Source organism: Vidua macroura, chromosome 3, assembly GCF_024509145.1.
Source record: "Vidua macroura isolate BioBank_ID:100142 chromosome 3, ASM2450914v1, whole genome shotgun sequence".
In the NCBI taxonomy this organism is placed as follows: Eukaryota; Metazoa; Chordata; class Aves; order Passeriformes; family Viduidae; genus Vidua; species Vidua macroura.
This window is the reverse complement of record NC_071573.1, coordinates 30972769-31116947: the sequence shown is the minus strand read 5'-3', so window position 1 is coordinate 31116947 and position 144179 is coordinate 30972769. Positions and strand designations below refer to the sequence as shown.

Genomic DNA, 144179 nt, shown 5'->3' with positions numbered 1-144179 from the left:
GAAAAACTGATCTTCACGTTTCACAGAAACAGAAATCGTGAAAGCAGAATCGTGGCTAGAAAGCCTTTCCTTACTGCTCCCAAAATTCTTAGGAAACACACAGAATTTTCACATCGGAGCAGCTGTTTGTTCACCCAGAAGGCTCCGTATTCCACTGAGCTCAAGGAAGTATTTTGAGCAGAATAAAGATGTTTCTAGTGTGTCTCAATATATAAAACAGGTTTCAAAATGGATTTTGTATCAGACACATTAAGTAAGTCGCTGTTACATGGACTTCATACACAGATAATCTGTCTCCCCATATAACAAGTAAGCTCTCAAAAGAAGTGGCATCTGGAAAATACAAAAAATTTCATTTGACTTGAAATGGTAAAAATTATTTTTAAATGGTTGCCACTTATTTTTCTTGCTTTGTTACCCTTATATCCCATAGGAAATGCTTCACCTCTTAGGCATTCTACTGGTGGCTGTTTCAGTTATAATTTTATGGTTATGCATAACTTATGTATGCTGAACTGCATATTTTTTCCTCTTTCCTTATAGCATCATCATGCCTGTCACCCTAAATCTGCTGCTTACTTCTTCCCTGTTCTCATGGTGCTGCTGCTTCTTTTAATTTCTTCTTTATTGTAGCAGTTTTCATCCACTTTTCCTGTTCCTACGCACACTTCCACTACACATGCCAGCACCTGCGATTTAGCTCATTTCATCGCCCAGGAAAGTGAATTAACAAAGGAAGAGTAACAAGCTGGTTTCCTGTCCTGAAAGGAATCCTTAATAATGTCTGTAGGACCTGACTGTCCTTAATAATGTCTGTGGGTCTGCTTCAGCTGCCATCAGTCTGCATGGATAATTAACAGGGTTCCCTAAAAAAAAAAAAAAAAAAAAAAAATTAAAAATAGTTCTTTATTGAGGGAAGATAATCAACCTTATTCACCCACAAAGGTGACATCCCTTAGAGTCAGGAAGTAGGACAAGAGACAATTCCACAAAGGCCACTGGCTCAGTGAAGCAGGCTCTAATTGTAAGACAGAAAGTCGCTTTGAATCATGCCAGAGACCATACCGGATCCTTTCTGCCCCAGATCTGAAGAAAATAGGAAGGCCTTTGCCTAACCCAGGTCCTATCCCTGCTGTGTATTGTGGAATCTAAATTTAGACTTTAATGGATGGATGTTTTGCAAATAGTCATCTCAAAGCTCAGTCTGAATGGTTGGACAATGTTTAGTGTTTGGGAAAGAATTATAAAACTGTTACAGTTTATCAATACTTTAGGGTATACTAACAATGCACTCCAGGAAGACTTGCTTGGAGAGATTAAATTGGTTAGTTTCTGGTTTTCTGCAGAGGCAATCATATCACATGTTCTAACTTTTATTTCCAAACACTTGACATTTTTCTCTGAGTTGCCAAGATGCTTACAGAAATCTGTTGGTTTAAGGCTGGCCACTCAAGTTTTCACCCTGCAGAGAGAAAGGAAGTATTCTCCATGCATCTCACCATACAAGAAATTAATCTAATAGCTAAGGTGTTTGATAACAGGTAGGTGTTTGCCCAGAGACAGCTTTGGCTTTCTGTTGTAGCAAAATGTTTAAGCTTTTGTCAGTGTTCTTTATTGTGTCCTCGGAATTTTCTGATCTTGAAAATAGCTAAGAATTCATGCTACTGCTTGCTGCTTGGTTCAAGATGCCTATCCTTTATTCCACCACAAATTGTTTCAGCTGTAATTTAGAAGTCATAGGACTGGTATCTCTTTATAATTGTAGATAATAGTGTGGTTATTGTGTACACTGAGAAGCACATGCAGGTATGCAGCTTTCCATGGGACAGCTCTGATCATAGCTTCTGTGTAAAAACACAATTTTTTTCAGTGACATTATAAAACAAATCCTCCTCAGTTGAATTATTTCATGAGAAGTCTGTATGACAATAGATTCATAAAGGGACTAAGATGGAGATAAGACTGCAGGCCATAGCTAAAACTGGCAGTATATATCTTCACTCTTTAACTAAAGGTAAAATTTCTCACTGCCCTCCATGGTCCTGTAGATCAGCTAGAGTTATTTCTTACACCTGTTAAGAAGTTCTTCAGGATTTCAGATCCTGAAGGACCTAGATCTTCAACACAATCAGTAATCTTCTTTAGGGCTTTATATTGAAATTGAGGTTATTCTCTCAATAAAGTAAATACTTTGTTTGGGCTTGATTTTATTTCTTTTTCAAAAGACAATGTGTATGTGGAAATCAGAGTCTGTCCAGAAAACCATGCCTAGTATACCCTTTTCTTCTAGGTTTCTAAGAGAGCTGTAGATTATGAAATATTTATCTTTATCCTCAGGAGAGGGGTTTTTGTAAACAGTGAACAGTTAGATAGAACAGAAATTCATGGAGGTGTTAGAGAAAAAGATTGTAGAGATCTTGTAAGCCACAAAGACTCCCACAAGGGGAGCGAGAGAGATGATTTATGGTGAAAGGGGGTGATACTATTGAACAGTGGGTGTCTAAGTGTCCCCTTGCAATAGAAAATTAGTGGACTGAAACTGCAGTATGGCAGTAACTTTCTTCTGTTAAAGTGAAAAATGCCAACCTAGCTGCAAAGCAACAGCATTGAGTCAGTAATGCAGATGTAAAATCTGTTTCTTCTGCATCAAACTCTAAATCAAACAAAACATTCCTAATTCATATTCCAGTGGCTGTAAAAGTTCTTCCTCTTTATTAGTACGTGTGTTTGTCAGCTGATAACCCAGACTTGCATGGGTGATAAAGTTTAATGAAAAACAACTAGTCAAGAACATTTGCAGGATTTATGGCTAGTTCTATTTACCAAATTGACTTTAGAAGTGGGGAATGAGGTTTTGATATATGTTTCTTCTTTTTGCTTGTTCATTTTGAGGCAAAGACTAAGCTTGCATAATCTAAATAGTTTATAGTCATGCCAAGCTGAGGCTCATAGAGCACTTTTAAAAAGGAGCACTATGATTTATGACTAGAGAGAGACATGAATATTCTCTTTCTAAATGGTTTCTAGGCACACAGTAGGGATTTTGTCTAATTCAGGCTGAATTACAAAGATGGGACTAGAAGTGACTTCCTCAGTTTTGTTCTCAGATATTGTATGCAGCCATGCCTTGTAATCTCTTATATACCCTTCAGCTGGCTCTAATCAGTATAAAAATAATGGAGAGTTTCTCTCCATTATTCACTGTCAGAGAGTGAACTGGTTCAACTCTCTGAATAACCATGCCATGCTCTGGTGATCCCAGCAGTATGTTAAAGCTTTACCTGAGAACTTTAGTCTTCCTTTAAATCTTTCCTAGTATTTTCTTCCCAAATCTATTCTTTGCTCCCCTAATCTTTCATTAATTTTCCCCCCTTGCTTAGCAGTCTGACAGAAATCTGTTTAATGTAACTGATATAACTGGTCAGTGTTGCTTCAAGGGTGCACAACACAAGATCATGCCATTACTTTTGAAAAGTAAGGGTTCCCTTTTTCCTTGGTGGTGGCTTCCTTTAAGAGTAATAGCTGGAAAAGAAAACATGGAATTATGGAGAGACAAATGCACCATGTCAGATGCTCCTGGCGGTAGCTCTTATATTCTAGAATAACCTCATGGTAAAGTTGGATCGCTCTTGCTTGGGGTATTTAAAATGGTACTGCACATAGCATCAGAGAAGATAGTTTGTTAGCTCCCAAGAAGCTGAAAAAATGCTGTGATAGATATTCACTTCATCCATTCTTATACCATACTCAGTTAGTTAATTATTTTGGTTTGTTTGGTAAAAAACCAGTTTATTATCAGTGAAATATTTTACAGGGCTTATAGGCCATCTGAAGGATGGAATGAGTTCTTCAGAAATGAAATACCAAAAAAAACACAGATACAGCTCATAACATATGGCTAATCCTTCTTGTAAGTTTTCATTCATCCTTACATCTGAACAGCATGGATTGCAATCAGAAATTCTGGTGAAGGATGATATTGAAGAGGAAGATCTAATAGCAAGTAAATAATTCCAGATATGTTTAAATTATGTATAACAGAGTCAATGCAATAACAAACAGCTGATGCTTCTTAATGAAAAAGAACAGCAGCTCATTTTCTGTGGCTAAGGAGCATGATGATGAAGCAGTGCAAATAACAAAGCACTCTGCTTTTGGGACACATAAATGTCCTGTGGTGTTTCAATCGGCTGCAAGGCAAAAAGAGCAAAAATAGATGATACATGTGGGAGGATTTAATCGGGGGGGGGAAAACTGGTGCCTTCTTTCTGCATTCCTCAGCACTGCTCATACAGTGGTGGACAGTTGACCTCCCATCTGAGTGACATTCAGCCAAGGGCAAGTGCTTGTCAGTGACACTTGTCTTGATCCACTGAAAACCATTTGAACTGCATGGGAGAATGTCAATGAATTGCAGACTAATGACATTACATAGGGAAACCATTCAGCTGGTGTTTGTTGATGAATATTAAATGTCTCTGAATATTCTGCCACTGAACTCTGCCTTTCTTGTGCATGAAGTTCTTCTCCAGTACCAGAGGCAGAAACAGCAATATTCTGTATATTTTTATATCAGCTGCAGATTTTTCTTTAAATCCCAGAGGATGACTTAAATAATAGAATCGTAGGATCACAGAATCATTTAGGTTGGAAAAGATCTCTAAGATTATTGAGTCCAACCATTAACCCAGCACTGCCAAGTTCACCACTAAACCATGTCCCCAAGTGTCTCATCTACATATCTTTTAAACACCTTTGGTGATGGGGACTCAACCACTTCTCTGGGCAGCCTGTTCAAATCCTTGACAACCCTTTTGCTGAAGAATCTTTTCCTAATATCCAATCTAAACCTCCCCTGGCACATCTCAAAGCCATTTTCTCTTGTCCTGTTGTTTGTTACTCAGGAGACTGACCCCCCACCTCACTACAACCTCCTTTCAGGCAATTGTAGAGTTTACACAGTTTCTAGGAACTTGTATGCAAAGTCATTTGAAATCATTGCTACTTCTCATTTTTCACTCCTTTGGAGACTGGCATTTGGTTCCATAGTCCATCTCCCCAGAAGAGATTTCTGGGACATACATTCAGCACACTGTTCTAAAACTGAAACACTTCCCCATTTAACTCTTGTTGCTGTAAGAAAAGCACCATGCTGTATATTGGGTAGCTGGTAGCTGCTAAATTCAAGCATGAAAGTTAGTAATTTGATAGCACTGGTGTTTCTGAAGAATTATTCTGATTCACATGAGAATTGACCTAGACTAATGTTAAGTTTTTGCCTTTGTGGCTTTTATCACTGGCAGACTACAAGCATTCACAGATGTCACAGAAATTTCATACTACTATTTTTTTCAAACTATTTATGGATTCATTTTCCTGTTTTCACACTGAGTCATCCATGCAGGTATCGCATGATTTCAAAAGATTTCCTGGAACTGATGTCAACTGGATAATCCAGTACCAAGTAAAGTTATTAGCTGTTGATTTATTTACAGTGTAAGTTATATTTCTACTTTCTAAAGTATCTCTAAATCTGTGTCATAGAAAGAAAGAGAGGCTGTGGACATCCTTAAATGGCTCTTCATCAGACGTGCCATAGCAGATTTCTTACTATCACCTGCTCCACTTTGCTTTCAATTGGGTAATTGTTAACAAACTGCCACTTGCTTGACACAAGCAGAGCTTGTTTTGCAGTTAGAGGCTTGGGTCTGCAGTCAGCAGTCTGAATAACTGAAGACTCATTTCAGAGCTAGCTGAGTTTCCCCACAGCTGTACTGCCATCTGGCCTGTTTCTGTTACATCATGCTCCATGTCTCATTATTCTTTTCCTATGAGCTGTCCTTGTGTCTATTAACCATCACAACTGCTTGTTTTCCCTTGCCTGGGATTTGGTCCTCTAATCTCCTCTTCAGTTCCTTCAGAATTTATTCAGTCACAGAGTATTTTTTGAGCTGATTGAATGAGTATTCTCTTGCCTCAGAAAAAAAAGTGACCTCTGTAATGTAGGTTCCAACCTCTGTCATGCCTTGCTTATATACCCCTCTAACCAAAGAGATTTGGGGCTATACACTCCATGCAGGCAGTTACAGCAAGGAATTCTGGAAAGATAAGTGGCTGTATGAAATTGCTCCAGAGAGAGTATAGGAGAGAATGGGCTGTGGGCCTCTCCTCCTTGCAGAAGGTGTAACAGTATATTCAAGGTACCACACATCAAGGTGGCAGAAAAGGGAATTACAGAAGAAACTGCCTGTTGGAGGACACTGATGAGACAGCAGGCATCTGTGAAGAGTGACAGTTTGGGGCAAGGAAGGGAAAAATGGACTTGCTTCCTTTAGTGAGATCTCAGAGCTGAAGATAGCGGTGATTTTCAGGAAACTTCCTCCAGTTCTGCTGGGCTAGAGGAAAAAGGGAGTCTCTTTCCCCTCAGCATGGCTCCCTCCTGACAAGCAGAGACTGAAGAGCCAGATCTCTGACATCAGAATGAAAAAAGGCAGAGGGGACTCAGTAAAGGAAACTGAGAATAAGATAGAAATTTTTTACTTTTTTTTATATTTTAGCATCTCTAAAGCTTGTCAATGTTAACTAGTTTATTGACTGTCAATTTCACAAACTTACTTATCAATTTAAAAGGCTCGTGTCCCTTCCCTTGCTTGAAATGTCTCCCCCTGTCATCTGTGCCAAATGCCAGACCAGCTACGTGGGACTGAGCTCTAAGCGATGGTACAAACATCTGTCAGGATGACTGTGGCATGCTTACCTTTTTTTTCTCAAAGCAAAGGTCACTTTTACTTACAAGCAGGGAAAAAAAAAAAAAAAAAGCTAAAGAAAACTAGACTGTTTACTGTCTCACCTCATTTTTTGAAGCTTACCTCACTTCTGAGTCCTGTTATATCACATGGATTCTTTTGCTTTGCATCCCCTTCTGTCTTCTGGGTTCTGTATCATTATGACTAAACCTTTAAAGTCTTTCTTGCTGTTTTCAGGACTGGAGGTTTCTAGTTAGAGCTGCATATAAAGTTTTAAGGAAAGGACTTTAGGGTACTGTCATCATCACATGTAAGCTTGCATAATTCTGTGCCCTTTCAAAATGATATCAATTGAAGTAAGCTGGTAGATGTTGTCTGAAGATCGCTTTATTTAGCAGGTGCAGGAAACCTGGACAAAAACTTTCATAAGAAAAGATCAAACAGAAGAGATAAACTCTTCCTGTTACAGGTGTTAAATTCTGCTGCAGTTCAAAATCTACATAAAAAAGAGTGAGTAAACATGAAACTAGACAGTATTTCTATTACCTTTGAGCAGTTAGATACAAAATGAGAGAAACTAATGCTGGGTTCACATATGACCACCTCAGTCTCTCAAGCCTCTCATTCTCCCTGCAGAGGACCCTGCGAAGCCAGTCTGAGGTCAGCTCAGCGTGTCCAAGCTCAGTGCCTGGTGCATGGGACGGCTGTGCTGACCTCACTGGCCGTTGTGCTGCCCTCGCTGCCCACCCACTGCACCAGGATTGTCCCTGTGGGGTTGCAGAGCCCTTTGTCTCTCTGGCTTGGAAAACTGGATGGTATTGAGTTTCCTCATATATATGCAGCTTGGAATAGAGCCAGGTTAGTATGCAGTTTACCTGAGACCTGATTTAAAGCTGTCATTTCTAACTCACCTTTCCTATTTTCTCTCCTGCCCATCTCCTGCTTTCTGTTTTCTCTGGTGGGAGATGCAGTTTTATCTGTGTGATTCTGCATGCTATAGAATGGTCTTAGTTCACCCTCAAAAATATTTATGATTAACTGAAAGACTTGGAGAAGAAAAGATTTAAGAAGAAAATTGAAGAATGTGCTGGTGAAGCTTTCCTGGGTTCTGAAAGGGATTTTCATATTATGTCACATAACAATCATGACAGATCAGGAAAGTTATTTACAGACGTGTTTGTCAGAAAAATAATATGGATTAGCATTGTAATTTTTGTATCAAAGGAGATCTATGATTTTACCTTGTAGCAGTCTTTAAAGCCTTAAGAAACCTTATGTTTAAAGTAATAAGATGTCAAAAAAAAAAAAAAAAGCAAGTTGGAGCTGGTTACAAAGGCGAAAGGCAAAGTAAAAAGTAGTAAAAACATCTGGCATAGATCAAGTGGCTAAAAGACTGGAGGCAACAGAGCTGGAAAAGTGGAGGTGACCATAGTCAAGCAATATGGTTATAGGCCCATGAACAAACACTTTGGCAGTCTCTCAGGCAAAACATGGTGGTCTTTGCAAAGCTGTGGAGAAAGGACTAGTAAGATTTAAAGAGAGCCAAGATATAGGGAAATATGGGAGAAGGGATGAAGAAGGATGGTGCCTTGCTTATGCTTAGTGAGTAGGAAGATGATGCTGTCATCCCTGATGAGAGGAGAACGAGATGGAAAAATGAGAAGAAGCTTGAATCTTAGTCAGACCTATAATAACAGGCCTGCAACAAACCCTGAAGTGTTGTCACCATTAGATAAATATTCATCTATCTATGTTTTAAAGCGAGTTTCACAATGTGTTTCTAAGGTATTGATTTCTTCATGCCATTTCTCCCCTCCCTATGAACTGAACAGCTAAGCACAAATGTAGTTTTGAAATATCTGGTTATTCTGCCCCATCCTAGATTCTCCATTTCTTATGAACAATTTTAATGAAGACGACTAAGAACATCAAAAGAAGAAAAGATGATCTGTGCTTCTTTTGTAGAATATGAACTGAAACAGACTTTAAGAACTGAACAAAAAGGAATAATTATAAGAACTATCCTTCAAAGGAAGTGAGACAGGAAAATATCTGACAGGCAAACAATTTTCTTTTGTAATAGACATTGGGCAGAAAGAAATCCTGGAAGAACATGGGTCTACACTGCTAAGTACACAGATGTGAAAGAAAAAACAGATGAGGGTGCTCAAACTACTAAAAGCCTGCTGTTTTCCACAGGGAAAACTATAAAAGCTTGGGCTTTGAAAGATGTACTCATTGTTGGATAACTTCATGTATCTCCAAAAGAAATTAAACATCAAAAAGAAGAACAAAATTAATGTCAAAGCTATTTCAAAGAGCAGATGAAAGTACTCATGTAGCACCATCACAATGTGCATAGAATAGAAATGTGAATATAACCAGCAATCAGACTCACCATGAAGAAACATAGGAACTATAGCATTCAACCGTAGCTCAATGGAAATCAAAAGTTACTGATCAGTATCCTGACCTTCAAGATAACCATCTGAAAATGCTAAGTGGAGGAATAGACTTTTTCTTTGTTTCTTCATAGACAGATTTTCACTCTCCTCATAGGATTCACGTTTGCTGGAAGTGTGAGTTTCAAGCTGTGACATTCTTTGAAAAACTGAAATGTAGAATTTGGATTTATTTGAATCCTTCATCTGGCTTGGAGTGGAGATATGAATTTAGATGTCCACATCACTCCAAGTGAGCAGTCTAATCACTGTGTTTGTAGATGTTAGGATTGTCAAAATGGAAAACAGCTTTTATGGTCCTATTTTGTGCAAAGTAGACAAAACACATAATAGGCCCATGTCCACAGGAATTAGAGTTTTGATGCCCTGTGAAGCAAGGGGGGATGAGGACCTGAGGATGTCATGGCATAAGGCCCTGAACAATTCATGTCAGGTGGTCACTTTGATGGGATAACTTTCCTTAGGAGATAGATAAAAAACTGAAGTAATCCATCAAGTGAATTATTCTCAGCAGTCTGAATATATTTTTCTATTTTAATCTTTTTTTTTCTTCTGAACTTTTCACCTTCATTCTTCAGAGCAGAACTCATCATACTTTCATCATACTTTAATAATTTACCTCATCTACTCGAGCTTTCCAAGGAGTGTTTTGGCTTTGTCTGTGAATATGTTTGCACGATTGGCATATTTCCTGATCTAATTTAAAATAGGCAAAGAGGATTCTGAAGAGTAATTTCTGAAGGAAGGAGATGTTAGCAAAATGCAGAAGCATTTTACAACTGAGCTGGAGATGATACTTCCTTCTGTGTCCTGCCCAGCCTTCCTTTTCCCATTCTCGCTTACAGATCTGTGGGCTGACTATCAACATGTCTTCTCCATTTCCTCCTCAAATACCTTTTATGTTTTGGGGTTTTGGGTTTTTTGTTTCTGAATCCCACCACATCCTCCATAATATTCTGTAAACTTCATGCTTCAAAGATGTTCTAAGTCTTTCAGATTGTTTGGCAGAAAAAGCTCTTTAATCACCTTTGACAAATGTTCATTTAGACATATTTTTCCATATATTATCCTAATGGGATATATACGGGTCAATCCAGTGACCTATTCACACTGCTTTTCCCATTTTTGGAAAATATCAGACCATAGTGATAATGACTGAAAGGCTCAGACACTGTTCATAACAATGAGTTTGTTTGAGCTAATAGTGAATCCATCATCCATTCTTAAGATCTGGCACAGGTTCCTTTCTCTTTTATAGATATTTTCTTTTGAGCATCATTTCTTTTCTTTTTCATCTTCCTTCAGATATTGATTGTCAAACAGCCATAACTCTGCTTCAAAATCTCTTCCTTCTGTTTTCTTTTTTTGTTTCCTCTTACCACTGCTAGCAGAGAACCTGATGGTCATAAAGCATAGCTATTATATATCATTGTGCTGGTATGTATTGACTTGAAACCTTTAACCTTGTTTCTGCTTTCTGAAAGCTCAAGCATAATACTAACACATCATATGTCTATGATCTAAACAGGCATTTATCACCAAAATGGTGCTAAAATCAAGAGTTCTTATGAGTGCAAAAGATTTATTCTCATTCCCATTTGGTTGATTTCTGGAGAATGCTGTGGTTTACACAAAAGAAAGCATGTATTGTTGACGGCCACAATACTATTGAAAAAAAAATGATAATATTTTCAAAATAGTCTTTAGGTTTTCTGATTTTCACAATAACATAAATGTACTTTATTCTTCCTCTTTCTCCATGGCAGGTGATTGAAAAAAATAGTGAGATTTTAAAATCTGACTCATGAAACACTGAGTTTCTGGGTATGTTTTTCCCCTTCCATGAGAGAAAAGGCATATCCACAGAAAAAGAAAACCCTCTTTTGTAACTTACTGTATTCTTCACTCCTATAAACTGTCTTCTCAGTGCAATATGTGAACTTGCACCACCAAATCAGACATTAGGCTGAACAAACACAGATCTCTAATTTATGTATTGCAGTTCTCAAGTGATCTTAGGATACCTCCACTGGACCTCCTTCAGTTTCACAGTGTCTTTTTGTGCCCTGGGGAGCTCACACTGAGTACAGATGACTCTGAATGTCATCTCAAAAATCCTGAACAGAGAGAATAGGCACTTCCCTTGACCTGCTGTCTACACTTTCTCTGGTGCAGCCTAGTACACCACTGCTTTTCCTCCCCTGTTGAGGCATATTGCTGACTCCTGTTCAGTTTCTCTGTAAACACAAGTAGCAACAAGAGTTTGTGGCCATGCAGTGCAGGGCTGCAGCAGGTATTCTCTGCTCTCTCACCACAACTGCTTATTTCTTGGTTTCCTTTTCATGATCTAGATAAGATACTGCTCCTTTAGCTTCTCCACTGGTGGTGGGGCAAGGAGGGATAAATCGTGTCCAAGAGTAAGTTAGTGATGCTGTTGCTTGTTTCTGGATACTGAAAATATGTTATGTGGCCATTTAGTCAATGAACCAGAACTTTTTGATGTACAGTGCTTTTGCAGCAAGCTCAGTAATGGAGGAAAGCCTCCTATAGGCTGTTACTGTCCAGTTACATATCTGTATCTACTCCAAAGCTGCCTAGTTGCTATTTAACTGGAGACACATATGATAGTATTCAACGTGTATGCTCCATCTCCCAACACAGCTACTATTTATAACTGTATCGGTGATGGACACTTCCCTGAAGTTTGTTATGCCTTTGTCCATACAGCGTAGTCACTTCATGCTGCTACATCTGGCTGTGCAAACCCATTTGTCATTCCTGGACTCACTCCAGAATGGTTTGCCAAGCCTTACAGATTGATGCATTTTCTTTGCTGTTATTATGTTGCCACAGGAGTTTATCTGGCAGCAGGAATGACAACTGCAGTAGGTCACTTTAGGGTCATACAGCACTCCTCTTCTTCATTATATAAGGCTGTCATTGCTTATAAATATTGTCTTTTAAGCTGGGTGTAGAGGAGGCTTGACTGTGTTGGATTGCCAGCACCATTCCTTGATTTATGCTGTGTAGGTTATGTTACAACCTTTTCCTCTGCACTATTCCACAATTGCCATTTAAAGGGATGGCTGCTTGGGACAGCAGTAGAGAAGCTGAGGAATGGGGCCATGTGCTTACCAGGTAGAGATGTCCCAGTTAACATTAAAATAACATCTGTTAGTTGCCTCAGAGAAGTATTGAAGGGCAAACTGTGATCTGCTTCTTGAAAAAAGGGAAATACTTAGGAAGTTTCTCTAGAGATTTTAGCTGATAGAAAATATGTAAGGAAACAGGAGGTTGATAGCCTCAATGACAAGGATGAGTTGTGCTGGTAGTAATTATACTCAGGACTAAGAAGGAAGATCTAGAGCCATCTGGAAATGCTGGGTGGATAATCTTGTGTTGCTTATTAAATTTTTCAGTAAATGAAAATCCCCAAAAGGCAGATGCTCTCTAGGACTTGTCTAACTTGCTGGGAGAACGTAAAGGGAACTGCAAGACATGATGTTAGCAGGGTTACAGCCTGCCAAGGGGATGCGTGCCCTGTGCTGGCTTCCTCTCTGTGCAATACGCACAAATGCAGACTGAAGACAGAGACTGTCTTTCACATCAAGAGTGTCTATGTTCAGTTAATATTTCATTGCTCTTTTGCTCCTCTCTGAGTCATCCATTGTTCTTTGTTTCTGGGGCTTCTCCATGAGGGAGTTGAGTCTTGGTGATATTAATTTGCTTTGTTTTTTGGGAGCGAGTGCCATTTAACGCTATTTGTTAGCTTGCTTTCTTTATTCAGTCCAAGTATTGGATTTGTTTCGTTTGTATCTTTGTCCTGCATGGATTTTCATGCCTTCTTTTTTTTTTTGCCTTGCTTCTCTAAAATGCCAAGCATCATCTCCAAAATTGCCATTTATATGTGTGTCCTGAATTATCAATTTCTACCCAGTGGACTGAGAAGTACTTTGTGCTTCCATTGCTCTTATTGGAATTCTGCTTTGTTTAAAAAAAAAAAAAAAATCAGCCAGATAAATAAGTAATGTGCTCCGTTTACAGAAGCAGAGCTGTGCCAGGAACAATCTGGCTTTTAACTGAATCATCTGACCTTGGTTTATATGGTAATGTTCTAGGAGAAGGGACATATGTGTTTCAAGACAGATATATTAGTGTTCAGTAAAGTTAGTCATAAAGAGGAAAGCACCACCCCAAAAGCTTATAGAAATGTCAGATGTGTATATAAATATATATTAGAAAAAAAAAAAAAAGAAGAAATGGAGAATGTTCACAGTATTTCATATCCAAATATAAAGGGATGTTGGAGTTTTGAAAACTTGAGAAGTGATTTTTTTTCTCTTTAAAGTAACAACTCTTTTTTTGGAGAAAGATTGCTGATAACTGAGAAACACATCTCAAATGTTAATGTCATTCTGAGACAGTTCTGACCACGTAGTATGAGCTGGAGCAGGCTGAGTAACTAGGCTGACATTTAATGTGAGTAGTATTAGTGTGGGGGTTCTTCTAAGTACAGCTGTCATCGTGAGCCAGTTCCCAGAGTAGGAGGATAATAAGAGCAGGTATTCAAATAAATCCTGGTGTCAGCTCTGTGGTGGTATCTCAGGCTTGAGCAAGTGTCCAATTGCTAACAGCATGTGTGGCACCGCTCTGTTCTCAGAACGCAGGAGATGGCTTCTCAAGTAGATACCTTGTAGATGCTAAGTTTTTCTAAAAACTCTAATTTTAGTGAATTGTTTCATCTGAACACACATGTCCTGAATATTGAAAAAATTGAGATTTGCCAGCTTCTATGCCTATAACAAATGCAGTAAGATTTGGATCTAGAGAGAAAAGTAGAAAGCACCTCAAACGTGAAACACCCAACCAACATTTAGAGAGGAAGAAATGACATTTTGTCAGTTGCCAGTCTCCGAAGGGATCCTATATTCCAACAGAGCTGCAGACAGTTCTGAAACTCATGTAGGTGTAAGCAAGGGGAGAAATAATTTCTATAGTGTTGGCCCACAGCCAACAGAAGAAAGGACGTATTCATCTTTCAGGATTGGCCTTTTCTTGGCTCAGACTCTATCAATGATCTAGAACCTGAACAAAATTTGGGGCTTAGAACATGGCACAATACACTTGGAAGGAAAATTTCATTAATGCTTCAGTGATTGATACATTGCAATGAAACATGCAGCAAATGTAGCTCAGGTTTTGCAAATAATTTTTTTTTTGTTTTTTTCAGAGGTAATTTCTAATATTACCTGGGATAACTGCAAAAGTTAGTATAAAATTTTAGGAAAAACAAACTGGTGAGGCTTTCGAGCTGGCTGTTGACACATGTTGGCTTTCTTTGCTTACTCAGAGGAGTCAGACACAAAGTGCACAGCCTTCTACTCTCATCTTTCAAGTCTCTTTCAAGCTTAGATAGCTTGAGAGCATTGTTTCAATACCTGTCGTGGGAGAAGCCATGCTGCATCTTTTCACCAAAGTGAGTAGGGTTGGTCCCAGGCTTCAAGAAATTAGCTTTTCTGAAGTGTAGTGTAGAATTTTAATGAGTACAGAGTAAAGTGTGAAATTAAGGAAGTTCCAAAATATAGGTGTAATGAAACAATTCTGTCATTCCATAAACAACTGATATAAGAAGTTAGTTGGATTTGGGTATATCATTATTCTTTGGTTAAAAGAACACTGCTTTACCTATAGTGCCTCAGAATTTTTGTGAAACATTCTAGGTAAAATTCTAGGATGATGAAAAACAGCAGAATGTCACGGAAGAAAATGAGGTTTGCTAAACTTGTCTAGATGTTAATCTGATCCTTGGAGGGTTTTAATATCTTCACAAATTACTAAAACACCAATATCATTCAACCAAACCATCACTCAGAAAATTAATGTGCCGTAATGGGTCACAGGACTATATGTATTTCCTGTTCTCTCCTTCATGACATACAAACATCTTAAAATAGTCATATGTATAGATATGTAAGTAGGTTTGTATGTGGTAATAAGATTTTGCAGGTAAATAGTTTTTCACTATTTGTACAAAATTGAAGAGCTCTTTTCTTGGTGCACAAAGAAAAGAAACTGTAATAAATCAGCTCATGAAAGTGAAGTATCCCAGTGCTGGCAAAGGAACAGATCCTGAGCTCATTAGATAATCTGTTGAAAAAACAAAAGAATGTGTTTCATGGTAAAATTAGATTACTTTCTCTCAGTACACTTTAAGTAGTATTGTCTTTGTTATCTAGCATGTACAGCCAGGGTGTATATACATACATTTGTGCTTATCTTCAGGAAATTCAAATGTATATTCTGAGTGGTCATCAAAATTCACTAAAAGCAACAATGAAGCACAGTTGGCTAGAATAATTTTTAAAAGTTCGTGGGGATTGATCAAAAACTAAATAGAGAAGGCACCTTAGCCTTTGTCTGCTTTTAAAAAAATAATGCACATATGAGAATTTTGATACTTGTTTCCTTTCTAAGTGGAATTTCATTTTACCTACTGCTGCAGTTGGAAGGAGAAAATATGAGCAAAGAAGGATGGTTGCAAATGTAGGGTGTAAGACTAAAGATTAGGCTTGGATATGTCATAGCCAATGGCTCAATTACCCATATGTGAAGAGGAGATAACTCCTCTTACCGTACCATTAATTAATGTTATTTATTAAATTTTTAACCACAAATTAGCCCAACTGTATAAAAATCTATAGCAATAGTGTGTGCCCTGCAGAGCAGCTGAGGTTTTATTTCGTAAGAGGTGTCTAAGGAAGACAACCTGGCTACTTTAACAGCCTAAAAGCTGCAATATAAGGAAATATTTTGCCAGCCCTATCCCATTTTTCCAGATAACAGCACTTTGATCCAGTGTATTGGAAGGTTGTCTAACCTGGGCGGTCTGAAACAGCTGGTGTCTACATACAACACCATTTGCTGATTTGCAGCTTCTGGAATTCCTTTGGAATTCTTTGTACCTACTCACAATCCCTTATTATTGACATCCTATTCTAAATTTGGCCTTCAGCATAGATGCTGATATGAGATGCATGGGGCTTTACAGAGAAATTATCTTCAGATATTGAAATACATAGTGAAGAGACAATTGCTACTCAGGCCCGAACATCTCTAACTCTCTGAACATATGCAGTTGTTCCAGCTGTTATGTACCCTACTGTGCCCTTGCAACTATGGAAAATTTATATAAAAAAGGAAATGAAAGTAAAAATTGGCAATAACTGCAGCACAAGTGATAGCAACAATATACTTTCCTGCTATGTGTTAGCTTCAGCTCTGCTGGCAAAGCGATAGCAAGTTTGGAGAGAGAAAAGGAAAGCGAAACAGAGCAAAAGAGACCATAATTTGTTTAAGTGGTAGTAGCAGCCTCCTCCTTGAGTGAAAGAAGAAATTACATTAGCTTCTTCTCTGGTTTGAACATGAAGACATATTTTAAAACAGTAAATCAAGGACAAGAGCATGTTTAAAATTGAAAGGTCTTGGGTACATGGAGAATGAGTGATCTAGTAAGTACCTATTTACCGTAGGAGGTTTACTGTAATGTCTGCCAAACAGTATCCTATGCCTCCCATTTGCCAATTAACTCATTCAGCAAAACCAAATTGATTACCTGACTGCACTGCAAGGTTTGATCCCTGGACAGAGATGAAAATCCTTTTTGCAGTTCTTGAAGATTTATGAGGAAAGAAATTCATGAGGATGTCTTGAGACTTGCTGAACAAATACATAATTAGAAAGCATTTAAGGCATTACGATATCTGCATTCTCCATAAGGAATTCAGGGAAGCTAGCTAATTAAAGCAAAGAGACTGCCATAGCTCCATTTCAGTGTCTTCTTAGAAAATACACATATGGAAAGCATAAGGTAAATATGCAAATACACATGTACCCTCTATCCCTCTTGCTCTTTTACTGATTATTCAGTAGCTAGAATAATAGTTCAACTAGGTAATTGGATCACTGGCACCAAAAACAATTAAAAACTAATATATTAAGCTAGAACTAATGGTGGAATTCTGGAGAACTGTGTATCATTCTGTCTTCAGTGTGCTTTGGGATTTGAAAAATCTGTAAACTGACAGAACACTTGATAAATGATTCAACAGGAAGTGGTCTCAGTAACTCCATAAGTCTTTCTTATCTTCATTGTATCTGTCATCCGGCTCTCCACACATCACCTACTGAGCAAATATATTTGCTTTGCACTAGTGTATATGATAGATGGAACAGGGCAAAAAGCAACTGAGGTGCTGTGTTTATTTATATGTTATAAACTGTAATTGATAGATCCTTTTCTGAAAGGTTATATAGACTAATAACAGTAGAACTTTGTCTCCCTATACCAGAATAACAAAGTCTTTTGTAAGATTGTTAAAGGCCTCACGTTACCTTACTACAGACATCTTTACTGTATAACAAAGTCACTGTGACCAGTTCCCACAAGGAATTTCAGTTTACAGCTGGGAAACAGAAATGTTGGCGTATCTACACTAGGGAATAGAGAACAGTGCAGAGATTCCTGGGCTAATTAGATCTATGAGATTCAGTACAACGCCTTGACAAGAAACTATTCAGGAACACTGAAATGGGATAGCCATTTTCGTGTTGCTTTATCTGATCCAATAAACCTGCCTCCAGAAAAAAAAGCTCATTTGCTTGTGCACAAGGACATTCTGGGAGCCCACAAATTCTAGCAGAAAGCTTCACTGTAACATACAGATATAATTATGAGGGAGAAAACAGTGACTGAGTAGGATGGTGTGTGATGGAGGTGGTAAGCTCTGTCCCACTCAAGGAGCCTGGATCCTGTCCCAGGGGTCAAAATAGAAATGTGACAGAACGTGACCTTGCCAACAATAAGCATCAGTTTGTTGTGGCAACACACCAGTCATGAAATCAGCCAAGGGCAGAATCTCTGTGGTGGTTGTGTCCTGGCCCTTGAACTGGGTCAACTGTTTTCATATTTTCTGTATGAAAAACCTGTGAAGAAGTGTTTGTTGCCTGCTGCTTACCCTGTCCTTGGACATTAGTTAGCCACCATAATAACTGGCTTTATTTTCTTCCTCTTCTGCTCCTCTTCCTCAAAGTCTATAACAAATAATTTGATTGACTTATTATAAACTCAAATATTTTCTAAGATATGAAATCTATGTCTTATGAGTCTTATACCCACTTCTATAAATTGCAGCAAGTGCTATAAACCTGGAAACAAGAGGTTTGACTTTAAGTTCACATGCTGAAATGCCAGCCTAGTTCTAGTCAGTTAAAAGGATGAGATTGGCTTCTAGCTAATGACTAGACAATACCCTAAAAGTTGTGCTCTGACTGTACTGGACACAGTAAGAACCACACACCCCAACCACCCCTGCCCCAAGGTAAATTTCCATGAAAAAAAATTTCCATGAAAACTTTCCTTGTCTGAGCTACAAAATGATATTGGTTATGTTACATTTTAAAGAAGTGTGATACACTGTTCTTACTTCCTGGTGGCCCCTAGCCAACTCCACAGGGAGTACTGTACAAGGGATTGCTGACAAATTCTCCCTTCAAAAGCCTTCAGGTGAGGTTTTTGGAAGATTTACCTACAGGCCCATATTCAGTATCAGTTTATATCTAGGCAAGGAACATGATAATCATAAATGAGAGTTAAGCTCCGAGCTACTTTCCTATGGGTTCCAGTATGCCTTATATGTGCCTACATTATCCTCAGTCACTCCTTTCCTTAACCTACATCTTTGTCAGCACATAGATATCCCCATTCTGTTCCAGAACATCCTTGAAGATGCTTTAGCATTATTACAAAAAATAAGAAAAAATGTTCTTTAAAAATGCAGCTTATTATAATCTCTTTGCCCTTCTTTTTCTGCTTTTTAATTATTTTTTCCTCACTACACCAAACATACATAGAGGATTTCAGCTATTACACACACAGTAGCCCAATTATGGAAAATGAACTGATTTCCTCAAGAAAACTGTGTCTGAGTGACATCATATCACCAACATATTTGGCATCATGCAAGGGCATTCACCTATCCAAATAAAGTTATGCCCAATAAGAAATCATTTTGCAATGTGTTCTATTTTATCTCCTTAGATTAACACAGTGACTGGGGCTCACCTTTTAAAAAAATTATCGCAGAGAAATTTCAGAGCTGAGTTTATTAGCCTGAAAAGAGGTGCTCAGGAGAATTTAATTTTCTGCTATGTGTTCACTCCCTTGCTGGGCAGGCACCTTGCATTGCCTCAGGGCTGTCTGTGCCCCTGGGACAGAAGCATTGTCCTCTGTGCTGTGCCACCCTCTGCAGTTACAGGCGATACCTGTCATCAATAGAACAGCAAGTACTGGGGACCGTATACACTCTTTGTAGCTGAAGTATTGTGACTTCTGAAGTTTCCATACTGATAAGGAAAGATATGAAATACAGCCCAAATAAAAGGTATTTTGTCTAGTGAGCATATGACTGGACTCTTTTCATACAACTTTAGTCATTCCTTAGAGGATATTTCCAGCTGAGGAAAGGTAAAGAGCCATCTACCATATGGTATGTCAGGTTAAAGTAAATGCAGTCTTATCAACCTTTCAGTGTTGTTAGGCTCAGAGCATAACTCATCCATATATCCTCATGTACATCCCTTACTGTCTTTTATTTAAATAAGCATTGTCTCAGTCTGCATTTTCTTTGCATTGTGTTTTAAACAGGAAAATAACTTTAAGCCCCCTCACTGCTTTAATATTTCTGTAGGAGACAGTGATTTGACTTTATTTTTTAAAATTACTTAAGGGTAAGATCTGTAAATAAGCTGCTTTCAAATCTGTGTTCTTCTCTCATTGAAATCATAAGAATGTCACCCAGACAACTGGGTGGCAAAGCTTTTGTTTTCTGCTGAATCTGACAACATTTCCTGTACACAACCTGTATAGAAATATGATTTATAATACCATGAACAACTTTGAATACTTATTTTCATTGTTGGTAACCCCTGGGCTTTCATCAGCAGCAGAGATGGTATCCATTTGTATCTAATATTAATTCAAATTCACAGTCACAGATGTAAGACCATTGAAAATTTCAAAATAGAGAGTTTGCACAAAAACATGATTTTCACTGTCATTCAATGCTAACTTTTGGGGAGGGGAAGAACAAACCTCTTGTATTTTAGTTACTGCACACAGGAGATAACACTAAATAGTCTTAAATATATCTCAAAATAATAAAATCAAGGAGCAAAATAGGTTAGCCTTTCCCTGATAGGTTCTTTCTGAGCCATTGTCAGTACCCATGCTATACTTCCAAAGTTATTCCCATAATGATGAAAGCAAGATTTGGGTTTTTTTAAGTGGCAATTTCTGTGTAGGTGCCTAGCTTCTGGGACCTGCAGCTCAAAAAGTTGAAAATAATGGTTGATAAAGTCACGAGAAGTAGCAATACAGCAAAGGACAGAAAAATCCAAGATCCTCCCTATCTGCTCCAGGCCCTTCTGGGCTGTGATCAGTTCTTGCCCTTCTCTGGGCTGACAAACGCCCCTCTTCAGCTGCCTGGCCATGCCCTCTGCCCTTATTTTACAACAGTAGGCACACTCATCACCAAGTGCACAGTTTCATGTGCAACCACAGGAAATGGTAATTTCAGCTATTTTAAGCCTAAAAGTGGGCAGTATTTTATAGCTGGCTTGATTTCAAGAGACCATAGCAGGTAAAAAAAGCTTTTTAACTTTCAGGGCTGTACCATAAGCTAAAATATCATAAGCCACATGAAGAGCCCCAGATTCATGATTGACAATAATAATAATTCCCATATTTTTGGCAGCTAATTTATGATTTATTAGTACCCAAATTGGGAATTACTGACCTTGGCAAAACAAGAAGTTTGTTAATTCAGTCAAGGCTACATTTCACATATTTTATTTGGCATTCTCCCATAAGGTGCAGCAAATCAAAGGGCAAATCTGGAAGCAAAAGGAAGGCACTGACTCAGTAGTTAACTGAAACTTTTTTCGAAATTTCTCTAAACCCAAAGCGGGAGGGGGCTTTAGAAGGCTGTAGGGTTTGTTGCCAAAAGTTTGCACAGACGACTCTCAGTGAATTGGTGACTTCAGAGCTCGGATGGAGGTTTGGAGCCCAAGGTGAGCTCCTACCTCTACACAGGCTTAACAAACTTGATCAAAACCTTCCTGATTTTTTCTTTACTTCTGTAGCGCAAGGCTAAGGAAATGGGACGAGGACAAGGGCAGTGCGGCAGAAAGGAAGATGGTTCCAGGAGATCGCCCACGGTGTTTTGTCCCAGCGCGGCAGCGCTCGGCCGGCCGATGCTCCAGCCGGAGCTTTGGCTCCCGCCGTGCCCGCAAAACGCAGCCACAGGCAGCCGGCGCCTGCCGGCGTTCCGGGAAGGCGGGACAGCACAGTACAGCCCTCCAGCCGAACCGGCAGCTCCCGAGCTTTGCCAGCGAGCCCCGGGTGCTCCGGGACTGCCCCAGGACGGGCGCGGCGGGAGCCCCGCCCCGCCCCGGCAGAGCGGAGCAGGGCAGGGCCGGGCAGGCTGTGCCTCCCAGGGGCGGGCTGAGACATCGCGGGTGACCGTCGGGGGGAAAGCGCCGGCTGGCCCTGGGAGCCAGGCACAAGGAAACTTTGGAGACCTTCAGTGCCATGCAAGGGTGAGTGATTTCAACTCTTCTGTAACAGGAAGGAGGATGCTGTGGGTGCGTTTTCATATTCTGAAGAGTGTAATGTTAATTTTGCTTATTTTCACCAATGCAATCCCAGAAGTGTTGCTCAGATAGAAAACCTGTACCAATTTGCTAAGAATGATTTTCAGTTTGCCATTATGAGGGATCAGGTGAGATAGGAAAAGAAGAAATTGTTTCTGCCAAGCTGCAGCACTGTCCCAGGTGCTCAGGTGTGCTCCTTGTCACCTTGAGTGTGGTAGGAACAGGTGAGGAAAGAGGGTGTCAGTAAAGGCAGGTGGTAGGACTCCTGCCCCACTGGTTTTATGGAGCAATTTGTCTGTGGCAGAGTTTGGTGCAGTTCTGCTAGTTGAATATAGAGTTCCTGTTGGTCTCAGTTGGATGTTTTTGCTCCAAGTCCATTTGGGACCGGCTTAAAGGCCAGTACAACACTTGTTAGCAGTCATGAGTAGCCAGCTTCTAGGTGTAATGTATGTACTCTAGGTTTGGGGGGAGTGGGGAGAAGAGGCTTTCAGGTCTTCTGAGACCACCTTTTAGATTAACATAGGCTGCTGCCTTCAGCTTTATAAGCTTCTTTGTAGGTCTTACAGAATGAGGTAGGTTCCCACTTGTATTACAGTTCTGAGGATGACTCTCCAAAGTACAATACTAAGGTGTAAAAAGTGTGGGTTTGTGTATGCAAGTTGCTTCCTCTCAGTGGTGGGAACTGAGGCCTGACTGGGTAAGTGTTTGAACCTGGGATGCCACTGATCATAGCCAGGTTTGGACTCAGGCTCCTCCAAGAAGCCTCACACCTTAAATCCTAGTGCTCTCTGTCATCTTCCATTTTTTTTTTTGCCAAGATCCATTGAACCTAAATTACAATAAGGTTTTTGAATTATCCTTTTGTCTGTGCTTGGTTGTATAAGGGCTGGCTTTGACAGGTATTGCATGTTTAAAAGCAAGATACTACCTTTCTACAAAAATGCACCTGTCTGCATAAACACCTGTTTTCTTGGCTTTTCTCTTAAAAATAAGGTGCCTGTAGTGCTGTGGTTGGGGTAATTAACTGCACTTCTGGGATTCCCTACTTGTTTGAACTCAAATTGCTTAGCACTTCATGGACTCAAATCCTTTCAACTGACTTGAAATACCAAACTTTGGATGTGTGGTTTTCAAATGGGGATTTGACTTCTTAAAAGCCATGATATCCTGAGATATGTTGTTACTTTATTACTGCACAGAGAATTTAAAAATCCTCCCTTGATGCTTTTATCCAATTACCTTACCATGTAGCACTGAGGCTAACTTTCTCTGAAACCAATGAAAATCATTCTGTTAACCTCAGTGGTAGCTAGCTTAGCTCTTCTGGCTTGTAAAAGCTCTCAAGAGGATTATCACTGTAGAGACCAATGGCATATTTGGCTGCAAAAGTCTAATTTCAGACACAAAACCTTTTGGGTCTGCACACTGGGCACCACCCTAGATAAAAGTTGTTTGGGGTTTCCCATGGTGGTGTTCTCTTGCAGCAAAGGTGGAGTTTGTTGCAGCAAAGGAGTATTTGTTTGTTTGGAGGATTTTTAGTTTCTCAGTGAAGGAAGCAAGAAAATAGGTCCTTGTTTGTTTTCTTATGCAACCTTGAAATCACACTAAAGAAGTTCAATTTGCATTAAGATATCTCCCCCCTGCATTCATTTTTTTTGCCTTCTGGCCCTGAAAGTTTCACTGCTGTCTGAAAATCCTGATAGCCACATGGGTCAACCTCACTGGAGAAAAAACATGGGGATGTGACTTTTTTCACCATCTTAGTGAAATTAATTAAATTGAACTTCATTGAGATTGGTCACCAACATGAACAAAGGTGTGAGTGCTTTAGGGAGAGAGGTATAGAAAAAGTATGAGGCGCATCTCTGAGATGATGAGGGTGATTCTGGCTGAAGGAGCAAAATTCACTAGACTCCAGTTTCTCTGACTGGTGAACCTGTCTGTGGGCTTTGCCACCTGCAGGGCAGGAGCAGATGAATCTCACAGGTGTTATGTGATGGTGTGCAGCCAGACTAAGGGTCTTAGCAGGAGGTTCGTGGACATGAATCAGGGTCTTGTTACTCAAATAATTTGAAGTAGTGCCATGCTCACAGCTGTTCCTCCATCCCTAGTTTGGTAAGCACTTCTCCAGTGCCTGTCCCCAGTGCACTGCTGCTTTGCATGGCTCCAGCACAAGCACCACTGCCTCTGGTGCCCAGAGCTCCGGGTGCTGCTTCCTGCATGTCAGCAGCTGGCTCTGCCTTCAACGTTGCTATGAATAGAGGTAAATGACTTATGCAACTTGGGTTATTTTCAGCTAGGAAATAATACTTTTGTCTTCTGAGTGTAATCACCCAACATGTGGTGTCTCCACAGGGCCTGGAGACCACCATCAGGCAGTTGGTGCTTTGACTGAAGTATCAGTATTAAAAGGATGGGTCTAATGCTTTGGAGGTATGTGAAGTGGTGGGAATTAGTGGAAAGGTTTGCATCTTTCTAGAAGCCAGTCTGTTCACTGACAAGAAAGAAGATACTGGACTGTATTGGGGGCTGGCACCGTGGCTTTGATGAAAAGTAGAAAAGGCTCTGATCTGGTGTAGTTTTCTCTCCCCAGTTGTTTAGGTAGACAAGCCTCTGCTCGGAAGGAAAAATGGACAGGGCTGGCATAGCCTAGCTAGCTCCTAGTGACTTAAAACCAACTAAACAAAAAAGCCTTGGAGAACCTTTGTCTTTGAGGAGATATGTTACATGAATTGCAAATTTTAAAATAATCATTTTTGCTATGCTGGTATTTGATATTGCAGAATCTGTGTGATTGTATCTCATTATGACCTTGCTGTTGGTGACCTTGGAAGCTAAGTGAGCTGGCTTCTATAAAACTGATGGTGTGTGTAAAGATGAGCAGTATTTATGAGTCATATTTGTTGGACTAAATCCATGTGTGGAGCACTGTTTCTTCCTTTGAAACTTGCAGCAGGCCAGCTTGTAAGTTGCAAGACTTTTACCCAAGATTTTTTGATGGATGGTGGTATTTAAACATCAAGCCTCTTAGATACGTACAGTAAAATGTGGCAGAAAACAGGTGTAACTGTAGTGCTTTCTGTGAATCATCCCTAGTCTGAGACTGCCCTCTCTTGGAGGCCCTCAGTTGCTTTTTTTTTTTTTTCCTTCCTTCCCCGAAGTGGGGGCTTGGTTTTCCTTCTGAAGAAATCAGTAGAAAGTTTCAAAATAATTCAAAATACTTGCTGCTATATTCACCCCGGGGTAGACAACTGTCTTCTAGGTGTTGGGGTTTTTGCTTTAATTTTTTCTCTTCCTTTAGAAACAAGGGAAATTGATGGAAGATTAGAAATAAATCAACCTTTCAAAGCATTTGTTTTGAATCTAGCAAGGGTAGAGTTCCAAGGAGCCAGAGGGATGTAGATGACCAAACCTTGCTGAACTTTGGGAGGGGTTTCAATGTCATAGGAAGTCAATGCCATAGGAAATCTTGCTCTGTGTTAGAATGCAGTGTCCTAAATCTTCCAGCTGATCATGTATGATGATTTTGAATTGCATTCTGCTTAAATGTTGCAAGTAACCTCTTTTTAATAATATGACCAGGGCAACAAGATGGTATAAGGACTAAAAATTTTCTTTAGCTAAAGTAATGCTGAAATATTTGTTTAAATTTAGATAGGTTGACAGATTGGTCCAGACCTGTTTATCCAGCCTCATTCTGGTGTCTAAACCAAAACATATGTATTTTATTCACCTGTCAAGGTTTAAAAAAAAATAATTTTCCCAGGTGATTTAACATGACACAAACTTGGTGTGCCTGTGAACACTCTGCTATCCTGCTGTTAAAGCCTGACTTGACAAATTTTGGTGAGTAGCTTATTATTTGTTTTAGGGAGAAGAAAACTTTGAATGTTTCTGCTGGCCTAGGAGCAAATCTATTTTACTTTACTATAATACTCTCTTGAAGCCTGATTTTTACCTAATTTCATGGGATATCCTGAGTGATTCTTGATGTTCTGATCCATGTTCCTGACCAAAGCAACATGTCTTTGACATTGAGAGTAAACCAACAGGCAGAAGATAGACTTGTAGGAGGGATGCAATCTGGACAGGGCTGAAGGCAGCTCAAAGAGGCCACAACAGCTCCAATTGTTTTTACTTTGCTTGTTTTCAGGGCTGTCTTCTCAGAGTGAGCTTACCTGCTTTGAGGTTGAAGACTTCAAGGGGCCAAATTAGTTTTTTTGGTTTGTCTGTGATCACATTATTGGCCACTTCATAATAAAATCCTGGAAACTTGGGATTACCCCAGATCTTGTGTCTTTGCTGGACAAAGGTTCACTCAAGCCTTTAGCTGTCACATATTCCCAACAGTGTTCTTCCGCTCACTGGATTGGTGTGTGTTGTTAGTTTTGCTGCAGCAATTCCAATGCAGAAAACACTTTATCTTTTCCCAGGAGAAAAAGGAAATTAATTGATTGACATTTGTTGACTCACCAAGATCACAGCAGCCTTCAAAGCTATTCAGCTTTAAAAAGAGTATTCTGAATGTCTGTCTCTGTGAAGATTAACTTTTCAAGGGTAAAATAAGTTATCTTCTGTCTTCTTCCTGTGCAATTAATAATTCCTCTGTCTATTAAGACAAGAAAATGCCTGATTTTTTCCTTTATTTTTTTCCTTTCTTTTCTTTTCTTTTTTCTTTTTTTTTTTTTTTTTTTCCTTTTACTTTTTCTTTTCTTTTAACATTCTCCTATGCTGGCGGGAGCATGTTCCTTCCAGAGCCTGTATGGGGTGGAAAATTATTTTGGTCTCAAATCTTAATTCAGAGGTGCTGAATAAGTAGCCACTCTAATAACAGGAGTTTTAAGAGCATACTTCCCTAAGATGCTTTAAACTTTCCGCTACGGTGGAACAAATCCTTTAAGTTCAGTTGTCCTCCTGAATCCTGGCTAACACCAAAATTGGAACAAGTGCTGTTCTGATTGGATACAATCTAGAATAGCTGCTGGAAAAATTGGTTTAGGCTTCAAATTTATGTGGGCTCCAGTTGCTTGTAGCCACCATGGTATTCCAGCATAGGAAATGGAAATAAGTAGTCAGCCAGTTTTTGGTAGCATTTAGCACATCTCACTGCATTTTGAAGACTAGGGCAGCTTGTAGTGGTTTGTATAGAGATATCCTGTGTTCTTCTGATGCTTCCAGATCTGAGGCTTGTGGCTTCTAGCCAGTGAGCTCTCAGCAGGTTTCATATGAAACAAGTATTTAAACTTTTTCTCTTGTCTCCCCTTTCTTGCTGGAGAAGAAAATCAGGAAGACCAGGGTGTCTTTTAGCTCCCACTCCACAGATATGCTGGGGCTCGTACAGTTGCATCAAAGTTCCTTTTCCTCTAATGCCCTCTTCAGCTTGGAGACAAGGAGCAGAATGGAGAGGACAAGAAGGTAGCAGCTTAGCGGGGACAGCAACTAGGAAAGGTTGCTCTGGGAGATACAGAAGATGACAATATTGTGCCTAATTCCCTTTGGTAGTACAAAGACAATACAGAGGTACTTTTGACCTTCTGAAAGGCAATGCCCTTTCATTCTCCTGAATGGAGAATGGTGATAGAAGACAGTGTTTTAGAGGGTTGGAAGGTAATTTAGATGGAGGGTAGACTCCTGTGAAATCACTGTACAGAATCACCCCCCCAGGGCTGTACAGAAGATTTCTGCTGTGATTTGAGACTGCAGGGGTTCCCTGTTCAAGCAAGTGAGGGAGAGGCAGTGTCAGTGCAAAGACTGTTTTTTTATAAAACCAGAAAAAGGCAGGTCAGGAGAGGGATTTGAGTGGGGCACAGGTACAGATTGTGCTGTGAGATAAAATGTAACATGTTGTTTCCTGCACAGCCCCTGGTTTCTAATGGTGTGGCTTAGCTCTGGCTGCAGTCTGTCCCTCTATGAGGTATTCAGGCTCTGTCCTTTCCATACATATTGTCAGGACTCTTACAAGAGCCTAATATCCCTGAGGTCTCTGTCAAATTGGGATTGGAACTGGGCAGATATTTATTTTAAAAGGGAGAATAAAACCCAAAGCCTCTCTGTCAAGTGAGGCAAGAAGGGCAGCAGAAATTACTGAATAATCTGCTTCTACTTCAAAGATGTAGTAAGATTATTTGTCTTAAAAAAAGATTTTTAATTTTTTTTTTTTAACCCAGTGACCTATTTTGATGTCAGACTGCAGATAAAACATATCCAAAAATCCTAAGGCAGTGTCTTTAACAATAATGTTTCACACATGCTCCAAAAACACCCATAAAACACATGTGAAGACTGGAAAGTATTTCGTTTTCTCCGTGTGGGCTCTGTCCCTGTGCATGAACAAGTCAATCACCAAAAGAGTAGCAGAGTCAATGACATTTTAATCCAATAGATCTGTGATCTAATTTGCTTCTTGCTTACCTACCGTAATGACCCCAGTGTTTGTGTGTCTGGGGTCAGCGCTGGGGTAAGAGAGTATTTGCAGTGGCTGTTGGAGAGCCACATCCAGGCTGACTGGCTGCTTCCAGCCAAAAAGAGTCCTACCTAAGTTCTTCCTTTGCTCTCCCCAAATGAAGCATGAATCTGAATGTACCTCATTTTGTCAACTGCTAATTCACAGGAAGTGAGTTGGGATTTTGAGATCCGAGGTATTTCCCCTTCTGTGAAATTTGATTGAGTTCTGCTAGCTCAAATGGTATGAATCATTAGTAATTTTGAGATTTGAAAATACTAGCAGCAGAGATGGACAGACTGAATGAAATATACCATGCTTTTTTAGAAACAAAGGAAAAAACTAGCAGAGCTCAGACATCCTCTTGTAAATGTTCTTTTTTTAGTTTTACTGGAAGTTGAGAAATTAAAGCTGTTTGACTCTGACATACATGCAAATGCAGAACCAAGCTTGGAAATGTATGGGAAAGATGAAGCATCCTCTTTGCTTGGCCTCTGAAGCTGTTCCCCAAAAGGTGGCAGTCTCTGCTAGCAGGAGTGTGTCTCTTGCTGGCAGATGGATGTTTTTCCTTAAGGTTCATTCAGTTCAGTGTTCTGCATTGGTTGGGTTTTTTCCTTTCCCCTCCTCCCTCCATAACATTTATCTTTCAAACGAGGCCAGCAGCCTGTATATTTGACAAATATTTGTCTAGCACTGTAAATGTACACAGACTTAAAAATGACCTTTGAGTTAAACCAGAGCAGATTCCCACACGAAAAGGGATTAGTTATAGTTAAGTTTTTTTTCCTAAGCTGTGTAAACAAAAATTATTAGAATGCATGCTATGAATGCTTCATCTCTGCATCTATGGCTGGGCTTCCACAGCTTTTTAAAATGTCATCACAGCTACAACCATTCCCTAAAAACCATGCCAAAGGCCTGGACCTGTACTCTTCAGTTATAAGGAGAGCTTCCTGGTTTATGCAGTGTTTGCTTAGCGTGGGGTGAGACCTGAAGGACTTGAAGCTGTCCCTGTATTGTCATTCAGACCCTCTGGAGCTGGGACTCTTTGCTTGCTGATGTTTTTCTAGTGGAGTTGTATTTACTTGCCAGCCTGGACTCTACTCCACAAGCACAAGTGTTGTTCCTGAAGTTGCTGAACCACTGCTGGGTCTGACAGCAGCAACAAGCCTGTGGATCTTCCTGCAAGATCCAGCCAGTGGTCATCATGGGACATGGGGGAATGCATTTCATACTCTGATGTTTCCACTTCCTTACACACGTGACTGAAGAGCTCAGTGAACCTAGGGAATGGAATGGAAAATGTCTGCAGAAGCAGATAATTCTGTCCTTCCATCTGGGGACAGAAGTCCAAGTTTACCTCTTGGGACACTCAAAGGCATGTGCTGGTTATTCCTTAAAAACATATGGAAAAACAGACTTTCCAGAATGGATCTTTTGCACCTAGAAGCCTGACATTATATTTTAGGCCCTTTGTAATGTAGGGTTAAACTAACAAGTGTATTCTAGAGACAATTTCACTGGGACTGAGCTTTCTACTGTGCAGGCACTCTAAAGTAGCTTTGTCTTTACAGCATGAAAATTTTTTTACCACTTTGATTGCACTAAAAGGATCTTCATAATAATAGTAATAATAGTAATTTGAACTAGCATGGTACCATTAGAAATTAGATTTAACTAATCTGTTTATATCATTGGGCCTGCTCTCAAATTGTCTTCTCTTCTATAAAAAAAAAATTGCTTGGTTAAAAAATCTGACTCAGCTTCACTAAAAAATTATATGACTTGGAATGAAAACCTGGAATTACTGGAATTTTTTTGGTGCAGAGAGAACTTCGGAGTGTGGTACTAGTTTGTTTTTAAAAATGCATTTATTTGTTTGCCAGACCCTGTGGAAGTGATGAGTGTAAAACCCAGCTTGCCTCACTACTGATCTTCAGAAGGGCTTTTGGTTTCACTGTTGCCTGCGTTAAGGCTTCACAAAATGGGATAAGTAGTCAAAAGCCATCAGCACAGAAAATGTCTAAGGGCATCTAATCCACGTCAGGGAAGGTAGGTCAGAGCTAGAGAAGATTCAGATCACAGAAACAGTAATTGTCAAAGGCACCTAACAACTTCTGTACAGCAAATAGGCTTGGAACGTCCTTTCTTGGGAAAGAAGCTACTGAGAAAGGATGGACAAGAGTATTTTGATGTCACAAGGAAAGAGAAGATGGAAAGGGATTTTCTTGCTGCTGCTTATAATCAGAGATCCAGGGAATGTGAAAAATTTTAGTGGGTTTGGGATTTAAAGCAAGGGGACGTGGTTTGTAATGTCATCTAAGCAGTTGTGCAGAGGCTAGAGGTATGAGAACTTCACATGGGTTGAGGAGTGTGGGATTAAGGAGTCTCACAGGAGACCTGTGAATTGTGCTGATCCTGGCAGAGTGAGGAGTGGCCACATGCTTGCATTAGTCTTGCTTTTTTCCCCCCATTATCTGGTATTTGCCAGTGTCAGAAACAGATTACCCAGGCTATAGAGACTGATGTGGCCAAAAGATGGGCCCATCTACTGTGTGTGTCAGTGATTTTTAAACACTTCAATAACTAAATTTCATGTGGATAAGAGTCAGTTTGAAAGTCAACTCTTTTTGTATTTAGGCAATCATGACTTCTAAGTAACTTTTCTCCTTTCAAAGAAATATTTCACAGATGTAAAAGGAAATTGGATGGTCTGGATTATTTCACAATCGATGTAGAATTTCCTTCCATATTTTTTACTCTTTACACTCTTGGCTTGGCACACTGCAGTTTCTCACTAGGGGCCAGATTCTGGGAGATGAATATTCTAACTTCTACAGAAAGTTTCCTGGAGGCATTTGTCAGGGAAAAAAAACAAAACCCTCCGGTTTTTCTGTTAGAGGTGTTTTTTTTGTTTTTTTTTTTACTTTTCCATTTGTTTGCTTTTTTTTTTATTTATTTTTTTTTATTTTTTTTTTTCCTCCCTCTTTTTTTTTTTTTTTTAAACTGATCACATTCTGAAGCATTTAATTTGTTCATATCTGGATTACACCAAAAACAAAGAAAAAAAGAAACCTACGTAGAAAACCTCCAAACCAGTAGCTTGTTCCTCCCCTGTGCACAGAAGTACCTTGATCACATTGGCCCTGCACATGTTGCATAGATGCTTAAATGCAGACAAACTGCCACTGTCATTAAAATAATTCATAAAAGTGTTTCAATTAAAGGTTTTCAAAACTCTCATTGTCCTTCTTTCCTCAGTTAAATTTCTGGGGGTTTCTGTCAGCTGCCATTGGGAGACCCATTGAAACACTGGAAACCTACTTGGTTAGATGCTATCTAAAACTTGTTGGGGGATGGAATAGTCAATAATATTTGTTGTGAAGAGTTTTTGTATAAGTGGGGTGAAAATGACCCTTCTTAAAACAATAAATAGTCCAACAGCAAACTAGCCCAGGCAAAGTTATAATACATTAATAAACTTATGTAAGTATAACCTTTTGTTGTTTTTGTTATATTTTTATAATCTACTAAGGAATAAATTTTCTAATCAGATAAGGAAAGGAATGAATGTTAAATGCACATTGCTTTAAAATAGACCTGGAGTCTTAGTTTCTTTGGATCTGTGTTGCAAAGATGTTTGGATCAAAGCTTATTTCTTTAATGACAAATAAATTGCATTAAACACAATTATATGCCTTTCATGAAGATTCAAAGAGAGAGCTTGTCAGCCATGCAAATATTTTGGCATATGCATTACAGGTTTCTTCTGGGCTGGGCAACCTCTAATTTAATTTAAGAAATGAGTGGGGGAGAATCATATTTATAATAATAAAATCTGTTTCAGAAGAAAAGGATAGGGGCCTGTTTACTGCCTTCAGTGGGCTTTAGATCAGAAGCAAAATTATCACAGTTATCTCTAATGCCCTTAAAATTATTGTCATAAACTTCCTTTTCTTCTCTTCAGTATCCACATGGAAGATCTTGTAATCTCTGCTAATTTTGAGGCAACAGTTTCCCTGACTTTATTAGAGGCTTTCCAGAACTGTGTTAATGAAACAATGATACATGACAGGTTGGGTGTTATGGTCTAATAATGATCTGCCTCGGAGGTTAATGGCATTTGGCTCGCAGCCTCCGAGTAATAGGCCGCGTGTGCACTCAGTGCCCAGGTGTAGCGTTATTAATTCACTTTGGTTTACTCCAGGCCCTACATGCATCATCAAAACATTTGGCCCTTCCTTCTTCAGCCCCAGAGGAGCCTGGTGTTCAAGAAGAATAGCAAGATTTTGCCAAATGAGAGTAACGCATCTCAAAACAGAAATGGGATGAGAGGAGCCTTTCCCCTGCACCTCCCCAGGCTGCAGCCTGCCCAGCATGCCTGGTGCCCTTCTCCCTTGCCTGGTTCCTTCTCTCTTGCCCAGTGCAGGGCTGGAGCTGGGCACAGAGCTATGCTTTGCTGTCCTCTCCCCCTGCCCCACTCTGATGAGGAGGTGGTAGCCTAGGCTGTGCCACTTCTGCTACATGCCCAGGAGAGCTCAGCTTTGACAATTAAACCTCGAGGACAAAGGAGCTGAAAGACCATGGAAAGCAGGTGACAGCAGCCTGTTCCTAGGGCTTGGAGGCTTTACAAGCAAATTAGCTTCAGCCATAGGGTGGGAATGTACAGGGTGGAGGCAGAAGTAGAATAGCACGAGATGGCATGAGGCAGGACATGTTCCCAGTAACACTGGTGTGGTTGTGGTGGTGCATGGCTGCATGTACCGAGGCAGGATGCATTCACAAATGTTACATTTTTTGGTTCTTACATGACTGTTGTTACTGCAAAGAGAGGTAGCAGCCTGTGAATACTGAGTAATATGGATGTGTAATTAGCTCAAACCTGGAAGAGAGGGAGGAGGCATTTTGTTTAGCTAAGGTATGCTCCCTCTGGAAGAGAAAGCAGCCCAGAGGCTCAAGAAAAAATTTTATATACAATTTCCCTAGGTTAAAATTCAAACCCTCCCCCAAATCCTGCTATAGCAGTAACAAGGAAACTGAAACACCTACTTATTGCATTAACACAGCCAGACAGTCCTGGGGGTATGAAATAGAGCACCGAGTGCATATGCTGCTGGGTGGGAATGACGCAGATGCTGCTCTTGAATGAGACACCACTGCCTGCACTCTTGATTTTCTGAGCTGCTTAAGGAACCCAAGCACTGCTCTGCTGGTAGAAAAGGGCCAAGAAGAATGAATACCCATCTCATTCTCATCTGATGAATTTTGCTTGTGGGTTAACAGGCCCCAAGCACTCTTTTCAGATAATGCAGTTGTTATCACATGGAGTATGAGGAGAATGAGTATTTCTGTACTTCAGTTGCTTTAACTAAGAATGACTTCCAGGGTGACATGTCTCCACTGTTCACAGGGAAGGGCAAACAATAATGCTGTGTATTGTGTTTGATGTTTGTCTAGCAGAGTGATTTCTTCTTGTGCTATGATTTTTGGTTTATTAGTGCTTAAAATGGGAGCTTTTTTTTTTAGCAGTCGTATAACTAGACTTTGTGATGATGTTGTCCATCGACTTTGTGTTGATGATTAAAAATAGCCTCGTACGTGGGAGGAGAAACTATGAGTTTACAGTGAAGAACAAATCCTTTAAATGCTATCCAGGAAAGGAAAGACAACTGATTTGGGGTGAAGAATATTAAAATATCACCACTGTTGTATAATATGTCCTGTCCCAATACTTTCTCCTAAAACTTCAGTTCCTGAAAAGAGTAAAGATGCTGCTCCTGTGAGGCTGCTGCTGCTCTGTTTTCCAGATGCACTGATGTCTGAAAGGGTGTCTCTAGCCGAGACTGATGTCTGCAGGCTAACTGCGTGGGAGACCAGGTGTGCCGTGGGATGGAGGGGGCTCAGGAAGCCAGAGTGCTATTTCTGGCTCTCTCAAGGTTCTGGCGCATGACCTGGGGAAAGGCACTCAGCCTCTCCCTGCCTGTGTTTCCTTTCCTGTTTATATAGCCTGCACACCCTTCAGGCAGAGCCTTCTCCAACTGCTTTCAGTATTGAAAGTCTACTTTTCCTCATCTCTGAAGGAGGGCTATGGCTATGTCTGTTAAGGGCTATGGCCCTTAATATATGGTAATGGATAAATTAAGAGATATGGAGGTCCTTCATGATCCTAGTCAGGGATTTGCCAGTGAACAACGAACACATTTACTCTTTCCTGTGAATAATAGATGGTTCACTCTCTCATGACTCTTCTTTTCCCCAGTTGAATTGCCTCAATCTAAGTTTCAGAGGATTATTAATATAGTAGCCATTGCGTTTCTTTTTTATAAGTCAGAGTGAACTTGAGAAGGCAAGATGCTGAAACAATCATTTGTTGCATATAGGTCCCTCTTGATTATTAGAGTACTTTATGAAACATACCTGTGGTATGGAGTAGTGACAACAATTTATGTGCAAGTCGTAATAATCCAGAAAAGAGTGCTATGTTAGGGGAAGATAGATCACCAGCAGCTCGAGATAGGTGAGGCAGCTGCACTTCCAGGCCCAACCTGCAGCGAGGCTAACAATGTATTCCCAGGCAATGCATTCCTTAGTAAAGGCTGCATGCTGCTCCCTTTTCCTGCTGAGTAGGGTAGAGGTCCTCTACTGCAGGGTGGGGGAAAAGGTATATGTATTTTTGGCCCTGGTCTCCAGTAGCTGACTCCCTTGTGTTCTTGCCCATAGAGATATCCCTGGCTCCTAGGCTGGTTCATCTCCTCACTAGCTAGTTCAGCTCAGGCCTTTCTTGCACTCACGTGCTCTCCTGCACACCTGTGCTCACTCCATGGATACATGACACTCAACCCAGGCTCTGAGTCCAGCAGATGCACTCAGATCCCTGTACACATGCATTTACATAATGAATAGAATCCCTCACCCAGCATAAAAGTTAGAAATTAATTTGATAAGAAGTCAGGGTCGGTGCAGCCAGACAAGTATACCAAAGAGCAAACTGGTTACATGTGACCAATCTTTTATATTCCTTTGTATCCTTCTTTTCCCCATAGCTGTTCATTCGAAATCACCTAAATCCATTCATTTCTTCACCTCTGGTGCCTTTCCTAACACCCTGTAGAAAGTCTTCTGCAATCCCAAATTGCTCTGCCCCTGTATTCTACAATATGTCCAATACCCCTGGGCAGCAACTTCCCTCCATCCAAAAGGCATTCTAGTGTTGATCCATCTTGATGAGTTTCATGCCTGGGCACTGGGTCTGAAGCCCTGCTGGGACAGTCCCAGGAGGGGTCTAGGTAGAGTCTCTTTTTCTTCATTTGGGTTCCAGCCCTAGTGCCTCCATATTCCTGTGAGATTGTGGAGATCAGGCTGTGGTGAGCTCATGGCTCCTGTGACTAGCCAGGGCAGGGTATTATTTGGGCTTCCCCTCCTGCCACCATGTCTCTATGCTCATTTGGGTGTGTGCAAAGGAATTTTTATCACATGACCTAACACTCCTGAGGTTTTCTTTCAACTTCTTAAACAGCTACAGGAAAAAAAAAAGTGAGTAAGCAGGAAAACCCAAATCTGTGTCTGTTTAATTCATGGCTACCCAATGTGCCTAGTGCCTGAGAAACACATGTATCACCCTTGTCAAAACTGTATAGCGAAACCCATGGCAAAGCAGCATAACTACTTTTCTGTAGTAGCAATTCTGCTCTTGCTCGCTATTTCTTTTTAACATCATTCTTCAAACCATAAGTACAAAACCATAATTAGTACTCAGAGCAGATACAGCAACTTCAAAAACAGAAATCAAGCAATAAACCCTGGGGCAACATAGTATGTCACTAGTATGTTATAGAAACAATAATGATATACGGAAGTGTATGGCTTCATGTGGAGATGAGATAGGAGGCATTTATGACGGTTAACACAATTTATTCACAAAAATTGAAGGGCTTTATCTGAGGATGATGGCAAGAAACTCCCAGGTTTGTCCTTGTGGTGAGTTAGGTTGCATATCCTGTCAGGCTGTTTTCTGTAGCAAGGTGAAAGCTGTAGATTCCCTCTTTCATTTCTGTATCACCTAGTTACCAAATTCTTCAACAAGCTATCAACCTGCTTGTTGGGCAAAAGTCAGACCTAATAACAAGTTTTCTTCTTCACCCTCAGCTTTTGCAGAGATGGTTTCTTTTTCAAATAAAAAACTGAGCTGGAGGAAAGACTCACAATTTGTTTCTTTCTCTTCATGTGATGCTGGGCAGTGGTTGCGTGTTTAGTACAGAGCAGCCTTTTATGAAGACGTGCTTGCTTCAATTTGAGCAGCCTGAGCTGAGGGCTGTGCCTGGGCAGAGCTCATGCAAAAGCCCAACTGATCCATACAAAAGGATCAGCTGACTGCAAGCCAGAATCTTATAATGACAGTTAGTATCTTGGGTCTTGTCCATGCAAAAAAAAAAAAAAAAAAAAAAAAAAAAGAAACCAAACAAAAAAAACAACCCACACGGCCTTAACTGTTCCAAAGGATTGTATTTTACGCAGCCCACAAATACAGTTGAACAGTTAGTGCCAGTGTTTTGGTATTAGGGTATCTTTCCATTCATTCCTATATATGAAACCATGAACGAATACTAGTGGAAGATGAAGCTTGGTGCATGTCCTTGTAGCAATGGTCTCAAACAAATGCAGTCACGCAGTCATAGTGACTGCCTGGTAACCAGGGAAGACCCTGTGTGGTGACACTAGGTACAAGGTACCTACAAAGCCTTTGAGTGAAACCCCCCCAGACAGAATCATTCCCTTACCCCTTTGGTGGGAAAGGAGCTGGGTGTGCTTGGGCAGGGAGTGGAAATCCAGCTCTGCCCCATCAAGGAGGTCTGAGAAAGGAATGAGTGGAGATGAGGATGAGATCAAAATGTGTTACTTGGGGTGTAATGTAAACTACGATCACAAAATTTGATCCTGAAACATAACCTGGAAGACAAAACCTATTTTAATAACAATGCTTTGAGGCACAAGGGAAAGCAGGAATAGGGTAAATGACTCCGTTGTTTCATAAAAAAACCCAACAAACCCAAACCCCCCAACTTTGTATTTTTTGGGTGATGTTATTTTCCAAGTGCAAACATGTAAGAGAGTTGTTAAAGCAACTCTGTGAGGTGCTCTGTGCCAGAAGCCTTCTGTTCTCTTCCTGAATGGGAATTAGTTATATTGTTCTGAGTGTTTTTAGAGGAATACTACAATGTTTGCCCTTAGAGAACTTGTTATCTATGATAATCAGGGTAAAGCAACAGCACTTCAAAGTGAAGATAAAGATACAGATAAAGATATTTTTCCACCTGTGACCCTATTATCCCACTCTATATTTCTTATTCTCTATTTTGACCAGGTTGCTTCTAATTGCTTTTCCATTCTTCTGATAAAATAATTGGCGGGTTTAGTTGAGGTTTTCTGAGCTCAAAACTGATGTCTAGCACTTTTTTCTTTTCTTTTTTTTTTCCCACGAGAATGTCTTGCTTTGTGGTTGCTTGAGGAAGTTGACTTCAGCAATTTAAAATGTAGTCATGGCTTATTTAGAAAGAGACACTGACTGTTAACTCAAAAATATATGCCTAAATATGCCAACAGGTGCAAGAGCTGCTAATCACATGATGGCTACAGGAAACCTATTAACCATAGTGTTTGGGTTAAAGACGGGTCATGCTGATAATTAAATACAGAAGGTAATTTTTTTTGCCATATTTTTTCTTCCTTCCCTCTCTGTTCTATGTTTCTGTGTTCTAGAGCTAATATGAAAGGTTGTGATACTGATTAAAATCAGTCAGTCATAGCTGTAGTAGGAACAGAAATAGAGATGTGAGGTTAAGCAGATATCAGCGTCACAATGAACTTCTGTGCTCTTTCAGGTCACAGCTTTTCAAGTACTTTCTCTGTATTGCAAAAATAAAGCTCTTGAAAGAAATATTTTCACAATATTTTCACAAATATTTACTTTCTATGTATTGCAAAAATAAAGCTCTTGACAGAAATATTTTCACAATATTTTCATATTGTGAAAAATATGAAGCTAGAGGTCTTATGTAAAGCACCATTTGGGTTTGGTTTCTAGGGCTAGGACTTTTCTTTCTCATTGTAAGGAGAGAGCACGCACACAAAAAAATCTTTGGGGTAGATTCCAGTAATTAATACGGAGAGGCCCTCTTCTATACAACCCAGTCTATCAGGTCTGCAGTCTGGACTTGTAAGTACATATAGCCCATTTCAAAGCTCTGTATCAACTGAGTAAAATTTGTTAGCTTTCTGCATCACAGATTTCTGCAGGCAGGGGAAACCTGGAGATTCATCCTTAGCTGTGTTCCAAAGCATTTCACACGTTTGATGTTGTGCTTGCTGCTTGAACATTCAAAGTGCAGGTTATCAGTTTACTCTTACTTTTCCTCCCCTAGTCATTACTTTATGATATAAATTGCCCCAAAGTTGGTTGGTGCCATCCTGCCACTCTACCTAATTTGGAATCATTAAAATACGTTTGTGCAGCATGTAGCTACATCTGGTACTTAGACTTGTAGCATTTCTGTTTGAAGTCTACTTCCTAAGGATGTTTAGGGAAAAATCCCAGCAGCATTCTCCAGTACCTATTCTTTCCAGGACAGGAAGAACATCTGCCTGCCTATAGCAAAGGCAGTGCTCTCAGAGGATAGGTCAACCAAGCCTGTGTAGCAGGGATAGTCTTCCAGCAACAAACAAGGTGATATAGGGGATTCTGTCCTACAAAAGGAAAAAAATAAGCAAATCGTCTTGTTAGAAGGCTTCTTAGCATGCTCTTCTTCCCTCATCCCCAGCAGAGAAAGATAATGTGAAGAGTAAGATTTTTATTTTCCAAGATGCCTTCTGACATGGTGAGGTGAATTCTTCCCTGTCTGGCCTTTGCCAGTGTATCCTTGATCTTGGGACTGAAATCTGCAGTTGCAGTCCAATGCCTTGCTTCATTAGTCAGCTTGTGCTGCTGTCCACACTTTGAAGCTGTACAGGAGATAGAAGTTGCTAGGAGTTTCCCTTAAGATCGTAACTGTCCCATTTCTTTCAGTATTATGGTCGAAAATTGATCATGAGGTGAAATTAGTAAGAAAATATGTAATCTAGACTTAAGTGACAAATGTGTAGATTTTCATGTTTCTGCTTGAGGCTTCTTACTTGCAAGGTGGGAGTATGTGAACCTCACTTCTCTAATGCAACAAAAATCTTGAGTCCTTTCATTATAGACCATTTCTCTTGGTATAAAATCCCATGCAAATAATGCTGCAGTATGCAACTAACCTCTGTTCATCCACTAGCTGGTCTTCCTCTTTAAACTGCCACATAAAGATCTTTATATTGTAGGTGTTGGTAAGCAGTGATGACCCAATGGTTAGGGGATTGAGTTCAGCTTGTTCTGCTACAAATTTCTTCTCAAGCTTCTATACATTAGACTGTTTGGCTTTAGAGCACGTCCTCCTTGACTAGCAAGAGATCTTATCAGATAAGGATGATATAAGAAACTCCTGCCTTGTAGTCAAGTAGTCTCTGGTTCTTCCTACCTGATTTGTCACCCACTGACATCTCAGGAACTCATTTGTGTCTTGGATAACCCAACCCTTTCTTATACAACTGCTTCCACAAGATTAAAATTTTTATTATTGTTTTAGTAAGAAATCACTCTTATTCTCTTAATTATTCCTTCCTTATGTTGCCTAAATGTTCACATTTGCATGAGCTTGATTTGCTTGCTTGATTATTTTTGAGATTTCAGTGTATTTAACCATTTTTCCAATGTGATATTTGTGGTTTTTACCTAAGGTGAAAACCATGTCTAAGGTAGACTATCACAGGATATTCTGAGTTGGAAGGGATTCACAAGGATCATCGAGTCCAAGTCTTAAGTGAATGGCCTGTAAGGGGATCAAACACACAACCTGGTGTTATTAGCACCATGCTCTAACCATGTGTGTCTTCTGAATGTTCCTTGGAGATTAGAGCAACATGTTTGCTTCTCTGGATTCTCCATACTTTGTGTGTCTGCTTGAAGCTGCAAAGCACCACCCACTCCTGGTTACATATATTCTAATTGTGTAGCTTTAGAAGAAACTGTAGAGAGAAGTGGGCAGAAGGGTGGCTTAATGCTATTGCAGCTTATTCAGCTGTGGTCTCATTTCCATTACCATACATGACTGGAGAAAGTGTTCTGAAAGGCTCTGCATTTTAGAAAAGGCTAAAATAAACAGCATTTTGTGCTAAATATTGCATCAGTGATAGTGGTTTTTTTTTGTTTTGTTTTGGGTTTTGTTTGTTTGGATTTTTGTTTGTTTCGGTATTTGTTTGTTTTCGGGTTTTTTTTTTTTTTGTTAGTGGAAAGCAAGGGTGGAAGCAGAGTTACTGGAATATTATATCATGAGCTTGAAATGGGGCTGATCCAGGAAACTGAAAGGTGAAGAAAATTATTTGTATTGCAAAAGGTGCACAGTTCTGTCCTCCTCAGCACAGTGTTGAATAAAACCACAACAGATGCAGCAACATCAAATCTGTTCCCCTGAAAGTAGGAAGCCACCTTTTTTTAGTGACAAGTCTTGAAGGGAGCAAAAAGACTTAATTTTGTTTGTATTTCAACATTGCTTTTTGCTCCTATATCAGCTTTAAAATAGCCTGCTGTTGCTCATCTTGTATAGCCTCATCTATTCTGTGCCTGAGTGAGGAAACCTTACATCCCAGAGATACAAAGTTCTTGTTGATAGCTTGAAGGGAGGCTTTGAGGCTGACTATACCAAAACCCACTAATCTGTGGCAATTACACTGCGCCTTTCAAGACAGCTTTACCAAAAGACCTGTTGATATAAGATATGGAAATTACAGAGCATGTATATATCACTTGCAGTGGGCTGAACTAGAGCCTTTCGTTTCTAAATACTTGTCCATGTGTGAGGATTCACAGGAAGCCTGTGCAGAGCTATTATTGTTGAGTCAAAGTCTGTGCTGTGTTTTCCTGGAAGCGCTTGAATAGCCTGTTGATGTCTTTGAGTGTCTATTCCCGTCACTTCAGTATAGACCTCCATCAAGTGCAGTACTTGGTATGAATTTCTGGAATTTGCATGCAGCTATGCGGGTTGCCTATTAGAAATCCAGGATTCAATTTAGATGAAAAATAGATTGAATTTTCCATGTGGGATTGGAGCTAATCACACCCCAGTGATTTAGCAGATCCCAGCTCTCCTTTTCACCTGCTGTGCTCTCTTTATCACTCTCTCCTCCCCTGTCTCAGTTTGTTGTTCCTGATCATCTCACCAAGAAACTGAGCACTGAACAGCATTTCCTGAATATACAGCTTTTGTACTTCTCCTTTTCTTCCCAGCTTGGATCTTCCCACCAGTGGTGTTGGTCTTTCTTCTTGAGAAAAGGAAGCCCTTGGAGAGTTGGGGAAGGGACAAATGCAGCTGTGGTTCAGTCTGCTACTGGGCAAACACCGTGTGTTTGGAGAGTTGTACAGCTCTCTGCCTGCCACAACTGCAGCACTGTGGAGGTAGAGCAGAGGTTAAAAACCAGAACCTCTGTTGTGCTCTTGCCTGCCTGAACACAGTGCTGAGGTCCCTGCTGTTCCTTGCTAACAGAGGCACTGTGCTAATACAGAAAAGTCAATATGAACAGAGAAGGGCAGATAATGTATTTGGTGTCCTGGAAAAGGGAAGATATTTTGTTACATGGCGCACAATACAGCTTGGTTAAGCAACATATGTGAGCCAAGAGGCACGGGACAGGTGATCTTTTAGGTGTGTGAGATGTGCCAATGAGCCTGAATGTGGCCATCTGCGTAGGCATGAATCAAGGTCACCCGGTTCACTGAAGGTGAATCAGGATTGAGACATGAATACAAAAAGCAACAGATATATCATAAGATACAAAACCAAAGCACAAGAAGTATTTGAACATTGCTATGGTCCTGTTGACACAAGAAAATGCCTTTGTGCTCTACTGAATCCATGCTATTCTGTAATTAGAGGCAGAATTGAAAGCCATAGATTTACAAGATCAGTATCTGATGTTCTTGGTCCTGTTGAGCTGCTCTTTTATTGGCATTGCCCAGTAAAATGTTTATCTTCTGGTGAAAAAAAAGAGTTATTTCTTGTGTAAAATACTGAACTTCCTTGAGATGGGCTCTGTGTTTGGAAATAACTAGATAGGTAAAGAGACAGAGCACTCTGAAATACCTGACTTAAAAAGAGGTTACACAAGTTGACTGTAAACTGGAATCTGGGTGTGCTTCTCACATTCACACTTATTTTGTGTTTAAATCAATAGCAAGTCACATAGGTATTCACCTGTGTCCTGTAGATATGCACAAGCAAAACAGCTTGAGAAGTATTTTCCTTATTCCACACTGACAGCTGCATGTGGGAGAAGACTTTAACAGTGTGCTCTTCAAGTTCATGGCCTTTAAATGCTTGCTGTGAATATAAAAGGTAGGACAGCAGTTGTACACTTTGTAATGAGAATTATTACATAGAGCAGTTTTCGACTCTAAATACTTTATCTTATTCAATAACAACCAATGGTTATTTTCACTTTACTCTCTGAAAAGCTAAAGCAAAATCAGGCTATGTAATTTCCTCTCTGAGGCTACCTTGGAGCTACATGTTGGTGTAAGGGATAAATTTCATTCTCAGAAGCAGAAGTCTGCATTAATACATTTTATATTTCAGCTTATATTTCAGCTGTGGATTAAATAAAATTAAAAATTGCTTGAATGCTACTTTGGCTGGAACTGAATAACTCTTTGTTCAATTTTTCCATTTATGACAAAACAGATAGGATTACTAATGAAGTCTCCACAATTGTTTGGCAACATGTGAAAAAGACATTGCATATGAAGACATTCTAGGATCAGTAAGCGAAAGAAGAATGGCTAGACTAATTTAAGTGGTTTATAGTGTTGAAATACCTTGTAAGGTATGATAATCCCCAATGGGCAAAGAAGTGAAGGAGGTTATTCTTGGGCATGCTCACTTCCCATTCCTAGCAAATCATGGTTAAAAATCTGTCAATTCAAGCTTGAAAAGTCTGGAATATAACCAAAAACACAGGAGGTGAATACTTCAACTTTGCAAAAAATCCTTAACTCAAGAGAGGAAGCTAATGGTCATACTTAATAAGAAAGAATACAGTTTTAAAATGTGGCTAGTAAGTCTAAACTCTGCATTTTTTCACAGAATACATAGGAGAGAGTTGATTTGGAGTGCGAAAGAGGTAAAAGAATTGCTCTGGCAATAATTTTACATCTTTTTGTCCCCCAGTAACAAGTTATGTATATGACCTAATGAATAAAAACAAAGATGGTTTATGTAGACACCACAGTACCTGTAAATTCAAGACAGGCAAGCCTTTGGCCAGGAGCTGCAAGTGATGTTTGAGGCTGGTGAAGGATCACTTTTGATAAAGAAGGGCTCAAGCTCAGAAAAGATGGGAAGAACTTGGACAGAAACCTGCCTACTGGACAGAAAGCCATGTGAAATAGGGGAATAATTTCTACCTTCTTTATTCTCCAGTAAGTGTTAAATAATGTAACACGAAATTATTGCCTGTCTGGCAGCTTCTTAGCAGTATTAGAAGTTTATTTACTCCTTTCCCTTCTCAGCTTCTTTCTCTATCATAAATTTGCTTTCAGATGAAGAAATGATCTAAACTATACCAAATGTTACACTGGGAACAGTTCACACTATCATGTTCCAGACAGGTGAAAGCCTGATTCTAATTTCAGGAGGAATATTGGTACTGGTATGCCCTCAGAACCCATGGGACTATCAAAGTCAAACCCATGCGGAGTGTGAAAATTTTGAGATAGCAGAGAGGTTTTGTTCTGGTATGCAAAAGATGACAGCGTGAAACCAAATAGGAAAAATTAGCAATAAATCAGTTAGTCCAAGGATCTTTGATCTTTTTTTCATTATGACTGTGTGTTTTATCAGGCCCTTGTACATACTACCAGTTAAAGACAGGTCCTTTCTCAGGATGTTTCAGAGGTGGCTTTGAGTAACCATTTGTTATAATCTGTCTTCTGTCTCTTGTCACTGCCACCAGAATGAACCAGGAGAAAGATTAGTATTCAAAGAATAATGTTTGGTGGTTTGGGTTTCTTTAGATACTGTGCCCAAAATGCATATTAAGTCATATCTTGAGATGACAGCTTTTGCCACCTAGGTCTAGAAGGGAGGAATTTTTCTGATGTCTTTTCGTGTCTGATAATTGCTGTCCATTATATGGGTAAGAAAACCCACCAAAAATTGTGATTCTTGCCAACATCTCAGGAAGTTAAGCATTATTGGTGATAATTATGCTTCTGGCAACAGATTAAGCCAGATGTTCAGAAGCAGCTGCTGTCGACCTGTTGGCAAAGTTAGTTTCTTCATGGTAAGGTGCAGTGATTCTTGGCGTCCTTCTAGGGAGGAAGGGCATAAAATTATGGGGAAATGAGACTGAATATAAATTGCAACAATACGCTATGGTGATAGAAAGGTCTATCAGTAGTGGGTAATGAATCTTGAAAATGGTAATGGCTTTGCAGAGGGTAGAAAAACACCTCATGGGCATCATTAGTCAGTGATTTCTGCTCATCAAAATCACTTTCAGGAGTGGCATATGGATCTGTTTCAAATAGTCTAGCTCTGGATGGTGGGAATGTGACCTAGAGGCTTTTCTTTCATCACAGGTACTTGAAATGCAGGGACCTAAGATTTTTTTCTTTGCTACTAAGCGTTGTTGAGGAAATGAAATAAAAGGTTATACTGGAAGGTCACAGGTACTTCACCACAGGCACAGTGGAGTGGAAAGGTACAATAAGTTTGGGTCTAACATTTCTTGAACCTTCACACACTTCTGTGTAATTCATGACTCTCCTTCAGAAACAGCCCAGAGAAGGCATCTTGGGCTTCTGGGAGCAGTTGCAATGATGATCACTTGTTATCACAGTGAGGATTTTATTAATTTCCCATAGATAAGTAAGCCATGCAGGGAAGTGTTTTGAAGGGGCTTTAGTGGTCTGTTCTCTCCAATGGATTAAAGAAGTGAGTTTTCAAAGCTTGTGTTTATGGATAGCAAAATGTAATGAGGTTTTGTTTTCTTTCATTTCATGCTATGACTGAAAATGTTCTGAACGGGATGGTTTTGCATCTGTAAGTTAGCTCAAAAGGCCATATGGTCTTAATCGTACATTTGCACAGATAATTCAGTCTCTAAAGCAGAGTCCATTTGTGTTTGGTCATCACTGAGAAGGTTAAACAATTCACTCTGTCAGTGAAATGCATCTTTCCTGTGGGGTCTAGGAAAATCAAGAAGCACAGACCAAAAGGAAAAAAAAAAAGAGGAATAAAAGGTTTAAGTTTTTTTTTACATATATAAAACTGAAAGTGGACAAGCTTTACGTATTGTGCAATACTGTAACTGAATTCAATATAATTTTGCTTTATGCGCATCTGAGATTTACTGAATTAAATTGTCAACGTTTATGTATGCAAAACACTTGATGGCTTCAGAAGACAAATATTGACTACAGTTGTATGTCATCATGACCAAGACCGATTTCTCGCCATGAGTTTTAAGTTCCCGTCCCCAGAACCTCAGGTGTTAAGATCTTGTTTGCATGAAGTCAGACATTTGCCCTCTAAGCACCTTCGAATGAGATCCCACATTTCAACCTTTGGTATTTATGTGCATGTTTGCACATGAATGGGCTTACATAAACCGGCATTTGTGTGCTTCATTGCTTCACTTTTCTTAGGTAAATGCTTATGAAAAAAATATGTGTGCTTCTGGGAAGAGCCCCTTAAGAACTTAATATCAGGGCTAAACTATTTCAGGGATCCTTGGGGGATGATTGAGTTTGTTTGCCTGTGGTTTGTTGTCCTTCAAACGACAATTGGTAAAGGGCAGGCTGTGTAGAAAAATAAGGTCATTTCCCCCACTGCTTATTGGAGAGGCATAGAGTTTGTGGTTTTTTTAACTCAGTGTTGCACAGTTGTTTTAATGAAGAAACATATGGCATAGCTGCACTGGTCTAGATGTTCTTTTCTGCTTACTCATCCCAGAAGGCTTAGTGTCTTGCATTTTTTTTTTTACTAAAAGTATAAACACTGTCTAACCATTGGGGAGACTTTGTCCCTGATCAGATCTGCTGATGTTAATGTTTCCTGGAGGAATGAGTAAGAACACTTTAGTAGCAAAAAAGTGTTTTTATATTGAGGAAAGATTGTAGATGAAAGTATACACAAGGTATTGCTGTGTGTTTCCCTGGCGTAAGTATGAAGAGTGGATAGGTGAGGACATGTTATGAAAACTCCAGGAATACATTAGATAACATTGTGATGTTCCTTTATTGTTCTTGGTGTTAAACGGTATTAGTCTATTTCATAATGTATTTGTGTTGTTCTCTTCCCCAAAAAGTAACTAATTTTGGGCTCTGTAAATTTTTTCACATCCAAAATTTCACCCGAAATATATGGGAGGAAAGGGGGAACCTGTCTTCCCTCCCCCTCCCAGTTATAATCACTAAAGCATATTACTCCATATATTTCCCACTGCACAAGTATTCTACCTTTAAGCATGTTGTTTTAGATCTAAAGCAATTAAGGAAGGAGATGGTAATCTGGGAGTTCGCGTGTTTATTTTTCTTTTGTTTCCAAGTGTGTACCCTTCATGATATTCTGTAACATTTCTTGACAATTTCTCTGCAGAAAATATTGAAAAAAAAAGTGAAATAAAATTTAAAATTTATTTAACAGCTGTAGCTGAAAATCCTAGAGTAGTACAGTATCTCTTGCTTCTTCCTTTCCTAAGGTGGATAACAATTCAGGATGGTTTTAAGGTCGATGTTCTATATTTAAATCAGTGAAACAGTCTTTCAGTCTTTCATGTCTTTTGATTAAACTCTGAAGTCTCTGTGCTGAGGTCAGACTGCACTATCTGAGGACATGGAAGGGAAAAACAAATGTGACTTTTGCTGCTGGTGAGTTGTTGACTATCATTTGTTCTGCAAATGATTTTGCTTGTCCAAGCTATGTAGGGTTGTTAGTTCTGAAATGGAATTGAGGCACTGTTACTTAGTTTTGCTCACTGTGTGCAGCTGAACTTCCTTCAGAAAGATACTGTTGTTCCTCTGAAGTATTTAAAAAACTGCAAGAACAGCAGCTGGGCTGGGAGATGGTGAAGGAACATCTGCAAGACTGGGATTCTAGGTTAAATTCAGCATTTTAACTTGCCTGGGGCAATGGGCGGAGTGTCTGCTGGCTGCCTTGGACCTCCTCATTGTGTCCAGAGTGGTCAGTGCATCAGGCTGTAGATTGTGTGGTTCGAATTAATATTATTAGTATTAAGTGATGCTCAGGCACGCAGCCCTGCCACTCTTTATGGTTAGGATTTGGGAGCTTAGCTGTTAGTAATTGCTTAGCTACAGTGACAGAAGTTGTGTAGACAGAAAGGCTGTCCACCAAACAGGAAGAGTGTGCTGCCATTGGAAATGCAGGGGGAAGAGGGTGAAGCTGTGATGCTTTCTCTCCAGTTAGGAAGTGCTCTAGTCAGCAGACTTCTGGATTATTTAGTGTGAAATGCTGGTTTTGTAGATGCAAGGGAAGATGGGCTGGGCATGAAGAAGTAACCAAAAATTGCCTTGGGGATTCATATGTAATGCTGAATTAATGCATTGCTGAGCCAAAAAGAAGTGCACACCAGTACAGTGAAAGCATTACTGGTGAATGGTAAGTGCTTAGAGGTGGAGGTTGATTTAAATACCTCCTTTACATTGTCATCCTGTGACTAAAATTCCTCTTTCTTGCTCAGTATAATAGATATCTATGGAAATCTGTAGAGCCACCAATGCTTTCAAGGTACCATTCTTGGAGATACCAGCATGGAGGGAATAATCCCTGCACCAGAGATCTTCAAATCTGGAGGGACCAGTGAGACAAGGAAGACAGGGTCCCCAACCCCATCGTCCTTCCACACCTTGGGTGCCTCACAGTGTGGCTCCAGAGCCTCCTTCCTTCCCGTAGTCAGCAGCTGGGAACCTGCTCTTCCCCATGCAGCACACGCTCTCAATTTCTGAGTGTAGCCTCCAGACCAACCTTCAGGATCTTCCTCAGCACTCTCAGAAGGTCTGCAGACCAGGTGCTAACTACAACTGATTCTGCTGCCACTTGCCCTGGTGACCTTTGGTGCACTCAGGAGGCTCTTGTGGCCATGGAGGGGAAGATGAGCCCCTGTGTCATTCTGGGGCACAGGGCTTTCTAAGAAGGGGTGCAATGTTGTGGTGGGGGTGCTGTTGTTCACTTCTCCACTCTCTCCATGCTGCTTTTTGGCGCTCTCTGCTGTGCCCGCCGTCCCTTCCGTGCCAGTGCGTGCCAGTCCCCCCTGGCCAGAGCAGTGCCCAGCTGGGCCATGCAGCTGGACTGGTGGGGGCAGGATGTGGGGGCAGCCCCCGCGCCAGCTGCGCCCTCACACAGGAAGGTCTCCACAGGCTGTTCCCACATCTGCTGGAGAGGTGACGTGTCTGCCCGTGGCGTGTGGCTTGCTGCCCTTACAGCTGTGCCAAAGCCGTGGGGCTCTGTCCTGTCCTCCCCCCCCACCCCCATGGGAGGATGAGCGTGCCTGGGGATGCTCACGAGGTGGTGACTATCTCCTGCTCTGCTCAGTGTGGGAACAGCATCTGGCAGCACAGAAGGGACATTCTTCAGGTTGGTAAAACACAGATTGTGCCAAAAAACAGAGAGAAGTCAGGAGGTGTAGTAGGATGGTAGAGGCTGCACTCCCTTGCCTTGAGGAGTGCCATCATCCTTTTCCATTGCTCTTCCTGTGTCTCTGATGGCTCTAAACAATATTACATCCTCCAGATTTAAAGTTGCTTGAGTGTGTGTTGCCATATCTCCTGCTCTTCAGCCACACATTCAGTGAGCTTCCCTTACAGGGCTCCCAGCAACATGACTGGTATCTTTTCAGCTGAAGGTAGTTTATCTTAGGGGAGTATTTCTTACACGGTCTTCAATTAACATCTGACATCAGCACTGCTGAAAGAAAATGCATCCCACCTATTGTGGAGCAGGTATAATGGGGCTTCTTAAGCAGTACAATTTGGGAATAACCCAACTCCTTAATTAATGCTCTTTTTCTATGCCAAACCCAAGCTGCTCAGGCAGTTTTATTCTTTTCCCAGGTCTGGGAGGCAGTACAGTGTTTAAAGACTTAAGTAAAGCTTCATGTTGACTTTTAATGACACCTGTGTCTTGAGGCTGGTGTGGGGGATCACTGTCTGTCATTAGTCAGGCATCTTGTTCAAGCTTCCTAACCAGTTTGTTGACAAAAAATACCACTGTTTTGGAAGAAATCTGACACCTTTTTGCTCTATTTCTTTAACAGATTTGTTTGCTTTTCTTCAGCTCCTGTGCAAAGGGAGTCTGCCACCCTAGAACTGAGCTCCTGTTTGAAATAACTAGTATATACCTATGAAGTATTCATGAAAGGATTCAGGGTTTTTGTTTGCTCTTTAATTATTCCTAATTAAACATCAGAGGATCATTTGAGATAGTTGAAAGCTAAAATTATTTTTCTGCACAGAATTCTTCAGATCTGTCAGCTCTCAGTTATTTTTTGCCAAGGTACTGCTAATGAGGGCTCAGGTTTGTTTCCAATGAAGATGGAGAACAAAAACACTTTCAAATATCTGGTAGCTCTGGGTGGTTGTAGGCTCTGGCTAATGGTCATGCACACACGCTGTCATGGTAGCAGCCATTAGACTGGTGCTGTAACCCACCATGGACTCTGCCCCAGTCCTTCCACATTTGTTTCCACAGCCAAACTCCAGCTGATACGGAGGATGCCTCTAGGCGATAGGTGTTTTTGTTCCAGGAGTGGGAAGGAGCAGGAGGTGAAAAGCCTTTTTTGTCTTCTCACCAGTGGTGTTCCTCCTTTCCCCAAGGAATGTGCTGGAGATTAACTTAGGCAGAGACCATACGGAGTAGTGTTGGCTCCTGCTGTGCAGTCGTAAATCTATCTTCTGACATCTTCATCCCTTCTCTATGTACTGGTTGGGGACAGGAGGATTAATAATTGGTACCCCTTAATTCCCTAAAGCCACACTGATGTTCTTGGTGATCTGTGAAGGTCTTACAGCTTCTGTTATAGCCTGGGATGTATTGTAGCAGGAGGGTGTTTTTATGTTTGGCTTGCAGTTTTAGGAGGAAATAGATTGCCTGGATTTTGTCTGTAGGTACTTTGTGCTTTGAATGGGACCATAGTCAGATGTAAACCACGGCATTGTGCTGCTTGTGCTGTCATCAAGTTACAGGCTAAAAAGAGAAACTTGCTCCCTCTCTGTTTCCATGCCCCTTTACAGGTGTAGCCAGATTCTTTCAGAGAACTCTGAACCACAGCTGAACCTTATATATTCATTCTGAGCAGGTCTAGTGACACTCGCAGTAAGCTTGGTGGAATGCTCCTGATCCTCTAACTCTGTGATGTACTCATCACTTGTTCAGCATGTGGTCTGGGCAGCTCCTCAGGCATTTAGAGGATCAGAAACAAGCCTTGCTTGTATGCGATGTTAAAGAAAAAAAAAAAATAACCCAACTTCAGAATGAACAAATTAAAGCCAAGATAGTTTAGATTGTGATTTCAAATTTATCAGTGTTGTTGGAGGGTAGACAATGTTGGCTTTTGTGGTATTGTCCCATAACTGAGTGTATTCCCTTTTAAGTCTCTTGGTGCATCTCTCTGTGCTCCCACTGATGCATGACAAAAAGCTCTGAGGAGCACAGGGAGGTTTGTATTGCGGCCTGGGATGAATCTCCAAGTAGGAATTTCCATTCCTCACCTCTGGCTTCTGTCTCATGCACTGGGTTATCTGTATATGTGTGGTTGATGGTTTAGGTGGGCCAAGGAACCAGGAGGCTCCCAATCCCCAGGCAGGTCCTAGACATGTTGTACACAGCCATGGGGGAATCGATGACTCCATGTGGGAGTGTGCTCAGCACAGCACAAATTCCCTGCTGCTTACAGACAGGCATTTGCTCACTGGACCGTCGTAAGCCCCTGCTTTGGAACATATAGAGCATACTTGTGACCCTACCAAAGCAGTTAATAGGATTTTACTTTCATTTAAGCATGCTCACAAAGTGGAAAGCACTGCGACTCCCTTACAGGAACATAAAGCCTGAGCTCCTCTAAATTACAGAGGATGCTGTTCTGAGATGGCTTTCTGCCTTAAGGGTTTAGCAGAAAAATTTTGCAATGCTTTTTTTTTTTTTTTTTTTTTTTTTGCTATTACTTGCAAACAGGAAATGAATAAGCAAAGAAAGACCATTATAACTGTGGTTTCAGAAGCTGTTCAGTTTGAAACAAAGGGATTTCTTCACATTCAATCTCATTAGTCTGATTAGTGGGCTTTGAAAATGAAGCATGAAAATGAAACATGACATGGACATGAATTGATTATACTAAAATCTACACAAACTGCTGCTTGGAAATGAAAGGATGACAGACATCTTCTCTGAACTGTTTAAAAAGTTACGTTTTCAAAGTAGCTCATTTTTTTTAGAGCATGTAAACTGCATTTCTGTAGCTCTTAACAGGAGACACGAAGAAGCTGAAAAATCCAAACGAGCCTGTCAGGTGATTTTTTTTTTGGTTGGTTGGTTGTGTTTTTTTTAATAGAACAGAGAAACTTGAAGATGTAATAAGTTATCAGTAGAAAGATATGTTGGGCAGGAACAGGTTATAACTACGTGGAAATTGATAAAGGGCTACTAGTTGTTTCCATTTAAAAATCGGAGAGATTACTTGGCATTATTTTCAGACAGGCCTCTTTGTATCCTGCTGAGTTCTGCCTTCGAATTCACTCTGCCCTGTTGCCTTGGTTATTGTAAAAATACCTGTTTGATTGGATCTTGATGGAAGATCCTGAAGGGGCATGATTTTACTCTTTCAACATTAGTTCAGTTACTGACACTGTGTGATAGAGGTACAGCAGTCTCCTGTTTCTAGTGTTGCTATACAGCTACAACATATTATCTTGAAAATTTGGGTTTGAATGCCTAGTTTTCTTAACAGAGATTAGTCCCACAAGCCCCTTCCTCTCTGGGTATGAACTGATTTGTTTCTGTATGTGTCTCGTACTGTCAAAACTCGGTCTGTCCAACTGCAGTGTTAGTGCTGCACGTGACTGGCCGCATCCTTTTTCTTCAGTAGCTCATAAAAAAAAAAAAAAGAAGTAATTTGAATGTATGTTTCGGTGTATTTCGAAGAAGTATTTTGAAATACTGCTTTCAAAGATTAGTCACACTAGTACAGTTAAGATCCCAGAACTTTTGTAATTGTGGGGTCTGCATTTCCAGTAAGTGCATCTGGAAAAGGATTTCTGAATGCTGTTGGACATTGTGGAAAAGTGATCTGGAGGTGTTCTCTCAGGAGAAAAAATTGGCATCTTGGTAGTGAGGAAAGGAAGGGTGTGGCTGGGAGTTTCCTGCAAATTGGAGAGATATGTGATCACTGTGAAATATTGTGAGTAAGGGGCTGAGCACAAGTGTGCCGGGGGGGGCACCCTGTCATGCTGCTTTCAGCCCTAGCAAGTTGCTGCCATTATGGTTTGGCTCATTGGGAAGAACAGGATAGGATATTGGAGTAGGAGGTGTGCTAAATTGTTGCCCTTTGGGCAGTGAAGCTTGGGGGTTTAGTGTGAAAGTAGAATGCATGGGGTTTGGAACTCTTCCTGGAAATTCCTTTTGGAAATTTCCTATTAGGTGACTTTTGCTATGAATGATGTTGCTCTGTAATGCATAGCCACAAAGTATTTCCACGAACCGTGGGAAGTAATGCATTGCCAGGCTTATTTACCCCCTTGCTCCATATATAAGTGAACTGTTTATTACCTACTTTAAACCTAAGTAGATGGGTGTTGTAGAGGTGACCTGTGTTGGAGACAGCACAGGAAATGTGCAGTTTCTTCAGCCCCTGCACTTCTGGCCCACAACTCAAGGAGCAGCAGTGTCTCACAGCCACTGTGTGTCATGCAGCATGCTGGGTGCTCCCATGCCAGGATCCGGAGTGCCTGTGGAGAGCATGAGCTCCTGCCATAGGCTGCAGAAGACCCATTTTTCAGGGTCTTGTGGAGGGTGGCACCTTAGCAACCACTTTGTACCATAGATTTTGTAAGCACATGGAATTTATTTCCTAGGCATGAGTCAGGACATGATTTTGCCTGCAAGAATCAAAATACTCTTTGAAGGTTTCCATGGGAAGGGGGGACTATATGGGAAAAGGGGAAGGGGGGAAGAAGGAGGATCACTTCTTTGAGCAGATTTTGGGACAAGTGTTTTGAGTAGGGCCATCATGGCAGTCTGCCATCCAGAGGCACCTGTTGTGGCTCTTAAGTGCTGGGCACAGGCACTTTTCACGCAGTTTATTATTTTTAGTGTAGGTTTGTGGAATTTGTGTAATTTAGCAAAGTGTGTATGTTTCTAATACAAACCTCAGTGCAAACAAACCCTGCCCAGCAAGGGACTATTGCAGAAAGAAGAATGAGAGTACTGTTGACTTGAATATTCCCTGTTTCCATTGAGTTCCAGATATGTCATGGGTTCCTGGTTCCTCTGCTGGTTAACCAGACAAATATTTTAGTGACTTTAAGATGATTTTCTTTGTTTTGAATGAGGGGAGGAGAACATTTAGGGGGAATTTGAAGAAGTCCCTCTAAAAATGAAAGTAGAAGTTAAAATGTTTATTAAGTATATTAAGATACAATTGATGGTTAAAATAGCCAGGTTTATGTGCACTTTTCAGAGTGCTTGGAACTCTTTTCGGAGTGCTTGTCCACGTTTCAGAGCACTTGTTTGCTGTGCATCTGGGGAAGGCAAAAAGGGGTGCTAGATAAAAGCAAACCCACCATGTAGTTGTTCAAGGTCATTAAACAATCTCTTCTGCAGAAGAGAGGTTTTAAGACAAAAGAGGGAAGTTCACCAAGAATTATTCAGTGTTGGTGTCACTTTTATCTTTGAGATTTCTGTGGTGACCAGAATGGCTCTGAAATAGATCATGCTGTGCACTGCAAAAACTGACTAAAGATTAAAATGGAAGTTGTGAAGAACAACCTGTGTTAGAAGGTGTCAGTATGTTAAAAAATAGCATCTCTGTAGTTGAGCAAGGCACAGGAAAACTCATAATGATGTTTGCAGCTGAAGATAAAATAAAGAAGAGCAACCTGTTTTCCCAGTAAACTTCCACTGGTTTGATTTCTGTGAACTCCAGTGTGTTCTGGGGGCTGCAGTTAAGGACAGCACTATCTGTGTTAGCAGTAAAGCGATAGACACAATTAGTATTGCCTGCTCTTCCAGGAAAAAAGCCAGTGGATGTCATGCGACGGATCTAAAAATGGATGGTGACAGCACCCATTTTATGCTTCATTTGATCCAGTGTAATACTATTGTGGGCCGCTGTGTGGAGGAGGGGCTGAACTAAAATAATATGTATTTGTATTGATCATAAGGCTCATTATATGAGGCAACTTTTGTGGTTTGCCACTTAGAAGTTTGTGCAACTTCTGCTACAAAATAATGTCAGGGAGCTGTGTGCTTTGGTCTGGGGGATTTGACAGTTGTGGGATTTTTGTATTTGTGCTTTCCCCTTCTATCTCAAATTTGGTGTTTACCAACATCTTGAGGAAAGGAGAGCAAGATTTTCAGGCTGCTGGGTTTGTTTGATGTTCTTTTCCCACTTGAGAACATAAAATATAATTCAGTTGCATAAACAGATGTAACTGGGAAAATACATTCCTGCCAATGTCTTAGAAAAGAGCTTTGTTCTGGAAAATTCTGCTGAATTTGCGTTGTAATCACTTTCCTGTCATTCTCTCCAGTGGACATACAAGCAGGTTTTAGCTTGCTTGCGTGAGTCTTAACCTTTAATTTTTCCAACTTACAGGATACAACTAGACAGAGAGAGATCCCCATGGATCACTCTCCTCTGGGGCACCTTGGGGTTCTCCAAATTCTGGGCAGCCAAATTCTGGAGTGAGTGTATAAGAATTGCTCAAGGCTTGAAAATGCTGATGAATAAGTTCAACTTGGAAATCAAACCCTTTGTGAGCTTGTTGGCGTCTGTCAAGTGCATAGCAGCATTTGGCAGCAGTCTAACAAATGTGTGCACCTCTCTCTGTCTCAGGCTTAATTCTTGTCCTGAACAAGCAAGGATTTGTATGGGAAGAAGGTTTGAGGAGCCACAAATATGGATTTTCTTCCTACTAGTGTTAGTTCTGTGGTGCTGATAGGACTAAAAGAGTAAACACATCCTGCTCCTCTTATGGCTGGGAAATTGTTCTGGCTTTACAGATCAGAGTTCAGCCATCTGGGGAACTTGCTCAACTCTGCTCTCATTTCCAAAACTGCAGGATAAATTATGTGCACATCTGAAATTTGTTGGTATTTTTCTTGAAGCACTGTGTCAAGGGGCTGATAGAAGAGACACTATATTTTCTGTGAGCCAGCAGAACCCATACCCCACCACTGCTTGCTTGAATAGCAAATGGAAACAGGCTGAGAAGAATGTCTGAAATTACTCAGGGGTAGTATGGCAGCTCTTGGGAGGATGCACTAACTTCTTGTAAGTTGAAGCATTCAATTTGCTTTCATGTCAGTGAAAGGATTGTGATCTGTTATGCGCAGTGGTTAGAGTGGATATTTTAACATAAGCTCAACCCAAGAAGCAGAGAAGCTGAGGTTTGGGTGGAAATGGTTGGGAGTCCGGCTGACCATCATATCTAACAGGTAGTCAAGGCAAGGACATGATGAGAAAGAACCCACTCTGCGAGTCCCAAAATCCTTGCTGAAAACTGCTGCCTGCATTGAGGATGTGTAGAGATGGGACAGATTTAAGCAGGTTTGTCAGGAGGGGAAGGTGAGCTGGGCAAGGGGAAGGCAGCATGAGGCAGAAATCAGAATGCTGAAACCATAGACCTATGCATGGACCGGGGGCTAGTGGAAAGGATGCATTGGGGTTAGAGGAAAGGAAAGGAGTGAAGACTAAGCAATTGTCTGCAGGTGCTTGCTGCAGCTAAGAAACAAATTCAGCTGTGGAGAGACTAGAGGACATTTGAAGTTTGATGGATGAAAAAGCCATCAAGATGGCAGTGCTGTGCTGCTGTGTTTTATCTAGGACCTTTGGTTCTGGAACTATGCACTGGACACCAATAAGCCTGGAGGAGGCAATGCTTGAGGTAGTTTTCTTCTGGTTTGCCTTTGCCAGTGCTGTGGGGAGACAGCTTCAGTCCCTAGGGCTAGTGCCAGTCCTTCAAAGATCAACAGCCAGATCTCAAATATTAAAATATGCCTGGTGCGACAAAGTCACTCTGGTTTCTGGTGCTGGTGCCTTTGAGGATCTAGCTTGCCAGTTTTTTCTGTAATTCTAAGACCTAAACACAGACTTTTCAAGTGAGAAGTTTGAGGGATGGTGTGGTAAGCAGATTTCTCTCTCTCTCAGGATTTTTCATACAGGTGCACAGAGAGAAAGAAAGATAAAACAATTTCTATTTCTGCTCCTTGTTTTTCCCATGTGAAATGTGTTTAGAGAATTGTTTACCTGGGGTGATTGCTTGATTGGATTCTGGTGAGGATTGTTTGAGCCTGATGGCCAATCAGATCCACCTGTGTCTGGACTCTTGCGAACAGGGTCCCAAGTTGGGAGTTAGATTTGGTAGTTAGAAAAAGTAGGTATGTAGTTTTAGTATCTTCCTGTATATAGTATATTAATGTATTATAGCATAGTTATGATAAAGAAATCATTCAGCCTTCTGACCTGGAGTTGGACATCATCATTTCTTCCCACTGGGTTCACCTGCATTTCCTGCATTTTACAATAGGATGGTTTTGTTTTTTCCTTTATTTTCTTTTTTCTTTCTTTTTTTTTTTTTTTTTTTTTAATTAAGCTAAAAGGAGTTGGGTTTTTTGAGATGCAACCCAAGTGAAGTTAAGATGCAGGAATTGCCACATCAGATAGTATCTAAGGTGTGACACAGGTGCTGCTGCCTCCAGCATGTCAAGGGCTAGTGTTGGTTGGTTGGCTTGCAGGTAGTCCTTGCAAGCCAGGCTCATGAATTCGCTGCTGTTCCCTAATGAGACATCCTAACCACATTCCTAACTGGGAGGCATGACTGAAGAGAATTAAGTAACTCCTTGATTACAGGAATTTAGGACTTCTTCAAGGAAAATGTTCCATGTGAGACCTGTGGCACATCACAAGCTTCCAAAACTTCAGGCTGGCTTTCAGTCAAATAACAACAACAAAACGTAGCTAAGATGTTTTTCACTTTAAAAAAGAATTTGTTTAGTCAAATACATTTTTAATGCAAACACCCAAAACTGGGCTATGTCCCAATTACTGGAGCCTTCCCATGGTGCTTTTGTTCTATCAGTTAACTAAGGAAACATCAGTGAACTGAGCCTGGAGCAGCAAGAATCCACGCTTGCCTTCCCTGCGGGCAAGGGTGGGCTCAGATGCAGGCCCAGGAAACCAAAAGGCAGCCTTTGTGCTGTGTGTTGGCTTATGCTAAGGGAGCAGGACAGGGATGTGTGACAGACCTTGTCCTAATAAAATGTTAAGGACTTGATTTTTTCTTAGAAATTATTTCTTCCTCCCTTGGGAAGCCTATAATTAGGAGTTGGAGGGGAAATTAAAAATAAACTGTTTATTTAGATGTAGAAGAATATTTCCTGTTCTCCACTGTAGCTCTTAAAAAAAAATATACAAACACACATGTATGTGGCATGTCTGTGAATAGCTTTATAAAGCTCCTCAGGTAGAAGTAACAGATGAAACCTTTACCACCTAGAACTAGAGCATCTGTGCATTAGTTTTCTTTGTGTTCTGCCTGCTGCTCCAAGTGAGTGTGATGAATCACGTAGTGTCTGCAGATCTCAGTATGGCTTAGGAGCCTGTGTCTCCAGTGGAAAGACAATTGGACTTTGTTATCCAAGTTTACTGGGCTTTCTTGTGTTTTTATTAGTAATGACATGTTGAGAATTTCCTATTGCATTTTGTTATAAGTATTTCTTTGATAAACATCATGAATCTTACCTGAGTGAATTCTGTGTTCTAGGAAAAATGGCTGCTTGATCATTTTAAGAAGATGATAGACTTGAAAATCAGCCAGAGGCGGAGACCAGCCCAAGTCATGAGAGCTTGGCAAAACAGGCCAATTTTTCAGCAGAATGTAATGAGTGTTGAACAACATCATTGGGATCAGTGCTGTGCTGTTAGAGATACAAAGTCTGATGCCAAGAAATGGTGCTTTTAGGCAGTGAAAGATGATGTACGCTGAATTTTAAGCACTTCTGCTGGCCTACTGGGGAGAAAAAAAATTAAAAAGCCGCCATAAGTCCCTGTTCAGCAGAACAAAACACAGCTATTAATTCATAGGTTGCATTGTGTTTCTGACCAGGGTTTGTGTCTTTGGGGTATGTAAATTGTACTGTCAGAGTTTAGCTGTCCAGAATGTTCATATATGTAAGGAAAAACTGTTAAAGCTCACTAACATGAGAAGTGTTTAGCTGTATAGGGGGAAAGAAAAAAGGCAGCTCAAGGCACTACCAGTATGTTCCTTCAGTTATTTGAACATGGGAATGGTGAATGCAGAACCCTCTTGAGTGTGTAAGCAATCAGCTGTTTGGACACCCCAAAAAATAATGCCTGACAGCACTAATTTATATTAACAGTTAGCTATTGCACTATTCAAAAGACAGAAGTTGATCTTAACAGGTTAATCTCTATTTCAGAGATTGTTTTTTTGTTTTTTTCCAATACTGAGTTGGATTAGGATCTGCTGTGCTGAGTTAGTCCTGGGGACACTTAGACAAAGACTAAGGGGATACTTTAAAAGGGAAAGTTTTGTATAGTTAACGTTAATTACAACAGATTTAGAGGCAAGGATTTGATTTCCACTCCTACGGAGTGTCCAGTCTAAGAAAGAGGGTATCGACAGCCCACTTTTGCAGGCTCTTCACAAGATTTGCTGCTGCTTGAGCAGCTCACTGCCGTCTGTGTGGGCACTGCATGTTTCAAAGGCAGGTATCAGAAGGGTCAAGCATTAACAGCTTCTACATGGCATTGAAGTTTAGATGCATGTTTGGAAATTAATTTTTTAATGTGTCTGTCCTCCTACTATGTGATCGGTGTAATTACACAGGCAAAACTGGCATTTTCTACATGGAAAAGGACTGACCTGTTTAACAGCAGCACTGGGATTAATGACTACTGTCAGAGTAAAGCAGCGGCTTGGAAGGATTTGATGGGGAAAGCCCATTAGTCAGGGGCTTGCCAAGACTGCTAGAATATGATGGCTTCTGTTTCTCCACCAAAACTCAGGTTGGGAACTGTGGCAATTCAGCCTCTGAACTGTGATTTGGTGGACTTAATTTTCCCTCTCTTTTTTTTTTTTGTAAGGGTAGCATTACAAAAGGCACCCTTAGCTCCTCAGATAGAAACAGAGTTTTGAAATAGAAGCAGCGGTCTGAGCCACAAGACAAGTTCCAGAAGGGCAGTGGTCTGCAGGGCATTAATTCTTCTTTTGAGGCAAGCCAGGTAAACGATACAAAGCAGTTGATAGTATGGACCTTTGGCAGGCTCATTCCCAGCTCTCAAACACGGGTAGCATTTGATTGTTCTTTCAGTCTTCAAAGATCAATGCAAACCTTTATTTTCTATAAATAATTTAATAAATACTTTTGTTTTACAATGATACAACAAATAACAAATTCATAGCAAATGAGTCACAAAGAATTTAGGATCAGTATACTTTAATAAGGTATCAGTGTCAAAATACATTGCCTTATCAAGTTAAACTTCCCATACAGTTATAATATTGTCAATAAGAATTCAGCAATATAGATTATGAAATAATTATGATAAAAAGTATGATTAATATTAAGACATGGAATATTTTTTTCAGAGTGTTTTAGTAAACTGTTAGGGTATAACATTTTTAATGCTGAAACTACAGAAATAAGAAACAGAAGAGCAGTATTCAAGTGTCTTTAATCCTTGAAGCCTTAAGTCTGTGCCACTGCAAATTTGTCAAATGTGGATAGCCAATTTTCATCAGATGTTGATGCGTACAATAAATTTTTTTCACTTAGTAATATCTTCAGTTTATGAGTAGATTATTTTTGGTAATAAACTCTTGAAAGATTGCCTACAAGAGGGAGTATATTTTTTTTTACATCATGTACCCATAACAAAAGGTCTTCAGCTTTTCTAAGTATGTGTGGTTAAGACTCGCTTAGCACAGCGAACTCTGAAGTGCTCTATGAACCCAAGGCTCCCTCTATGCAAGTGTCAATGCATGAAATAAAGCAAATTTATACACCAGGCTTCAATAGACTCAGAAGTCTCAAAAATATATTTTTGTTCTAAGTTTCTGGGCCAGATTTTTACCTTTAGTACTTGCCCACTGTTTCATTTTCTTCAATGAATCTACAGTGATTTATGCCAGTGGAGGAAACAAGATAGATTCCAACACAGATCTAAGTCTGTATGTATTAAGTCAGAACTGCTCACCTGCCTTTTATTGTATTATTTTTTGCTGTTTAGAGATGTTGTAATTTAAACTTTCAAAAGCCTTTGAAAGCAGTCAAAGCTCTATTTTTTAAATATGTGCATGACAATTAATGATAGTTGAAAAGGAGTTCTGAAAATGTCTGGCTGCATTTTAATGACTTTTTAGCTACTGATTAATTTAATGCAAGTAAAAATGAGAGACCTCCCTGCTGGCTATTCATCTCACTATGAAATCCTTTTTGTCTAATTCTTTTTGTCTAATTATAACTGAGTTAGCCTAATACACTGGAAAATACTATTTTGAGATTTTTTTTATTCAATATTGAAATTATATTGCTAGTTGGCATATAAAATGAAAAAGGGTAACATTAATCAGAGGTGTTAGTACTGGCCACTGCTCTGATTCCTGAAATATCAGCAACAACATAACAAATACTACAAGTTTCTAGCAGAAACAGCTCTTAAAGTAGTTGTGTCATAGATACAGCGAAAAGTACCAAGAGGTGATTAACAACTGACCCAGAGAGAGATAATAATTTAAAAAAATCTGTTTTGTGTAAAATATAAAGGCAACAACAAAGAACAAAACAAGAAACCTCAACACAAATGAAATCAGAGGCCTAAATCCTCCACTGGGGCAAATCTGTAGGACTCCCTTGGCTGTAGAGCTAAGCCAGGTTAAGGCAGCTGAGAATGTGGCTTGCTTCTGAGGAAAAGAGCTTAAAACGTGCAACTTTCACAGATACCCACAAACATTGCATTTCACCATTCACGTTTCTTTCAACAAAGTGTATAAAAATGAAGGAAAAGGATGGGAGGCAGAAGGCTAGGATTTTTCCTTAGTATGGTTTTCCAAAAGTTATTAAAGTTACAATAAAATAAATGCTGGAAAACAGAAAGACTCAAAAGGATTTTAATTTGGCAGATCAACAAAAAACTGTGGTTGGAGATCAAATTTGTTTCATTCATCTTTGGCAATAAAAATATATCTTTGCAGTACTGCAGCCAAAGTATCACATGATGAGGCATTTATACCACAGCTTTTTATTAGCATGAAATTCGGAAAAAAAATTCAGAATATAAATTACAGGTAATGAGATAAGGGGAGGGTAATCAAACTCTCTAAACACCACTTTAATTGCAGTAGAGAAAATACAGTAGATGTATTTCTTTAATATGAATAATAAAGTGAATAACTTCAAAAGGCCACTATTTGGTAATGTGGACAGGTTCAATATCTAAGTAAAATCCTGTAAAAGTGTACTGATATTAGAAATTGTCTACTTGCAAAAATATATTTAAAACCAGAAGCTGTTTTGAACAGTATAGGCCGTGGAATATTGCGGGGTCGCTCAGGTCGCCTGGTCCAGCGCTCGGAGCAGTTCGCTGCCCTGCAGCAGCATCGAGCTGCCCAACACGGGCACGTTCACCTCACAGTCATATCTTGTCAGCTCGGGCAGCAAGTAGGGCTCAAAGGAGGGCCCCAGCAGGCGACTGGTCATACCTGGAACATGGCAGCGAAGTAAGTTAAGGTGCTGAGACTAGAAAGGGCACTTGTTTCCTCCCACCTCTTGTGTTTACACCAGTTTCATTCTGTTTTTATGTCAATATGCCTCAAACCACTAGCAGTTCCAGGTGTCAGAGCAAACCTGTGCTCTGCCCCTCCTTAAACTGCTGCAAGGGTGTCACACTAACAAGTGCAGTTTTTCACCTCCACCCCCAAACTGAGATTGTTCTAAGAAAAACCATATTGGTGCAGATGAGAAAAGCTGTAGTAAAAGACATGGTTTCTAAATTGACACCACTCCTCTCATGCGTTAAAAAGAACAGACACACATCCTCTTTGATTACTTATTTCAACATTTAGAAGACACATGTTAAGACTCTAACTTACAAATTTCCAAATCAATGCTGCAGTCAAGTTGTTTAGTATGATACAATAATCAATTTTTTCAAAAGACAAGAGTACGGATGGAGGATGACAGGTCCTCCAAGGTGAAAAGCTGTTAAGTCTAACTGAAATAAACAGTAAAAATATTTTTCTCATATATTACAAATTACATTACAGTTTCACACTAAACTACAGATTTTTGTGCTATATTTTGATTTTTATCATCCTCCTCCTTTTGTGTGTTTTTTTTTTCATGGAATCAGTATTGAAACAAAATGTCAACATTTTCCCATGTCTGTCTTTGACAGCTCTTACCTGATGCTTTATGAGCTGGCTGGACACTGTAGTCCTGACAGTGGGAACTGTAAAACAGAGGGGGAAACACTCCTGCTTTCAGATTCTCACCCGGACTGTCACAGGTGGGTTGATGCTGCTGTTGCTGCAGTTGATTCATTGGTTGGCTCAGACCTCTCGAGTTACAGAAAAATTCATCTGTTATTTGAATATTAGGGGGGAAAAAAAAGCTAAATGAAGACAGTGCAATAATTATAGTAGATAATACATTTATCACAAAGGAAGTCTAGAAATAGCCCCAGCTCTAGCAGTAGTACTGCAGTCAAGATATGCTTGTGTAAGGAAACACAGTGTTGTAGAGAAGCAGTATCTGTTCTAGCTCTGATATTCACACCTTGGATCAGCAGGAGGTAAACACAGCTCCATTAAGCTGTTTTCTGTTCCCTCCTAAGCAAGTGTGTGAACATAAGACAAACCAACTGAATGGTATTTATCAAATGTACCTTTAAATTGTTCAGCTCTTAGTGATACAACTTCATCTTTAAGTTTAGCTTAATGTAATATTTACAGAGCTTATTTACATTTCCTTTTGAGAGAGCTTTTTTTCCCTATTCAACCTGTCTTAAAATGGTGTTTCAATATGTAATATTGCGAAAGCACTTTCTTTTGTCTTACCAGTAAGAACACCTGTGCTGAGAGACTTCTTTTCTGTAACCAAGGAACAGTTTTCCCCCTTGAGAAATTTCATTCTCTTCCACATTAAGTGAGCTGGGTTAATGACAGATGGATCTCCCTAGAATGAGAAGGGAAGAAAACAATTACACTGATGACCATGGTGAGTCCAAAGTTGTGAAGGGGATGCATTTCTTATGATTACCCCACTCAGCTGTTGCAAGGCTTGTTCTTCATAATCCAGCTGTCGCTTCAGTTTCAAACTGTTAGACAGAGCAAGTCTTGCTGGGTTTACATCTATGCCTCGTTGTCCAAAAGCATCAAGGGGCCTGTGGAGAGGAGATCTTTGTGAGTGCACAGGAAGGCAAATCAAAATAATCTGGTTCATTTACAGATTCTTCTTTCATTTAAAGACATTTAAGGTGTCTGAGACTTGCCAGTGGACAGATCTCAAACATCAAATGTTTTTATTTCCTTTTATTAGTCATCCCACCATCTTTAGAAACTTTTGACGTTTGGGATCAAAGACTTGTGAAAGTTTAGCATAAACAGCCTCTAGGGATCTCCAGGCAGACAAAAAAATGCTGTGGAAAAGAAAGTAATGTAATTTTTAAGAATTGGATTTGGGAGCCTTGCATGTCCCCTTGCTTTACATACTAAGTACGAACACACAAGTTGTTGACTGGGGACAAACCCTCTCTTTCCAGATGCATATTCAGACACTGGTATTTCTGCCAACAAGAAATTCAAAAAAGCAAACTGCACAGCTTCACGTTTTAAAATGACCATTGCTGTTTTATATACTTCCTGAACATGACAGTGTGAGCAACATTGAAAATTCGAGAGCTACAAAGAAACTTCTAGCTATGAGGCAACTTCTAGGACTGTGCCCTCTGATCTACATCTCATCACATACTGTTCACATGTAAGAAAGCAAACAAAAAGGTTGTAGAAAAAGAGCCTGCAATTTAAGTCTTGGCTCTAGTATTTACATATGCCAATTATAATGTACTTTCATTCCTCTCTCTTCCCCATTTTCTGTTGTGCAGAAAATATATGCAAGGTAAGAAAGTATGTGTGTCTCCCTGCTACTGCTGGGCCAGTAAGTCTTTTTGGTACTGTTCTTAAATTGCATAAAGTCAAGCATGCTTTGCAAAATTACTGATGTAATTTTAACCAGACCAGCAGGAAATTCATTTGCCTATCCTTACAGGCAATGAAAAATTAGCCCACTTCTGCTTCCTTCAGACTCACTGCCACTGGGAGAGCACCACAATAATTTCCCCAGAGCTGCAGTCTGATGCCTATCACAACAAATTGTTTCAGCTGAATTGAGAAAAATTACTTTTCAAGATTACGACCCTTCTCATTTCCCAGAATATTTTCTGGGTAAATATGCATAGTTATACCACAGAAACACATACCTTTTTTTATATATGGGCACTCTCTGAGAAGTGCCCATTACTGGTGGACCTGAGGGGGAACTTGATATGGATCCTGAGTATTTATCCATGAGTCTCCATTTTGCAGGAACATATTCTAATGGGGGATCAGGTGGCCACTGGGTGTTTGATCTTCCTCCCATCGAAGACAGGGGAGTGCTGGCTTGGTCATGGTATGGTGGCAGGGATGACCTACTCATATTGTTGAAGAACGCCGATGACAGGGACCCATGACCAGAGTTAATTTTTTCATTCGATACCTGTGGGCAATATTTCTCTGGGAGGAACTGATTCTGTGAAGTAGGAGCGAGGGGTTGGAAGATGGTACTCATGCTACTTAGATGCTGCTGGGTATTTTGTGCACTTTCAGAGAGAGGACTTTCTTCTTGGCAGATGGGGCTGAGCTGGAAATCTTCTCCATCCATAGGAATGTAAGGAGCCAAGGTTTCAAGGTCCAGTTCATTAAAATCAGTCTGTGCAAAGATGAAGTAAGTTCATAAAGAAACTATAAATTAGTAATAGTCGTGGCAGTTAGTGTGATATGGAATACTAACAAAGCTGAAAAATCACTGTATGCCAAATTTACCTAATGAAATTGGCAAAGTCCTGTTTAAAGGTGTCTTATTTCTATGCTAGCATACATGTTCATCATATCATCATCAGCAAAATTAAGACAACAAACTGAAGGAAAAAAACCTCCCAGAGGAGCAATATTTGTTAAAGCAGCTTGCATGCAGCTTCCACCGTCACTGTGATCTGAAGTAGATGCTGTTTCACTAAGCTTTGAATAACTTGTCTGCCAAGACTCTACAACATGGGGCATGTAGTTCAACCTCAGGCTTTTTCATGTTAAAATAGAAAACACAGCTTTCTCATAATCCAGCTACATAAAAAAAAGGTGTCTAAAAATGTGAAGGTTGAAAAAATGTAGCCAGAAGGACATTATCACACTTAAATCTGTATTCTGTTTTTCCCTTGGAGGACTAGTCATACCTACGTTCACTTCTCTTGGCATTTGACCAGAGCTGAACAGAGAGGATAATCAATGTTGGCCCCCCAAACCCTGCAGCACTTTTATAATACTCATTTTTCTCAGCAAAGCAGCTGATGTGGTGGGAAACACCTGAGCAAGCAGATGCTGAATCTGACAATACTGAAGTTTGCACATGTAAAATCTTGCAGTTTCATCCTGCTCCACACTTGTCTCCTATCTGTCCGCTCTTTCTCTTGCTTTCATTTCTATGTCCAGACTTAGACAAAATTTCTTCAGAACATGGATTACAGCCTACCTAAGCCTGCAAATTGAAGTGTTGGTTAATGGAAGTACCTAATTTGGGCCCCAGCATTCCAAAGTTTCTGTAGGATTAATAGATAGAGTGTGAGGTCTGTGCTACCAGTCAGCAGTGCCTGTTCCTTTCTCTCAACTATAAAGTATAAGCTCTTCACAAAGGCATTTCAATTAAGTATCTAAAGTTAAATAAGCTGAATCAGGCCCACACCTTTTATTCACTAGCTCACTTGCTGTAATGTTGTAATAGTGGGTTTATTTATTTATAGGGGAAATTTCTACTCTTACATCATTATTAGAATGCAGGAGATGGAGACTGTGTTACTTTACGCGCAAGGAATTGTCAAGTCTCTCTGAAAACTTCCAAGGGGTAAAAGAGGAAGCATATATCTAAAATGAGTTTTCATTTTGTAGTTAAAGGAGATGTGTGCTATGAGGGGCATTCCTCTCTCATTTGGTTGTTTTTCAAGAATTAGTTTATTTATATTTTGTTCTAGAAAGGATGTTTACTCATTAGTCATTCGGCTGCATTTAAAAACAAATTGCTGCTGTTTATATTCGTTATCCAATCTACAGAAGCCTCCAAATTTTGAAAGCTCTCTGGTGTCACCAGAGTGGCACTCCAAACCTCATGTTTCATAGCGTTAGGGACAGAGATTGACATGGCAGCTTTTGGAAGTGCACTGTTTTGTTAATATGCATCAAAGATTTGGGGTGCTTGTGCAAATGTAGTTTAAATGCTGTATCCCAATATCTGCACGCACAACATGCAGCTGTACTGTCTACTAGCAGGAGACTGATCTTGGTGGCTTTTGGAAGAGGGAGTTCATTACCTGGGAGGTACACTGACTTTTTGATTCTGTGTCCATGGCAAAAAGTTTTTCAATCACCTCGATCTTAAGGTCTTCATCCACAGAACTGTAATAATCTCCTGGGCTGCTGGGCTGCATGGAAATAACAATTTTTTCTAAGCAGGAACACAACCACAGTACTGGCTTAGTATCATGTCATTTATACCATGCTCTTATTCAGTAACAGATCTTTCCTATGAAAAGTGAATGGGCAGATGGTATATTTAGGGTGCTCAGAACCCAAAACTGTCCACTGCTATCAGAAACTTTTCTCTGACACTAGATCATCAGTGCAAAACATAGGCACCCATTACAGGAACCTAGCTGTCATCCTGTTTTAAATGTTTTTTTGGCAGCTGAGACCAGGAACGAGAAATGTACACCATTAAATACTTTTGTCAAGAAAGAAGATGCTTAGCAATACCTCCGTGCTTTTCTTAAGACTGGATGCCCTCTGGTAAGAGTGGCTCCAGCTCTTGGGGCCAGTGCCATGGAAGCACATTCATTTCTTCTGTGGGAAACTCCAAGGAGCTGCTCTCAAGAGCCTGACGTGGCTAAGCTTCCTAAAAGTTACAGTAATTACTAAAGGGACAGCTGGAAGACAATGAGGACTCTAATGTGAAGCCAGGATATTATTCCCATTTCATAGTTTTGCTATTAATTCTTAAGGCATGATGCAGTGGAGGAAGAATAAAGATATTCTGGGCCTTGCTAGTAAGAAGTAAGTCAGGAGTGCCAACACAAAAATGTCTATATTTATTGATGGGATTTGGATACAAAACATAACATGCTTTTAATGTTTTTTTAAGCTCTTCTTACCGTGGAACAGCTACTGTTGCTGCTTGCACTTGGAGTACTGCTGCCAGGTGCAATCTGAGGCATTGTAAAGGATGGTATCGTCAGTGTTTCACCTTGAGCAGGGTGGCTTTTCATTTCCACTGGCCATGCTTTGTTTGGTGTCAAAACAGCATTGGTGAAGGCAGGGGCTTCCTCAAACTTCTGTGTTCCTGGATGGGGTTTTAACAATATTAATGAATACTTTTAGCTGGTGCAGTGTTATGATATAACTGCAGCTATTCATTAAAAGTAAACACCGCTCCTAGTTGCCATGACAATAAGTTGGCATAGACTTAATGCACATTATTTAGTCAGCAAGAAAGGCTGATTCTGCTCTCATTCACAGAAATTTTCCACTGGTGTGAGCATGTGGGCTCTTTTAGCCATTACTCCCAATTTGTACACACAGCAAAGAGACCTTGTCTACTAAGTTTCTAAATGTAGGCTCACATGTGGTTCTTTGTTGCACAAAAACAATATACACAAATACTAACCAAAATCCAGGGAAATAATGGCATCACCAGGTGTTGGTGCCAGCTGAGCAAGTTCCTCTGGTTCCTCCTTTAGCTTAGTAAACAAGAAGTCACTCTTCTCTGTCACAGGGATGCTGCTGTCATAGGCAGTGTTCATTGTCAGCAGGTGGGGCTTGAAGAGTGATTCTGTTTGGTCCATGGAGAACACAACATCGTTCTTCTCAATTTCACTAATGAGAGAACAGGTTTTAGGCATTTTGTACCATAAAGATGAAAGATGTGGATAAAGTAGGCAGTACAAACTCCCTGAAGCTGGGGCTATAGGAGCACTTTGGCTTCTCAGTTGCATGCCAGGCTCTCGACAGGAGAGGCACAGTTCCAGCGTTGCTGAGCACCACCATTTTGGATGATGCAGAGAGTGTGGTCAGGACTTCTGTGGGAATACTCAGGGCTTTGTTGCTCTGTTTTTTAAAGGGATGAAGTTGAGGCTGTAATGACCCAGACTATCACTCAAATAAGTATTTCCTATTTTGGCCCCAGCTAGGACCAAAAAAATTTGAGTTTTGCCAAATGAAGGTAAAACTTCTGATTGGTCCTGATTTTTAAGCCTGTAAACAGCTTCTCCTAGCAACATACGATACAGTTACTACTTAGTTTTATCTCTTGGTCACAGCACTAGAAAAACAAAACACATTAGCAATTGTGTTACACAACAAAATCTTCGGTACAGACCTTATTCTCTGTTGTACAAGCACAGCAGCCACTCTGCAGAGGAGAAAGGCTGTGGTGTATTTCAACAGCGCGTATGGGAACAGGCATGCCACATTTTTCATTGATGTCTAACATCAGTAAACAAGACTGAACAAATATGACTAAACTGATTTCAGAACAACAACGTTGAATAAATAGACCCTTGAAAAGTTCCTCCAAATATTGCGTTTCTCCAGCACGTGAATGCACATGTGCTCTGGTGTGTCCCCTGAACCCACCTTAGCACGTAGTTGACGCAGACAATGCACTGGGGCTGCAGGTTTCGGGTGTTGTAAATCACTGTTCCTTGGGTCTCCAGCCATACGTATCCCCCATGCTTGGCAAGCATACGGTACTGGCCCGTAACTACTTGACCTTTTGTACACACTGAGAAAAGGGGGCAGAGATATAAATAATGCATCAGGACAGGAACACACAACGTGTAACACTTGTTTTAAATACACCCACTTCTGAGTTTTCATTATGCGGAAGTGCACGAAGGCATTTGTGGACAAGGGATGTACTTAACTTTGGGGAAATGCAGCCATTTTAAACATGAAAGGGGCTGTTCATTTGAGGCTCCTATTTAAGATTGAAAATTTGAATTCTGGTATTTGAGTTTTTGAGATGGCCTGAATCTTCAGATCAGAATGTGAAAAAATTTTATATAATATCTCAACTCCCAAAACAATGCCTGCTGACTGCATGTTTCTTGAGTCCCTGTTGTAGAAGTGACAGGCTCCCAGATTGATCTGTAGAAAAGTAAATTTATTGAGGAAACTATAGTTTCCTTATTTAGGTAATGGATAAATATAAAAATCAGGTGATTTAAAAGCTATATTCACTAAGATTTTTTTTTTTTTTAATTAAGACCTTATGGTAGTAATATCACTTTTAAAAAGGTATCAACAGTAAGAATAGTAAGCAGGACTGTTTTGTCTAGAGAAAAAAAAAAAAAAGCTGAGCTACTGTATTTCTCTCTCTGGTTGAACTGTGTTGTTCCTCTGCAAGAGTTTGGAATTAGCAGCCTAGGAGAAACCAAGACCCACACGACCAAATCAAGTAGTGTTTGTTTAACTCTGTTTTTTTGAACTATCCTGTGTTTCTCAAACAATAAACTGACAATAGTACAACTTAGGTTTAAAGCTTATAAATGTTTGAAGGGTGAAATCTGTAGCCCTGCTATCCCCCATTATTTTGCAGTATTTGCAGAGAACGAGTTTTCAGTGTGGAGCTTTGGACTTCTGAGATGTAAGGTTTTATGATGTTCTGTCTGTTGTAATTCAAAGCTGTCAGTGAAGGAAAAATAATGTCGATCAATGGCAAAAAAATTAGGGCTGGAGTAGACAAGCAGTACTTGCACTAATAAGAGCTTGTACTTATAAGCAGACATAATCACACTGAATAGCAGCAGAAGTGGGAACTGGCCGAATTCAACCTTTGACCACACATTGGCAACCTTTCCTTTTAAACAGCTTTTACATCCAAAAGAAGTATGCCATCAAACTAATGCCCTAGAAATAATTCAATTTGACTCAGGAGGACTAAAAAATTGATACCGTGGTCTTTTTACAGAAAAGTTCCTTGTGAATGTGGCCATTAAAAGAAGCTAGCTATTGTCAGCCTCTCCTACATTGCCACCATACAAATGTACAAATCCAGGCCTGTTAAATACAATAACCATTTTGCAGATAATTGTTGCTGTGTTTATGCTTCTATTTCTGAAGTTTGTTTGTTTTCTTCCTAGGAGTATTTAATCATCCTTCATTTAATTTATTTAGACAAAGTAGAACATTACTTTTATTGATTAAATACTTCTGGTGGAACAAAATCAAAACGCTTTCATTTCAAAGTGTTTTAGTGACTGGACTGTTCTGCTCTGCTTGTGAAACATAATTACACTGCTTCCTAATCATCAGCTCATCAATAAGAGTCACAGTGTAGGCGCCTGTTACATTACAAAGAAGCTTTTTACTGCTTTAATCTTTATTATTATTATTATTCAAAGCATGTCATGTTCTGATATAATAAAGTACAGCAGAATCCCTCCGGGGGGTAATCTCATAAATTACTAATACACTTGTAACTGCTGACTTTGTTATCAATGCTACATTTAAGGTTCTGCCTTCAGAGTGAACTTCTCGCGTCTCAATTTTTTTTACTTTTTATAAAATATACATTACCTGTATCTGTACAGAACTAGTTACATGTCAATGAAATAGGCTCCAATTATATTTCTTATCTTTGTGTGGAGAGAGGGGGAAGGCAGGGATGAATTTAGTAGAACACAAAACCATGATTTCCTTGCAAGGCTTGCTGAACTTCTGCTAACTACTGGGCACTGTCAGAATTGATGACTGCATTATTGCAAGGAGATATACTCTATACAAAGCATACTTCTAATAAAAATTATTGTTTAATAGATGCAAGTCTGCTGAACATGAATTTTTGAGGTGGCTATTTCTGCGTACAAAAGGATGTGGCCAGGGAAAATGAGTAAATTCTGTATAGCCACATGCTTGGAAGAACAAGGTCTGTATAAACTCCATACCTGCTTGGTTACCCTGCATTACACAGCATCTCAATGGCACACATGATGGAATCCAGGCATTTCCTATTTGAAGGGTTTACATGTATTTTGTCAAGTTACAGCTTGCTGTCACTTTGTCCTTGTGGTTGTTCTCTGACTTGGTAAGAAGCCTGATGGTCCTAGAAGATGCCTGGAACTCTTTATGTTAGAAAAACTAAAGGGGTCAAATTTGCTGGCAGTTGAAACCGATGGTTCTGTTGTGGGAAATTGCATTTATCACAGCAATAGACTTTGGTCCTGTGCTTCCAACAGTAAAAAGATAATCCATGCTGATCTTGTGCTATCATAAATCCAATGGAACAGTTTGATCCTAAACATTTATAACATGTGCAGTGCCTTGAGGACTTCTGCTGTTGTAACACCACCCCTCTAAGGCTTATCTTGCCCTCATTCTGCTTCTTGATAAGACCTTGTACCCTGCAGCAGGTTTGTAGGACATGACCCTTTTCAGTGGGCACAAGTGGCATCTGGAAACATACCCTGCACTATGTGAGGGTGATTGAAATGCTGGAGTAAGGAACAACATCTGTTAATGCCTGGTCATGGTGGGGACTAGAAACTCTCCAGAAATCTTTACATGGACAAGTAACACAGTGCTCTCATTTCATTAACTAGATGGGGATTACCACCAAGGGCTTGCTCACCCTCCCCTTCCTGTTACCAGATGGATTGCCGGCTCCCAGTTTATTCCCTCCCGGTACTGTCTCATTCTTAGAAATCAAACTCAATAATTCAAAAGCAACAGCGCAGTACACACCCCTGATTTCACAGGATGACTTTCAATAGCCCAACACAGGATATTAACATCCTATTTATAAATACCACTTATTCATTTTTACTGGTAAAAACACTAACATATTACCTAAGAAACAATTTTTAAAATTACATGCCCAGATAACTCTCACTGAGTATGGGCTGATTAATTTTTTTCTTTTAAGCAGCTTTGGAAACAGGATGATTCATATCAACACTGTTTTACAGCACACAACTTTCGTCACTGCCAAACAGTTTTTCAAGAAACATTACAGCTTAAAACTGTCCTGAATATTTGCCATTGGAGCTAACCCCTTAAGATCAGTCAGCTATTCTTTGCTGCAACTTTTTTTCTGGGAAGTACAGAAATACTTTCTGTAAGTCTGTTTGGTGGCCAATTCCCTTTAGATGTGACCTAAGTCATGGGCTCTTTCCTGAGGACAGAGGCCTTCATCACAGCAACTACAAGGTGTATGGGGTTTGTTTTTTGATCTTGTAGGTTCCAGTCTAGCTGCTTTGCTTTGTTTCTATTAAAAGAGCATCTGCAGAGGTTTTAGTGATGTGCTGCTTAGACCTCTACAATAAACTGGTTCGGGGGGGGGGGGCATAACAGCCAAGGGTGGGAAATGTCATTTGTACATTAATGGACTACCTTGTCTCCAGGCAAAGCACTAACTCTTAAGGACAGAGACTGAAGATTTAAATCCAATTACTTTAAGACACCTGATGTGAAAGAGATGGAAATTGTAACTGTGTGGCCTGCTGAAGAGAGGGATCTTAGATCTGATCTCTGCTCCCAGAATAATTCAGATACTTTACTTTAAGAGCAGCTAAAACTGGCAGTTCCATAGGCATAACAATAACAAGAAGCAGCTGTTCCTGGCAGTAGGTATTATTTGTATAATTAATATCTCTTTAAGAAATCTCCTTGCACATCTCCTTTGGATGGAGAAGATTGTTGTTATTTGGTAGCAAAAGAGGGACGTTCAAAAAAACACTGCAATAAGCTCTTCCTCTTTCCCTTTAGCTCTGTCTGCTGAGTCCATGGGAAACATAATCATAGAATGGCTTGGGATCTTTAAGGAACCTTAGAGATCATCTAGTTCCAGCCCCTGCCATGGGCAGGGACACCTTCCACTAGACTAGGTTGCTCTGAGCCCCATCCGACCTGGACTGGAGCTCTTCCACAGATGGGGCAGTCACAGCCTCTCTGGGCAACCTGTTCCAGTGCCTCACCACCTTGATACTAAAGACTTTATTCCTAATATCTCACGTAAACCCACCCTCTGTCAGTTTGAACCCATTCCTCCTTATCCTGTCACTACATGCTCTTGTAAATAGTCCCTCTACATTCTTCCTGTAGGCTCCCTTCAGCTACTGGAAGGCCACATTTAGGCAACCAATACCTTCTCTTTTCTTTTTGAACAATCACAATTGTCTTGGCCATCAGGAAATGCCCTTCTCACCAGGGCAGAACTGCCTAACTCAGCTTTCCAAATTTTCAGCTGAACCTTGCACAGTACCTTAGAGAGACAGTGATTCTTCTCTCTAACATCCAAGTTTAAATTATGGCAAAACCCAGGCCCTCTGGAAGGACCAGCAGTAGATTTCAGCTAGATAAGCACAGTAACCTGGTGGAAATACTGCTCTTGGAGAGTATCTGCACACAAAATGCACTTGCATTTTCAAATATGTATTGAGGTACCCACAGTTTATGCTTCACATGCAAGCAACAAAGAAAAATAAGAATGTGACTTACAGTTCTGATGACTCTTGGTCATACTCTCCGAGTCCAAGGCATGGTAGAACTCATATGCTGAACGACCCAGCAGCTCCTCTGGATGATATCCAATCAACTCTGTTATTCTTGTTCAAGAAAAAAAAGCAAGTATTTAAAATTCAGGTCACTGTAGCCTTATGCTTATATGTGCAGGGCAGCTATCAGCTCAAGTCCTTAAACTAACAGAATTAAAAAAGCAAAATGAGAAATTCTAAGCTTCCAAACACACGAGGAGCTGTAGAGGACTTCTGATCACATTCTGAAACGTCTCCATGTTAAGAATAAACTGCCTTGTCCTACTACTGGAATAAAAATTCCTAAGGATGTCAGTGTGAGCACTGCAAATTTCCCTATGCCTATTGCATGCTATCTCTAATAGAAGGTATCAACTTCTGTTACTGACAGAGTTCCCAAGCTGTCCACTATATGCAGAAAGTCCCAGCAAGCACCATTCAAAATCAAATACATGTGAGGCAGGTAGTGGTTGGTGCCACCAGGTTTAAAAGTATGTGTACATTTTAAAAACATACACAGAAGGTATTCTGGGTACTGCTTTTAATAAAATAAAAATGCCAGGTTAGAAAGTATGGGCAGTTAAAAGGAAAAAAATACTCATCTACTTAGTCTTTTCTCTATCATTTGAAAACTCTGGCACATGGATTAGGTTACTTGGGTGACTAATCCACATACTAAGTAGGATTTTACACAAAGAAAGCTATGATCTCAAAAAGTAGACCTTTTTTTTTAAAGTCTTTTTGAGGCAAGGCCAGATTTCTCACAAGTTGGTTTCTCACAGCCAATGAAAATAGGTCATCAAAATGTGCAGATGATTTTCTCTAATGAGGGGGTGGAAGAAAAATGTTTTATTTCAGTTGAAAATACCATCATACACAGCTTTACAGGAAACATAGTAAGTTAAAAAAAGTACATAAAAAGTTAATTCAAAAGCAAAGATTATTTTCTGGTTTACAAAACAGTGACACTCTTGACTGCATCTTCCTACCTATTATAATTCTTATAATAACCTGTAATACAGAGAACATCAGCACACAAACTGATTGTGAAGCTGTCCTCAACCTTTAAAAGCTGGGAGGTTTTCAAGGAATGGTCACATCTTGCAGCACCTCACAGCTGTCAGTGGCAGTGCCCAGGTTTTATGTCACGTCACTAACTCACTCAGAATGGCTTTATCTGCCACCACATTTGATTTGTAGTGTTGTTACTTTTAAGAGACATCCTCAGGTTTGTGTGCTCCCTGGAAGGACAGCTTTGGCCCAGCCCTCTAGACACAAGCATGTCTTTACAAGACAGACATGTAAATACTGTAAAACAAACAGAGCAAGAGCATGGCATTCATCTCCTGGATGCCCCTCCAGCAAGGAAGGTACATAAGATGGGACTATCTTGTGTATGGCTTGAACGCCAAGGTATTGAGTCAGCTTTTCCCTGCCTCCACCTCCACAGAATTCTATAGCTCATAGCCCCAGGACTCCTTGGTTTTGTCACTCTGAAAACTATTCTCTGTCCTGATTTCCATGGAAGAAACCTGGGTTTATAATACTTTAGTTGAGCAAAAGCTGTAGCTTGTATCGGGTTCCCCTCAAAAACTTACTCTTCTGTTTGTATTTCCAGTTTTATTTACATTTAAAATTAGACCAACAAAGAGGAAATGTTTGAATACATGTTTCAAAGAGTTTTTTTACTCTCTTCACTGACAAGCTTCTGAGCTTTTAAATTGCATCCCACTCAAATCTAAATTTTTTTCTGAAACCACAACTGTTTTTTCTTTCTTATTGAAAAGTATTTCTCATAATGAATTGGTCATCAAAGCTGAATCATCAGGAGAAAACAATAAATACTCAAGGAGCTCTAATAAAATTAAAGCTCGCAAAATACAGTTGCTGCTTGCCTTTATACAACCAGCTGGGACACAGTGGTGTAAGTGACCAGAAGCTTTTGCCAGGACCATGGTAAATACATGATCTTTAAAATCAGAAACTATGGTCTTTGGCTGTAAATTAGCACAATACCATAAAGCCATTCCATTTAGTTTGGAGCTCATTGCAAGGGGAGTGATTTTAAAATTCAAGAAGTTGAGTATGTACTCTTAATGCACTCACTGGGAGCTGAGAGCCAAGTGGGGGTTGAGCAGGGAGAAGGAAAACAAAATGAAGATAATGGGGAAAAACCAGAAGCACTGTGTACCCAGCAGCACCAGTGCAAATCCAAAACCACATTACAGCCTTCATGGAAGTCGCAATGGAACTGAGGTAGCAAATAAAAAATACATGTTACAGCAGGCTGAGGGACTCTTCTCATATAGGAATTGTAATCTCTATGCAAAATTTATGTATTCCAGTCCTGTAATTCCCCTTCTCAAACTGCTCCTTGCTGTCCATAATGAGCAACCTCACTATAAAATTACTCTTCTTGTCATTCCATGGCACAGAATGACTTCTGGTGCAATTCTGCAATTTGACAATGTCAAATCCAATTAGATCTAATGTAATTTTGGATGGAAGTTAGCAAGTGGTGGTAGTATCTTTTTACTACAAGCAACTACATATTACATGAAAAGATAAAAATAAGATATCAAAAAATTACCCACAAACCCCACAACATTGGCTAAGTTCTAAACCCATGCCTGGTAACAGTGAAATACTAATTGTTTTAAAATAGTTACTTTAAAAAATAATAAGTGGCTAAACAGTCTCTATGCTTTCATTGACTGATCTGTTCATCTGTTAACACTATTCAGATTCATTCCACCTCTCTTTGAAGATTCCTCCAAATGACATGATTTAAAAAAAATTGTAGAATGTTCCATTTTCCCACTCACCCCCCCCCCCAAACTGTCTGACAGTGTTTCCTAAAAACATTTTTAAATACCACTATTTTATAAAAAACAATCTCTCTCCAATAGTTGTTATCTCTATCAGTTTTGGGTGCATAAATTGGCAGTTCACACCCTCCTTTATTTCTCCTGCGGTGCTGCTGACCCTGAAAAGCTTCAAAAATGTCTTGTAGGCTGCAGGCTGTGCAGGGCTGGAAATCAGGTTAGCGTATTTCATGCCACATTATGCACCAGGGTTGAAATGGGCAGCTATCCTTTTATCCATCACACCCATCCTGTGGCTCTCACAAGATGTTTGTAGAAAAAGACTGGGCAAAGCCAAGAGCCTGACCAGCCCCCGGGCCAGGATGCAGCGAGTGCTTTAGCACAGATCCTTGTAAACCCCACCTGAGCCTTACTTTGAGGTTTGCCAGGGAGATGCACCCTATAAACTTTGTGTGCTCTCCACAGGAGCCTTTTGGCAACACAAAATGCCAAGTGAGCACACAAGGGACTGAAGGCATCCCATGGAGCTATGAGAAGGAGGAGAACATAGCTAAGAAAGTCAGGAAAATGTCTAGGTCCCATAATACCAAAGAATCATTTACACAACTGAGTTCAGGCACAAGACTTCTACTTTTGTTTAGACACCAGACAGAAAATTGCTCTTTGTGCAAGCTGTCGAATGACAAAATTAGAAAACAAACTGTATGGTGGTTTTGGATGGCATTCCTGTCACAGTAGGCTTTGTGTTTCCTTTGCATCTGTAGAATGCTCATTAGTAAGATAATAATTTTTTGTTGAAGATGACAGGTGGGCTCTAAGGCTGTTTATTTTCCTGTTACCAACTCATTTCTGAGAACACAAATACCTTTGGGAGAATCTTAATTTTTGCCACACTGGCACTTCAGTTTTCTGAGCTAAATTTGTCATCATGATGTACAGAGGTCAAAATCTCAGAAAACACAGTGAAGGGGTGGGCAATAGCCATCTGCAGTAGGAGATGTATCCCAACTGCCACCACTCAAGTATGTTTTGAGCACTATTTCAGTTTCCTTTAAATATACAATATATATAAGTATCTTAATATTGAATTTTTGGGACATGGAATTAAATCTTGTGCTTAGGGTATGCAATTAAGAAACAAGCAATCTGAATCCCACTTCTAGGTTTGTACAACTTTTCCCTATTTTATATCTTTGAGACATGGCAAAGCAGTCGAAACTCACTGCTTTGAGGCTGCATTTCCTACAAGATGATCTAGTTCAAGTATTTTTGTTTTTCTTAAAACTGTGCTTTTTTGTCCCTTTATAGGAGCACAGAAGTTTTTATTGTATACCATTTCTTGAGTTAAAATAGTATGGTAAGAACCATCAGGACTGAGAAGCCAGGCTCTGTGAAAGACTGCTGTAATGTTTACTGCTTATAAAAAATAGTTGGGTGTATATGTGGATCTCTTAACAAAGTCTTTCTGTATTCAAACTGTTACCAAGTTATTGAAGTTAAATTGGTCTTGAGAGGAACAAACAAAGCAAAGTTATATTTAAAGCAGAATGAGTTAAAAAAAAGAGAAAAAAAATAATAAAGCCCAACACAGACACTATGCCTGGGGTAAAGCACTCTGTCAGCCTGCTAGAGCAGGCAGTGGGGCAGTCTTGCCAACTAACCACACTTCCTCTCAAAAATATTTGTGGCTGCTTCTACTCTAACTCTGGCCAATTAAAAAACAAAACAAAACAAAACCAAACCAAACCAAAAAAAACCAAAAAAAAAACCCCAAAAAAACAAACAACAACAACAACAACAAAAAAAAAAAAAAAAACAACCAAAAAAACCCAAACCAAAACAAAACAAAATGCAAAATCCTGGGACCCCTGGCCAGTACTGAGCAGGATGGATGTCCTGGTCAAGTGTATCCGCTCTGCAAGGCAAAAAAACCTACATGTGTACATGAAAATCTTCACCAGGACTGTCACTCCCACTCATTTTGTCTACCTGAATCAAGGTTTTGTTATTAACAAAAGAAGTAGGTCATGTTTTACTCTTAAATATGACATATACCAAAAATCAGTTTTCTCAAATGTGGATCTTTGGCTTCACATATTACCACTTCACTCATTTCCATACTGCATTTTCCCCTGAGCCAGAATGGAAGGACAGGAGGTCCATTCAAATGCTTCCCTGCATTCCCATTTAACTTAAAAATATTCCCCAAGTATAAGTCAAATGGCAAATTGACTTAAATCCTCATCCAAACTCCTATGCCTGCATATTTCTTATTTACTGGGACACAATAAAATCTCAGTTTCCTCTCAGCTGGGCACAGCCTGGATCCCCACATGAATACTGATATGGAAAATCTAACTGGGACCAACGCTATGGCATTGCATCTTCCTGCACCATCCTATTCTGAATCACCACACATCCTCTGCTGCTCCTTTTGTCTTCTTCAACTCTACCATTAACATGTCCCAGTCAAGAAAAAGAAGAAAAGGGCATATAATTAATTGGGTTTTTAGTAATCAGGGACATACGATCCCCCACAGCAAGCCATGCCTTCAAAGTGCGAGCCAATGCCACCAAGGTAACAAAATTGCCTTCGTACAAAGACATGTCTTTTCTTCTGACTAAAACACCCTCACTGGCAATCCTTCCTGACACAAAAGCATTGTGCAGCTGAACTAAACCCTCACTTGGATTATTAAATTGTACCACTGATCAGCATTTCTGTATTACAGCTAAAATAATCCTTCCTGTAAACCACTTAGCCAAGATAAGTGGAGCAAGGGAACAGTTTTAAATCACTCTCCAGGAATGGCTGAAGCAGGCATTTAAGAGAACAATCCTTATTTATTATTCATATCCACAAACCTTTCTCTACAGGCTCATCACCTTGCAAAACTGTCTTAAGATTACAAACATATCCCACCTAACCACTGGCAAGTCATAGGCCCACATACACAATTTTGTTTTGGAAGGCAAATTATATGGGCTACTGTCTCACATATTTTAAATGATGGCCAGTCTTGCCTGCTTCATATTTCATCTACCCTATGCCCTCCTAAGGAAAAGCCAACTAGTTTTTGTCACAAAATACTGTAAGTTAGCCAGTCTATATTTTGTATGTTGCTTTGTGACAGACAGTGACTGTGAGCTTTCCTAAGGAGATTATACGCAGAAATCCCAGAGTTTCTTTGACTCGGTGCTTTGAAAATAAAAACATAATGCTCCCTGGACAGACCTGTCCACATCAGATGAACTGCAAGGAGGATACCAGGACCACTGCAGAAGCCTGGTAGAGGAGGCACACTGCTCTCCATGATACCAGCACTAAACTGGAAGCACACTGTCCCTTATGGAGCAATGAGCTGTGTGAGCCCTGCTGTGTTGCTGCAGAAAGAAGTGAGTACGTAGAAAAGAGTTTAGGCATCTGACTGGCACATGCTGCCTTTCCTCCTCTGCTTCCCAGCCTGGATTTACATTCCTGGCATAAGCTGCTCCTTCAATGCAATCTGTCTAGCAGCACTGAATTTGATAAGAACAGCTGAGTGTTTTGCATTTTTATGTGTCTAGTGATGTGTCGCCTGCTGGAGAGAAATCAGCATCTCTCTAGGAGGGAAGCGAGAGCCAGGTGGATCTGCTGCAAAGAACCTGAAAGGTTTGTGAAATCTCCTCCTTCTCTGCCCTGGCTATCTTTTTGCAGCTTTACCAAAATCTGAATAACACAGGAATGAAACATCCAACCAAAACTATATAGTAAAAGATATGCTAATTTATAGTCTGGTTTTGGAAAAAAAAAAAAAAAACAAAACTGTAAAATCCCTACAAGAGGAAGCTATCATATTTCACTGCCATTTGAAACATCTTCCCTGTAAATCAAATGTCCACTATTTAGGACAAGACATAATGTATCATTATTTTTAAAATAAGCATGTGTATCTTTAATAGGATAGCATCAGTCCCTCTAATTCTCATTTGTAATGGCCTATGCATTAAGTCTTGCAGATGTGTGAAGGCTGCAGTAAAGCAAAATCCTCTGCTACTCTCCTGTAGCCTGTCACTGAATGGCCCCAGTAATTCTGAGCACATTGCTTTTAATAATGAGTCACTATCATATTGAGTCACTCCCTCCAGCAGCAAAATCCTATTGATATCTCAATATTTTCATGCTGAAAATATAAACAAAGGAAAAAGTCTCATTGTGATTACATCAGAGACCATTTCTAGTTACTTGCTGTGAAGCTCTCAGAGAGGTCACAAGGTCAGTCACAAGTTTCACACTTGCAATCTTGCTTTCATCCCCAGCTGCTAACACTGCAAGTTTATATGGCTGCTTCATCACATTGTTTAAAAAAATAATCTTACTTAGCAAAGTTTAAAAAAACTTTCGAAGGTTGAAGAAATCAACAAAGATGTTGGTCTTGTGAGTTTCTGCGTAAATTGCAAGCATGTGCATAATCTCACTGATAAACCTCCAGGCCTCAGAGGTACCTAGCATCTCTGAATTTCAGGAGACCAATTTCTTTAGGCAGAAAAGTTTATCTTAAATTCATAGATTACCTCAAAAACCCCAAACAAACCCCAAATCCACAGCAGTGAAGACAGGACTTTCTGGGCAAATGGAGGACAGGAAGACACTTCATGGGAAGGGATCTCTGGCTCGCTAGCATGCATGGAACAGTTATCACAGTACACAGACAGGGAGAAGAGATAGATGGCATGAAATATGCCATCCCAGGACAGTCAGGCAGGTGGAAACTAGAGGGATCTCCATTTTTTTTCACTCAAGAGTGAAGTGTGGGGAGCAGAGGACAAGCCCCTGCCTGATCCAAGGTCCCCTCCCCTTCATTTTGTCACTAAAAGGTGCAGGGAGACAACCAATAAAGGCTATTTGCTTTTCATTGAGCAAGAGGCTGCAACTCCATTTCAGAGCAGCAGGTACTCTGTATGCCTTGGCAATTCTTGGTTAATGCAGAGCATAAAGTACTTGCCAGCTAACTGATAACAGCATCCTGGGCCAAACCAACCATAAAACAGTCCTTGACTAAGGTCCATATGGCGTGCCCTGGGACACTCTCTAAAACAGAAATCTTGCATACCCTTCAGTTTGTTAAACCCCAAGAAGCTGACATTTGTGGCTCCAAGTCACCTCATCCTCTGCCAGTAAAACTGAATTCCTCACTTGGCGGGATGAGGAAATACAGCAGGAATACAGTTTCACCCAAATTGAAATTTTTGAGGTGGATTAAGTGAGCCACTAAATAGCCATTTTGGTGACAGGCTGAATTTTCTTCTGGTCCTTGCTTACCAGGTCCACACAAGATATTTGAAAGAACTGCTTGTTTTGTTCAAGAAAATAAAAAACACCTCTGGAAAGGAAAAGCCATTGGAGCATACCTGTCATCACAGTAGGTGAATTTCATGTCCATGCTGTGGCGACTCAGGAAGGTCTTGCTGTCCAGGGGAATATCGATGTTTGAAGGGTGCTGAATAGGCTCGCACATTATTATAAGGCAGGTGAGAAGAGGCTCCTTATACCCACACAGAGTGTGAGGAGGGCAAGTGTTATACACTTTAACTTGCCCAGTGCAGTGCAAAACCTGAAATAAGAAGAAACAAACTTAGGATGTACTTTCTCTCCACGTCAAAATGTCTATTAAAATAAAACCTACTTAATTTGGCTCAAATATTGTACCTTCCATGTGGCAGACTTGAGGTTAACAGTTCTGCCTCTGTTGGTAACAGTGCATTTCATCCTCATGAAGAAGTCACGCTCAGTTGACATCTCTTTGCTTTTCTTTCCAAAGCCTGGACCTGTTTAAGGAAAAGGCAAATTAATTTTCTCATTTTCCTTCTTGATTTCTTCTACTTATAAGCATGAAGGATTCAACAGAAATAACAGACTAATTCTCAGATAATTTACCTGCAGAGACTATCAAAGATGCATGGATCATTACAGAGCAGTTTGTAGAGCTCAGACGTAAAACTTTAAGTGGAACTTAAATAGGACTTTGTGCATTTTAAACCTATGTTTTAGCTTGCAGCACATGAATCTTTCCACAGTGTTACAGCTGAAAACATTATACCTGTCTAAACTTGATGAGGGAAAATACTAAAAAAACAGTTCCTTGGTACTATCATATTTAAGCAATATTTGGCAAAACAAAATGAATCTGCAAAGCACTGAGTAGCAGTTAATGATTACTCTAGGAACAAAAATTCCTTTTACCATGACAAACAAATCTCTTTTGCTAGCCATTTACTTCATTTGGTTATTTCAGAAACAAACAGGGACTTTTGTATTTTCATGATTACCATTTTTCAGACTCAGATTCTCTCGAATTTCTTCATGGTCACATGGATGAGTGAAGTCAAAAATGCTGTGTCCAGTGAGTTCCACCTGTGTGGAAGTAAGAGTTACACATAGCAAATCAAAGCAGCTGAAAGTATTTATCTGTTTTTAAATACAATTGAAATGAAAGTGGTCACTTGAACTGAGTGCATTGACAGGATGCTCACAGACACAAATGCCATGACCCTCCCTTTGTTTATCCTATGCATAACTCCTCATTTTCTCCCCAGAACGATTCTCTTATCTTTGAATTTGCACAGTGCAGTTAACAGTCAACACCTCTTATTATTTTCAACACAGGACAAAACACCAGTCCACAAAGCAGAAAAGGGGGGACCAAAAAGAGCAGCTCTATCTCCTTTGTCCCATAGTCTAAGGCACAAGTAGAATAATGCCTTCTCATCTCCCTAGTAAGATGCAAGAAGGCAACTTTGCAGTCACCAAAGACACTACAACTAGATAGGAAGGGGGAGAGAACCTGCAACCCATGTTGTCTGCTATGCAGGGTACCTGCCTAAGAAATAAGACGTTTTATTTCCAGTCTTTCTTGCAGCGACACACAGCTGGGTTTTCTGCATTTAGACATAAGAGTTGTTTCTATGAACTGTATTCCAAAGAGAGGAAAGCGTAAGGGAACAAGTTACCTGGGTAAGACCCATATATTTATTGACATTCTCTGACAAAAAGATCATGTCTCCATCCTGTGTCACCACGGCAATAAATCCCTCCAAAGCTTTCAGGTACAAGTTGTCCATCTGCTGGTCTGCCTCTAGTTCATTCTCATTGTCAGCACATACTGAGAAATAAAAAGAAAAAAAAGCATTTAAAGCCTTCAGCACCCCAGCCAGCTTTTTTCAGTGCAAGCACATCCGGTTACAAGGCGACAAAATATTTTTCTGCTGTTAAAATTTCCTTTCAACAAACCTCTTCTGGTGGTGCCTTGAGAACAGCCTATGAAAAGGACGCCCTTATCATTAGAAAGGCAGGAGATACTTTTCTAAATGTTTTGGCAAATGCAAGACCCTCTCTTCACCTTTAGCATGTTTCTGCAAGACATGTTTTCAGTCACTAATACCTGCAGATGCAAATGACTGAGGTGCATCTTCTTTGTGCACATTCTCTTGGCGACTTGCAACATTTATACCACCTAACAGGACTCTTCCGTTAGGTCAAGCTTTCTAAGAAGTTCAAATACAGCTCCTACAAAACATGCCTAAATAGACCTCTTTACTCAGTACAGACACATCTCTTAACACTACTTTGGATAGAAAAAGTAGAAAACTGCTCCCTTGAAGTCATTCTGAATGAATCTCTTTGTTATCCCATAAATCTCAGTATTCCTTGGAAAACCACAGATCCATCTCACTGATACCTGCTTTTTCATCTGCAGACCTCAGGACTTCCTATACTCCATTCCACCAAAGTCTGACAAGTTTCATCACCCACCTACACTTCCCCTGTCCTGCAAGGAGAGCCTCAGACTCTGCTTATGTCCTAGATGTTTGCCTATGCAGATTAATGAACTCAGTGCACCTTACTAATTTCTGGGAAAGACATGCCACTAAGGCTGTGATAGAATATTTATTACAGCTGTTTTTCTTTTGGTTATACATTTTCCTGGTACCTTTTGGCTGCAGTGTGGCGACAATCGATGGCACCGTGATGCCCTTGTTGTGTGGCCCATCCTGTGCCATGGGAGGCAAAACTGCAGGCACAGGGGGAAGGGGCAGGCACTGCTCCTCCTGATGCCAGTCACACAAATGCCCATTTCCCTTCTTTTAAGCATGTCTCAGCTCCATGAATAAGAAGCTGTCAGGGAACGACATGCAGACAGCTAGCATTGAAAAATTTCTGTGTAGGAGCTGGCCCATTAATTTCTTGATATGTTTTATGTGAAACTTCTGGAATTATTTTTTACAAAACCACTTACAGATATTGTATCTGGTCTGTGTAGCTCAGACATGCTGTGGTGGGCTTATCTTTACAGTTTTGTCAGCCTGCACATTTGTGATCAGTCATTGCAAATGTCATGGTAAGGCTCTGATTTTGAAGGGAAAAAGCAAGTAAAAGAAGAGGAAAAAACCCCACCTTATTGTCTCAGATTAAGGAATAGCCAACTCCAAGATCTGGGGCCATGGGTAAGTCCCATCTAGATCGAAGGTGCCCTAGAGCCCATGGCAGCAAGGATGATGAGAGAAGAGCTGAAGCGATTCTGCTCTATGTGCTCCTTCCTGATGGCACAAGAGTGCTCCAGGCTGGGCCCACCACCAATCTTGCTGTCCAGAGGCTCCAACCATAACTGCATCAGCCTTACTTGCAAGAACAGTGGGACACAAATTCCTTGGAGAAGCTGCTCTCCTTTGATGGTTTAATGTTGCAATTTCAGCTTACAGTTTGTTCTGTAGTACACATACTGTTAGCACTTGAGAAAAGTCATTATTTTTTGTTCTTTTCCTCAAAGAGACAGCACATTGATCATATTCCTTCATGTGTCTTATTGAAATACTTATTTTGCAAGAAGTCTAGAAGCAGGAATAGAGCATTGCTTTGTAAAACATTACATGATTTGGGTTTGTTGCTTTTTTGAATAGGGAAGAGGCTGAGCCAAATGAACGCAGTTTTTACTTTGAAGCGCTAATGAGTGATGATTAAAGGATAAGTTTGATCTATACAGCTCCTGGAACTGCATCTGCTAGTGCCTGAGGATGGACTGCAAGCAAACCAAGAGGGATGAGCAGTTGCAATGCAGAGCCCAGCAAGCACTGTTTGGAACAGGTAAGTGGTAACAAAAACAATGCTTGCTGCTGCTGCATCCTCCTGTTCCTCAACATCCCTCACTGGCAGCAGTCCATCACGCATCATGCAAACCAGGGAAGAAATGGACTCAACCCCAGAGCTATGGAGAGCACTTGGTTTATCACCCTTTGCCTCTCAACAAGACTGGTAGCAGGGAAGAGAGGATGCTCTCTGGGGATGGCCAGCATAGGCTGGGGATTTATCATTTCACGTCCTTGCACTGCAATTCTGGCTACACATGCAGGGGCCAGTTCCTCCTCAGTACAAAGCAAATGACTTCAGGAAATTGCATCAGGACTAGCATTTAAAATACAGAAAATATACAATAATATATTTGAATAGTACGCACTTTGACCAAAATGACATTTAGGAAAGGAAGAAGGAAAAAAAAAAAAAGAGGTAAGTGACCATCTGCTCCCAAGCTTGTTCTGCTGCATAAAGAATGTCAAGGGTCTTTTTTTACTTTTCCGGAAGCAAACAAATGGTTTATTCAGCAGGGATTATGGCTATAGCCCAAGACAATCAGCCAAGTGTGGGTTCAGAGAAAAAATGACTTTTCAGCTCTAACCCCAGACCCTCCTTTCCATTTTTTTTTCCCAGCTCATTAAGTTTGCATTAACAAAACATGACCATTCAAAGGCAGGAAGGCTATTCAAAGCATTTGTATTCTTAAATGCCTCCAACAGTGAAAGACAAACACTTTTCTTGTATTATCAGATGATTAAGTTTGCTTTTCCCTGTATATAAATTATATTACTTATACAAACACACACAGAGGACATGGATCACTCACATCAGGGCTGCAGGTTCAAACCCTTAAGGTCCGAGCTGAGCACAACACTTGAAGATACAGTCAGCTTTAAAGCATGTGGTTACAGGGGTTTGTGGGATCAGAGTACACTGTTTTTATTAAAATTATCTTTGTCCAGCTGGAGGCATCTGTGATGTGGACATAGAGGAGGGAGAGGAGATTGATTGCTGCTGTGCACCCAGTCTAACCTAACCCAAACCAAACCAAACCAAACCAAACCAAACCAAACCAAACCAAACCAAAGTGTTTTGCAGACATGCTCCAGCCTTCCTGGTAACTGAATAAACCCCACTGCACCCCCTCCTTTCTCCTCAGCAGCCTAGCTGCAGCAGGAAAGGGGAGCTGGCAGATATGGGTTTCTTGTAGTACCTAATAGGGCGTGCTCACGTTTCAAAGGCGAGGAAACTGCAGGCGCTATCAGGCATATAAAGGTGGGTGCCAAGCACCTCCAGTGCCACTCTGCTGCTGCTGCCCATCTATTCCTTGCCTGTCCCTACAGCAGCCTACCCAGTGCAGCTCCAGCACTGGGGAACACACCAAAGGTGCTCATGTCTTTGACTGTTTCCAGGTTCTTTGCAAACACAGAAGGTGTCATGTGTGCTAACCCTCTGAAGCAGATCAAGCTACCTGAGGATCCTAAGTCTGCAGCAAAGAAATATGCTGGGCTGCACTGTGGCGGCCCTGGTATGCCCTGTATCAGGTAACTTGGTATAATTATAGTAATATAAATAATAAATAGGAGTCCCTCCTATGGCTGCAGTGTCAGCATTAGAGCACGTTCCCTTTCTTCTGTGGAAAACACTAGCTGCTAATACACAGAGGATATACACACTTTAAGAGAGTGATACATCAGAAGCAGTTCAGTCATTGCCACTAGCAAAACTCTGGTTTGCTTGAGAAAGAATCTGTTTTGCTGATGCAAAACAAATAATGGCATGGCTACTGCAAGCTCCTCCCTGAAATCCCCACTGTGTTTCACTTTGCTTTAAATTGTCTTCATTAATTTACCTTGGTGCTGAACAGGAGCATTAGTGTAAGAAAATTCAGCTTCAGATGGAAAATATTTGAGAAGGCTGGGACCAAAGGGAAGTGGGAAGTTAGCATGAGGAGGTGAGAGCAGAACTTCAGCCTTGGGTTTGCAATAGGTCTGAGGTCACTTTATCCAGAGAACATCACCTCATGTAGACTTGCCAGGTTTTTGCAGGTCTTTGGGAAAGGTAACAGTGGGACTCAGTTTATACTGATTTTTAGAGGATGGGGTTTTTTTGTCTGATTTTTTTTTTTTTTTTTTTGTTAGCATTGCATTTCAAAATAGCTGCTAGCTAAATTTTGAAATAAGGATGTGTTTCTGATTTTTTTCCTACAACATTTTCCACTCGTCTCAAGGGGAATACCTCAGTTCTGACACCATGACAGTATAGCAGGGACACTGGACTGCAAATATGGCAGTTTAAATTAACAGCACATTCAGCAGAATGAAGTGCTGTAATATTGTTGTTCATATTATAGGGACTTGATGGAGTCCAGCCAAGATTGTGTTCATGTAATGCTGGAAAGCCTATACAGGAGGAGAATCCCTGTCTAGGGGAGACGGGGAGATGTTGAAACATGTCAAAAAGCCTTGTAAAACTGCTGCTGTGGCCTTCCTGGGATGACTGTAAGAGCTACAGGGGAACCAGGAACAGAGCAACGGTGTCCCATGTCCCAACATTTGATGGGTCATCCACTGCTCACTTTGCCCCAAGGCAGAAAGTCTTGAATTTTGATACATTATTTTTCAGTCCATGTCTCAGTCTGTATTAAATTTTGGTAAGTATTTATTTTGACTAATTTTCTAAACACCAAATAGAATTTATTCATTGACAAGAAACTTTGAACTGTAATGGCAAAGGCTTATTGCAGTGTTTATGATAACCTTTTATGCTAAAAATAACTTTTGTAAACAAGCTTTGATTAATTCTCACTGTCAGGATGTGCACTGTTCCCAAGTTTAAGAACACTTTTTCCGTAGATGCTTGCTCATTTCCTTCAGTCCAACCTCTTGGAACGAGTCAGAAGGCTCAAAAATCAGGCTTCTCCTTAAAAGAAATAACTGTTCAGGTATAAACAACCTCCTAGCGAACAGCCTGTAACTCCTCTCAACACCTTTGATCTGACTCAAAGGGGTCTTTCTGGTCAGTTCAGAGGTAGAAAATGATAAAACGTGTTTCTACTGGAGGTCACATTATCACCTACACAGAATTTTTCTGGCTTTGTCTCATCCTGGTTCCTATAAGTACCAGTAAGTTGTTTACATGTTGTACATAACTGATATCAGGCTACAGCTGCCACTCCAGAGGAGGGTTCCAAACCTGCCTGATGCCAGCAGGCAAAAGTTAGGGAAGATCTAACAGCAGCTTCATCTTGCATCAGAGAGAGCAGCTTTGGGACAGACATCTCTTCCTGGTTTCTTTTTTTCCATCAAAGGAAAGTGATTTCCCCCCCCTTTTTTCTGTCTTGACAGGGCAGTACATCCTGTTCAAGGGGATATTTTCAATGTGTTCAATAAAAGCTTTCAATTTAGATACATCAAGAAAAAGCTACACTTAAACTTGAAGCTTCCTGAAGGGCTCTTATCTCCAAGTGCACAAGCAATCTTGGATAAAGAAAACACTTATGTTAGTGTTGTTTTGATTGCAGAGTTTGTATCTAGACAAATCATTCAGATGCCCCTCCCAGGAACTTGCCTGCAGTCCTGCAGCCATTGGTGTTGAATGTTGGGAATACAGCACCCCATCAGATCAGGCTTTGAGTCCCATGGGACCTTTGGATGCACCTTTCCCTGAAAGGGGACATCACTCTGAGCAGCCGAAACACTCAGCACCTGACTCACTCTCATTCCTAGCAGCATGGTTGGCATAAAATTACTATTTTTCCAATGTAATAAAAGCAATCAAGTAGACATGCTATTTTTAAAGCACTGTTTTATGCCACAATGGTCTGACATTAGATGCCGCTTGTCCAGACATTCAAAAACAATGCCCACATCATTTCTCCCTACAGTCTGTCCTCTCCCTTAAAAGCCTAGAGAAAAGCTATTTTTTCCCCTTCTGCTCCCTGCTGGCTTTCCGGCTCTGTTGTCTCCCCCCCTTGAAACCTTCACACTGGCTTCCTTGTGGCCTCCCTTCTCCCAAATAACTTCCTGTCTGTATCCCTGTTCCCTCCCCATTTCTGCTCCTGTCTGCCTGCACAAGAACAACTCCCAGCCAGTTTCCTTTGCTGGATTTCTGCATAGAAAAGACACCCGGGTGACCACAAAATTGGGATGGGATTAAGGCAAGCCAATAAAATTGTATTTGCCTGATTAGCCTGATTAAAAAATTCATCATCCTGGCACAGAGAAATTCACTGTACTAAAGAGTTTTGGTTCCTGTAACACCTTTAGCATCAGCATGGTTCAAATAAACACTTAAAATTATTGGCAGTGTACAAACAGTCTTCCTAAAATTGACTCTCCTCCTCATATACAGACAAAAAGAGAATATCTGAGGCAGCCTTAGCAGCTACCACAATGTTAGCTGCTAACCAAGGCAGCCATTCTTTAGCAAAAGCCATTATTTCTCTTTTGCCATCTATTAGCTTCCCAAAAAGCATTACTTAAGTAATGCCTTACTTAGGAAGCCTTAGTTACTAGCTATACTAGAAAATAATATGGGAAAAGTACTGCTAACATTTTTCTGACCACACTAAAGGACATAAGGTCCCAAATCCAAAAGCTCCACTACTGATAAGCATCAGAATGCCTATTTTCAGCAGCAACTTTATGGGATCAAAACCTTTACTTGAAATGAACAAAGATCAGTTCTAAATTTATCCCAAACATTTGAATGTGATGATGGTAAAAATGTATTATGCCAACAGAATTAGTAGACATCTTGAAAAATATTTAAGATTATCACAATTAAATATTTCTACTTAGCATTCCAATTATACCATGTACTGTTCTGTGCACAACATGGAAACAGTATTATAAAGCTATTGTTTCAGTTTGCTTCCTGTGATACTAATCTCAATCAGGCCGTCAGACGAACAGCCTGCATTTCTAAATGTTAAAGGCTTCCTCTCCAACATTCCCACACAGAATTGCCTACTGTGAAAATCAAAGGGTAACGTGTTACTAAGTAAAGCAGCAACTTTTATAAAGCTAAACCTGGTATTTTTTACCCTTTTGAACTCTGAGATATACAACCAGCTATTTCCTATTATGATAGGATACAAGGGCCCTACAACGCCTGCAGGAGACGTGCACTCTGCAATCCAGAAGTCGGGATTTTTTGAGGCACATAGCAGGAGAGCTTTCAATGAGGGCTCAGATTCAGGGGCTCTGCCATTCACCTGCTGAAAGAATGTGGGCATAGATTTCCCTAGGTCTTGGCTTCCCAACAGATAAATGATCATTATGCAGACACAGCTAATAAAACAGCCCAAGTTACACAAGTGAAAAGCCCTATTCCGACTCAGGGAATAATAGGAAAGGGCACGAGACACTCAATGCCAGTGGAGTGAGACTGGCAAGTTGCCTACAGCCATCTCCAAAATCCCACCTGGAGCATCAGCTTGCAGAAAGATGAGGGTACAGTCCTGGGAGAGGCCTTGTTCTCTCTGCTCCAGGCAAAATTGCCTTAAAACAGAGATGTGTTTGAGAATTGTGCCCACGAACAGTAACACAAAATAAAGTATGGTGTGCTAGTAGGTTTTGATAGACTAAATTAGAAACAAGAAAAATGGTAATCAAGCAGTAGTTTTATCTCTATCCCATTTTGAAACTTTTTTCAAGTTGCAGCAAATGTTATTTCAACGTCCAAATTACTGACAGAACAAATACACTCACTTAACTCCAGTTTACAGTAGGCATCCAGCCCAAATAATCCAAACCATTTCCACAAAGACAACATAAAGCAAAGAGGGGTTTGCAGGCTGGGTTGGGCATTTGATTCTATGCACTTCCACCTGTTTATGTCCCAGTTCATCCATCAAGAGATGATACAGTGTTCCCTATGCTCCCTATCAGTCAAATCAGATTTCTCAAATGCAACAGTATGTTTATGGTCAAATTCCAGGCTGCTAAACATGCACATGAAACCTTTGCTGCAGCTTTGCTTGAGGCTCAGAAAGGGTCTAAAGCAGAAGCAAGAACAGAACGAGTACAAACATCACCCAAGCCCATTTTCCATCTTGCTTCACACTTGTCAAAACAGGATAAGTAGCAAACCTCTTGATCTGTGAGCCTCCAGCTGCATCAAAAACCTACCACTCTGAATTAAACTGGATGGCCTTCTAGTGAAAGCCAGTGTCCTTACAAAGACTGGCATTATTCAGAGGTCCACAAAGATAGGAAATTTAATTTATATGTTAGCTATACTCAGAAGAGTAGATGAGAAGCAGTCAAGGTTTTCTGACTTGAGTTCTTTAATTATAATGTATTTTCATTATCAGAAAATAATACCCAAGATTTCCAGAAAATCCATCCTTTTAAAGTACTTAAGTTCAATTCCTCAAAATAGAAGCATCTAAGATTTTGAAACCCTTATCTACATCTCTGGTGCCTAAAGATGCAGCCATGGACAAATCTGCATTTGACTAACAACACAAATTTTAATGAGAGGATTTACTCCAAGTTAATATTTGGACTGAGGAAGTGAGTCCATCAGATTTAAGGCTAAGCAAATAACTAATAGAGAGAAAGCATGAAATATTAAAGCACAGCCTGTTGCTACTGTAGCATTTTATTTCCAGATTATTTTCTGATGCTGGGTACTGGTAGTATTTCAAGAAAATGTCAATTGTCTACATGAATCACATTATTTTTCAAACACTGTCACAGAAATATATCTCAGAAATATCATATCTTTACATGTCTGTATGTATATTATACACATATACTGAATTGTCATCACTATCAAATAATGAGTCTAAGCCGTAACACTATAGCATCAAAATAAATGTATTAGTTAGTAGATTTTTTTCTCACTGAGAAATGTAAATTAATTTCAAAAGTTCACTTTAATCTTAGCAGTTTAGCAAATGTATTATTCTGATGATGACTGTGTCCGACTATTTCATGTCGATTTTTACAGGCACGCACATTACTTATATTATCGGTTACAGCCTCTCAGAAGGTTACTTTTCCTGTGGTGTGTCAGTCTTTAGTTCATGCCATATAAATATTTGAAAAGCAGAGGCTGTTTTTATGAGAACATTACTAACAAATTGGCTTTGTTTAAGAACATTTACCTGTTTACGCAACTTCTTCAAGTATTAGTTACATGACAAAATCGGAGATGATTTCCAAAGACTGTTCAGCACATAAATGTTTCTTTTCACAGAAGTATATGATAAAACCACATTCTATAAGCTAAGATAAAAATACCTACATTTTATACAGTAGGCTTCAGCAAAAGCCAAAAGTGCTACAAGAAATTACAGAGCATACAGAAGCAGAATTGAATTTGCTGTATCTTTCAGACTAACCAACAAAAAACCAATAGCAAATTAGACCACAAAATGGGATGCTTCCTAATAACATTTATTAAAATAATTGATGTTGTATGACTCAACTTTTCTGAGTAGAGGAAGTGCAATCGTGACCTTATTGGGAGTCTTGTCATTAATGAAGGAAAAGACAAAATTCTGGGGTTGCCATTCACAAACAATGCAGGCATTGTTTTCTTAACATATTCTGAACATTCATAGGTCACCGTGTGAAAGTTCTGGAACATCAGTTGTTTTCATTGATCCTACAGGCTACTCAAGCCACATATATCCATCAAAGTGTTTATTCAAGTATAGGGGCAAAATAAGAATATTCCTAATTTTATCCGTTTTCACAGGCTATAAAAATTATGTTTGTTCACATTTCCTACTAGTCCAACATGAGCAAAACTGATTGTATAGAATCCACTCACATCAAGTATTTAGCAGTTGTTATAACTATCTTAGTATAGCCTGTTTTAAGCAACCTACCTACTACTCTTTGCCAGTGGATAGCACAATTACTCCATTCAAACAAATTATTGGACCTTCAGAGAGTCCCAGCTGCTGTTTGAATGTGCAGGCACAAACATGCTTGCCACGCCAAATCAAAAATTCTTTGTTTCAGCATGGAAGCTTAAGGCATATGTTTGAATTCTGATTAAACTCTTAAAAGCTCAAAATCTTGTAATTGAGATCAATAAACCACATTCAAGAGTTCTCAGAGGTTTTATTTAGAGAGGCAAAAACCCTGCACAAATTGTTATTTTGGTAACTCTGTAGTCAGAGAAGAGCATAATCTTACCAAGCTGCCATCAGCCATCCCGGACACCTAACTTCTTTTAGCCAGATCTTACCTGAAGACAAAAGCTTATGAGTCCGTAGGAAACTGATTGCCAGGCGCATTATGGATGCCTTGTCCAGGTGGGAACTGATGTTGTGGGGCAGGGGCAGCTCATGTGCCAGCTCATAGAAAACCTCGGTCTCTTTGCTTCTTCTGCATCTTGCTGCATCTCTTGATTTCTCCTTCCTCCGTTCGGAACTGCTTCTGATAGGTAAAGAAGAGAAAGGAAAAAACATTTTTTGAAATGAAATTCACTACTTGTGAGGCGTTTACAAGAGTGTATCTTCTCAGCAATGAATCCATTCTGTCAAGTGTTTGAAATCAATTGGCCAAGCTTTAATACCTATTTGTGCCCTTTGAATTGGAATTAGGAGAGGACTGCCACAGCTGGAAAAGGCTCAAATTGTACATGAGTCAGTCTTTCCATGCCCTGAATCCCCAAACAGTACAACAGAATTGAGATCTGCCTTAGGCAAGAGATTCAAAATGAAATAGCAAATTATTACTTCTGGATTCAGGAAACATTAAAAATAATTTTTTTGTTTATTCAATCTAAATTTACTTACTCTGGAACAGGGTGGCAATCCATTTTTAAAGCTAAATAATTACAGTGAATATGGCTGTGACATAGATACAACAATGTTGTGGAGTTTTTCAATGGCTGCACTCCACATTAAAATAAAAGTAGTAGTAGAGTATCAAATTGTCTTGGTCTATAGAACTGTCTCAGCTCTTAATCCAAAATTTGTCCAGAAAGCCATCTTTCTTTGACCATGAAGGGCACAAAATGGAAAATACTGTCGCTTGCAAGATAGCCCTTCTTTGGAGAAGCTGTTCTAATTAAATCATCTCTCCACTGTCTATGAAAATAATTGCTTCTTCTGTAAAATAACATAACCACTAGAGCTCCATGTAAAACAGAGGGGCAGGAAACAACAAAGGGGAAGACATTTCATGAAGCAAGTATGCAAATTAAAGCCACCAAGGGACATAAAGCTAAATTTAACATGTGAGAAGCACAAGGAATAAATTTATAATGGTTCTGGATAGGGCATTTTAAGAGCGAGCTCTATGACTCTAAAGTTCTTTAATGAAATACAATTTCATTAAATTTCAGAACATGAAGCATCTGAATCCATTTAAAACCATGAGCCATTTCAACCCCACGTAGCTCTGATGATACTACAAGTTGCTACACTTGCATGAGTTGAGGTTTTGCAGTCACACCAACACAAAATACATTTTTCAGGCTGACTTTTGCAACAGTCCACCAGTGCCACTTGACTGAGCACAGAACAGTTTCACTGTTTTTGCTCTTTTGGCTGCACGTTCATTTCTAGAATCACCAGCAGCACCTCTCTCCACTAGCAAGGCTCCCAAAAATGAAGCAGCTTATAACTTGTTTTTTCCAACATCAATATGAAATAATGAGCCTGTAAACTAAAAATGGACCAACCAAAAAACCCCACCCAATCAAAACCAAGAGTTTAAATAAATATATTCTGTTGGATGAAAATTTTGAGGAAAACAAGTCCTAATTGCAGTACTTAATTCTAGAAACTGTTTCAATCATGATTAGTCTCATGCTAAACTGCCTAAAATAGAAAAGGAGTATTAATCCATAGCAGAGTATTCTAAAGAAGATTACTGCTTCTTGAAGACATAGACAGTCTGCAAAAGCTTCTAGCATTGAAACCACAGGAGGTTTCATGAATTAGTAAGACACATATGTGGGATCAGACAGGTGCTCACTAATGGGTATGCTAACAGGGCAAGGGGGCTCAAATACTTACAGTATCTTCTCAAGATCCATGATCAGCCCTCAGCAAACCACTTTCACTATTATTTTGCCCAAGGTGAATATTCTGTAAAATGGTCTCTGTTACAGAAGGTGTGTACTGGAGCAGACCTACACACATTTCAGTACATAATGGCAAGATCCAACTTCAATAATTACTTCAAGGGTATTGCTGAAGTGAACACCAACCCATCTAAGTTTGAATCTAAAGGAAATTCACAGGGTGACACTAACTCAATACTTTTCTCCTTGCCAAGTAAGAGTCATACTACATCCATGTGAAAAAAAAGTCCCTTCTTACAACTATCTGAGAAGATACAACAAAAAATGCCCCATGTTCTCCTGGGGCAGTTGCTGGCTACAGGAGAGTCACGTATAATACACGTACTAATGGTACTTTCAGAAACATGTCTTGCTCTCTAAAGAAAAATGTGCCTGGTCTGTGCCTGTACAGATGCTAGACTGGGAACAAATCTCAGTTTCTAATTATACCAAGAAAATAAAAGAGTAGAAGCAAAACAAAACCAAACAGACAAAAACTATGTAGAGGTATTTGTGAGCATTTCCAATTGTCGCTGGAAAAATATAACTTCAACTATAAATGTTTGAGCTCTGTTCTAAATCTAGAGGCCACAATTTTCACATTACAATCAACTTGGGCAAAACAAGATCCTGTTCCTCCTCATTTAATTATGAAACTTTGGGAAACAAGGCCAAAGCCAGGTCACAATTTATACAGTAAAAATAAGTTGTATAAGACAGGGACTCTCATGACACCACTGCAGCCACAAAAAAAAATATTTAGTTTTCTAGCCTCTGTACATATAATTTTGAAGTGTGGCTAATGAGACAAACTGGTTTCAATAACCATGGGTTGCTCACAGTTTCTAATAATTAACACTATAAGCAGAGAAAGATTTTCCCTCTGTTACAGATGCATTCCCTCAACACTTCTTCTGACTGTCCTGCTAAGGTCCTCTGCAGAGAGACATCTCCGTTCATTACACACCACAAAAGAGCTTTCTCACATCAGAAAACGGGGAGGAATCAGCCTGCCAGGCTGCTTTCAAAAGACTTTTCTGCTCATCCATTATAATTTCAAATAAATAAACAACTTGCCTATTAAGCATTCCCCTCTTGTGGCTTCCTGCACCTCAATTTTCCTCCCCATCTCCCCTCACGCAGCACACCCTTGAGTCGTGTTGCTATTGTAGCCAGGGCAGCATAAGCCCACCAAGACCCAAAACGCTCCCATGCCATTTCCCCACTCAAGACCTCCATCTAAGCTTGCTTGCTGTGCCTCCCAGGGATGTCCACGTCAAAGATGGTCACTCTGCGCTTGCTTGTCCTGGTTGCAAAAGACTCCCAAAATTGCAGTTGAGTGACAGAATTCTGCAAAAAGCAGTATTTTCATGATTTTTATTTGCAGACCTGTAGGCCATTAGTAATTCTCTCTGCAGTTACGCCTACATGATTAGCATTTCACCCTGGGTGAGGCTGGACCACCCGTAGCTGGAGAGTGGTAAAGTGACTGCAACCTGCATGACTGAAGGCCAGGAGAAAGAAAGGCTGACACTGAATCCTCTTCACACATCACCCGGGCAATAAAGAAAAGGCCTGGGCTCTAGCTAATTTATGAATCATTCCCTCCTAGCACATAAACCACCCACTTATGTGGCAGAAAAAAAGCACACGCGTGCGTCACTGCTTGGAGAAAGCAACGCAAGCAGAAACCTCACTTGCTCTGACAGATTTCTAAAAGTGCAGAGGGAAGCGCAGAGAAAGCCACCACCAATCAAGCCACCCATACGCTGGTCCAAAGCCACAGGGTATTCCAAGGTAAGCCCTCTGGGGAGCTCCTGGACACCTGCTTCTTCAGGAATCCCAGTATCGGCCAGGATAAGACTCCACTGAGCTGCACACGCACCCTCACACTGCAATCACAGCATAAATGGTCGCAATAAACCAAGAAAGGAATGGAGAAGCTCAAATTTCTTTTGGAAATGGGGAAGCCAAACTAAGGAATGGGTCTGGTGACTCCATTCAGGACTTGGCTACATAAAAGGTGGTCAGGAGACTTGAGAAGGAAGAGGGAGGTGCTGCTTCCCAGCAAGGACTCTCCCAGGGCTGATGGATGATGTGCCAGTGCTGCACTGCTTATGGGCGTGTAAGCCATTGGGAATGGAAGAGTTCCGGAGGCACAGGCAGTTCTGTGACATAGAACACAAGTACAGCACTGTACCCTCAGGACAGCTGTTTACATGATTTCCCACTCCTTCCTGGTGGGTTTAGCTTGCACTCTGAAAATAGAATTTATGGGCCAATGCACGTGAGAAAAGATGACAAACAACTGGCAACTGTTTGCACTCCCAAGGTGAAGCTTCCAAATTTTCATAAGCAGTTTGTTCTCCCTAGAATCCAAACACCAAACTAGTCCCAAGGGTACACCCATGCCCAGGAACAGAGCTCTTGATCCCACTGGGTGAAAACACCCCAGGTGATGTAGAAATGCCTTCCATGGATCCCAGGAGCCAGATTCCTATCTCTTTGCTCATGTCCGGCAGGCCCTTGCAACACAGCTTCGCCGAAATCAGCAGGAATGCCTGCAGACAAAGGTCTTGCACACCCGGGGTGAAGATCATAATCTGACTTTCTGAAGCCTCTCTTACTGCAGGACTGGAAACTTCAGGGACTGCACTTATTGGCAAAACCTGAAGCCCCATATAACCCATCTGGTTTAAACAATCTTGCAAAACTACCATGTCAGCTTAGGAGTTGCCTTCTCAGTGTCCAGTGCTGTGACAGCTCCAGGCTCCAGCAGCCAGGAAAACAGCTGAGGCAGCTAAACTCAGCCAGAGGCTGCACTGCTGCCACTGTCCTGCTGCAGCATATCCTCAGAAGGTACCTGTGACCCAGAGACAGGAAGGATCAGCCCCACAAACAATGGGGCACACAGATCATCTCCCGCCTGGGAGCTTCGGCACACGGCGTCACTCACTGATCCAAAGTTTGGTTAGGCACCCACGCAGTCCTCCTCAACTCAGCAGCCAGGGACTAAGCTGAGGTTTCAATCCTGTTTCCACTGACTGTGAGTATTCGCTCTCTGCGGTTTAAATCCCATCAGTACTTCATCTACACCAGTAATTCCTGCCCACCACCTCCACCCATACATCTGCCTGGTCCTTCCTGCAGGCTGTTCCAACCCCCTCAAAGCCCTTGGTACCCACTCAGCTGATGAGAGTGCCAGGCAGTCAGCATCAGGGGTCCTCCCTTCTGTCAAGGACATTGGTGACCTCCTCTAAGCTGATGGAGGGGACTTGCCAGGACAGCAGTCTTCTGCTCGGGGTTTCGCTGCTCTTCACGAGTCCATGTGGGTCGATACTCAGGTTGTATACACACACACAGACACACTTGTTTAAGATTCAGCAGTGCAGCAACTGCACTGAATTACACGCCCACTGTGCAGGCTCCAGATCACAGAAGCTTTCAGAGAAACTGAAATGCACACCTTGCAGAAAAATATCTCGTAAGTAAGCCGGTAGCCTTCGCTCGTACCTACATTCTGTGTGACACATCCGGACAGCACTTTGAATTATGCAGTTCAGACAGACCCGCTTGAGTTTACTTCATGATTTTGTTGACCCTTGGACTTTGCTTCAAACTGCCAAGTATGCAAGCTAGTAAAACAACAAGCATATTACTTTATATCCAATGGCTGGTTATTAAATGTTTCTAGCTTCAGCACTTTAAAGGTCAAGAATCCACAGTTAATTAAGTTGTCACATGAAATTTCTCTAGCAAATGCTCATTTCAAATGGTTTAAAGCATCAAATGCTAACTTGCAGAACAAGAAAAATACATTCTGTGCATGCAAAGATAAGAAAATACTTTACAGTACAGATAAATTAAAAATCAGATGCTTAGCATAAAAAGATTTCAAACCTGTAAAAACTCAATAAAAATACTTTAACAGGCAGTACTACCTTAGATAACAAAAAAGATTTATTTCAATCTAGCAAATACATTTTTTGCTGAGCTTATATTTTGCATTACTTTCTGCTTGGCAAATCCTTAGTTTATTTGAACCAGAATAATAAAAAAGGAGTTTTGCTGACTGTGAGGCACTCCATAGCTATCTCAGAACCACACCACTTGACTGCCCCAGAGATGTGCTTGTAGACACCAAGCAGCCAGCAGTCATGCTTACTTAGCCTTAAAATTCCTTTTAAAAGTATTTGTAACCATTCTACCTGAAAAGCAGTTTATTCGGGATGGCATGCTGTGCTTTTGAAAGCTCCCTCCGTTAAAGTAATAAAAGTGACCATTGGTAAATAAAAAGTGCTAGACGCAGCAATTTACTCAATCCCCATGAACTCCGGCCAAACTATGAAAACTGTGAAGGAAACTCATACACAGTGCCATGCAGATCCCTCCTTATACCTCTTTCCAGTGAAAATAACTATTTCTAAAGCCTGACAAGACACCAGATGCCCAAGTTCAGCACACCAGCAAGAGCAAAAGGAAGGGAAAGGACACAGAGTTATTTTCAGGCTGATGAAAAAAATCCAAAACCAGTTTGAAATATGTAGAGTGCTCATGGAGGGCAAGTGCTAAAGCAGTGTTGCTGCCCACTGGGATACAGTACCCAGCACAAAGACAAAATAAACTCAAAGGACACCAGAATGGGGAATTTGTTAATAAAGGAAATGAAAGTTCGAAGGTACCAAGAAAGGCTACTAACAGAAAGGGCTATTACCAAAAAAAGGAAATTAAGTATCTTCCACCCTTCCTTTAAAGCTGCCCTGACTTACAGTAACTCCCCATGAGCTCCTTGGCTTGTTTGAGGAATTTCTTGTGTTTCTGTACATACTCATTAAATAACAAATCCCTTGTAGTTCAGCAAAGCTTGGCACCTACGGCCATAGCAATTGATGTAATTCCTTCAGCAGAGTTTAAAACCAAAGGTGAGATGATAGGAAAATGAGAAATCTGAGTGTCTCAGGGACAGAAGAGAGAAGAGAGCTAATTAAGAGTGAGGAACTCATTTCCATTCTCATTAGAATGCTTGGCACAACAACAGAGGATTTGGCTACTACGAACACAGTATCAAGAGATGAGGCCTAAATGAATACCAACATTTTGGTGCCTTCGAACATATTTATGATTCACTAAAGCCATATCACACCAAGACCTCCACAGCTGACAGTAACATAGACAGGAACAGGTTTTCTTTACAGGGGATAAATTTATATGTACTTTAAAGGCACACATGAGACTATAACTTTTCCAGTGTCTGAATCTCTGATTGAACCTTTAGTCATAATAATTTAAATGCATTAAAGGATTGGGTTTGTATTTTATTTATTTTCATTAACATTCTTGGCATTGATTCGTGAAAAAAAAAAAAAAGAAAGAAAAAAAAGGTGGTACTAAGACAAAAAGCATTACACCTATACAGTTTTAAAATGTTTATAGCACTGGCATCTTTTTTATACCACTAACTGCATTAATGCAGCTACTAAAAGAAAAACACTTTGCAAGTGCAATTTAAGGTATCACTGTAAATACTAAAGTTATCACAGCAACTATGTAGCACTTTGGAAGTTCAATGTTGCAAACCTCACTGAGGCTGCAGGAGCACTGACAATTTTTAAAGAATTTAGGCTCAAGTATGTCAACAGAGTCTGATAAATTTAATCATAGTAAGCAAAACAATGTCAAAGGATTTATGTTCTTCCTTTTTTCCTCTGGTTTTATGAGTACCTTGACCAGAAAGATAAGTATTAGGATTTCGGCAGCCATTAATCTTTTCCTGGATTATTTTACGATGCTGAGAGTGCCAGCCTGTCCTGCAGTTGCCACGCCAGCACAAGCCTGGTACCTCAGAGGATGTGCCAAATGCTTTCTGTCCAGGGCAAGGGACAGCCCTATGGAACCACCTGAGGCCCACAGCGTGGAGAGGAGATGCCAGGCTGCTGATCAGCTGTTAGAGCAGATAGTGGCACTGCCTTTTTGCCTATATTAAGGCTAGATGACTTTACTCTGGCGTAGCTTTCAGGAAGTGCAGTATCCTGCTCCAAGTCACTGCATGCTCAGAAAGCATCAATACTGCTCACAGAGGGTCAAAACAGCTCCAAGTCACCTTTGTAAAGCTACTGCCGCACACATTTAAAACAAATTGGCCCTCTTTTAAAACGTCCTCCATCTTCTCAAATATTAGAGACATTTGGAGAGAAACCAGGAGGACAGCATATGGTCAAATCTCAGTGGACCAGCCATTCATCTCAGCTCAGGTCTTCCCTCCCCAGACTGGTTTTGCACTGCTTTTCTTCATCAGCATCATGGATTCCTTCCCTGTGGCAATCAACTCTGACACCAGCCAAGGCAAGGCAAGCTTCAGAGATAACCTGCAGACTAAAGAAGGCCCAGCACCAACCACTCTAAACAGCACAACAGAAATGACTGTTTCAACATTGGCCAAAACTGAACTTTCTTTTAAATCAGCAAATTGTTTTTTGTGGGTGATAAATGTATCACTCTGCTTTTCTTTCCTGGAATCGCACTGCAGTGGTGGGGATAAGGTTGGTTATGACAATGCACAACCCCAGATGGCTATCAATGATTTGTGTTTGAGAGATTACAGATCCTTATCTCGGGACATTACTTGTAGTAATCAGTCAATTTTGACAGCTAATCTAGAGGTCCATACACATTGTTTCTCAAAGGCTCAGCAGGTATTGCTAAGATCTGTTTTCAGATAACCCAACTATTTACCTACTCTAAAAAACACATATGAAAGGATGTGCTTTATCTCTTCACCAGTGGGTTAAAGCTAAAGGTGAATGAAGTGCAATTTGCAGGCTGGGGGGGTGAGGGAGGTGGGCCATAGTTAAATTCAAAACCAGCCTCATTTTTCAATGGGGCACTAACCACATCCCCAGCCCATACCAAACCACAGCCAGCATAATTTAACAAGATGGCACAACTGCAGGTAAACAGGGACAATTTTTCAATTAAGCTTTATTTCAAGCCTAAGGGACAAACATTGCCATCGCATGACTTTGCTATCAGTGGTATGCGTACCTACGCTTCAGCCCCAAACCCACTCAACTGTAAACAGATCAGAGAGTCACGCTGAGCACTGTTGACAAATCCCAAGTTTTACGATCTAACTCTGTGTTGTCCCTTGGGCAATACCCACCAACATTTGTGGGGGCAATCCCTGGGGCTTCAGCAGGCTTGGACCACTATCTCATGACATTTTAGCTTGTTGTGCTGGCACATTTGCTGACAGGTTCACACAAGGGGCCTTTGTGGGTAGGAACAATGAAAGAGGCCTGCACAGCACAGGAAAATGGGTGGTGACCACCAAGGGCTGGAAAAAAGCCTCTTTCAAAGGAAGGTCTTTGAAAACATTCATTACACCCCACCCAGCTATTTTCACTACAATATTTCAGTACATAAAAACAACACAGGGAAAATAAACAGCCCACCCTTCAATATGTTGTATGTTCTCCAACCCCTGAAACCCCCCAGCAAGCCATAAAGATGTAGAAATCTTCATCATAAAGAGCCACGGTAAAAGGCCATCCACCAAAACCTCTCCACACCCCCTTTCTTCTCTTATGCATCTACAGGCGCTCTATGTAAGCTGACTCAAATAGACATCCTAATTTTCAGAGTAAAATTGAAATTTAAAAGTGTATTGGCTAGCAAATACAGGATAACAAGCATTTATAGGGATTGAAAAGTAACTATATTGACACAATTGAAAAAATTGCTAAACAGTCCAGTACAATGCATTTCAGCTGTGATTTTTTTTCCTACCAATTTCAGCTAGAACTAATAAAATATTTCAGGTAAAACAGCAACCAGAGAGAAAGAAGCAATAAATAATTCATAATTAAATGGGTCTCTGAAACCAGCAGACAGATGTAAACTTGAAGCCAGTCTCACAGAGGCTTGTCTCTTTCACAGTTGGCGAGGTTTCCAAGAGAGCAAAGACTGAGCAAGTGAAGCCCCGGCCTTGGGAACACAGAAATAGCTCCTTCTCCTGAGGCTTTGGGCTGCTCTCTGATGATGCTCGCTACAGCACCCTTACTCATGTGTTCTGTATGGAAAGGCAGCGGAGCACCCACAACAGAAATTCTGCCACTTTGTGTCACCTTGTTTCAAGCATGAGGTCTCTGTGATGGATGCTCTGAAGACTGCAGCAGGGGCACACGCCAACTCTAAATGAAAATGTTTTGTCTCCTTTAGAGAACATTCAAAACACTGACTAAAATAGTTTTCTGTTAATAAGTCATGCTTTGTCCTCCTGAAGTGTCAAATCTTCTAATACTAAGTTAAGAAAACAGATCTTGCAATAAAATCTGTATTAAATAATGCCAACCCTTCTTTACTTTTTGGATTTTAACCATGTTCATGTGCACTTGGTAATTATGGAAGTTAATGATTTCTCCTTCTCTATCTCTTGGCTATTTGTAGCTATCCATGGTAAGATGATGAATATCCAGAAAGAAAGATTAAACAGGCATTTCTTTGGCAAGCAGGGAATAATAATTCCTGAAAGTAACAATACAGATGATCTAAATTTTGATCATTCCTTGTAACAAAGCTTCCTCCACTTCCTGCAATAATGACCAAGTGCATTTTGAGGGCCAGGCTATATTTTTTGCCCTGTGGAGTGTGGGTTTTGTCTGTACAAACATCCTAGGACACAGCTCATTCTCAGCCCCTGCTTTCTCTTTGGAGGGCTGTTATTTTATACAGTAGCTCTTTCATTGTCTCTCTCTTCCTAACTAAGTCATTGGGTTAAACTGGAGCAGTGATAACTTTGCATGCTGTGATTTTGAGTTCTCATTATTCAAAAGTTTAAGTCAATAAAAATCGAAATTTAGTAGCTTGAGCTGGGGTAAATTTTGTTCTTTGCTAACTACAAGGTAAAAGGATTAATACCAAAGGTTCAGACTGCTTCAGCTACCTGGCCAGAAAAGCAGCAGTCACTTCAGCCAAGTTAGGCAATTCCTCTAAATTTACAGCTAAAACCAGAACCTGGAGTGATGTAACCTGGGGGCAATCAGTAACCCCAAAACACACACCTTCAGCTCCTGGCAAAGTCCTGAGGAGTCTTCTCACTGCTGGCCTGCCCCTCCGCACCCATGCTTGTGGCAGAAGCCGGAGGGACATCGAAACTCCAGTACTTGAGGAAGAAACAGTTGTGGCCCCTCAACATTCAACAGCAGTATTTAAAATATTTTACAAATTAAAGCTTGGTTCTGTTGGGAATTGGCCGCTAGCTCCTCTGACACATCACCCTGAATTACTCACTAAACACTAACTTTCAAAGGGAACTGATATAAAGGCAGTCTGTATTGTAACACAAAGTAAATAAGTGGATGCAGTGTTTCTCTTTTGGTGTTTCTTACTTTATTGCTTCCCCGCTCCTACTGTCTTCTAACTCCTAAACCTCTATGTAGCTACAATAAAAAAATGGTTAGTCTGGGAAAAGGAAAAAAAATATTATGAACATGAGAAGCAGCAAAGCTAGGAAGAAATTATGTACAGATACAGAAGTAAATTCCCATGGTCACATTTGCTTTCTATTTTCTGGGTTTTACTTCAGAACTATGAATTAACGTATCAGTATTTTGGCATTATTCCTGTTGGAGCTTTTGCTCTCCTTAAGTTTAAGCAAACAAGGCACATATGCATACACTGGGCCTGATTCTCATCTCCACCATGGTCCCATCACCCCAAGAGGGCAGAAGGCAGAAGTCAGCTGTTATAAATTCTGTTTATGAAAAACATAGGTAGGAAGAACTCCGTTCTTCCAGAAAAGAAACAAGATTTTTTTGTTTCATATGATAGCATCCACAATTGTCAGCTTATTTAACATTACAGCTAACTTGCTTACAGCTTAACATTACAGCTAACTTGCATTACAACTAGGCAGGTCCTGGAGATCTATCAGAACTGTGCATCTGTCAGGGTGTGGTACCTCAGTATTCACTGTTTTAATTCTAACTATACAGCAACCAAATTTCTGATGAGAATGTCCAAGATGCACATGCTGAAATGCATGCAACTGGATCAGTACACACAGAGTTACACAAAACAGATGGCATCTCCCAAGTCAGGAGTGAGGGTGCTCTCATCCCAGTAACTACCAACACTGTTTTGTAAACCTGCCTCCTTACAGTGGTTCTTGGAAAAGAACATTTTTTTTCTTCTCATCCTTTCCCTAAATTATGTAACTTAATTAACTGAACTGCATAATTTCCCAAAGCCTAACTACTTTCTCAGAAAAAGGAAAAAAAAAAAAGAAGAAAAAAAAAGAAGGAATAAAAGAAAAGAAGCTGCACTCACTGCCAAAAATCATGGTTATGTTGTTAGAAAACACAACTGGGATGGTACAGAGCCAAAGCTGAGGTAGGCTGAGAAACAACTGTACCACCACCAGTAGAAGTGCAGGGGAGGGCTGAGGCAGGCGCAGAGAGAGTACCACGTATGCATGTTGATAGAAGCTGAATCCAAAAGGGAACGTCGCTTCTTGCGCTAATGTATTCTTTTGAACTGTGTGTGTCTGCCAGTGCAGTTAGCTACCTTTGTACAGAACATGCTGCTGTGGCCAAGGGTAGTTATAAAATATATATTTATCCCTTCATAGGCAGGGAAAAAAAAAGGTCCTGTAGTACAGAATACAGAACATGAATAAATATTTAACTCTTTTACTGGAACAGCTTTATGCTACTGTGAAATACATTTAAGACTAAGGCATATGGAAAACGAGTAATAATTAAAGAGCAAGACATAGTAACATCTAACGGAGACAATCTAAGTTGTACAAATATGACTTGATTTAACATAGTTTTTAGTCAATGGTACATTTATAAAGCAACAAGCCTTGAAGAAATATACTTCATGAACATACTACTGATTTTATCACACATTTTAAAAATTTTAAAAGCCATTTTATTAATGACTGTATACAAAAATTATCTATATAAACTTTTCTCCTTTGTTCATATTATCATTTTCCCATACAGATAATGGACTTCAATTTCTGTTGATTTTGAAGAAAACTTGAAAACATTGGGAAAAATCTTCAAGGACTGTAAGACAACAGCCGTTACCAGAACAAACCCATGTGGAAGAATATTTTAACTACAGTTTATCCACTTAAGAGGAAACCAGTCTCTCAGATCACAAAGAATCAAACAGGAGATTTTCATGACTGATACTAAATAAAGTTTCGTTATCTATCAATAAATGTTTACCACAGATGACAACAGGCTGTTTAGCTTTAACAACAAAGCCTGGCAAAACCTTTCTAAAAACACAGTGAACAAAACCAATCTACCACGTAAGAAGTGGATGTAAGAAGAAAGAGGCTCTCCTGTATTTGCTATATTTTCAATTAAGCTCCAACTCATACTGATATAGGGCATAGGTCTGTGCCTCTGCAGACACAGGGATTTTGTTCATTGTGATTACAGCAGGTTTTATTAAAAACTTGAATGAAGATTTGTTTCCCTGAAGTTCTGGCTTGCTAACAGCTCTGGGAGAAGGATGAATGACAGCATCAAACCTCATCAGCCCAGAAATGAAGAATGCAAAAAACTTGTCTAACCTGTAGATCAGAGGTTGCAGGATTCACTTGAATTAATACAATTTGAATCTGAGCATTTCTTTAAAACAACAGTCTGACCAACTTAAGCAACTTTCAAGGATGGAGAACCAAAGCCAACCCACTGGAACCTTTAGAAACTTGCTGTACTGGTCAGTCACCTTCACTGTCAAAATATTTGTATAGATTTCTTTTTTCCTCCATTATAATTTATTTCTTACTGCCTATTTTTAAAGGCCTGAAGTTATTTTGGGCACTGGTGTACCAACCCAATACCACTTCACTTTCAGTCTCTGTTCATACTATGAAAAACCTCCTAACCAACAGGTCTTGCATCACTCCTATGTTCTGTGCAGAAACTAGGTGCCAATTCAAACCCAACATTTAACATGAGAAGACATCAGGTCAAGCAGGAAAGAGCAAAGAATTACGAAGTCGATTTTGGCCAGAGGGGAGAGAAACAAGCAAGATAAGCTGTGGGGTTTCGGGAGAAAAAAACCCACACACACACACAAACACTCCCCACCCCAGTTCCCAGAAAATCCAGTGTTTGCCTCTGGTGAACGCTGTTTCCCCTTCTGCCTTCCACAGGCAGCAGCCACAGCAAGTCACTCCTCAGGTGCTTCCAGAGTCACTGTTGTCACTCATACTCACTGTCACGCACCATCAGCACTCGATGGGCTGGGCACAAAATTTCTACAGACAGATTCCTCTGGACAGTAAAAACCAAAGAGTGGCTACAGGCAGCAGCTGCAAAGCCTGTTTCTGTGACCTCTCCCTCTCTAGTGTTTACATGGGAAGGATGGAATGCCATAGAGCATACCCTCTGAGGTAGAGTTGACAAAAGCAGCTTTGCAAAGCCAGTCTCAAAACATTTCTATCCTATGTTTTAAATTATTTTATATTGAAATTATCATCTTGAAGTATTAAACTCCTCACTTCCTCATTTTAGCATTAAAAACAAAACAGCAACAAAGCAACTGGGAAAAACATACTTGCCATGACATGTCCCATGTCTGACCCATCTGACTCCCACTCAAAGCAGGGATCCAATACTGACACTCATCCCTATGCACAAACAGGGGACCTGAGGAAAGGAGGGACAGCAAAAAACATCTGAAACTCCATCCAAACAACACTTGTGGTACGAAGGAAGAGGACACAGGGGGGACACAACAGAGTTCAGGATGAAGGACTAGCCTGTGATACTACAAAGGCAAGGTCTCCCCTCCCAAGTGTTTCTCACAGGAATCACATCACACCTGTCCCTGTTACTTCATCACACTAACTTAAATGGAGTTATTCTGACTTGCACCAATGGGAGATTGGAACACAACTCTTCAAAGTAAGTTTTATGTTTTCTTCTGTTGTTTTAATGCCAAAAAACAGGAAATACTTCTCTCTCAGACTCTCCTGGGACGTGTCACACTCCTTACACCAGATCAGCTACTGAGAGGCAGTGACTGTTCAGCATGGGAAGGAACATCTACATACCCACATCAGCTCTGTTACTTGGCTATCAAGAGAGAGATAAAGATTTAAAAGAGAAAGTAGATAGAAACAACAGTTTTGGAAAAAGTTTAAACAAAACAAGGGCTCTGCAAGGAAAAAAAAGTAACTTTTTCTATAAGTCTATTATAGAAAACAATGGGAGTTTCACATAATTCCAGAGGCCATGAGAGAATGAATCTGTAACTAGTCTGTGATATAGTATTTCTAATGCCTCAATACAAATCTATTTCAGTAGAGAAAAAGAAATAAAATATTGGGGAGCATTTGGAATGAAAACCATATAAAAAGGCAAGAAAGACCACAAACAGAAGTTCATTAAATGATGTTCTCTTCCACACAGAAGCCTGAAACATGGAGAGAACTGGAAACCAGATTTTTATCAAACCATCTCTGGAGGAAGTAGATAACACAATTCAGAAAATGGGATAAAGATTTGGGAGTGCCGTCAGCAGATTTAGGGAGAGGAAAGGGAAAGCACACAACCAAAAAAAAAAAAAAATCCCATGAGTGTAGAAAGACTTCAAGAATATGGAAAACATTTCCAAGTGCACACCTAGAATTACATAAAGAGAGGAGTCAAGAACTTTTCACCCTAAGTGTCTTGCTTCACAAAGGCGAAAAGGTGCAGGTGTGCCTGAAATACAGGAACATCTGGACTTTGTTAAGTCCTAGTTATGCAAGCACTGATCATCTTAATTAACCAGGCTTTGAGAACTGTCAGGAGGACAAAGATTAATTCTGTTTAACTCCATGAATAATGCTTTTTAAGAACAAAAGGGCTCAGCCTGCACAGTAGCTTCATCAAGAAAGATACACTTCTTATTCCCATAGGGATCCAGTAAAGAAGAGGAAAAGATACTGCATAAAAACTTTAAAGGGAAGATGAAAATGTACCTTCATACAAATATACGTGACTGCAACTGTGCAGATACAACTCAGCCCTCAAAAAAATACCAAACCAACCCCACAACCCAAAAAAACTAAAACTAGATTAAACTTTATGTGAGGATCCATTTTCTGTATGCTTAAGTATTTTTTCCCATGTTTCTGCTCACAAGCTTGCTGTATCCTCGCCCATGGCAAGCCCCCATGGCTACCTGCTCAGTGAGCTCCATGCTACCCCTTGCACCTGCAAGGCCACTGCTAGCCCTCCTCAGAAAATTAAGTGCACACCTGTCCTGTGAAGCAAAGTCCATTTCATTTATTGAAAAGTATTTTCCAATTTGGCCTGAGTAAACTTCTTTTCATGGCTGTCTGCCCAAGTATCTCTGATCTTACATGCTTTATCCCTGGTCCAACTGCTCACCTAAACTACCTAAATTGGCTTATTTTCTAGTGTGCTTCTGGCACTCACATCACAAGCCAGGAGGAGTTGAGCCCTTGCATCCTCCTCCGTGAAGGTGAATTTGAAGTTCAAACTAGAACTTAGTCTAAGACTAGCTGTCCTGAGGATTTAATTCTGCATCTCTATCTGTATTTTACACTGAGTTTTCACCAGAGGTGTTGTTTTCCTATTTCCTTTCATGCTGTTGTTCCAGTAGTTCTGGGAGTTACCTCTCTATTTCACTCTGTCATCAGGGAACTGGGGACCATTTTCTGCCATGAAACTCCTTTGTTCAACATCCAGTCATACCTACAAGATCACAAATAAGTAAGTAAATATGACAAACAGCAGAGTTTCCCCGGTATCTACTTGTACATTGGCATTCACACTTCCTCAGTTTTGCTACTCCATTTTGTTCTCTCTCAGGTGTAAACACAGTGCCAATACATTACACTGCTTTGTTATCCAGCTATGGTAATACAGCTTTGATGTTACTCAAAGTTTAACTTCACTGAAGTTTTGTTTAACATGCCATGAACGAAATCACCTTGTGCATCACATCTTGCCTGCCTGTTGCTCTACACTGCAAACAAACCTCTGCCACCATACCTTCAGGTTATTGCCCTAAATTTGCATTTATATCAGTCAACTAGAACGTAGGGTTTCTTACAGTATGGCATTGTTATTACTCCATTGTATTGCTATCTAAATATTATGCCACTAATTCACCTTTGAAGACAACTTTAATGTATTTGACCAGTATTGACAAAAAGGAATTCAGTTACTTGTTCTGCCATAAACACATTTTTAATAGCACACTACCTTTTTTTCTAAACACTTTGAAGCTTCAGAGGGAATAAAGAATTACCCACAGAATAGGCATAATACAGGAGCAATGCTCAAAGTATTATAACATTATAGATTTCTAAAAGCAGCATCAGCCACAATAAATGCTAAGGCACTACAGTACAATACAGACCCATATCGCTTACAAGATTAACACAAAGGTTTTTGTCAGATAAAAGTACTTTGGAAAGTTCATACTTGTGATATTTTCTCCTACATTAGACATGAAGATATCAAGACATTAATGCATAATGAAATATTAAAACAATAGTACCTTTGCACATTGTATTAGCCTGGGCCTGTAAGGAATTATCTGACCAAGACCAGCAAGACTCTTGCTCTAGCTAATAATCTACACAGCTACACACAGGAAAAGACTTTCCCCACCTTTTCAGGTGCCATTATCTTAGTTTTTAGGCTAAGGAGAGGGAGTTTGTATACTTTGCAGATTGTGTGGACCAACAAGACCTAGCCTTCCCAAGGATTACAGTCCTTGCAGTCACACAGCAGAACAGAAATTGGCAGTAATAGCTGGAGAAGGAGTTGGAGAAAGGGCAGGTATTTTGAAGGATGGTCAGGAGCAAGTAATTTAGGAATGTAAGAGGGTAACTGTCCTTGACATTTGCAAACTGGCAAGCACTTTACAGCAGTGTCCAGGCTGCAACTATAAAATACTTTAAGTACTGCAGCTAAAGTTCAGCAGTGGTTCCCTATTTGGTCACTCAGAATTCAATGTCTTTAAATAAATACTTTTACAAACTGCAAATGTACCAGTGAGCATGTCCAGCTTTAGCAAGACACTAAACATCCTTCATATACCCTATGGCTAATGTTTTACCCTGGACACTGGCTACCCATTGTCAACGTAATAAGAAGTCCAAGCATTTAAAAATGACGAAAAGTAAGTCTGGTTTACAATAAAATGGTAAAATTTAAATGTTTGTAGATGTGTGGGTACATTAATATATGTACACATTAGAATCACCATGAACACACAAACATGGGGCTCAGAAGTCTTTGCCTTCCCATTTCTGAATTTTTGTAAGCAACTGGGACACAACTTCAAATTTAAACTATTAAATTTAAAAAAATACAAAAAAGACATAGACATACACAGAGACAGAAAAGAAAGTACGTGTCTCACACCTGAACATGAGGAATGAAGGCCTTCACAGTAAATGCTTTGTGTAACTCATGGTAGGAACTATCAGTGCTGCAATGACAGAAATAATTTTCTCAGTTTTTGTCATTAGCAGACACATTCCTCAAGGTGGGATGGATAAAATTATACTGAGAATTGCACTTCAAATTGTGCACAAACTTTGACTTGGCAATACTCTAATACAGAAAAAGAAGAGAAAAAAGTAGGAGTTATCCCTCAGAAACTTACCAATGCCAGGATTTAGTATGCCCATAATTTTATTGCCTGAAGCCCCTACCGAAAAGGCCCTTCCTCACTCGGGAAGGGGGAGAAGACAATAAAAACCAGAGGACAGAAGTAGGTTACAAGTAAACATTATCCATTTAAACTGCTAATGGCAAGCTCTGTTATATTTTTATCAATGCTTTTCTGCAAATTACTTTTATCAGTGATAATTTAGCTTTTATTTCATTATCTGGCAGAGCAGACAAAAGGAAAACAGATTTGTTTTACAACAGCTCCAGCACTTGCTCTGTCCATTAACACTGACAGATGAAGGTAAATTAAAGCTCTTAGACCACATTTTCAGCATATGTGGCACTGAGGTCTCTGTTTCTAAACAATATGTGTTTCTAAAGAAGAACAGATTTCATGCTAATGCTTTTATTCTCTCCACACAGTTAAGTTTCTGTAATTTTTCATATTTAATATTTTTTCTCCATTCAGTTCTTTGTGCTTCCAAAAAACATCTCAGGACAATCATGGAGAATCAATATTTTAAAGAAGGAAAATACTACATTTCAGTCAACTAAAAAGTGAAATAACATTTTTCCTCCTTCCCGTTTTCTTAAGACCACAAAACCACAGAGAAGTTGTGCTTGATTAAAATAATAAATAAGCATAAAGAACACTTGGAGGACTTTATTTTGCTCCAGTGCTCCTCTTCATCCTTTTTTTTACCAATGTTTTTAGCTATTCTACTTACTTCAGTAGAAGTAAACAGATTGCTTTATAACTTTCATCTAAAATAATAAACTTATTTATAGAAGCTAATGTAGCAAGCCAGCTGTTCTGGGCAAACAGCGGGCTCCCCATTTAAATGATAGTTTAATGGCTTTGATTACAAACAATTTTGCAAGAAAAACAACAAAATATTATTGACTGCTCTAAAAGTGCAAGTAATTAGTCATTAGTAATAACCATTCTAACTAAATAATCCAGTCACTTCTGTTCTTTTATTAAATAGCCTTTCACTTGGGCTTAACAAAAAAGCTATATTAGAAAACCAGAATTTCAAAGTCTGAACTGACAGACAGATATTCTGGCTTGGTCTGAAGACTACTTGTGTTACCATTAAAATATATATATATATATTCTTTAATTTTAGATATTTGGGATAGTTCTAATTTGTGATATACAACCCACATAAAAGGGCTCTTTCTCAAAGAGCCATTACCAGATGTTCAGTCTGAAATTGCTGCCATAACCCAAGCATAAACATTTATTAACATATAATACAAAATTAAAAGCTGGCAACAAAGTATTTCAAAGAAAGAAAATTCTACTTTGTAGAAGCAAAATCAAAGAGTTCTGCTACCATAATTTCTTTATTGACTCTTCAGATTTGTGACATATTAGCCCAATCTTGTCAAATGTCTATATTTTCTAATAAATCCCTCATTTTTCTCAGAATAAGATTTTTTAAAGTCTCGGATAAATTTAATTTAGTTTTTCTGTCTCTTCAGCAAACATTACATGCCCTATTACAAACAAATGTTACTGCTGGGGCAGGTCACATTGATGAAAATAGATTAATATTAAAGCACGTGGAAATTTGGAAGATCAAGAAAATACTTCTTGGACTACCATCAAGAACAATTTTAAAGCACAAACATGAATATAATTTAATCATTTCCTTACAAGCAGCCTTCCCTACAGGGCTCCCAAAGAAATGACAAAAATGAAGTGTCAGGGTAAGTATTTTAAGAGGACCTTTACTGAGATGGGGGAGGAGGAAGAACATGGTAGTTGAATATTTTTAACCAGCTTTCCAGAGATGAGTCTAAATCAAGCTCTTACGAATCTTCCCTGTCATAACCCACTACAGAGGTCAAAGGTTGAAGCTTTCCCAGAGGTTCACTGTGCACAACAAACACTAAAAATTCCTTAAATTTAGTTTATATATAACAGCAAAAGTGCTGTGGCCAGTGACATCCCATACAGTCCCATTAGTACTGAACAGGGCATAAGCAGGGCAGGCAAAAGCACAAAATGGCTACGTTTTCAGCTAGTCCTAGTACTTATGTCTGCAACAGTTAGTGCTCTTACAGTCTTTTAAAATGTGCTGTGAAAGGATGACAAAACCAGTCCCTTACTGCAGACATTGGACATATTTTGCTATAAATGGTGTATTTTTCCCCCCTAATATATTACAATTATTTGTGAACTATTATTAAGCTTTACAAAAGGACTTGGGGGTGCTCACTTTTTTTTTGTTTGTTTGTTTTGAGCAGAGATCCAGTGAACAATTTTGAGTAATTTGAGATTGTGAGCTCTACAAGCTGGACTGGAGCAGCGAGTTCAATACCCTGCAGCTAACCTGGGGGACGCCTGGTGGGAGTTTGGCCACTTGGCCAGAGCTAAAGCCCTTGGCTCTCGTGCTAGGCATCTGACCTGTACATTATTTCATATCTGTAATTTCTCTTCAGACAACATTGGGGAAATCAGTAGGAGAGGGAATGCTGCTGGATGTGTGTGCTGAACTGTCTAGGAACTTGCCATTCCAACTGTGCTTAGGACTCACTTTTGTAATACTGCCTCCAACCGGCCAATAAAATTAAATTAAAATCAAAAAACCCCAAAAAAACCCCAACACTTTTCCTTGAACTTTTTGAAACACTTCAAAAAAGTAAGAGAGTCAATATAATGGAGGTGGTTCCAGAAGAAGCTATCAGCATGATCAAAGAGGCAAAGAGAAACTACGGAGTTTCACAAGACATTGTCATAATCAGCAAGCTCAACATAGAGATCTTTTTGTGCCCCAAGCTGTTCATACAGCACTGGGGAAGAACAAAGGGACATTAACGATGCTGTTGCATGTACTGTACAGCCTGACCAGCATCAGAGAAATGTTGAAGAGCCTGAGGCCTCCAGTCTCTTGCTCCACCAGATGCCCGGTCTACAGCAACCCACCACACACATCTGCTGCAGGTTCTGCAGAAGCCAGCGTCAAATACTTGAAGAAAGTTGAGTTTTCACAACGTGACACAAATGAGAATTAGCTTCAGCTGGTTTGTGAGTACATCTGCTACCCATAAACCTATCTTTTTCACACTCAGGTGATCTTTGACATTACCATGCCCTACAAATATCTACAACTTGTTTGGCACATGACATTTCAAAAACAAGAACAGCTTTGTAATTATGGTTTTGCTTTGTATACAAGTAGTGGTAACCACTAAATGTATTTAAGGTGATTTGCTATATATGCAATTCTATCAAGCACATAAACATCCCTTCCCTAAACAGAGCCTATTTGCCTTCATTAACCAACCTGGTGTCCCCACAGCTTTTGAGGGCACATAACCATCTCCACTCTTAGTCACTCCCTGCCTACACCAGCACCCTTCTGTCTGTCAGTGCCTCACTCCTTCTCCTTTGACATCTCTAAAGTCTCCACCACAGACTTTATATTTTTTAAAGATGCATAGAAGAGTTTCAGCATCTGCATATGCTAAGTGCCTTCAGTTCCTTAGTAAAGTCACCCTACAGGAAACAAATGCAAATTACTGCCTTCTAGACATAAGGCACAGTCCTGGAGACCTTGTTATTAAATCATTAACCTTCGCCTTTCATTTTACCTATGTTTTCAGTATTCAAATGTTGCTTGAAATGGACAACCTTAGTACTTCCCTGTGCTGCAATTTGTTACCAAGTGCTTCACTCCAATGATTGAACAGTGACAAACGAATGAGACTACCAATTCTCAAGCAACAAGAAAGGAGTTCAATAATTACTGCAAAAGTTAACAACAATGTCCCCATAAAACCTTGCAAAAATCTGTTTATCATTCCTATGCAATCCCTAAATCAAGATTTTCAAAGAGCCCTAAATACCATTTTCTCTGCCTTCAAGGCTATAGCTCTGCACCCTACTGATGCTCCAGTTTAACAGAAGATGATGCTAACCATGGTTGATATCTTATCTCTATAATCCCCCAGACTTAGGCCAAGACTAGTGTTGTGCTATGGGTATGTAAAAATGTGTTTTGCTGTGGAAACAACCACATGTAATTTGGTGAATAGCCTGAATAATTGGTATGTAATAATTATGGTTGCTAGTACCAAATGTTTGCTTCTCTGGGAAAAAAAAAAAGGAAAAAAAAAAAAAAGCAAATCAGAATTTTGTAAGAGCCCTTATCTATTAAACATCAGACTAAAAGTTGGTTCATACACATATTAACAAATATACAACCATGAGATGTCTGGTCAAAAAGCACGTATGGCTACTGAAATCAGTGGGAAGGGGTTATGCTGCTGATTTGGACAGAATGAAAATAAATCTAGTTTGCCCCTTCATCAACCCTTTCTGTCCCCTTGGTGTACCCTTTCCTACAGAGGAATACACAGCAATAGCCCTGGCAGGCAAGGTGAAAGGGTGATGTAGCCCAGCATCTTCCATCAGCCTATTTCAATCAGCAGACACCTCAAGGAGGACACAGAAAGCAGAGACGTTTCCCCAAAACATTCTCCCAGCCTCCGTGCCTCTCAGCCTTCCCCTGAGCACTGACCCCAGGAAAGTCTGTCGTCAAACCTCCAGCAGTGGCTATGGGTGCTTTTGATGACTGAAGTCCAACACACACACAAGCCTCAGCAGAACCCCTTCAAGCTGCCTGCTGTGGTAAGCCAGCACAACACAGGACAAGTACTGTTCATGAACCTTCACAGCTCCTGGTCCTGTCCTGCCAGCCCTCCCTTTGGGCATACTCCCATACAGCAAACTCCTCAGGAGAAAGCCGTGCTGCTGAATAGCGCTCCCTCTGCAGGAAGGGCAGACCCCCTCTGCTCCTTCCCAGCCCCCAGCACAGAATCGGTGCTGCCACCTCCACCCAAAAACACAACATCACAGGGGCTCTAGTAACAGCAAAAGGAAAGTGCTTCTTGTCCTCTCTTAAAGCTTCTTTCGCATTAAGCTCTTCTTTCAAAAATGTTCCCATACTTATTTATTAAAGCAAACAAAAAAAAATTGTTTTTTCTTTTCCTATTTAGAAAAACTGAAGTGTGAACACTGTGTAAGATGTTATAGTTCTTTCTGGGACTTTTGTGTTAACATTTTGAAAAGGTGTATTTTCATAATTTTTATTGCACAGCACCACAACCCTAATGCTTTGAAAAACTCAAAATAAAAAATAAAAAATCCAATACACAATAAGCAACAGTTAACATTTACTATTCACTTTTGCTTGTTCTGACAGATCTGTAAACCAGGAACCTTTTCAGATCTCTATTTTTTGTGAGTATGGCTAAGACTATACTTCCTCATCATAGCATATGCTAGATTTTAGTGTTAATTTTACTGTTCTTTCATTTCACTTTTTCAAACCACATCCATTTAAGCTTTTTAAGCATACTTAAACATACAAATGTACTAATTGTTGTTATTAGACCTATCCTCTAAGAGGCTAAGTATACTGAATTACTACATCAGGCAGTAGGAGAAGCTCTTCCAAAACTCCTGAGGTCTTCAGTAGTTAATGAGACTGGATTTTATAATATGCATTAAAATTGTTGTTACACACCTACAGCATTCCCTCATGTGCCCAGGTCCCTAATGACAGCATACAAGTTACACTGAGACATGGCATGTTCTGCTGTAATGTCACAAGGTTGGCTTTCCCTGCTGACAGATTACAACCTGTGTGCAAGTGCCATTAAAAAACCTTAAATTTTAAGAATAATCTAAAATAAATATCGGCCCCTCTCTCTCCACAGCAGTACCTGTATGAGAAGTCTCTTATTCCCCTCTGCACATTGACTGTGAAAGAGGTTCACAGGTGTTGCCACTTTGCCAGCTGCAGCATACAGCTCACGAGAAGCACTCTAACGCTCTTTGGCACTGTGAGCATAGCCACATTTCTGCTGCTCCCAGTTAACCTTTATACAGACTCTTCCCTAGATGAGAAGTTTATTCCTGCTTCTGTAAAAGTTCAGCCTGAGAAACACCAAGCAAGCTCTTCAGCTTCAGGAAGGAGCAGGCATGTAGGCTGAAAATACTCGGTGCTAGGCGAGCTGCTCCCTTCTGCTTTATCTGTGAGCACAGGCATTTTGGAAGCGTGTATCTGCCCTAACACATCCTTCAAAGGAGAGCAGTATCTCCGTGCACCAAAAGCCAAGTGACGGAGGCTGCTGTAGCCCCAGAGATACCTATCACTCCTCTCCTGCGGCAGGACACATGTTGGATGGGCCATCAGCGTCCTTAACACAGGCCCGCATGAAGCTCCAGGTGTGGCCGTGGCCCCAGTGACGTGAGGGACACAGGGTGTTCCCAGCTCTGAGAGCAGATTAACGCGTACAGCTACACATGTGTTTACTTGACTGAGATCCACATTTAGACATGCATACAAGGAAACAATCCCGAGCTGTTTACTGGGACAAAACTCCCACTGAATGCAGCAGGTATCTGTCTGCCTCTACAGCTGAGGATTAAACCCTCAAGCCTTTTGCAGTGCCCATGTGCACATTTCTAAATCATCAAAGAAAAAGGAAAAGTGAACATGCCCATGTGACCATGGATCTCTCCAACACTTGGCTACATTTGGATTCAGAGAGCATGTGTGCCTTTTTAACACTGCCAAAAGAAGGACTAAGGCTCAACCCTTTTTTTTTTTTGAACAGGCGTTTCTAAATCTTTTTATTCTATATGCAAAGTAAATTTCTAGCTCTGACTTTATAAGGCAAAACAATTTTTCTGAAATCATTTAAAATTATGTACACAGGAGGAACATACACTTATTAAAAGAAATGGACTGTCAAGTCCTAAAATATCTAACTGCTTCCATTTGGAGAGAAAAATCCATCTTTATTGACAGTGAAATGTGTTCTCCAGCTGACTGAACAGTGCTCAGCCCAACACCTTTTGCAATTCTTATGTGTCTTCCCTAATCTTAGGGCCAACCCCAGCATCAGTCTACTTCTACTTCTTCATTCATATTTGGATGGCTTATCCAGGACTACAAACTCCATCACTGTGGAGCAAGCTTGTTGCTTTTCTCCATCATTGGTCACAACATGTTGAGGTTACCTTGGTTTATTTGGCAACCAAACTGTTTGGTCAAGCCATACTAGGATTTCTGGCTTTGCATCCATCTGTCAAAAATGCAGTATATGTTATACTCACCCCCAAGAAGTGCTCATATTCTCAATACTATAAAATGATTTGCAGGATGTCAGTAGTATCGCCACTCTATTACTCTGACAATTCTCCAAGTATGACATTAGCTGGACTGTAGCCATTAAAATGTTGATCCTAAGAATACAAGGTAACAAACTAGACTACAGCCATTAAGTGACCAGGAAAGCTGTCTCATAACACACATTAACCAGTAGAAGTTAATTTTCCATTAAATTAACCAGATTAAAAGACAGTGTTGCAAGAAATCACGTGTAGGCAGCATGAGTTTTTCTATGACAACTGGATAACCTGGATTCATGGAAAAGATGATAGTATGAGACAATTTAAACACTATCTCACATAATTGAGATGACTAAGTCAATTCTAAGGCTTTCCCTTGAAATATTTCTTCTGTTTCTTCAAAGCAGGTAGTATTTAATTGGAAGATCATACATGACCCAGGAACCATAACAGAAAAAAACAGTAGAGTCTATTGAGTAAGTTTACAAACATACTGAAGTGACTATTTTATCATCTCTACCCTTCAGCTTTTCAAAGCCATGCCAGGAACAAGTTTGCCACAGAACATGAGTAACAGTTTGAAAACTGTGTTTAAACTGTGTAGAAAGTGTCAAATTCAACAAACATCTTTCTGAAAATGAGTTACTGACAAAGCTCTGCAAGTACACATAGTGTTCTACATATAAGTACATGTGCAAACACAAATGTTTAGAAAATAATCAGCATAAATGCAGTGACATGGCACAAGCTGCTATGAAATACACTTTCAAAACACATACAAATAATCTAGGCTAGTAAATGGTAAACATTATCAAATACACTTGCTTCAACAGTAACGCAAAACTAATGCATATTTTTAACCACAGACAATTGTAGAAACAGCTTGTGTGGAAGCATTAAAAACCATCAGCATGAAAATACTGGTTTCTGAAACTCCTTCCTGACACTCCTATCATTGTCTTTAACACTCTGGATACCCAGAGTATGTTTTCAAGGCAAATGTAAGGACTTTTAACTAAGGGACTATTAGCAATAACAAGAATTTCAGAGCACCTGAAGATGTGCTTTCATTGCGTGCTGCCTCCCCCACCCTTAATAAACGCCTATATTTGTTACAGAAAGCAGAGCAACAGCGGCACGTATTTCAAAGGTGCAGTCAATCTGAAGTCGTGCCTCACGCTTATCTCGTCACGAGGCTGCAGCAGCCAACTTTATTGCCTTCAGACATGTCGGCAGTGACATACGCCCCCGCTGCTGGTGGTTTCCCCGTGGAAGGGTGCTTCCATTGGCGTCACCACCGGGACGCCTCCTGCCACTGACATGGCTCGGCCGCACGTTTGCAGGACTGGCCTTTTAAAAAGTCGACCGTATAAACTGGGCAGTGACCAGAATGAGCCGCAGTTATACAAGAAGCAAGGAAATATTATGCAAGACCACAGGAAGTCAGAGGAGACAGCATTCTGGGCAGGCCTGGCAAGGAGTCTGTGTGAACTTCAGCTAACAAGCAAAGCTCGGTCATTGGCGCCAAATTCAGCAGAGAACATTCCCAGTGCTGCAAAGGATAACACTCCCCATGCTTTTGCCAGTGGGCTGTGTTCCAGGACGCCATGTACCTGATGAAATGCAGATAAAACCGGGTCTTACTTTTCGCCAAGTTTTCACTTATTTTTAAAATTTGAGTCATATTTTGGTCCAACACTCGTTAGAAGTGGCAAATGGTTTATTTTCATGGCTTTGCTAATAGATCACTTGCTCTTACGCTCCCTGTAATTTCAACTACAATAAGTGACCTACAAAGAAAATGTTTGGCAGAAGCCACATTTTTTCCACACATCTTGCCCATCTCTACCTCAAGGCTCTCTGCTAATAGGATATATGAGGAGTACGGATTCCTTTTCCCTTGGCGTTTTGGAATGACCTATGAAAATACACTTGGTGCAAAAGGATGACACGCACCTTGCACATAAATATACTATTTTAGTCTGCTTCAATGTCAAAAGTAATTGTTTTGAGAGTGGGGTTTGGTTGTTTTTTTCATTTTTGAAAGTTACCTCATGCTCTCCCATCCTAATTGGAGAAGACATCCATTAAAATGTAGCAAACTTGATTTCCCAAATGACTGAAAAAATTGGCCATAATTGAGTAAACATTCATCGTACAGCAATACATGAGTTCAGAGAGGTTTTATGCTTTGTTCCAGGATTCACCTTTAAAACATCAGTGATAAAATGCTGGAGGTGGAAATCCAGTTTTAGGTTCACACACACATACTGCCAAATAAGAAGCACGGTATGCAGTCTTACACAACACAAAACAATTACCAATTGTGATGAGAATAGACAAAGCGTTCTCAAGAGAATCTATTTTATGTTTGTAATCACCCTCAAAAAACACACAATAGCACTCTCCTTCCAGCAAATACACAAGACAAACAAAAACCAAACAGTAGTACTGCCTCGACTGGGGGAAGTGATTCTGAGAAGCATAAGAGATCTTCAGTAGATACCGATTGCCAAAGCCAATGAACCAATTTTAAAAGTTCTCATCATTACCTTTGCTTATGGGAAGAACAAAAATATGCAACTCTTAACAGGAGATTCCCGCCTTCAATGCGGTTTGTACATGAAAAGGTTCCCATAACCCACTGCTCTTGCAAAAATAATTAAACAAGCCCTGCAACAACACAGGAAAGTGAAAATGTTAGTGGTGACAATGCCTTCATTGTTACCACCAGTATAACAATGCCCAAAATTAATCACAACCCCAGCAATCAACACCAACGCACACACAGTTGGGCCTCTCCAACCAAAACAGATCTTTCTACAGCCTGACCCAGAGTTAAAGCTGTTGAGAAGTGCAGTTGTTTCTCCAGTTGAAGTCAGAGATCCCCATCCAGCAGAAACAAGTCTAGCTGCACTTTTCAAGGCCTGAGTGTAGTATACATTGGTGGTTTTAATGTGGCCAGTCTACAGTAGCCCACAGTATTGAGTGTTTGTATTAATCATAGTAGCACAGCAGTTTCTTCATCCAAAACCAGTAAGGTCTAAGCACACTGAAACACTCAGAAATGCCCAGAGTAAGGACCAGCCTTTTTTCTGTATCTATTTCTGCCAAATAGCAAGGCAAATAGCTCACAGTAAGTTTTTAAAACATCACAAGGGTTAACTAGTGAACCACGCTACAAAAGCAACAAGCTGCTGTGCCAACAAGGGCGATAGCAAAAACACACTCCTCCAGATTCTGCAGACTCCTGGTGGATCCTGGAACCAATGGCACAGCAAGCTGCAAGCATGTAGCTGGCTGGCACCTGGACTTCTTCAGCCATAGCAAGTCTTTAGTCTCTACAGAGAAATGGACTTGTGGCTGTAACTTTTCCCTGTAGCCATTACAACATCTACTCCCAGTTATTTAATATCCTTGAGGTCTCTACAGCTCTATCAGACATAGAGGTAGCCATACTATAACTGTGTAAACCTCGATCCCTTAAGGAAACAAGCTAGAAGGGGATAATTCATCTAATCACTGTCTCATCATCTGTTAAAGTTTCTTTTGATTTCCAAGTACTTCACTGAGCCATAATCCTTATGCAGACTTCCTATATGCAATCCATATGCAGCAACGGCAAACTATAACATACCTCCAACCACAAGCACAAAAAGGTATTTACTTCCCTCTGAGGTGGGAGGGGAGATTGTTTTGACTCTCAGAAGCAAGTATATCTCTAGGTTGAGGCCTCCTCTTTATTTTCCTTCAATACATTGATTTCATATTCCACAGCTTCACTAAAACATCTCCTGGTATAAGGGCAAACACAGCACAATGAAATTCATTTGCCCACCAAATATTCCCTCTTACAAGTGTAAATCAGAACTGACTTCCTATACAAGTAACAGTATAAGAACAGATGCTTGTTTTACTTTCCTCATACCTTGCAAAGGTATTTCATTTGCTTAATCCACCAGCTAAGACCTGAAGTGAAATGATAATGAAACCCTCTTTTAAGAAGCATGAAGGTTTATATCACACACAGCTGACATTTTATTTTCCTCAAAGGCATTTTCACGAAACAGTACTCAGAGGTCTGAGGCAGGAACTGAACTCCATTTTGATAAAAGTTCTAGACATTATGGACATGGAGGTTTTTTTTGGTACAAAAGTCAGAGCACTCCAACTGTTAATTAAGGTAAACAAAGAGAAACTTAGGGAACCAAATCAACAGGAGCACACAGCCCAAATGACTCAGTAGGCTCTTTCCCTGGCTGTAACCTACTCAAAATGCAATATAACATGAAATCATTTTTAGTTGCACCGTATTCATCACATGACTCCCTCTGAAGGAATGCTCTGTAATGACTTCACGTTGGCAGTGTTTCTTCTTAAAAGGTTTTAACAGGTCAGGTGGCAGGCACTCTTCCTCTTTCAGCTCTGCCTTTAGATGGACTTCTACTCCACATTAGCTGTCACTGCACCCAAAATCCCTACTGTGACCTGCAATGCCAATTTTGCTCCTTGCTCATTTTATTCCCCACGTTAGAAGAGCACTGAAAAGTTCCTATTTGGATAAGCATCATTTGCTGTCATCTGCTTCCTTTAAAATACTTCTTTTTAAAAATGCCAGAAAGCAATAGTGCTGGTCACTAGTTCATTGCTTCATATCTGCCATTTGAGAAGCTGGAATTTAGTTATACCATGTTTACAGTGACATTTAGGTTTGAGGGGCAGGGGATGTTGTCCTATGATTTGGTAGGCAAAGGGAAAGAAGTGTTACACAGATAACATGGCTTCTTCCACTATCTTCTTCAGGGCCTGCGCACAGCATGTAAAGCTGCCAAGTCTGTCTAAAATGTTAGACTTTTCTCACTGTTTCTTCTTTACACTAAACACTGTATGGGCTCTGCCTTCAGGCTCACCCTGGCACCCGTATGCAAGAGAAGCCTAACTAATGAAGATCCACAGGCTTCAGTCTCTGTGAATGAGATTGCGTATTCTGACCTCTAAACCCATGTCCCAATAACCCTGTATGTTAGCACTCTTCTACTTTCTTACGTAAGTTCAAAGGAATGGAGAGCAAATTATTGCTGGCTGAAACCCTGCTGAACTCCCCATCTGCAGAAAAGACCGGTTTTGTTGTGATGGTCAAACCCACCTTTTCACTCTTATTGCCCCATGGGTTGCTCACCTGCCTGCTCCGTGATGAAATCTCAAAGAATAAGGGGGTTATCATCTCCGAGATGCTTTCAGGGTGTTGCGATCTCCTGCTGCCACCACCAACACCCCCACCTTCTCAATTGCTTGGGGCGTCTAAATTGCACATAGATCTTATATGACAGGAGGACAAATTCAAAGGTGAAGCAAACGAAGGCGTAGGTCACCTGCCAGCACGTGGGTGTAACCTACATATTGAAGGATAATATGGAGTGGTGCAGTAAAGAAAGCAATTAACCAGGTAATATAGGAGTGAGAGATAACCAAACTCCTTCCACTTGACAACCTCCTATTAAAGCATTTTCAAGTTAGGTTTATTCTACAAGCTTCTTGCCAACATATCTGCAGCATTGTGTTAGGCATAGAAAGTCCCTATTTTAAATAGTTTACAGTTTAAATAAATAAGACACACAAAGGGTGGAAGGAAGGATGTACTACCATCCCAGTTTTCCAGACTGAGGAGCTAGGATAACTACAGTGATCAGTCACACCACACTGTCCAGGCTACATTATCAACGTAATGCCCTGAGTACCCAGCAGAACAAAGAGCCGGGCTAAGCAAGGGGCTTTCAGAGAAGGTGTGGAGGGGAAAGGAGACAGAAGACGCAACTGCAGAGGCCAGACCCACTTGCTAAAGCTGTTGTTCAGCAGCCAGGTCAGCAACTAGACGCTACTTTCACAGCCAGCTTTACTGAGAGTGGTGAACAAGCTCAAGAGACAGAATCGAAAACATGATTTTATTCAGCTTCACTGTGCTTTGGCCCAGGTCCTCATGCCAGAGAGGCTTTGTTCAGGCCAGTCATGCAGCTGACAAACAAAACTAGGGTTGGGGGGTTGGTTTTTCTTAAATGGGAAATAATGGCTGTTTCGAAACACCAGCATTAAGTTTCCCTCAAGATATCTCCACTTGCTTCTATTTCATTTTCAAGCCAGCACATGTCTAAGCGAACAGGATAGTCCCCTTTTGTGAATCACTGGGAACATAAATACGGCTGTGCTGTTACGTAAAAAAGCCAGTAGAAGCATTGAGACAACTTGAGCACAGAAAGGATGTTCCCATAAAAATGTCCCTCTGATTAGTAATGGCAATAAACACATCCTTCAAATCATTCATGGCGAAAAAAAACAAGAACCAGATTTATTAACACAAACTGATAATCTTACAGCTGCAGCACAAAGACAGCCCACCCACAGCTGAACCAAGCTATGTTCCCTCAGTGAAATGTGACATCTTCTACCTAATCACGCACATAAAAGTGCTGCATTAAGCAATAAAGGGGGTCAACGCCCCCAAATGTCTTCCTTCCTTTGAAAGTGTAAATAACACTGTTTTGTTAAGACCAAGCATAATTATCTGTCTTGAGGGATTGGTTTCCTGCTCTGCAAGCAAAAGTCAGCCATCCCATGTGCAAGAACTGGCAAACTTCAACTCTCTGCATTCTTCGATGTGAAAGACAACCTTACAGGACAACGGGAACTGTCTCCCAGATCAATATGGGGATAATTGGAAGAAGTAGACCAAGAGCCACATTTGCCATGGCTTTCCTTAGCAACAGAGGAGGAAAGGGAAAAACCAGCAGTAGGCAAAGCCTTGCTGTTCTTCCAAAGACCATATCGTGAAGGCAATACGCAGAGGCTATTCCAAAATGCTTACCCTTTCCCAAAGGCTCTCCACCTTCACTGAATTAAACAAATGCAGCTTTTCCGAAAGAATCATCTGGCAAAAACTACAGGAAAATACCAAAAGCACTTTCACCAGTTTGCAATCTTCTCTCACAGGTTATGAAACACAGTGGAGGCAACTGAGACCTTAAAAAAAAAAAAAAACCTGGAGTGGAGTATGGCTGTAAATGGTCACTGGATTTGTATTCCAGAGAAATACTGCCTAAGGAGTTGTGGCATGATAAAGCAATTTAAAGTTGAATTTCTCCTCACACATCCACGCATGACACTGACATTCCACAGATCACTCAAAAGGCTTTTTGTTCTAAGCAAACTTCCTATCAGCTTTAAGTCAATATTCACCATAAATACCTAAGAATCTGAAGACACTGTCATTGCCATCAGCTAACGAGTTTGTTATTTCATCATAATGCCACACAAAAATCTAACCAAGAACAACAATGCTTATCATCTCAGAAGATATTTTGCTATTTGCAACGACTTTTGGATACAAATTGCACAGACAGCTAAAAGCTGGGAATATTCCTAGCAACATTCCCCATTTACAAGTGTAGAAATAGAGTGGGGTGGTTTCTTAACGTCTCAATGATCTTTGAAGTATTTTGACAATAAGTACCCAATAATACCTAGAATTTACTGGCAGAGAGGGTGATACAATTGTGAATGAACAGACAGGGCCTGAAGACCAACAGCAGCCAGAGAATGTCCCAAACACAATGACTGAATAGGATTGCTTTGTAGTTTATCATACAAATGCAAGTGCAAACGACTACAGCTGTGATACCATGAGCTTAAGCAGTTTAAGCACCTTTTTTATGGCACTAAATACCTTAGATATGCTAAGGGTGACACAAAATACAAGGAATGTTCTTTAAAGCATACTTCCACCACCTTTATAAGAGCTGCCTAATAAGCATCACACCTCATACTTGCTTCAGCTTATTACCTAAGCAAATATTTATCTTACAAGAGCATGAATGTATCTTAAGTGAAAAATACTATACAGTAATTTTTGAACACCATCAGAAAACTTGCACCAAAATCATGAGCCCTTAATGATTTTTCCCCACGCGGATTAAAAAAAGTTCATAAGGCCTCTGCCACAACAAATGTGCACCAGCATTCTCTTTTAAGAAGAGAAGAATAGGGCACATTTTTAAGATTTCATGCAACTTATTCAGGCCACTGAACTGGGCTCTTAAACTGAAACCATTCAGCAAAGCACTTTCTGTGTATTAAATAATGTATATATATAATGGACTCAGAAGCTGACTACATAAAGAAAACACATGTACTAGGCCAAAGGTGGTTATCACTTGGGATGACTGTATTTCAACCTATAATAATATCTGCTACTTGAAGCAATAGTTTTCCTGGGAATGGCAAACATGTCCATCTCTCAGCATATGCAGGCAGGTTTTTGAGAACATGGCTCTGAAATTATCAGTCCTTTGAGACCAAGTTAGAAATTCTGTAAACATGCTCTTTTCATCTCTCCCATATTTTGACTTTCTTGTCTGTTGTGTCAGGAGCCAGTAAGGGGTTATGGAGAGCCTTCATTGCGATGTTTTCAATTATACTAGAGTCTTTAAAAAGCTGTTCACATAACCAAAGCTAGAGAAGACCTTTGTCATTGCCAAGTCACACTTCCTGCCTAACCCAAGCCAAAGAGAACTAAGTATTTTCATCAGACCTGGTAACTTGTCTAAGCAACTGCAGTTATTAAAAGACTGGGACTGTTTTGAATTCAAGGCTTTAAGTAATGAGGGCCTTGTAAATAATGTAAAAGGAATAGCCAATATTTTGGTTTAGCAGATAAATTTGAAGATTTCTCCTGAAAGGAAGACAGGAATCTGATTGAGGTCAAGCCACCAAACCAGACACATATATGTGTGTTGTAGACTTCGGTACCATAAAGATCTGGAAAAAACCCCAGTTAAGTCCGACAGCAAAAAAGAAAGACAAAAAAGAAAAATATTTATATTAAGAAGAGACTAATAATTACTTAAGTCTCATTCAAATTAATTTAGAACATGTGGTTTTCAATTAACAACACAGTGTAACACAGGAAACCTTATAAAAATGAAGCCAAATCTAAAATGTTTCAGCAGTCTCCATATGTCTTGACAATTTCTCAACCCAATCCCTTCATTTTAGTCTAGCTCAAACTAGAACACTAACTCTTGTTTCCCTTGTGCTTTGGAATATTATTTTCCAAGAAAATATTTGTTTTTACAGAAAATATTCACCAAATGCATCTGCAGCTTTTCCAGGACTTGGTAGCCCATTGTTCAAAATTTGCACTTTATATCTTACCTTCATTTGCCTAACTCTGACCACATATATTTTGATATATTAGATAATGAGTAACAAATATTTACAATAGATTAAGTTCACGTTTCAGTAGTTCCAAATAATTTCTAAATGATCCCAGTAATCTTACTACACATATACCTTCAGACAGACTGCCTGCTACCAAATGCCATAAGTTACACCCACATGATTCATCCATTAGGAGAGATGCTCTGTTTAAAAAAAACCAAACGCACAACTCAACCACACCACACCCCCCCAAAAAAAGTCACCATGCACAATGCTCCCCATATCACTTCTAATTTTAGCTTTTCCTTAGATAACACAATTTCCTGAAACAAAATGAGACTGGTCACGCTCTTCTAGCTCCAAAATGTTATTGTAAAAATATTGTTGTTTGTAGAAGTAGTTGAATGCACACAATATTTCATATCCAAATATAAAGGGATGTGTCAGTGCTTCAGCCTTCTGTTCTGGCAGGGCTGTGGAGAAGGAGGTGAAAACAAACAGGAGTTACTTTTTTGTTTTGTTTGTTTGGGTTTTTTTTTGTTCTGTTTTGTTTGTTTGTGGGGGGAGGATTTAAAGAATGAGGCATGCAACAGAGAGCAGCTTAGGACCCTGCACTCATCACTGTTCTCTTATAAAATATATGAAAAACACAAGCAAAGAAATCCCAGCCAAATCCCATAAAAGTCCAGTTGTTCTCTCCATCAAATTCCTGCTTTACAGACTGTCCAACTTCTGGCCTGGAGATTTCATTCATGGAGGTCAGAGCTGGGATTTAGGGACATGCTCAAGAAGTAGGGAGTGGAGGAATAGCCAGGCACAGGCAAGATGCAGTTTGAGAGATGTTTCTTGTTGGAAACATGATATGCTGCTGAAATGTCTTTGACCAAACAGTCAGTTTGGTTCTACAGATTTTCCACAAGTACATGAGATTAAAACACATGCTACTTAATGTTTGTTTGAAAGCAAATCAGTGCATAAATACATACACAATAGAATGAAGCAGCATTTGTAACTTGGGGGGTGGTTCAACAAATTTACGTTAGGAATCAAAACCACTGAGGAAACCACTGTATTATCCTGGTTTTGTCCTACTTGAGAGGAAAACAAAAGAAAAAAGTGGCTTTTCCTCCTGCCCAAATGCACAGAATTTGTTCATAAAGCTGCAACAAGCCAGTATTGATTGTCCACCCATAGGCTAACATAAAGTATGTGTTAGTATCTGAATTTTTCAAACTTCTTGGAGGCAACACCCTAAACATTCCCCTAAATCAAAGAAAAATGCTGATTCCACATATTAGCACGCAGAGAAAGGGTCAAGACCAGGGCACCTCTTTGACTGAAGATCAGACATAAAAATTCAACTAAAGCAACTTTGCTTCTTGTCTGGCAAAACATTTGATGGCTTTCTATAAAATAAATAAAATGAATATTTGCTGTGTCACATAAAGCAATGGACAGAGAAGCACAATAGAGATGCTATCCAACTCCAAATGCTTTGTAATAACAGTCAAGTAAATTAAATTACAAGTCTAACTGTTTTCAGGCCCAAATATGCCCATTTAATCAAAATATATTATGGCAGATTTTGTTTCAGCTGAATTTTCTAGACCTAAATAAAGTCACAGAGGAAAGAACCAAAATCATAATTCTATTTGAGCTCAAGAAGAGCATAATTAAGTGAGTTACTTTGGAACACTACTTACTTATCTGCCAGTTGGCCTACTGTACTTTATTAAGCTACTTTCCAAATGCATAATAAAATAGTTTCCCATTTTACAGACTTCAGAAAGTGTCTCCATGAAAAATAGCTCTGTAAATGTAAGAAAGAATTTTTTTTTTAATATATAAGCATTTAGGGTTTTATCCTCACCAGATAACTACTTCATGATATCTCCTTTTAAGCAAATTGAGCACAAGAATGATAAATGAGAGAAAACCTGCCAGATGCTTAATATTCATACTTGCACTTTCTCTTCATTTAAGAGAAGGGCTCTGTCAATCTTCTGCCAGCTACTAGGAGTAGAACTATTTATAACTATTAAGATATACATGTCACTATGAATATTGGAGTAATTAACACAACTGCATTTCACAAATAGCTTTAGCAGAATAAAACCATTCCATGTATTTAAATTATTTTAAAATACATTCTGCCTTTGTATTGCTCATTTTCTTACTCTAATGTTTATCCTAAGAACAGTAAAAAGTTTAATGCTTGAAGAGTTCTGCCCCCACCACACCTAACACCAGCTCCTGCTTGGAACCTGAAAACAAAAATACTTACTGTTTATGAATCCATCATAGTAAAAAAATATTAGAGAAAGATATAGAGAGATCTATTTTTGATACTCGTGATGGATCTCCCAAATTTGCAGCATAAACACAGAACTGGTAATTAACAGAGTACCTCAAATATGCAAGACATTCTTAATGACCCATACAAGATGAATGTGACAGAGATGCAGAGAAAAGGACATGACACAAAGATTGTGTTTATGAAGGGCTGACAGATTTTTAACTTGCTCTAGGGCTAAACACAAGCAGAGCAAGCCCTTGGAGCATCCCTGCGAAACACAAATCCTCAGATGCCCTGATCACTTTGGGAGGATGGTACACACTGGGAGTCACTCACACTGCACACCATCCCCAAGCAAATGGCATTCAGTCTTCATCAAGCTGAAATACTTTGGCTCTGTCGAGATGAAACCACAGGAGCTGGGCAGCAGAAAGTTGAGTTCCCAAGCAGGCCAGGTCACCAAGCCAGAGCTCAGCCCAACCTCTGCTCCATGTCCCTGCAGGCAAAGGCAGAGCCTGTACCCTTGGGCCACCCTCTGGTAGAAAAGCCAGACATCTGTAGGAATCAGAAGGGGCAGTGAGTACAGAAACAGAAGGGGCAATAGCAAAGTAGGAGGGCTATGAGTGACCAGGATCATTCAAGATGACCTGTGAGCTATGCAGCGCCTGAATTTGTGGTGCTGAAATGTAAATACAAATTGCTTAATGTTAACACACCATAAGCGTGTGCTAAACAGCCAATTTCAACACATTGTTCACCAGGAATTCAGGAGATCATATTTCCTTTTGATAACTCCAAATGAGAAAAACTGCAAGGGCAGATGTGAACACAAAAGCAAAGAGAAGTAAATAAAATATGTGGGCTATACATGGGGAGATGTTGAGCAATAATAAAACTTGATTTTTTTTTTTTAATGAAGCTGAGTAATCTATGAAATAGTCTGCAAAGGAAAGTGTTCAAAGCTCCATCAGCTAAAGTACATAAAGTGAGGTTTAAAAGAGTATAAGAACAAACCCAGGTTGGCAAGAGAATGGACAAGATAATCTGTCACCACCATCACAGAATAACAGGCAATAGGGAGTATACCTGGCAATAGTGACACACAGAAAATGCACTGGGGAGAACAAAACTGAGACTGTATGTTTTTTGAAATCTGCAGTTTAACACCTTGGCACATCCAGATGCTCACATTTCCTGACATCCAAATTATATCCATTACGAGCAAGCAACTACCTGAGCTCTGGAGAGCTGTGCCATCAGGACAGTTTCCTCATCCTGAGGAGGAACAGCCAAGAGTGACCTCAGCTTGGCAAAACTACTCTCCTGAAGGAAAAGGTCGGCAAAAATTGAGGCACAAAGCATCTCATTAGAGGGGCCCAACATCAAATAAAGCCCAAAGTAAAAGGGTAAATGAAAGCAGTCTATTACCTAGACAATAACTGGGGGCAATCCCATTTCTTTACTATCTGGGCCAGAAGAAGTCAAACGGATTCTTGTAACATTACATGGTTATAGTCACAAAACATATTGTGTAATTACATGGGGACCACTAGCACAGAAACACCCTGAGCTGCAAAATTGGTTTCTTTTTCATACAACTGGGAAACAAACACAGAATTCCCCAAGTAACAACACAACTGAAAAGGTGAAGCCAAATGATGCATTCTTCTCAGTGGTACTTGACTTGTCCTGAGCCTGGTTTCAAACTTTTTTCAGATAGACACTGTTGTCCATCCAGAGCTGTTCATTTAACACAGCAGCCAGTCCTAACAAAATTGTCCTGTCTTGCAAACCACTAAAAAATATGCCAAGATATTGTATCAGACTACTCTAATTACATTGGGATTTACCTACTACTTCTTGTTGTACTGCACAGCTGTACAGATCAGACACTTTCCCCTTTGCTTTTACTATTTGCTAAAATGTGTTATGCTCTTTTATTTCTCCTTCTCCCAGTTTCTAATTACTGGCATTCTAAGAGAATATCTAATACTGTGTAGATAATTTTTTTTTTAATTAAAAGAACAATCATATTAAACTCAGCTCTGTATCTTGGACTAACTTTAAAGGTGGGAAATCAGCCTACTGAAAGTGCCATAACATTTGTTCTAAATAAAGCAACTGCTCTTTTCTGCTGGCAAACAGAGCTTCAAATGAGGACCTGAGGATGTTCTTCAGCTTAAACGGACCATTAAAAGAATCAAAGATTATCCTCCTTAGAACATTTGTTTAACAGTAAGAGAACTGCTCCTCAACTTAGTTTCAGAGCTGCCTGGAAATCTGGTAACATCGCCCCACCTTTTCTCCGTGAAAGTGATTTTTAAATGCTTCTTAGCAAGTTAGGCTGCTGTGTCTTATCCATTCAGTTCTGGAAAATATAGCAAACAATATACTAACTGTTGAACTCAATGGAATAAAACTACTCTATAATAGTACTGGAAAATGAAGAAAGCAAAACGATCTTGTTTCAACGGGCTACATAGGGTATCCACAGCACACTGACAGGGAGGCACAAGCCAGTTATATGATGTCCCCCATATGACACTCTCCCAGTTCTTCCACAAACATTATTTTACGCAACAATCCCATGAACCAGATAACAATTAGCCTACTTCTGAGAGAAACAGAAAAATTGTTACTGAATGTCACAATATTTAAAAGCAGTGACAGAGTCAGGATCAGGGTTCAGACTTCAGTCCCGTGAAGCCTGTGTAGTATCCGAAGAGTATTTCCCCAAACCACTTCAGTCTGCTGTCCTGCAAGATTAGACAGTGCCCAATCCCTCACTCTGCTTGAAAGCAAGAGGTTAAAACTGAAGAGATTAAGAGTGCCCCATTAAAAAGAGGTAATACAATGAATGCAGTGCATTTCCAATATATACACTATTTCATTCTCTTGCCTCATAAGCTAACACATTTTTAACTACGTTGTACTGTACTATAATTTTTTATTTTTTCAACATAAGACACAAAATGTACATATATTTTGTGCTCTGCACTCTAACAAAATACACTTGAAGCAACTGTTTAACCTTAATATGTTAGTTTTCAGAAAACTGAGGAAAACAGAACTAGAGGGAAAAGGTATGATTTACACCACTATACCTCCCCTATTACATCGTCATAGGGTGACTCAATAAAAAATGAGCTGTTACACAAAAAAAACCCCAGGGTTTAAAGTTTACTGCATGGTCAACTGGACGCACGACAAATAACAACATAAAATTCTTAGTCTGTAACTCACATCTCTATAGACAATCTATAGCCAGAACCTGTGCTGATAATCAATGGATCCTTGCGGCTGCTGGCTGTATGAAACAGACTGAATACATATCCTTTCACAGGACTTCACAGACCTTTATTCACTTGCTTAGTTTTCCCCATGTCCGTGCCCTCTCTCATCCATAGGAATTGTTTATAACTTTGGAGCAATAAGTAGATAATTCTTCTCTTAATCTCCACCTGTAACTTCTGTGTTATGGACCGCTGACTTTAATTTTGACGTTTGTTCTCAAGAACCAACAAGAAAACACACTCTTTGATGAACTACAAAACCACCAGTGCGTTACTTTGATTCCCGCTGGAAGGGTGGCTCTGGCAGTGTGGGAATGTCTAGCTTTACTTCCCTCTCGAAGGGCAGCAGCAAACGAGGCGCTGGGCACTCCTGGAGCTCTCGGCCCTCCGGGAAAACCCGCTGACAGCTGAGGAGCTCCGTGAACCGCGGGAGATGCACCGCGGCCAGCGTCTCGGACTGGAGCGGGGAGGTGTCGAAATATTTACACAGCCTGTCAGTTTCATCCACGCGACTTTAATTATAAAACACGTTTTGCTAAGAGTGCTGCTACCTTCAAAACCCCCGTCCCTAGCTGAAAAATAGTTACCTACTACCTCTGTCCTCGCTGATACCAAGCCCTGCCATGGGCGTACATGACATTGGCCGCACACCGGCTGGCTGGCCCTGCCTGCCAGGTGCACCTGCCCGCCGCCCGGCACGGCCGGGGGCCGCCTTCCCCGGGCCGGGGCCGAGTGCGCTGCCGGCCGCGGTGCCGCCCGGCGGGGGCAGCTCCCCGGGCAGGCGCTCCCCAGCTCGGCGGCGGCCCGGACGGAGCGCGGATTACCCCCGAGGGGCGCGGCGCTGCTCCCCTAGCCCTTTCCCCGCCTGGGCTGGGCGAATTAACTCACTCCCGCCGCACTTGGTCCCCGCAAAGGCTCCGGGTCGAGCCCTCGCACAGGAGCCGTGGCGGGGGGAGGCGAGGCTGCGCCGTCCCGCCGGCAGTGCCCCCTCGGCCCCTGCCCGCGGGGAGTCCCGCGGCCGAAGGGGGCAGCCGCAGAAGGAGGACGCAGCGGCCCGAGCAGCCCGGCGCCTCGCCCGCGGCCCCTCACCTTTTCTTCTCCTTGTCAGCTGTCATCGCGGCGGCTGCTGCCGGCTCCTGCGCCGCCTCTCGGGCCGGGGCGCGCTCAGCACCTGCCCGCGGGACGCGGGGCTCCGCGGGCGAGGAGCGGGGTCCGGTTCGACCGGGTCGCCCCCGAGGCGGGCGTACAGTCTCAGGACACTGCCGAGGATTGTACGGCCCGCCCGGGGGAGGCGGTGGTAGCGGCGGCTGCTGCGGTGGGACAGGAGCGACGCGGCGGCGGGGCTGTACAGCTCGGCGCCGCCCGCAGAAAGTTCTCACTTTAAACCTTGGGCAGCCGCCGGCCGCGGGGGCAGGGCCGGCCCCCTCCGCCCGGGACCCGGCCCGCACGGCCCGGCCCCGCCGCCGCCGCCGCGCCGGCCAATGGGGGCCGGCGGGGCGCCCCGGGCTCCCCGCCCCCGGCACCGGCCCGGCCGGGGGTCAGCGGGGCCGCTCCGCCCCGCCAGCACCGCTCCGGCTGCGGCGGGGCTCCCGCACACGGGCACCCATCCCTCCGCCGCTGTCTTATTTTTTAGTTATTTAAGTTTTTTGTTATTAAACTTTTTTTTTTTCCTCCTTCTTTCTGGTTTTTTTTTTTTTTTTTTTTGTGTGTTTTTTTTTTGTTTTTTTTTTTTTTTTTTTTTTTTTGTTTTGTTTTTTTTGTTTTTTTTTGTTTTTTTTTTTGTTTTTGTTTTTTTTTGTTTTTTTGTTTGTTTTTTTGTTTTTTTTTTTTTTTTCAGACGTGGTATCTCCCCGCCCGTGCGGTCCGAGGGCCGCCGCGACACCTGCCCGGCGGCTGCGGAGCAGCTGCGGTGCTGCCCCGGCACCGAGCGCTGCTCCCACAAGCGGGGAGCCGCCCGGCACTCGCCCCCTGGAGCGCCCCCCGTTCAGCCCGAGGCAGGGGTGTTGAAAAAATAAATTTATAATTACGAAAATAAAAGCCACAAGGACGGTGCGGGCTTGAAGCGAGGCCCCGGAGCCATCGCAGGCGTGCGGGGCCGCCCTCGGCCCGGGTCGCGCACGGAGGAGAGGGAGCGTGGCGGCGGCTTGGGGCAGAGGGATGTGCAAGGAAGCAAGGGCTGTTCTTTTACCTCCCTGATGGGACTTCCTTCCTCTCCCTGTTTTTTCGATTTTATTTTCTGTGTCGTAATGGATACTTCAATTCAGGCACTTTTTAAACTCCTGGTTGATGACACATGGTGAAGTGAGTCTGTGGCAAGAAGCGCCAAAGCTCATCTCATGCTAGCACCTGCTATAGCTTGCTGGAGTTAAGATAAATGTAAATAATAAAAAACCCTCTTGCTTTGACTTCTTTGACTACTCCAAAGCAGCTAACCTTCCTAGACAAGGGATTATGAAAATTTTTCCTGATATTGTCTTTCAGCATAGTAGAAACTTCAGCCTTATCCTTATGTTCTCTAAGGGTTACCTTACATTTTTATATCTTGAACCAAATGCACACCTTTGCATTAGGCTGCATGAGGTTTTCTTTACTTCTGGAAAATGGAAGTACTGTAGGCAACATAAGCCAAACAAGATTTATTTCTTGCTAATACAAATTTGAGCCATTTCCCTATGCCATTTCAGAGGCTCGTTTGTATACAATGGGTCAGAGGGTGTTTTCCGTTTCTTTTATACAGTATGAAAGTTTAAAGAAAGGCATTTGGGTTTGAATTTGCATATTCTGCTCTCAAGTCTGAAAAGAGCTACACATGCTTACACAGCAATAGCCTAATTATGTGGTAACAGTTGGGGTTTTTTTCTTGTTATACAAGAGAACCTAAACAAAAGAAACCCACAAATATTTAAAACCTAAGTAAACTTAGTCAAACAGAATTTGTGTATGCAGGACTAAATTTAACCTTCTGGGAATACGAGAATGCAACAGGATCAAAGACCCAAGTCACTCATTTCCTAGATTAAATAGACCTCTTCATCCTTCATTGATCTCTGCTGATGTCAATGCTCCTTGCTGTATCTTAAAGCACTTCACTTGGATAAACAACTTGCCTTCAAAAATCAGACAAGAAAAGCATTCAAACTGACTGAATCTAAACCACTCAGTAAATTTGAATTATTTCACATCTAGCTCATTGGCCAGACTCCTGTTGGCTCTGCCTACGTGGATACGGTGTCGTTGATTAACAGTGTCAATATCTCTCTCTCTTGGCCAGCAGGGCCTGAAGGTGCTTTGGCAATGGGAGAATTCACATCTGAGCACCACTCAAGAACCACCACCTGTCCTGTCCTCCTCTGCACAGACAGGTTGGTGGGCTTCAGCACAGGTCTGTGCCCAGAAAAACAAGAATCTTGCTGCTGCATCAGGAAGATGAAGCAAGCAAGACTGAGTGATTCTTACAGCTCCATCACAGGTTCAGTTCTTGAAGTTGTCTATACTATTATTTCTGGCAAATGAGCTCCCCATCTTGAACATGAAGAAAAAAAATGGCCTGTCCTCTAGAGCTTACTTTAGTTACTAATTCACTCTCTTTCCCAGGACTGTTCAGGGAGGGGAAGATGTATCTTTAATACCACTGTCAATTTACTAGATGCATTCTGTGGTGATAAGGGACCCCGCAGCACATTCGGGGAGACTTGCTAGGGTTTCTCCTTGCTGGATAACAGTGGAGAGAATGACATAATTGTATTTTCAAATGCATCTCGTTACTACTTTAATTTCCTTTATGATGAGTCAGTATTTATTAGCAGCAGTACCCAGCATAACATGGACTTTCTCTTACCTTATACTACTCAGAAGCTTCGATAGGAACTATGCCATTAGTGAGCACATTTATTCTACAAATCTGCTCTATTTAACCACAGAAGATACAGCTGCCAGAAAAGCCAAACAAAGCCTTAAACTGACAGCAAGCATACTTTGTTCTCTTGATTACTATTACCGTTGTAAAGGCTCTTTCCATTTCATATTCCTCTGTTACTCCTTACATTTTACCTTGCATTTGCTACGTTTTACATTTTGCTTAGTAGATGTAACTCAGATAAAATCTCATGGAAGAGGAAAAAGTGCTCAGGAAACGTCATGAACTGAACTTAACAGGGGTTAACTCCTCTTTTTCCTCCCCCATCAAAGATTTCAGCAGGATCAGCATACCAGATGGGACTTCTTTACTTTTACTGGTCAGAGAAAATATAAGCTGCTGTGTCTTAGAGAAGATGACCCACGTTGTTCCTATGTGAATTATTCTAGAGATGAAATAGGAACACAAAGTTTTAAATTTCTAAAAGCAGCCTTCAGGTGATGTATTTGAGAAATCATTGACATCTGTCTTGTTATCAGATGGGCTCTTGAAGGGTCCTTCAAGTCTAGAGGGGGCCAGTTTATGTCAGCTGTGTCTGGACTAAACTCTGGGGAAAAGAGAGTTTTACAAAAAAAACGCGGTGGTGTGAGAGCAACTTTCACAGCCCACACTGAAGTTTAAACTACATTGACAAGCTGGGAAATCTGTGCAGGGTAGTGACAGGGCCCCTGGTGCTCATGGAGAACACCCCATCACCCAAACAAGATGCTGGCAAGCTCCTGATTACTACCACTTATTCTGAAACACACCAGTGATTTAGGACCAGTTATGCTGCATTGTTTTTTCCAAGGATATGCATATGTATGGAATCAACCATCCAAATCAGTACTTACACTGGTTTGAATGCGCATAGCCATCGTCAACCAAGTGAAAGCACTTCTAGTACTCCGGTTTACGTATGCATGCTACTGGCACTGTACTGACTGAAGAGTGTTGGAAAAGCAGAAGTTTGACGCTGCTCAGCAATTAATGCTCCAGAGTAGTCAGAAGAAAACATGGATACTCTATCTCTTGCAGGGGAGGCATAATTTTTAAAATTAAAAGCAGCTCTTAAAAACAGATTATTGAGAGGATAAAGTGTTTTAGCTTCATTGATAATCCCTGTCTGATTTCTTTCTTTTTCTGGCTCCTCAATATTGCAAAAGCAAAAAGTTGATTCTTGTAATAACAAATAATGACATGATGGGAAAGAAGGGGAGAAAAGAGAGCCCTGTTATTCAACACAGCTGATCCTTTGGAGGAAGGAGACAGGATTCTTCGCTTACTCATACCAGAGTAAGTTAAAGCCACAAAATATTTATTAAGCACAATAGCAAGTGAGACAGTAAAATTTCAAACTTCAGGTTGATTTATTAGCAGGGGAAAAGGGATCCCTATGAAATACAGACAGAATACAGAAGATCTACAAGAGAAAGTAGGGACTACTCAGGTGGAAATATAAAAAAAAAATATGCCTGAACCACGGGTGGAAATAATAATAATAATAATAAAAATAATTTTTAAAAAGTATTATAAAACAGGACACATAGACTGCCCTTAAACATAAACAGATATTAAGAATATCTTACAGCAGCACTGCCCATTGCCCTATGCCAAAAGCAATACACAGTCTCTATGATATCCTGGACCGGCTAGTCTAAAATGTAGTTTTGAGGGAATGAGACATTAAGATGTTTTTGAGAGCTTCCAAATACTGAGTGCACACCTTCAAGCAAGGCTTACAGATAAGCCCCAGCATTTTGAGGCATTGATTACTTACAGACACATTCCAGACATTTCAGCTATCACACTCTCATGAAAAAAAAAAAAAAGATATGATGGCCAAAATGTTGGGAATGTACCTGTAAATATTAAAAGGCTTAAAATTACTCTGCTTATCTCTCTGCCTTTTTCAAAATGACATACTGAGGATATCTTAGGCCTAACCCAAGGCAAGGTGGTCAAACAAAGTCTAATTAACACAGAAGTGTGTTGAAGTACACAGAAACACTCCTGTCATGATATTGGAAAATATAATTTTGAAATTTTGGGAAAATTCAACCGAGAAACCAGGGAGAAAACAGATGCAATCCAGCTTGTTAAATGGAGAAGGGTTTTGTTTTGTGTTTTCATCTTGACCTTCAATATCTTAATATTTAGAAATACTATGGTTCCAAGGTGGACTTTTTAAAAATTGTTTCATACACAGTAAAAGTTGAACACATTTGCTAAGCAGGACCCTGTCTCATCATGTAGAATGCAAACAAGATTCCACCATATTAAGAAAAATCCTGAAAGGGGTGAGGTTAATCTAGGAATATAGTCTATTAATGGATGGTTTTGGTATAAAATGCAGTAAAGTCCAGTTTAATGAAAATGAAGTATGAAGTGGATGCAGTCTTCACTTAATTTTCATAAATTCCTTTGCAATGTTTCTGGAAGTTTAGGCACACTACAGGTGTAATATTGATGATTGCCTCCTATTCCATTTTCACCTATTTACCTCAGCCTCTGTAATCACCCACACCAGCTGTCAGCACTAGCATTGGGCAGAAGAGGTCTGCAGCCTCTTGCTGCTCCCTGACAGCAGCTCTGAGGAGGAAATGTGGATGCAAGATTAGAAGAGGCATGTTTTACTCAAAGCCAGCAACAGTAACAGGAACATTTAGATGATGGGAAGGGTAAACACTCCTCTAGATGGATTTTAAAAGCCAAAATTTGTAGCGCTGTTGTTAGCACTCATTATCGCCTATCCCCAAGAAAGTTATCACCACAGAGGAGGAAGAGGAACTCTACCAACAAGAGCAATAGCACTGCGTCCTGGATGAACGTTCAGAGAGAAGGGAAACTGTGATTGAAGATTTTTGCAATACTGAAGCCAATACCAATGCCTAGTAGTTAACATTCAGTCACTCATCAAATACTTATTTGGAGGCAGTGTAACAGGCCCGTTGCAGAACTTTGAATTTTTAAAAAGAGACAAGAGATTGTGTTTTGGGTTTTTTTTTTTTTTTAAATTTTGTTGTGTTTTGTTTTGTTGTTGGTTTCATTTGTTTGTTTATGTTTTTGTTTGTTTGTTTTAGGTTTGTGTTTGGGTCTTTTTAATTCTTATTTGATTTTACAAACCTTAGTACTACAGCACAGCTGTTAAATCTTTTAATCTCTGGCAATTACCTCTAGAGGGTTTGCAGGGCACATGAGTGATGCTCAAGCTTATGGTAACATTCTGTAGAGCACTGAATTTCCATCATAATCTTAATAAAAATTCAGTTTAGGATGAAACTAAAGCAATGAGATCTCTTCTTAATCCCAGCACTAGATTCTAATGTAAGCATAATTCAGGTAAAGAGATTTAAGATTTGTTTTCATTCTTTGACAAAGACTAATTTACTTTTAAAAAGGTTTTGAAAAGTGTTTGTTTTAAACCATCCTTAAATTCAACAAAGCCACTGAACCAATTAACCCTGTGGACACTTGTTACTTAAAGAAGGTGACAAATTATTGTAAATATGCAAAATGATCCTAAATTCTTCAGCCACTCCAATCCTAAATGCCAAATCCCTGCCAAGGATCGCTTTCCTGGGGGCAGAAAATTGTCCTAAAAAGATAATTTCCTTATCCTTTGTCCTTCCTTGTCCTTTGAAATAATCACACATTACTGCTGAAGCTCTCTGACTTCTAGATACTTGTTTTTTTTTCTCCTAGAGGAAGGTTAGTTTTTTAATAGGTGAAGATCTTGGTAATTGAAATCCCAGTCCAAAGGTGCTGCTGTACCACTCCCAAATGCATCAGTGCTCAGAAACCTTAACTGACCCAAGGCAGTGGTAGATACTCACAGGGAATTACTGTAACCAAGTCTTCCTTTGCTCCCTCCGAGTCAATGATGAAAACAAAGCTTCCCTGAGGGTGTGACCTGTAGCAATGAGTCTACCTCAGTCCTCAGAGACACCTGGGACAGCCTCCACCCACCCAGCACACTCCTGCTGCTCACGAGTGGCCTCCTCAAAGGCCCAGAGGTTACAGAACCCTGACTACCGACAGTGCTGGTAAAGTTCACCTTTTTCCCTCTTTGCCCTGAAACTTGTTCTGTGTCTGAGAACTAGTTCAAAATTCATTTGGCATGGGTCTAACACTGGTTTCTCAAGTAGGTGTGCTCCTGGAAGTATTTATAGGCTCTTAAGTAGAGAAAAGATGAAATATTGGTAACAGTACAGTGATTCACATACAGACAAGGAGTTGGATAGTCATCCCCCTTTTTCCCTCAGAGCCATTGTTGTGTTTCATGTTTTCCTTCCATGTCTATGTGCTGCATGAGGCATCTGTTATCCATAATGGCCCTGGCTGTGCATACTAATGGGTACTTCTTGACATTATACTGTAATATATAATTTATAAAATATCATTTCACCAAGGAAAAAAAAAAAAAAGGAAGGATAGGAAGAAACTGCAACTATTATATCTCAAGTCATTTACTTATGTGGAGAAATAGATTTAATTTAATTGCAAGTTGCTTTGATATGGCAATGGTTTTATAATCTCCAAATCCTTGACCCTTGGGTTTCAGTAGTCATAAGAATTAAAATAAGAAGGACCATTACAGCTTTCTCCGAATTAACATTAATGATGAACTCAAGACAATTTAATCGAGTAGTGAGTTTGCTCACAACACATACATTCAAATTACAGTATATGATCCTATTTTTGCATATTCAAAACCAATATTAAGCAGCAGCACATTAACAAGGGTAGGTAAATTTTCATGTGGGGACTATATAAATACCTTCACATAGTCATTGATTCCAAATTACTCTTTACATTGCCAAAGACAACTACAGTCAGATTGCAAATATCTGAAAATCCTGTTCAGCAACATGGAATATGAGACACTGTCATAGATAGTTGGGTTTTTTTTCTTCCTTCATTACCAGTGAAAAAGGAGCTGGTCCAAACTTTCACACTGCCTTTCAAAAGTCTAAATTAATTTCAGAAAGTGCCAAACCCTCTGAATCTCCATCTCTAGCAAGTTTATTAGAGCTCCACATCTACCCTCTACTTCAGAACAGTTATAAAAAACTATTTGCTTAAGCTGTGTGAGTTGTTGACTTACTGATTTTATGTGATATGTC

The 144179-nt window shown here is 40.3% G+C and overlaps 1 protein-coding gene across 2 annotated transcripts; it reads right to left on the bottom strand.

The window, feature by feature from the left end:
* Positions 1-61829: 61829 nt before the first annotated feature.
* On the bottom strand, positions 61830-136548 carry EPAS1 (endothelial PAS domain protein 1). Of its 2 annotated transcripts, XM_053973003.1 has the most exons (16): positions 136248-136548; positions 94713-94903; positions 84383-84534; positions 83702-83786; positions 83082-83200; positions 82784-82986; positions 74533-74639; positions 69670-69817; positions 68702-68910; positions 68190-68377; positions 67353-67463; positions 65214-65704; positions 63995-64118; positions 63793-63910; positions 63139-63315; positions 61830-62436 (listed from the first exon to the last, which is right to left on the bottom strand). In XM_053973003.1, the coding sequence occupies exons 1-16, from the start codon at positions 136271-136273 to the stop codon at positions 62285-62287; spliced, it is 2601 nt and encodes an 866-aa protein (XP_053828978.1). In that variant the 5' UTR covers positions 136274-136548; the 3' UTR covers positions 61830-62284. The 2 variants fall into 2 exon arrangements, with proteins under 2 accessions (XP_053828978.1, XP_053828979.1); XM_053973004.1 differs by lacking the exons at positions 83702-83786; positions 84383-84534; positions 94713-94903; positions 136248-136548 and adding an exon at positions 83310-83370.
* Between the last annotated feature and the right edge of the window lie 7631 nt (positions 136549-144179).

Coding starts and splice junctions, on each gene's coding strand:
- EPAS1 (XM_053973003.1), bottom strand. CDS start 136,273: ATGACAGCTGACAAGGAGAAGAAAAG. Junction 83,201..83,701: donor GAATCTGAGTCTGAAAAATG/GTAATCATGAAA, acceptor TTCCTTAAACAG/GTCCAGGCTTTGGAAAGAAA. Junction 64,119..65,213: donor GTGCCCATATATAAAAAAAG/GTATGTGTTTCT, acceptor TCCTCTCCACAG/GCCCCTTGATGCTTTTGGAC.